Source organism: Peromyscus eremicus, chromosome 1 (genome assembly GCF_949786415.1).
Source record: "Peromyscus eremicus chromosome 1, PerEre_H2_v1, whole genome shotgun sequence".
Taxonomy (NCBI): domain Eukaryota; kingdom Metazoa; phylum Chordata; class Mammalia; order Rodentia; family Cricetidae; genus Peromyscus; species Peromyscus eremicus.
The window spans coordinates 182,806,906-182,941,589 of record NC_081416.1 but is presented as its reverse complement, the minus strand read 5'-3'; the positions used below and the strand labels follow the sequence as shown (position 1 = coordinate 182,941,589).

The following is a 134,684-nucleotide window of genomic DNA, read 5'->3' as shown; positions in this document are numbered from 1 at the left end:
TGAGTAATTATTTAATAAGCAGCTGCAGGACCATGGGCTGGGCAGGACCATAGAAACCATTCAGGCTACAGCACCAGGGCATTGTGAGAGGGGATGGGAGGGATGAATAGGGACATTTTTATATTCTGTGTTATAAGGACACACTTGTACTCCATATTTGTTATGGCTAATCTTTTTTATTTTTTTTTCATTTTTCTTTATTAAGAAATCCTCCACTCACTCCACATGCTATCCACAGACCTCCCCTCCTCCCTCCCCCCACCCCCCAGCCCTCCTTCTCAAGCCACCCCACATCCCCACATTCCCCAAATCGAGGTCTCCCATGGGGAGTCAGCAAAGCGCAGCACACTGAGCCTAGGCAGGTCCAAGCCGCTTCCCACTGCACCAAGGCTATGCAAGGTGTCACACCACAGGCACCGGATTCCAGAAGCCTACCCTTAGACCAGGGACAGATCCTGATCCCCCTGCCTGGGTGCCCCCGAAACAGTTCGAGCCAAACAACCGTCTTCCGTGTCCAGAGGGCCCAGTCCAGTCCCATGGGGGCTCCACAGACACCAGTCCACAGTTCATGGGCTTGCACTAGTGTGGCCAGTCATCTCTGCACGTCCTCCCATCATGATCTCAATGTCCCTCATGTTATGGCTAATCTTGATCGTCAGTGTGACTGGATCATCTAAGAGAAAAGGTCCTGGGCACATCTATAAGCAATTTCCTTCCTTCCTTCCTTCCTTTTTTTCTTTCTTTCTTTTTTCTGAGACAAAGTTTCTCTGTGTAGCTCTGGCTGTCCTGCAATTCCCTCTGTAGATCAGGCTGCTCTCAAACTCAGAGATCTACCTGTCTCTGCCTCCTGAGTGCTGGGATGAATGGTGTGTGCCACCACCACCACTGACTCTAAGAGATTTTCTAGACCAGGTATTTGAAGTAGAAAGATCCACCTTGAGTGTGGGTGATACCAAGCCTGATGACCTGTTTGGGGGCGGGGGGGTACTCATACAGTAAAAGGAGAGAACTGACTCCCCCAAGTTGTCTTCTGACCCCCATATGTGTACTGTGGCATGTGTATGCCCTCCCATAAATAAGTAAATGATACCTTCAGATGGCAGGTTTTAAAAAGCTCCAAAGAAATTCTTTTTTTTTTTTTCGAGACAGGGTTTCTCTGTGTAGCTTTGCGCCTTTCCTGGAACTCACTTGGTAGTCCAGGCTGGCCTCGAACTCACAGAGATCCGCCTGGCTCTGCCTCTCGAGTGCTGGGATTAAAGGCGTGCGCCACCACCGCCCGGCAAGAAATTCTTTTTATTTTACTTTTTGCTGGCTTGCCTTCACATCCCTTTAAAAGAATTTTTACTATTTTTAATTATGTATATGTGTTTGCATCTTTGTGTGGGTATGTACAAGTGAGTGCAGCACCCATGGAGGCCAGAAGATAGTGATAGATTCTCCTGTAGTTAGAGTTACATGCAGTTGTGAGCCACTGGAATACTCTGAATTTTTTTTTAGGTTTATTTATTTATTATGTATATACTGTTCTGCCAGAAGAAGGCACCAGATCTCATTGCAGATGGTTGTGAGCCATCATGTGGTTGCTGGGAATTGAACTCAGGACCTCTGGAAGAGCAGCCAGTGCTCATAACCTCTGAGCCATCTCTCCGGCCCCCCCAAAAGCAATCTTAACTGCTGAGCCAGCTCTCCATCCCCAAGGTACACACCCTGTAATTGTTTTTAACAAGGGCATAATATGAGAATATCACCATATATTCTAAATGTTCTTAGGAGACTCATTGATTCAACAAGCTTGAGAAGCACTTCCTTCTTGTCTCAGGCTCTGAGGTAGGCTTTTTCCTCTACTTCTAGTTTTCTCATTTAATTCTGTTTGACTAATGTTTATGCTTCTTCCAGAAATCAGTTTAGGAATCCTTTTCTCACCTGAGTGTAGTGTAACACACCTGTAATCCCGGCACTTTAGGAGCCCGAGACAAGATGATTTCTAGTTCAAGGATTGTTTGAGCTATGTAGATGGAGAGAGCTCATCTCAAAAAAGAATATGCATGGGCTGGTGAAATGGCCAGGTAGATAAAAGTGCTTGCTGCCAAGCCTGACCACCTGGAATTGACCCCTGGTACCCACATGGTGGAAGGACAGTACTGACTTCTACAAGTTGTCCTTTGACATCCACATGTGAATCACACACACACACACACACACACACACACACACACACACACACAAATAAATACATGTAATTAAAATACTTAAGAGCGGAAAAAAAATACTTAAGAGCACACACAAGAGAGAAATTTGAGAGAGAGGGGATATTCTTTCCTTAGTAAAGACTTCCCTGACACTACTTTACTTACTAGAAAAAAAATTGTTTGTTTGTGTTTTTATTTTCTTATTATTTTTAGTTCTTTATATATTCTTTGTTTTATTTTTTAAAAAATTTATTTGTTTTGCATACCAACCACAGATCCCTCTCTCATCCCTTCTCCCACTCCTTCCCAGCTTCCCCTGATCCATCTCCCATCCCCTCCTTCAAAAGAATAATTGTGTTTTTATTTTGAGACAAGGACTCATATAGCTCAAGTGAGCCTCAAACTCTATATATAGGGAAGTTGATCTTGAACTCCTGATCTGCCTTCCTCCACCTCCAAAATGCCAAAATTACAAGCATGCACCACCTGACTTCCTCTACCAACTTTAACATCTCCTACGACTGCATTGAACTCATAAGTGTTGTCCCTGTCTTTTTAATGCCTTTCCGTACTATTCTTCACAACAACCAAAACCAAGGGTAACTGTCAGCTTTTATATGGTCATTGATTCTCTGCTGAAATGAAACACACTCTGGTTGGAGTAAGAAATCTGGGGCTGGGGGTGTTGCTCAGTGTGAGAGCATTTGTGTGAGCCCTGGCATGTGTGAGGTCCTTGGTTCAATTCCCACACTGGAAAACAGAAAGAAAAAGAAAGGAATCTCTCACATTGTCTTGAGCCTCTTAATTTTTCTGCATCATAAGTGTGGGAGGAAAAACAACATGGTGTGCTAATGAATGCCTTCTGATCTGACAGAATTGTTTTTACCAGGCTTTCGGGTGCTTGGGAATTCAGAGATGTCAATTATAACATTGTTACCAGGGCAACAGAGGATCAAGGGAGATCAGCATCACTAACGCCTTAGGACACCTGCAAGGTTATTTTGTGCAAATTGTACTTTAAATGACAGATTCATAGGACTGGAGAAGGTAATGCATTGACAACCATAATTAACATCCATAACTCTCCACACTGCGTGGGACTACAAGGCACATTTATAGTCTTTTGATATTTCCAGTTTATCATTTTATCCAATTGGACTCTTGAGCTTGTTTCGTGGTGTGAGATTCTATCTCTTTATTCACAGCCTCCCCTCCTCTCTCTTCCCTGCCCTCATCCTCTGCTTCCCTCTCCTCTTCTTTCATCCTCCCTTCCCATAGTTGTAAAATAAAGGGAGGGAAAAATAGCTTAGAGAAGGTAGAGGCCTTTGGTGCAAAGTCTGATGACCTGAGTTCAAGCCCCCTGGCCCATTTGGTAGAAGGAGAAAGTCAGCTCCCAAGAGTTGCCCCCTGACCACAACACATGCACTGTGGCACAGGCACACACACACACACACACACACACACACACACACACACACACATGCAAAAAAAACCATAATTTTTAAAAATTCCAAGCAGCAAGTTCTTCTTAATCTCTTTCTTATACTTCCTTATTTTGTTATTAGTATCATATTGTTTAGTATGTACGTGTGTGTGTGTGTGTGTGTGTGTGTGTGTGTGTGTGTGTGTGCAGAAGTCAGAGGACAATTTACAGGAGCTGGTTCTGTCTTTCTACCATATGGTTCCTGAGAATCGAGCTCAGGTAATCAGACTTGGAAGCAAGAACCTTTACCAATGAGCCATCTCACTGGCCCATGTTCCTTGAACTACTTATAGCTAGATACAAAGACTTGAAAAAAGAATTTGTTTTCAGACACAGCCTCACTGTGTACCCCAGGCAGGCCTTGAGATCTTCCTGACTTCTGTTGTAAGATATTTGATTACACTGTGTAAACATATGACATTCTGACTGGCTTAATAAAAATCTGAATGGCCAATAGCTAGGCAGAATTTTTGAGGCAGAGGGGATGCTGGAAAGAAAAAGGGGGGGCATCATGAGATGTGAGGAGATATGGAGGAAGCAGGAAAGCAGGATGGACAGTATGTAGATAAGGTAAATGAGCCTCGGGGTACACACAGATTAAGTGAAAGGGGTTAATTTAAGTTATGAGAGCTAGTTAGCAACAAGCCTAAGCTATTGGCCAAGCTTTCATAATTAATATTAAGTCTCCATGCTGTGGTTTGGGAGCAGGCTGGCAGGACAGAGAAATATTTGCAAAAAAACTCCACCTCCCAAGAGATAGAAGATTACAGACATATGCTGCCACACCAGGCATAGAGACTTGAACTTTTTGGAAACCAGGGCCTTATGTGTGCTAAACAAGTGCTCTTCTATTGCTGACCTACACCCCTAGCCCCTCAGTAGTGGATTCTAGGTAAGTGCTTTGCTGCTGACCCACAACCTCCAGCCCCAAATGACCCTTTTAGACCTAAACAGGGTATTATGTAGATCTAGGGAACAAACTGGAGTAAATGAGAGCTGTCAGCTTCCTGGCAGCCAGAACTCCAGAGCTACATAATAGAGTCAAAACACACACACACACACACACACACACACACACACACACACACACACACAGATGTCTGCAGCCACTTTGTAGACCTCACTGCCAAGGTGCTAAGTCTAGACGGCAAACAAACATTTCTGTATTCTTGCAGCTCCAATCTGCAATCCATCAGCAATAGGAAGTGGGGGATGGCCTTGTGCCAGCCTTGGGAGTGAGAGCTGGGGCAAGGAAAACTGTTTCTCTAACCACAGTGAATCTGACCCCAAGTGTGCAGCATTTCCCTTCCAGATAAGTAGAGTCTATGGTTCACTGCAGGAGTGTCCAAAAAATAGACTCAGTTCTGACACTAACTCCCCAGACTTCGTGCAGGCCCAGGTGGAGGGCTCTGTCCCCCTAGCCTGGGCCCACATCAGGTGTCAGTTGCAAGTGGTGGGTCTCCCTGTTACCCACACTTCTTCCTGACTTGGCTACAGATCCCACAACCCCTTGTCATCCTAACTGCCATAAGGGCTCAAGGACCTCGGAAAACAGTCTCCTTACTACTTCAGTTTAGTATAAAAAATAAACCCTGGATTTCTGCAAGAATGGCAGGGGAATAAGAGAAGGTGGGATGGGAAGGAGGGTAGAGGAAACTATGACTAAAATACATTATATATATAATATGACATTGTCAGAGTCTAAACTAAGTAAATAAACAAGGATAAGGTGACTCTGGTGGTCCCTGCCTGTAAATTCCAGCTACACCGGAGGCCAAGGCAGAAGGACAGCAAATTCAAGGTCTACCTAGGCGACAAAGTGAGTTCAATGCCAGCCTGGAAAATTCAGGGAGACCCTGTCTCGAAATACAAGAAGTTTAAAAGGGCTGGGGGTGTAATTCTGAAGTAGAGTGTTTGCCTAGCATTTATGGATAAGATCCTGGGCTCTGAGGCTGGTGAAACGGAGTGCCGATGAGGGCACTTGACACCAAGTCTAATAACCTGAATTCGGTGCCTGGATCCACACTGTAGAAGGAAAGACCAGCTTTCACATATGACAGAGAGAGAGAGAATGAGAGAGAGAGAGAGAGAGAGAGAGAGAGAGAGAGAGAGAGAGAGAGAGAGAGAGAGAGAGAGAGACCAGAGTTCAGTTCCCAGCACACATTTGGGTGGCTCACAACTGCCTGTAACTCCAGCTCCAGGAGAATCCAATGCTTCTGGCTTCCTGAGGCACCTGTATTCACACGTACATATTCATAACCATAATCCATCATCCCTATACGCACATCACAATGCACAAATCAATTACAATCTTTTTATTCAAGACAGGGTTTCTCTGTGTAGCCCTGACTATCCTGGAACTTGCTCTGTAGACCAGGCTGGCCTTGAACTCAGAGATCCGCCTGCCTCTGCTTCATGAGTGCTGGGATTAAAGGCGTGAGCCACCACCGCCTGGCTGTTTGTTTTGTTTTTAAGACAGAGTCTCAAATAGTTCAGGCTGACTTTGAATTTTATATATAGTTAGGGATTACCTGAACTTTTAGTCCTCATGCTTCCATCTCCCAAATGCTGGGATGACAGGCGTGTGATACCACAACCAGTTTTATGAGGTGCTAGGGAGGGCTTTCATCATGCTGGGCAGGCACTTTATTAACTGAGCTATAGGCCCAGCTCCATCCTGGAATAAATGAGACTCTGTCTTAAAAAAAAATAAGGAAGATATTTTCTCCCTCTATCTCTTCCCCTTCTCTACCCTTCCTACAGCAAGAAGGTAGTGTGGATCTACAGTCCACAAATAGCCCTCACCAGAACCCCATGATGCTGGGCAGATACCCAGATCTTGGATCACTAGTCTGTGGCAGACTGGGACAGATGCACAAAAATGGTAGTGTTGATTAACTGCTGGGAGGAAGACTTAAGTCCTGCAGAGGTAAAAGCCTGTATGTTATGAAAATTCTTTCCCACCCTTTCCCAACAACAAGCCAAAATACGATTTCACCAAAGTTGACTTGGGAAACAGTTGAGTTCTTAGGCTGGCTCACAAAGCGCAGGTGAGGGGATGCAGGCAGGAACATGGATAACCCCAAAGCAGCGGCATTGGGAAGTCTGCACCCAGCATGGATGATGGCTCCTCCATGGCGGCATAGACGGAGGAACCCCTCAGTTAGCTTCCTCCATTCTCTCTAACCCCTCCATGAGACACTCACTCCAGCCCACCACTTGCAGTCGTGGCAGAATTGTATACAAAAGGCCCTGGAGGAGCAAATGAATATTCAAGGCAGAGTCCAGTGACCCCTCGCCTTCCATGAGGGAACATCAACCATCCACGGGCCTGATTGTGATTGACACAATTAAACACAGGTAACACAATGACGATTTTGATTGTTCTCCTCAGAGGACATAGGTCTACAACACTGGTTGCTGAGACCACCAACGGGACCCTTAGCATTCAGACACACACGGCTGATGGACCTACCGCTGTTTCCAGCGCTGCCTGTCACTGTACCCAGAGCATGGGGCAGCTGGTGTGGAAGGTTTTCAATTACATGCTCTATTGTGAGAATGGTATCACCACATGTGACAACTCATCGTCTGGAACAGACACCAGCTAGCCACTACAGTCCTAATCATACGCGCGTATGTGATGGTCTAGATTCTGGTGTTGTTCAGAAATCAGCCACAGGGTGGCAGTAGCATGTTGACTGTTTAACTTGGATGCGGTTTTGATAGGTTTGTTCAGAAGCCCTTTTCTGCTACTAGAAACAAGCAGGCGAGTGAGGAACCAATCAGCGGAATTAATCTAATCTGTGTCAAAGGGTTCTTTCCTGTTGTCACTAGGGTCAGCCAGGACATTTCAGCCACTAGATGACTGATGTTCTAAAATTGACCTCTGGTCTCCTCTATGTGAGCACTATGGCATGCATATAAACACATGTGCACCCAGAACATGTGTGTGTGTGTGTGTGTGTGTGTGTGTGTGTGTGTGTGTGTGTGTGTGTGCGCGCGCGCACACACACACATACATACAAAATAAATAAGTAAATACATAAATAAATGTACAACAGAGAGAAAAGAAGTCAGATGGGGGGCCAGTAACATAGCTAAATGGGTAAAGGTGCTTATCCTGTAAACCCGGCAGCCTGAGTCTGCTCCTAGAACCCATGTAAAGAAAGGAGAGAACTGATTCCATAAAGTTGTCCTCTGACTTCCGTATGTGATCTGCAATGTGCACGTGTGTGCACACACATAGACACGCATATTGAAAATAAATAATAAAAACACGACCTATAAAAAAAATTTTAAAAGAAAATAAATAATATTCTTTAAATTTTTTTAAAAATTAAGTCAAAGGTATATCACAGAATAGTGGAGGACCTGAAGAACATCAGGCTATAAGCCTCCTCTAGACTTATATCCAATCTGCACAGTAGGGGACCCCTGGAAGTGACAACGTCCTCTAACTTTCGGAGGGAAGGCTCCATCCAAAGAGCTCACAGTCATATCAAGTCTACACAAGAGGGCAAACGTTCCTGATTTTGTTCCTAGACCATAAGGAGCCCAGTGGGGAGGGCCAGAGGTTTCCTTCCCTTTGAGGCCCTCAAGCCATATAGACCACTGTATTCCCTGTCTTTGTGGATGATCCCTGAATGGTCATCCCTGGATGACCTAGAGCAGTGGTCCCCAACCTTCCTAATACTGGGATCCTTTAATACAGTTCCTCACGTTGTGGTGACCCCCAACCATAAAATTATTTTTTGCTGCTACTTCATAACTATATTTCTGCTGCTGTTATGAATTGTAATGTAAATATCTGACACGCAGATATTTTTGGGCAACCCCTGTGAAAGGGTCATTCAACTCCCCAAGGGGTCAAGACGCGTAGGTTGAGAACCTCTGCCTTAGATGGCCTAAGACCCCGTCATTTATCTTGCTAAGTCATTAAACCTGGTGAGATGGGTCTCACCCTTGTCTCACATCACTTACCCAGCCTCACAGCTGTGGCTGTCATCCTGGGCCAGAGTATGATATCTTACATGCTCCACCAGGTCCCAGAAACTCTGAACAGAAAGACCATCCCCTGGGTCTCAGATGAAAGAATCAACAAATACCAGACTCTTAAAGAGTCCCCAGACCTTCCTATAAAGCTAAGCCAGACTTTAAGTTCTGCTGACTATTCTATGCCAATTTCCCACTAACTGAAACAATCCCAGGGGGTGGGAGGAGGGGGTAGGGTGGGTGAACCAAAGATCACATGTCTGGGAATGTGAACACTTGGAAGATTCTAGAAGCCTCCTCCCCAACTTCATAGAAAGTAAAAAAATTCTGGGGAGGAGTCTCTAACCCTGACCTGAGGTGATGCCTATCAGTTGTGCAGAGTCCTCACCACACTGAGGTGGATGCTTCCGAGAAGCAGCTACTTCTGAATCATCTCTGATCCTTTGTCAGGAACCCTTCATCCATACCCTCGTTGGCAACGTCAAATAAAAATTTATTGGTTCACCACGTTGGACTCTAGTGCAATGATAATTTTGATCTGTCACGCCCCCTCCCACGTGTGTGTGTGTTGTGCATCTCGCCAGGAAAAGTCAGTCACACAACAGTACTTTACTGTCAAATCTAACCCCAAGACCCTTCAAAAACATTCTGTATAGAAACCACTGACCTTGCCTGAGGTACTAAACCAGATTTTAAACAAGATTCCTGCTTGCCCAGCCTGAAGCTGCCCGATTCCCAGATGGTACAGTTTTAGGGGGGCAGGATATGAGCTTTCACAGAAAGTGACAGTGAGTTTCACAAAGGTCAAAGGATCTGAGGCCCGTTATGGACAATCCCATATCAGCTCAAAAAAACAGAATGAATTGCTTTCACTATGGCTCTCCAGCTGGAGACAGGTTGGGATTTCTCATCTACACTGTATTCAACTTATGCTTTCCCATACCCATACTTCTATCTGAAGCGAAAGAAGTCTGTTGAAGCGCACAGCTCAGGACAGGTATGGTGGCACACACCTTTAATCCCAGCGCACGGAAGCACTCGGATCTCTGTGAGCTCAAGGTCTACCTGGTCTACATAGTTCCTGAACAGCCAAGATTACAGAGAGAGAGAGAGACCCTGTCTTAAAATCAAAAACAAAAAACACCTCCCAGCCCATAATACCTTGACTAAACCCTCCAGTTCTTTCCTAAGAGTTGCCATGGTCACGGTGTCTCTTCACAACAACAGAACGATGACTAAGACAGGTGCTTACCACTAACACCGACAGCATGGCTTCTATCCCTGGGACCTGCTTGGCCGAGAGAACCAACTCCCCAAAGTTGTCCTCGGCCCTCCGTGCATGCATGCTAAGCTGTGATAGTGAAGAATGGAATCTACCACTAGATGGAGACAAGCCATCATCTCTTCCCTTAAGACTTCTCTAAGGGAGCGGTTCTGTCACCGGGCCAAGGGTCCAGCATGAGGAAGGCGAATCCACCTTAAACCATGCTAAAGGAACAGGAGTAGTAATTATCCCTGTAAGGCGATACTTTGTTTTCCCAGAATTCCTGCTCTGACGCAGTCCCTACAAGCTATTGTGTGGTTCAGCTGGGTCTGCCCACCTTTCGGAATCCTGACTTTTTGTACTCCGTCATTTTCTTTTGGATACTGACCAGAACCTGAGCATGCTTTCCTTTGGTACTTTGGGCTTCCTTGCTTTGCTCCACTCCTCATCCTGTGGCTGACCTCCACGCTGACTTAATTCAAACAGCGTGGGCATTGTTTGTCCTCTCTTCTCGATTGTCCTCCTCTGAGCAGCTGCTGGGATTTACAGCTTGCCTGTCCTGGGGGTTTTCTTTTGAATTCTAATAGGTTTTTCCTTTGAGCTGGAGTTACAGGCAGTTGAAAGCTACCTGATGTGGGTGCCGAGAACTGAATTCGGGTCCTGTGTAAGAGCAGTTTGTGAGCTGCTGAGCCATCTCTCCAGTCTTGTGAGTGGCATTTTACATGAGACAGACTATGACAGTGTGCAAGCATGTAGAAGTAAACTTTAGATCATGAAACTTGAACACACTCGCCATATACATATATGTGTGTGTATATGTGCGTATATGTGTGTAATCTGACTTTACACACTATATATTATGTATAATGATTTGTTTTTAAGGTTTGCTTTTATTATTTTCAATCATGTATATGCATAGGTACCTGTTGAGACAAGAAGCATTGATCCCCTGGAGCTGGAGTTACAGATGATATGAGGTACTTAACATGGATTATACTGGGAACCAAACTTGAATCCTCTGCAAATGTGGTATCAGTAATTAACCCTAAAGCCACCCCTCCAGCCCCCAGATGCAGAAAATTTGTATATAGGGTTGTGATGTAAACTTTGTCCTTACTCTGTCCCTGTCCCAAAATAAATATTAAAATATTTTTTAAAAAGAAAGAAAAGGCTAGGCAGTGGTGGCACACATCTTTAATCCCAGCACTTGGGAAGCAGAGGCAGGAGGATCTCTGTGAGTTTGAGGCCAGCCTGGTCTGGTCTACAGAGCTAGTTCTAGGACAGCCAAGGCTACCAAAGAAACCCTATCTCAAAAAATAAAAAAAAAGAAAAACATAAATAAGAAAAGAAAAAAGAAAGAAAGAAGGGAGAAAGGAGAAGGGGGCATGAGGAAATTATTGTTTCTGTCTTTTTTCCATGTGTTGGAAACCCTGTCTCAAAAAACCAAAACAAACAAACAAACAAAACCACAAATCTGAATCTTCATCTCCATGACGTGGAAAGAGAAAGGGTGGAAGTTCAGACTCATAATGCAGGAGAAGGTATGTGCTCCACTGGAATTGGAGCAGAATTAGTAGGCATGTTGGGTGGCAGGAATTGCTTCCAGACTTGTGTGTATAATAATGACGAAACATTGTTTAGTCAGATAAAAAAGAAAAGTTAAATTAATAAAGTCAGGAGATACTGGAAGGCAGCCATGCTCTGGTAGGTAAGAGACATAACAAGTTGAGAACAGGCAGCAAGAATGGTTTGTGTTATTTTCACAACTTGGGGGCAGCCAAGAGCTGAGTGGGAAGCAGACCAAGAGAGATGGTTTCCAGGTCAAAGTTCTACTATGCGAGCTCTATTTACCGTTGCCCTGGCAATGGATCCCCATTGAAGGTAATGAAGGATCTAGAGGAGCCTCTTACAAATGTGGTTGTAATTCAGGGGCTCTGCTTAGTCTGTGTTTGGTCTACTTTGGGGTAAGGTCAGAGGAGGAGTTAAAAAGGATTTGGTTGGGGATAAGAGATGGCTCAATGGTTAAGAGCACTGGCTGCTCTTCCAGAGGTCCTGAGTTCAATTCCCAGCAATCACAAGGTGGCTCAGAATCATCTGTAATAAGATCTGGTGCCCTTTTCTGGCCTGCAGGCATACATGCGGACAGAATCCTGTATACATAATAAATAAATCTTTAAAGAAAAAAAAAAAGGTTTGGTTGGCAAACAAGGGAAATGTCATGAAGGAAATGATAGAGCTTCTGCTTCCTGTCCTCCATGAAGAAGCTTCTCCACCATATTGTTCTACTTCATTGCCAACCCAGAAACATGGAGCCAAGTGCATGGACTGAATCCTCTTAAACCCAAGGCAGAGATAAACAGTTCTTGCTTTGTTTCTGGTGTGTGGTCGCAGTGATACAAAAGTAACAAATGCATCATCGCTTCTGGAGATTCTCGTTGTCTAGAGAGCATCAGGTCAGGATCAACATAGCCTCTTATCTCCTAATCCAGTGTAAAGATAGTATGTGCATAATTAAAACATAAAACCTTATTGTACAACTCTCATGTGGTGCGGGAGAGATGCTCCCCCTAACCCCAGCCCATCAATATCTGAGGCAGATGGAAGAGCTGGCCCTGAGGTCCTAAGAGCCAAAGAGCTGTCCCTGCCCTTCATCAGCTGCAGCACTCAGGAGATTGGCCCTTACACCTCACCTGGACAGCACTACAGTGTTGCTACTGCGCTGGCCCTGAAGGTGTAGGTGTGGGCGAACCCCCGTGAGGATGTGAAAGCCGTGAGAGAAATGCCCCTTGCTTATCTCTGCAAGAGGGGAACTAGCCAGGGCAGTGCTGTAGAGCTCACCCTGGCAGTGAAGACAGGAGGGAGCTGGTGGGGCTGACTAACCCTGCAACTAACCAGGCCCAGACCTAGGGTTATCTGTTGGCTCACCCCCACATCCACGCCTTCTGTGATCTGCTGGAGCATGGGGTGGGGGTTGGTCTTGTGGACCCAGGGCTACAGGATCTCCAGGACACAGGCAGCAACAGAATGTCCAGGAAGAGTCTCAGTGAGGGCCCAGAGTCTATGGTGTAGCAGAGACCAGGGGCCTCAAACCAGACCAAAGATTCTTTGCAATGAACACCTGCATATAAAAATATATGTATGGATAAAGGGGTCTACTGCATGGGGAAAAAACAACCTTATTTTAAATTCCAATACAGTAAACACTCTTCAAAAAGAGTTTTCCAGCTGGGTAAGGTGGCTCATACCTGTTATCCTAGCACTCAAGAGGCTGAGGCAGGGTCATTTCTGCAAGTCCAGGCTATTTTTAGTTATAGAATGAGACTGTTTCTAAAATGCCAAAACTTAATTCTTGATTTTTATTTAACTTTGCCAGGGGCCTGGGGTTGTACCTTAGGGGTAAAGAGTACTTGCTAAGCATGTACAAGGGCATGGGTTCAGTGCCCTGTGCTAAAAAGCAAAAAACCAAAACATTGGAAGAAAAACGAGGATTTTAATCCTTCAAATGTGGGGGCCTGGAGAGATGGCTTAGCAGTTAATAGTACTGGCTTCTCTTCTAGAGGACCTTGGTTTAGCACCCAGCACCCACATCGTAGCTCACACCAATCTGTAGTTCCAGTTCCAGGGGATCATATGCCCTCTTCTGACCTCTTCGGGGAGCTAGGCCTGCAAGTGACACACAGACATACATACAGGCAAAACATTCATACACGTAAAAAAATAAATTGTCAGGGGCCAGCCGGATGGCTCAATGGGTAACATGCTTGCTGCTAAGCCCGACAGCCTGAGTTCAAACCCTGGGACCCGTGGGATGGACAGAGAAAATCCTGAAAGTTGTCTTCTCACCTCCACACACATGCTGAGGCATGTGTATCATCCCTTAAAATACATAATATATAAATATATAAAATATATAATATATATATATATAATTATAGCAGCCAAGTGGTGGTGGCGCATGCCACTCAGGAGGCAGAGGCAGGTGAATCTCTGAGTTTGAGGCCAGCCTGGTCTACAAAGGACAGCCAAAGTTACACAGAGAAACCCTGGCTCAAAAAACCAATATATAATGTATGTAAGCTGTGGGATGTCTTTCTGTACGCTGTGAATATATGTTGTTCCCATTGGTTAATAAATAAGCTGCTTTGGCCTATACCAAGGCAGCTTAGAGGCAGGTGGGAAATCCAAGGAGAGAGACAGGAAAGAGAAAGGCAGAATCTGGAGAGAGTTGCCAGCAGCAGCCAAAGGAACAACAAGATGCCAGCAGACCAGTAAAGCCACAGCCACGTAGCAACACACAGATTTATAGGAATAGGTTGAATTAAGTTGTAAGAGCTAGCTGGCAAGAAGCCTGAGCCATAGGCCATGGCCATACAGTTTATAATTAACATAAGCCTCTGTGTGTTTACTTGGGACGGAGAGGCCGTGGGACCAGGCGGGGACACAGGAAACCTTCTGACTACATACATACATACGTATGTATGTATGTATATGTATATGCATACATAAATATATATATATATATGTATTGTTTTCTAAGTGTGGTAGAATGAACCTATGCTCACAGCAAAGCCAGAAAGAAAGAAAAAGAAGGGGAGAGGGTAAAGGAAGGGAGGAGATATGAGGGGGGAAGGGGTTTTCAAGAGAGGATAAAGTCACTAACATTAACTGAACATCATTTCCCACAGGCCAGTCACTCCTTTTAATTCTTCAACAATCCCAATAATGTAGTATTAAACCATTTTACAATCAAAGAAAATATGGTAGCGTTGTCCACTCCCCTGAGAGGTCTAGGAGAGGACCCAGCAGGAAGCTACCGTGCAAAAGGGTGAAGGGTAGTTAATCCAGTGGAGTCTGGGCGCCTGGAGCCTTCCGCAGGGGCTAATCACCAATGATCCCGGCTTCTCTGCCCATCTCCAGACAGGATCTTCTCATCCCACATGCCTACACCCAGTTTTGCTGAGGCAGGAAGCCACCAAAAGCAGAGTTCCTGCTATGCCAGTCAAAAGTAACTAAGATGCCCAAGCAGATGAGGACCAGCCCGGCCACTCCCAAACGAATGAGGTTTCCCTGAGTATAGTCCGAGGAGCCAGAACCTGTGGGCCAAAGAGAGGGAGACAGGGTGTTGGTGCCATACCCCAGAGTCTTGATGCTCTTCTGCATATCTGACACACAGATGGCGTTGTAGACTCAACTCCCAAGTCTCTAAATTGAATGGGGTTGATGTCCCTGGACCCTTGGGTCTGAAGAAGGCCCAGAGCACCTCACCTTCGGAGCTGATGACCAGTGGCGGGCTGCGCTGTGACAGCACATAGGGAGCAGATGGTGTGTGGTAATAACAACTGTAGGTGCCAGGAGCCTGGGCGCCCATCAGAGGGAAGTCAGCCCAGGGATACACAGAGTCGATGTACTGCAGAGGGGTTGCGACACCCACACGGTACAGCGCAAAACTCATGCCTGGCATGCGGCCTGCACAGCGCAGGCTTATGTTGGCTCCTGGAGCTACCACAGGCCCAGGCAATGCAACTAGTGTTGGTCTGGGCAGCTGATCTGTAGAACACAGGCAAGGCTTTAAGTAGGCTGGCTTGTCTGTCTCTCTTTGCCCTCCCATTCCTCCTCCCTTCTCTTCTGCCTGCCTCTCTTCCCATCCCCCAAACTCACCCTCCTCTTCCCATATGTTCAAGAATCTCTTAATCTACCTCCCTGTCATCTCTCTCCTTGTGTCCCTCTTCCCTGCCACACCCGACCCTCCACCTTAACCTCACTCCTGCGCCTTTCTCCAACTCCTCCCGGATCTCACCTGTCACCAGCAGCTCTAAGACAGTGCTGGCCTGGGACCAGACACCGGGTCCCCAGTCTGTCCTGCGATAGCGGCAGTAGTAACTGCCCCCCTGGGCCAGAGCCACTTCCTCCAGGAAGAATTCAGCCAGCTCCGTGGACACATCCCGGAAGAACAGGGGGGTAACATCACCAGTTCTGAAGAGTGCAAACCGCCAGGCAGGTTGGGGTGCACGGCACCTCAAAGTCACGTTGACTCCCGGAGTCACAACTGCAGCAGGATGAGCCCCCAGCCAGGGCTTGGGGTTTGAGGCTGGCGGAGCTTAATAAAGAAAAGTGCTTGGGTGCTCAGGACCCTCCACCCCAGCAGCCCCAGGAGACTTAGAAGAAGGAGGACAGACAGCTCTCTCTCCTGATCTTAGATCTCTATAAAGGAGGAGAGGGCCTGGAGTACAATTACAGCTGGCCCAAACTAGCTGAAAATCACAGGAGTAAAACTCTAACTTTGAGCTTTTTTTGTTTTGTTTTGTTTTGTTTGTTTCGTTTTTGAGGAAGGGTTTCTCTGTGTAGCAGCCCTAGCTATACTGGAACTTGCTCTGTAGACAAGGCTGGCCTAGAATTCACAGAGATCCTCCTGCCTCTGCCTTCTGAGTGCCGGGATCAAAGGTCTGCACCACCATGTCCACCTCTAACTGAGTTTTCTGTTGTGGAATATTTGTTTACACTGTGAAGATGTGTCTTTGCCAAGACACCTTCTGATTAGTTTAATAAAGAGCTGCATGGCCAAAAGCTAGGCAGAAAGAGGTTAGACAGGACTTCTGGGGACAGAGAGGACTCTGGGAAGAAGAAAAGTGGGACACCATTGAGACATGGAAGAGTGAGACAGGGAGAATGGGAGAGAGATAAAAGCCACATCGTAGAACATAGATTAATTTTTTAAAAAATGGGTTAATTTAAGTCATAAGAGCAAGTGGGACAAGCCTAAGCTAATGGCCAAGCTTTTATAATTAATAAGTCTCTGTGTCGTTATTTGTGAGCTGGTGGCTCAAAGGAAAGTCTGACTACAGCTTTTCCCTGTAGTTATTTGTTTGTGCCCAGAAGTAAACCCAGGGCCTTATGCATTGTGGGTAATCACTCACTCTACCACTAAGATATAACCTCAAACCTTCTTCATATTTTTTTTTTGAGACAAGTTCTTGTGTAACCCTGGCAGGCCTTGAACTTGCTACGTAGAGAAGAATGACCTTGAACTTCTGATCCTTCTGGATTATAAGCATGAGCCACCATCAGGACCACCACCTCCCCTCCCCATCTATGTAGTACTGGGGCCTGGTGGGCAAGCAATCTACCAACCAAGCTAAATCCCCAAGCCCTTCTCCGAAATTTTAAGGCATAGTTTCAAAATACAATACCAGAAATGGTTACTTTGTTTTGTTTGGTCTTACTATTACTGTTTGTGTTGTTGTTGTTCATTTGTTTGTTTTGAAACAAAGCCTCACTGTGTAGCCCAGTTTGTTCTAGACCTCACTAGTGGTGCAGGCTGGCTTCAAACTTGTAATCCTTCTGCCTCAGTTTCCAATTGCTAGGCTGACAGCCGTGTACCACCACACCTCACTACAAGCAGTTAAGGTTTGCCACATGTCAATAATTACTGCTATGGTTTGAACATGTTCCCCAGCTTAATCTTTGATATAACAGTGTTGAAAGGTGGGTCTTTAACAGGTCATAAAATAGTGAACTGAAGAGATGACTCAACAGTTAAGAGTGCTTACTGCTCTTGCAGAGGACCTAGGTTTGGCTTCTAGCACCCACACTGAGCAACTTATAACTACTTGTAACTAGTTCCAGGGGGATCTTGACATCTCTGGCCTCTGCAGGCATCTGCACTCGTGTACATATACTCCCACACAGACACAAACACATACACATAGTTAGAAAAACAAAAATAAATCTCTTTCTTAAGTAGGTGATAGAACAGTGGGGTACGTGTAACCATTCCTCAGTGAGGGCTAGGGTGTGTGGCTCAGTGGTAGAACATCTCTCTAGAACGCCTCGGTGAGGGACTGGGAGTGTTGCTCGATGAGAGAGTACTAGCCCACTACATACAAGACCGTAGTTTCAAACCATCCCTAGTACATATCCAAACAACAAAAACATGATATGGTCAATGACCCAATAATTCCACTGCCTCAGCATACATAGGCAAACTCTTATTTGTAAATAAATTTAAAATGTAAAAATAACTGTAATGATTGGGAAATATCTCCAAGACAAATTGTTAAGTCTAACATTTAAGACCCAGAGCAGAATGGGTCATGAAATACCAATTTTGATGTGGCAAGAAAAGGGGGAAGTGTGTAAATGCGTGATGTGTATGAATGCATGGAAAGCTTTTTGTAGGATCTGAAGCTTGTTTCAGGAACACAGGAAGGGGAAGAGGAAGATTGTTATATCTTTTAGTAATGACTGAGTCTTTATAACAATGAGTACCCATTAGCTGTATCATTTAAAATAATAGCCAGGTGGTGGTGGCACACGCCTTTAATCCCAGCACTCGGGAGGCAGAGGCAGGCAGCTCTCTGTAAGTTCAAGGCCAGCCTAGTCTACAGAGTGAGTTCCAGGACAGCCAGGGATACACAAAGAAATCCTGTCTCAAAAAAACCAAAAATAAACTAATAATAGTAATAATAATAATAATAATAATAATAATAAAACGAATTTAAAATCAGGGGACTAGACAGCTGGCTCAGCAGTTAAGAGTACTTGCTGCTTTTGCAAAAGACTGGGGTTTGATTCTCAGCACCACATGGTGGCTCATAACCACTTATAACTCCAGTTCCATAGGATCCTCAGCTTTCTTCTGAGCTCTGCCAGCTCCAGACATGGATGTGGTGCACATACATGCATACTGGCAAAATACTCATACACATAAAATGAAATAGTTAACTGATAACTCAGATATGAATGGCTTCCCAGATTGTTCTCATTCAAAACTGGAGTACAACGGGAGAACGGTTGAGAGAAAGGAAACACGGTCTCCATCAGAAAACCCAAGATGAAACCATCCTGGGGTAGGAGAATTCTCCTTTTCCAGTGAGAGAAGCTGGTGTAATGGGCATTGCAGGAAATCCTATGTCTGGACTATGCCAGGATCTGAGCCTACAGTTGACCTATATAATCATATTAAATCCTTACTGCAGCCCATTTTCCAGAGAAGGAGATGGAGTCTTCAAGACCCTCGTTTGTTCAAGGCCATGCAATGAAGAAGATGGTCTAGTTTAGGTCTCCTTAATATCCACATTCATGGTCTTCTATACTCACCTCTAATGGTCACCAAAGGGATGAAGGGAAGAGAAGGGAGAAGAGAGGGAAGGGAAGGGGCCAAGGAGGAAAGGAATGGAGGAAGGAGGAGAGGGAGGGGAGAAGGAAGGAGGTGAGGGAAGGAGACAGGAGAAAAAGAAGAAAGAAAAGGAACAAGGGAGTTAGAGGAAATGAAGGGATGGAAAGAGGGAGAAGGAAGAGGAGGAGAGGGGAATAAGGAAATCTGGGGTGAAGCTGGGCATCAAAATAAAATGATTTGGTGGAGATGGGGTGTGAGCAGCATAAAGGAGAGCATTTGGAGTGAGCCACTCACCTGTTGGTGTGAAGTCCGTGTAACACACAGGCCCTGCAGAAGGTTAGGAGCCAGTTCTTTACAAAGCCCTTGTGACTACCAGTCTTCCCTCATTGGGAGCCCTAGAGTCTGATTACACAGTTTCTTTTTCCTCTGGGAAATAAGAATCCTATCCCTGTCTTCTTTAGGATCCAGCAAAACTCTAGACTTCCATTCCCCAGGTATTTAAGAAGCCAGTGGTCTGTCCTAAGAGAGCGGGCCTTTGTTCTCCTTCTTGGGGTTTGGAAGTCTGGATGCCCTCCTCTTTCCAGTGCAAGAGTCCTGCCCATCTGTCATGAGAACTGAATATATTCCTTGACCCTAGATATTACTTACTTTCCTCCTCCCTGGAGATCCAGAGAAATCTATGCTCACCCCAGACCCAGCAGTCTGTCTTCCTCCATTTAGGACTCGAGTATCTGGGTACCAGTCCTGACTCTTTTTTCTAAACTGGATGTTGATTCCAGATAATCAGATACGCTCTCAGCCCAGCCAAGGACCCACCCACACACAGGGGAAGGACAGCTCACAGAGAGTCAACAGCTGGAGTATCAGCGACAGGATCATGGCGGGCACTCTCCGTGGAGCTGGGGAAAAGGCTGACCCTGCCTTCTGTCCTCTGAGGAAATGAAGCAGCACCAGAAAGCCATGTGAGAGCCCTGTTTAGGGAAGAGAGGAGTCAGGTGGAGGCCCCTGGGTAACCGTGTCATTGCCGCATTGTCTTGGAAAAAGTTGCAAGAGGGACAGTCATAGCCTCCGGTATTCATTAATTCCATTTAAAAGTAGGGGAGGAGGGCTGAGGATGTAGCGAAGGGGGAGACTGCTTGCCCAGTGTGTTCTAGCCCCAGTTGGGGGGGGGGGGGAACAAAACAAAACAAAAAGGAGGAAAGGGGAAAAGATCCTTGGTGCACAATATACACTATGCTGGTGAGAAAGAGAAGGCTCAGATTCCATCAGTGCCTCACAGCCCCGGGTCTCGCTGGCTCAAGCCGATAACTTTTTTTTTTTTTTTTTTTAAGTGATGTGCACGGTCTTGGAGGCTCAGGCTTGTAATCCCACCTACTTTGGACAACCAAGGCAAGAGGATCCCAAGTTCAAAGCTTGCGGCACCAAGCTGAGCCATTTAATGAAACCCTGTCTCAAAATAAAAACTAAAGATAGGGCGCGAAAATGTGGCAGTCAACAGTAAAGGACTTGCCTAAAATCCACCAGCTACAGCCTGGGGGCGTGGTTCAGTGGTAGATGGGTAGTCTAGCCTGTTCTGGTTTCAATCTCCAGCAAGACTGAGGGGTGGAGGGAAAAAATGCTGTGAGCTGCACGCTAGTAACGTAAAGCACGGAAAGTCCTTAATCTGCCGGGCGGTGGTGGTGCACACCTTTAATCCCTGCACTCGGAAGGCAGAGGCAGGTGGATCTCTGTGAGTTCAAAATCAGCCTGGTCTACAGAGTGAGTTCCAGGATAGCCAGAGCTACACACAGAGAAACCCTGTCTCAAAAAACAAACAAAACAAAACAAAAAGTCCTTAATCTATTTGGTATCAATTTAGAACTTCCAGAATGAGGGACTGTCTAGATGTGACCTCATTGTAAAGCGGACTTTCTTGCTGGAGAACTCCAAGTTACTCCTTTGACGCATCTTTTTTTTTTTTAAGCTAAAAGAAAAAGTTGAGACCAGCAGGTGTGCAAAGTCCTTGTGGTTTAAATCTTTGCCGCCAAGGTTCTCTGTTCTAGTTTAAAACGTCGGCTAAGCCTCACTCGGAAACTACAACTCCCATAAGGCTCCACGCCCTCGCCTTCTTACTCCGCTACTTCTACTCGGAAAGGCACAGCCCAAGGGGCGGAGCCTCGCGCAAAGGAAGGGACCACAACTCCCAGAGAGCTCCGCGCCCTGGTCGTCTCCAAGACCAAGATGGCCGCGAGTAAGTACTGGCTCGAGAGGTGCGCGGGGCTCAGGTAGTTCCCAGGGATCCGTGGGCTGACCCGTGAATGAGGCTCAGCAGAGCTCTGGGGGCGCGGTGGGATCCGTCCCAGAAGAGGGGCGCGGCGGTCACGAGGGTGCTCTTGCAGAGTAGGAGTGGTAGGAGAGGGTTAGAGGTCACCGCAGCAGCCCCCAAGGGTGACTCTTCTCCCACCTCTCTAGGAATCTCCGCCTTCCTTAAGAATGCCTGGGCGAACCAGCCGGTGCTAGTGGTGTCCTTCTCTATCTGGGGTCTCGGTGAGTGCTCCAGGAGCAAAAGTGCATCCTCCACTCTGAGGACATCAGCATTCCACAATTCATCTTGCATCCCCCTTGCCCGTTCTGTTCCGACATTACCGTAGCCTCCTTTCCTCACTACCCTACACACACCTACGCAAGACAGCCTCACTTGTACTTTGACTTCGAAGTGCGGAAGTCTGTCTTAGGCAAATCTCCCAGCAAGCCTCTCTGGTGAAGAGCCTGCCTTGGGACAGGGCTGTTCACAGTTCAGGTGCACTGAAGCCCTGGGGGATGGGGGTGACCTGTTAAGAAAATTCTGATGACGAAGGTCTGGGGTTAGACCTGTGGTTTGGTAGTTATCACAGTCCCATAGTTATTGTCAGTATCGCTGAGCCGGAGTGTGATAACGAAGTTCTAACCCCCCCCCCCCCCAGCCACCCAGCACCCTAACTTCAAAGACCTAGAATACCCTAAAGTATGTGGTTTTAATGTAGAAAATGTTAAGATAATTATTTGAGGCATACTGATTCGTTCTTTAAATGTAGAATTACATTTGTATGTGTGATTATCACCAGTTGGTTGTGGAGGTCAGAGGACTACTTGCTGCAGTTCTCTCCTTCCACTCTGGGAGTCTCAGGGATTGAACTCAGGTTGTCAGTCTTGGCAGCAGATACTTTGACTTGCTGAGCTCTCGCACAGCTCCAAGGTTAAAGACTTTCTACAACTGATTTTATTTTTACCTTTTCAGTTTGTTTGTTTGTTTGTTTTTAGATATAGGGGAACACACAATTTATTTAGCCCAAGCTGGCCTCAAACTCCCAGCAGTCTGCTTTGGCTTCTCAAGTTTTATTACAGGCACAAGCAAATCTTTGTTTAAAAGTGTGTGTGTGCCTGTGGAGGTCAGAAGAGGGCATAGGATCCTTTGGAGCAGGAGGTATAGGCAGTTGTAAGCTAATGAACATGGCTGCTGGTTATTGAACTCAAGTCCTCTGGAAGATCAGCAAGTGCTCTTAACTGAGGAGCCATCTCTCCAACACATTTTAAAAATAGATTTATGTATATGTGTGTTTCTGTATGCCACATGTGTGGGAATGCCCACAGAAGCTATATGAGTTTGTGTCAGCAACACTGGTCTATTAACATTCCTGTTGCTGGGTGGAAGTGGTGCACACCTTTAATCCCAGCACTCGGGAGGCAGAGCCAAACGGATCTCTGTGAGTTTGAGGCCAGCCTGGTCTACAGAGCGAGACCCAGGACAGGCACCAAAAACTACACAGAGAAACCCTGTCTCAAAAGAAAAAAAAAAAAAATCCTGTTATATACCCACCTCCACTCACGAAGACTCTTGGCTATAGCCCACATGGGCTAATCCAAAAGCTGTCAAATTGTGACCAGCCTTTGGGCCTCACGTGTTCTTGAGTACTAGGCTCTGACCTCTCTGCTACTCCCCACTTCAAGATTTACACTGACCTCTGATAAGTGGGGATGGTGGAGTGCTGAGGGACCCACCAAAGGGCCCTCCTGGTTGTGCTGGCTCTTCCTGCTCCCCTTTGCCAGGGATCGGTTTCTGCCCTTTCCCTACCCCTCAAGAGCCACTTCATCCTTGGATCTCACATTTATGCCTTTCTCCACAGCTATAATTATGCCCATAATCAGCCCCTATACCAAGTATGCTGGCATGATCAACAGAGCCACACCCTACACCTACCCAGGTGAGCAGAGACGTGTGCTGAGGGAGGGGCAGGCACAGCTGTGTAGGAGAGTCCCTGCTGCATTTTGGATGTTCTTTGTACTTTTAACTTAACATGTTTTGAGTTTCTCTCTCCAGATTTCTGGTTCTGTGTTCCTCTGTCCCTGTTAGAGATATCTCCCTCATTTGGCTGTCTCTGCCGCTGCTGAATCTCTGGCCCTTACTCTCCTCTTTCTCACCTGGCATCCAGTACTGTCTCTGAATATATAGAGACAGACTACCTCTTCTCTACAGGACCCTAGAGATCTGCTGATCTCAGTGGCTCATCCTTTTATTTCACAGTGCCTGTACGAGATAATGGGAACATGCCGGATGTGCCCAGCCACCCCCAGGACCCTCAGGGCCCAAGTCTGGAATGGCTGAAGAACCTGTGAATACTCCTGCTGATGGAAGAGGCCCCCTTCCCTGTTGCCCCCCAATAAAAATGTGAAAACCAACCATACAGTCTTTTCCTTGGTGAGTTTCTTTTGTTGTTTTGAGAGAAGAAAATCTCACTATTCATGTAGGCTAGGCCGACCTGGAACTCAAGTGTGTAGCCAGGGTGGCCTCACACTTATGGCAATCTTCTGCCTGGGCCTCCAATCCCAGAACCTAGTGTTTCAGGGATGGGAGCAGTGGACAGTGGCCTAGACAAGTATACATGGGGAGTCTGTTTATTGGGGAAAGAGGATTAGTCAAAGGGTGGGCTGGCTAGGGTAGGGTAGGACAGCAGTTTGTCCGGCCCTCGAGAAACCCAACTTGAATCCAAGGCCTCATCTGCTTCAAAGCCAAAGTCTTCCTCAACCTTAATCTGGAAAGATAAGCAACAAGATGTGAGTGGATATGGAGACCTAGGAGACGTACCCGGCCCCCAACACATGCACCCAATCAGCCTGTGGGCACCAGTTTCTGGGCCATTCACTTTCCAGCAGCCCTGCCTGACAAGTATCCCTCAACTGACTTCCTCTGTTCCCACTGTTCCCACATCTAGTCATTTTCTTCCTCAAACTCCAGCCTAACTTTTCCAACTCCTCTTCCCTGTCCTACCTGACTTTAATCCTGATGCCTCTCTGCCCAGCCCTCCCCCAGCCCCAAACCCCTCAAAACCCAGCCCAAGATTCTCACCACGCCTTGGCCCCAGCCCTCGGCTCCCACCTGTACTGGGGCCAGTTCTGGGGTCAATGAAGCCCCCACCCGTGGTGCCCTCCGCCTCTTCCGCCCACTGGGCCCCTCGCCAGGGGCTGGACTGCTGGGGTCTAGGGGTGCAGGTGTCCTTTGGGGTGGGGAAAGCCCCTCTTTCTCTGGAGGCTCGTTCTCAGCATTGCCTGGGGTGGGGACATCTGTGCCTTGGCTGCCATCATCCTGGTAAGATGCACATTGGAGGCAGTTAAAGATGTAACTGGACTCCCCACTCCCCCAACCTGCCTGGAGACCAGAGCTTACCTCCAACACAATGGTGAACTGGCTAGCCCGGTAGTCATCCCCATAGGAGTCCAGCACCCTCATGAGGAACCTGTGTGGACAGAGATGCAGGCTCTGGGGCATCGTATCTTCTGGGGGAGGGAAGTAACATCATAAAGTCCAGATCTCCCTTTACTTTAATCTAAAGTTGTCCCAAATTAGAAAGGTTTGGAGCTCTGCAGCCTGAGAGCATAGCCTGGGAACCTGTCTGACCCAAAGTCTGTGAATGATAGGTTGCATACTTTCCCGATCTCTAAAGTACACAGTGTGATTGTCAGCATTGGCAAACATTCAATTGAATTCCAATTTTGTTGGTAATGAAGACTGAATCCAGGGCCTTGAACATGCTTCACAAGTATTGCACCACTGAGCTAGGAGAACCAAACTTCTTATTTATTTATTCATTTATTTGTTTTTGTTTTTGAGATAGGGTTTCTCTGTGGAATAGCCTTGGCTGTCTTTGCTTTGTAGACCAGGCTGGCCTCGAACTCAGTGAGATTCACCTACCTATGTCCCATGAGTGCTGGGATTAAAGGTGTGTGCCACTACACCTGGCTCCAAACTTTGTTTGTTTGTTTGTTTTTTTTGTTTTTTTTTTTTTTTTTGTGACAGGGTCTCATGATCTAGCCCTGGCTGGCCTTGAACTTACTATGAAGAACAGGCTGGCCTTGAAGTTACAGAGTTACACATACCTCTGCCTTCCAAGTGCTGGGATTAAAGGTGTGCACCACCATGCTTGGTCTCTAAACATTTTTTGTTTTGTTTTTAAGACATTGGCAGACTCAGCACCAAATAAAACAGTACAGTGGAACGCACCTGTAATCCTAGCAAGAATTACAGTCAGGTAGGAGGATCAGAAGTACAGGGTTAGTTTGAGGCCGGCCTGGGCAACAGGAGACCCTGACTTGGGTGGAATGTGGGGTGTAAGAAAAACTAGCTGAACAGAGGAGGGCATGGCAGAAGAACACCTCTGGCAGTAGGAGACCCTGTCAAGGCACTGAAGTACTCTGGGGCTGTTGAGTTCTACATAAAGTGAGCCACCCAAGCCAGGCCACACTGGCTATCATGAGGATGCTCACTCTCACTATGCCAGTGAGGGCACTGCGAGGCTGTGAGCAGAGGGATAGGCTGTCTGTCTGTTTTTCAAGACAAGGTTTCTCTATATAGTCCTGGCTGTACTGAAACTCGCTCTGTAGACCAGGCCGGCCTTGAACTCAGAGATCCTCCTACTTCTGCCTCCCGAGTGCTGGGATTAAAGGTGGGCACCACCGCCTGGTTTGTCTTATATTTGAAGATTGTGTGCCCAGTCACCAGATTCTGATATAACAGGTCTGGGGTGAGGCTGGGAACTTGATTTTGTGACAAGACCCCCTAGTGGCAGGGTATGACAAGTGGTCCAGAGACCCTCTGGGAATGTGGCTGTGATCCAGGTAGAGAGTTTAGAGACTTCATCAGTCTTACTGGGTTGTTAAGGGGAGTTCATTCACTCAGCTTGGGTGGCTAATTTCTCAGCTTCCTGTTTTACCTACAAAGGCCAACAACCCCTATTATCAAGTCCCCTGATCCTACTGTAAAGTGAAATCTTGACTAGCCAAGGAGTGAGCATCGATAAAATTCCAGCCTCCAGGAAGAAACAAACAAAAAAGCCTGCAATATACAGGGAGAGCCTTTCTCTCTAGCCAAAACAAAAAGCCGGGGAGACGGCTCAGCCGTTAGGAGCACTTGCTGCCCCATCATGGCTCAGCCGTTAGGAGCACTTGCTGCCCCATCATGGCTCAGCCGTTAGGAGCACTTGCTGCCCCATCATGGCTCAGCCGTTAGGGGCACTTGCTGCCCCATCATGGCTCAGCCGTTAGGGGCACTTGCTGCCCCATCATGGCTTAGTTGTTAGGAGCACTTGCTGCCCCATCATGAGGATCCCAGTAGCCACACCAGAGGGTTCACAAATCCCTCTAACTCCAGCTCCCAGGCTCTCTTATGGCCTCCACAAGTGACCTACATGTGTGCATATAAACAATCACACATAGAGACACAAAAGATTTTTAAAAATAAACTAATTAAAAACAAACACCTGCGCATGGTGGCACAAGCCTTTAATCCCAGCACTTGGGAGGCAGAGGCAGGTGGATCTCCAAGTTCGAGGCCACATTGGCCTACACAGTGAGTTCTAGGACAGTCAGTGCTACACAGAAAAATCCTGCCTTGAAACAAAACAAAAAAGAAAACAAACAAGGGCCGGAGGGGTGGGGGCACGCTGCTCTTCCTGAGGACCTGAGTCCAGTTCCCAGCATTCTCATTGGGTAGCCCACACCTACCTATAATTCCAGCTCCATTCTCACACTTTTTTCTTTTACAGTACTAGAGGTTGAATCCAAGGGCTTAGAGAGATGGTTCAGCAAGAGTACTGAATGCTCTTCCGAGGACCCAGGTTTGAACCTTGTAGTACCCACATGGCTGCTCACAACCTTCTGTAACCTAGGGATCCAATGCCCTCTTCCTGTCTCCTTGTCTATTTCACGCACGGGGTGCACTGGCACACATGCAGGCTGTAGGGAGGAGGGGCTGGCTAGAGAAACCCACCCTGACCCTGGGCCCAGAACTAGGGAAGGATGGCTCAGATCAGGCCAGTGAGAGAAACACGGGTTAGCTCAGATCAGAGCCATCTCGGGCCCGGGCCAACTGACTTGTGAAACATTGAAGATACAATAGAAGAAATTGGTTCATCAATCAAAGAAAATGTTAAATCAAAAAACTTATAACACAAAACATCTAGAAAATCTGGGACACAGTGAAAAGACCAAACCTAAGAATAATAGAAATAGAAGAAGAATCCCAGCTCACCAGGCGGTGGTGGCGCACGCCTTTAATCCCAGCATTCGGGAGGCAGAGCCAGGCGGATCTCTGTGAGTTCGAGGCCAGCCTGGTCTCCAAAGCGAGTTCCAGGAAAGGCGCAAAGCTACACAGAGAAACCTTGTCTTGAAAAAACCAAAAAAAAAAAAAAAAAAAAATCCCAGCTCAAAAACTCAAGAGAATATATTTAATAAAATCACAGGACAAAAATGTCCAAACATAAAGAAAGACATGCCTATAAAGGTACAAGAAACTTACAGAACACCAAACAGATTGGATCAGAAAAGAAAATCCCTGTGCCACATAATAATCAAAACACTAAACATACAGAACAAAGAAGAATATTAAGAGCTGCAAAGGAAAAAAGGCTAAGGAACATATAAAGGCAGAACTATTAGAATCATGCCTGACTTCTCAAATGAGACCCTAAAAGCCAGAAAAGCCTGGACTGATGTCTTGCAGACTCGTAAGAGACCATGGATGCCAGCCCAGACTAATATACCTAGCAAAACTTTCAGTCACCAGAGATGGAGAACACAAGATATTTTATGACAAAGTCAAATTTAAAACATATCTATCCACAAATCCAGCCCTACAGAAGATACTAGAAGAAAAACTACAACCCAAGGAAGTTAACTACACCCATGAAAACATGGGCAATAGATAATCTCACACCAGCAAAACCCAAAGAAGGGAAACACACACACACACACACACACACACACACACACACACACACCAACTACAACCACTACCACCACCACCAACAACAAAAGAACAGGAATTAACAATCACTAGTCATTAATATCTCTCAATATCAATGGACTCAATTCGCCAATAAAAAAACACAGGCTAACATAGTAGATATAAAAACAGGATGCACCCTTCTGCTGCATACAAGAAACATGTTAACATCAAAGATAGACATTACCTCAAAATAAAGGGTTGGACCTAAGAAGTAAGCTAGTGTAGCTATCCTAACATCTAATAAAATAGACTTCAAACCAAAATTAAACAAAAAAGATGGAGAAGGACATTTCATACTCATCAAAGGAAAAATCCACCAAGATAATGTCTCAATTCTGAACATCTATGCCCCAAATGCAAGGGAACCCACATTTGTAAAAGAAACATTACTCAAGCTTAAATCACACAATGAACCCCACACATTAATAGTGGGAGACTTCAACACCTCACTCTCACAATGGTCATCCAGACAGAAAGAAAACAGGGAAATAACAGAACTAGCAAACATTATGACTCATATGGACCTAACAGATATCTACAAAACATTTCACCCAAACACAAAGAATATAACTTCTCAGCACCTCATGGAAACTTCTCCAAAACTGACCATATACTCAGCCACAAAGCAAGTCTCAACAGATACAAGAAAATTAACCCCCTGCATCCTATCAGACCACCATGGATTAAAGCTGAATTTCAACAACAATAGAAACTACAGGAAGCCTACAAACTCATGGAAACTAAACAACTCTCTACTGAGTTACCAATGGGTGAAGGAAGAAACAAAGAAAGAAATTAAAGACTTCCCAGAAATTAATGAAAATGAATGCACAACATACCCAAACTTGAGGGATACAATGAAAGCCATGATAAAAGGAAGGTTCATAGCACAAAATGCCTTCATGAAGAATTTGGAGAGATCTCATACTAGTGACCTAACAGCACCTCTGAAAGCTCTAGAACAAAAAGAAGCAAACACACCCTAGAGGAGTAGAAGGCAGGAAATAATCAAACTGCAGGCTGAAATCAATAAAATAGAAACAAAGAGAACAATACAAGGAATCAATGAAACAGAGTTGGTTCTTTGAAAGAATCAACAACATAGACAAACCCTTATCCAAATTAACTAAAAGGAAGAGAAAGAATATGCAAATTAACAAAATTGAAAACAAAAAGGGAGACATAACAACAAACAATGAGGAAATCCAAAGAATCAACAGGTCATACTTCAAAAACAGATACTCTACAAACCTGGAAAATCTAAAAGAAATGGACAAATTTCTTGATAGATACCACTTATCAAAATTAAATCAAGATCAGATAAATAATTTAAATAGAACTATAACCCCCAAGGAAATAGAAGCAGTTCCAACCAAGAAAAGCTCAGGGCAAGAAGGTTTCAGTGCAGAATTTTACCAGACTTTCAAATAAGAGTTAATACCAGTACTCCTCAAATTGTTCCACAAAATAAAAACAGAAGAAACATTGTCAAATTCTTTCTATGAGGACACAGTTACCCTGATACCCAAACTACAAAAAGATTGAACAAAGAAAATTACAGACCAATTTCCTCATGAACATTGATGCAAAAATACTCAATAAAATACTGGCAAACCAAATCCAAAAACACAATGAGAAGATCATCCACCAAGATCGAGTGGGCTTCATCCCAGAGATGCAAGGATGGTTCAACATACAAAAATCTATCAACGTAATACAACACATAAACAAACTGAAAGAAAAAAAACCACATGATCATCTCATGAGATGCTGAAAAGGCCAGTGACAAAATCCAACACCCCTTCATGATAAAGGTTCTAGAGAGATCAGGAATACAGGGAACATACCTAAACATAATAAAGGCAATTTACGGGCGTAGTGGCACACGCCTTTAATCCCAGCACTCGGGAGGCAGAGGCAGGCAGATCTCTGTGAGTTCGAGGCCAGCCTGAACTACAGAGTGAGTTCCAGGATAGGAACCAACACTACACAGAGAAACCCTATCTCAAAAAACCAAAAAAAATAAATAAATAAATAAAGGCAATTTACAGCAAGCTGCCAACCAACATCAAATTAAATGGAAACTCAAAACAGTTCCACTAAAATCGGGAACAAGACAATGCTGTCCACTCTCTCCATATCTACTCGATATAGTACTCAAAGCTCTAGCTAGAGCAATAAGAAAATAAAAGGAGAATTGGACAAAAAAAAATTAGAAATTCAATTTAGTAAATTGGAAAAGAATAAGTTAAAGTATTGCTATTTGCAGATGATATGAGTATACATAAGCGACCCCAATTCTACTAGGGGACTCCTACAGCTGATAAACATCTTTATCGAAGTAGCTGGATAGATACAAGATTAACTCAAAAAAATCAGTAGCCCTCTTATAAACAAATAATAAAAGGGCTGAGAAAGAAATTAGGGAAACAACACCCTTCACAATAGTCACAAACAATACAAAACATATTAGGGTAACTCTAACCAAGCAAGTGAAAAACCTGTATTGATAAGAACTTCTGGTCTTTGAAAAAAGAAATTGGGGACAGTATCAGAAAATGGATCAGTAGGATTAACGTAGTAAAAAGGGCCAAATGCAATCCCCATCAAAATTCCAACACAACTCTTTACAGAACTTGAAAGAACAATACTCAATTCATATGGAAAAACAAAAACCCAGGATAGCTAAATAATCCTGTACAATAAAAGAACTGCCAGAGGTTATCACCATCCCTGATTTCAAGATCGACTACAGGGTTATGGTAATAAAAAATACACAGTATTGGCATAAAAACACATTGATCAATGAAACTGAACCAAAGACACAAACATAAATCTATACACCTATGGACAGTTGATTTTTGACAAAGAAGTTAAACATATACAATGGAGAAAAGAAAGCATCTTCAACAAATGGTGCAGGCATAACTAGACGTCGGCAGGTAGAAGACTGCAAATAGATCCACATCTATCATCCTGCACACAACTCAAGTCCAAGTGAATCAAAGACCTCAACATAAATCCAGTTACACTGAACCTGACAGAAAAGAAAGTGGGGAACAGCCTTGAACGCATTAACACAGGAGACAACTTCCTGAATAGAACACCAGTAGCACAGACACTAAGATCAACAATTAATAAATGGGACCTCCTAAAACTGAAAAGCTTCAGTAAGGCAAAGGATAACATCAATAGGACAAAATGGCATCCTACAGAATGGGAAAAGATCTTCACCAAACCCACATCCAACAGAGGGCTGATCTCTGAAATATATAAAAAACTCAAGAAACTAGAAATCAAAAAACCAAATAATCCAATTAAAAAATGGGATACTAAACTAAACAGAGAGTTTCCAACAGAAGAATCTCAAACAGTAGAGAAAAACTTAAAGAAACGTTCATCATCTTTAGCCATCAAGGAAATGCAAATCAAAACAGATGTGAGATTACGCCTGTCAGAATGGCTAAGATCAAAAACACAAATGACAGTCTATGTTAGAGAGGATGAGGAGCAAAGGGAACACTCCTCCACTGTTGGTGGGAATGCAAACTTGTAAAACCACTGTGGAAATCAGTATGGCGCTTTCTCAGAAAATTGGGAATTGATCTACCACAAGAACCAGCCATACCACTCTTGGGCATATACCCAAGGAATGCTCAATCATACCACAAAGATACATGCTCAACTATGTTCATAGCAGCATTAATCATAATAGTCAAAACCTGGAAACAAACTAGAAGAATGGATAAAGAAAATGTGGTACATTCACACAATGGAGTACTACTCAGCTATTAAGAATGATGACATCAGGAAATTTGAAAGCAAATAGATAGAACTAGAAAAATATCATCCTGAGTGATGTAACACAGACCCAGAAAGACAAACATGGTATGTACTCACTCATAATTGGATATTAGCTGCAAAGCAAAGGATAACCATGCTATAAGCCACAGACTCTGAGAGGCTAGGTAACAAGGAGGGCCCAAGGTGGGATTCTTGGATCTCCCTGGGAGTGGGAAATAGAAGATATTTCTTGGGTGGACTGAGGATGGGTGGAGATGGGAACATGAAGGATAAGGTTGGGGAATGGACAGGGAGAGTACTGAAAGAGAACAGTGGAAAGCAGGGGTAATCTGGGGTCAGGTAGAAACCTGGGATAAGGGTAACTCCCAGGAATCTACAAGGATGATCCCAGCTAGGACTCCCAGCAATAATGGATACATAGCCTGAAATGGCCATTCCTGTGGCCAGGCAAGACTTCCAGTGGAGGGATTGGGACACCAACCCAGCCACATAACCCTCGATCTACAGTCTGTCCTGCCTATGGGATGTGCTGGGGTAACAGTGGCATAGAGGGAGTGACCAACCACTGACCCATGCCAGGAGAGTAAGCCCATCCCTGACACTGCCTGGAGTGCCAGCACCCAGAGGCTGGATGACCCAGAGACCTAGGATAGAACCAAAATGACTGGAGAAAAAAAAATGTCAATGTAATATTGCCTAAAGATATTCTGCCATACTCATAGATTGGTGCCTAGCCCAACTGTCATCAGAGAGGCTTCACCCAGCAACTGATGGAAACAGATACAGAGACCCACAGCCAAACAAACAACAGGCAGAGTTTGGGGAATCCTGCTAAAGAGAAAGGATAGAAGGATTGCAGGAGCCAGAGGGGTCAAGGACATCACAAGAAAACCTACAGAATCAACTAACGTGGCTCATAGGAACTCACTAGGAATCAAAAACCAGGGAGGGACAATCTGAGCCCTCTACATACGTGTGACAGTTGGGTAGCATGGTCTTCTTGTGGGACTCCTAATAGAGGGAGCAGGGGCTGTCCCTAATGCTTTGGCTGTCTCTAACCCTTTTGCTGGCTTCTGAAATACTACTTCTCATACTGGGTTGCCTTGCCCAGCCTTAATACAAAGAGAAGTGCTTGGTCTTTCTGCACCTTGATTATGTCATGTTTTGTTGATACTCATGGGAGACCTGTCCTTTCTTGAACAGGAGTAGATGGGGGTGGGGATGGAGGAGAGGTAGTGGGGAGGACTGGGAGGATAGGAGAAAAGGGAAACTGTGGTCAGGATACAAAATAAATAAATAAATTTAAAATAAAGTTTTAAAAAATGACAGAGAGATTGAACTCAGGACCTTGCACACACTAGGCAAATGCTCTATGGCTAGGCCACATGCCCAGCCCTTCCTGGGAGATTCTAGGCAGATGCTCTACGAATGAGCCAAAACCCAGCCCCTCACTGGATTTTTCCAAGCAAGCACGATATTACTTCTGTCCTCTTATGATTTATTTTTATGTGTATAGCTATTTTCATATGCATGTGTGTGTGCATGTGTGTGTACCTTGTACATGCCTGACACCCACAGTGGCCAGAAGAGGGAGTTGGATCCCCTAGACTGGAGGTACAGACAGTTGTGAGCCGCCATGTAGGTGGTGGAAATTGAACGTGGGCCCTCTCCAAGAGTAGTAAGTACTCTTAACCACCAATCTACCTCTCCAGCCTGTAAATTTAAATTTTAATTTATCAAATATAAGCAAAAATAGCCATCTATAGCTAGCTAGCAGCTACCATACCTGACAATGTATCCTAGGAACTGACTACTGGGTGATGCTGTGGAACAATCTTTTGGCACACTATGAATATGTATTACTTCCACTGGCTAATAAAGAGCTGACTGGCCTATAGCTGGGCAGGGGGAGGTCAGGCAGGAAAACCAGACTAAGAGGATGCTGAGAGGAAGAAGGGTGGAGTCATGGGAGTTCAGAGGAGTTGACAGAGAGATGCAGAGGGAGCAGGAGATGAATGTGCCATGCTAATAAAGGTACCACTATGTGGCAGAGTGTAAATAAGGAATATGGGTTAATTTAAAATGTAAGAGCTAGTTAGTAATAAGCCTGAGCTATTGGCCGAGCATTTATAATTAATGTTAAGATTCTGAGTGGTTATTTGGTAGCAGGTGGTTGGGACAGGAAAACTCCACCTACAGGGTGAGGATCTGAGAGTGTGAAGACTGATCAGCAGGGATGGTTGAGAAGGAACTGCCTAGGAGTATCAACACGCCCGGAAAGTGTTCTTAGGGAGGGCCCATAGAGTCCAATGTGCCAAGCTGTGGAACTGAGAAAAGCTTGGTGGACTTGGCCTCAAAGTTCTCTGAATCGTAAGCTTGTTCCTGTGTCAGTGGGATACAGCAAGTGGGCAGCTGACGGTAGGGCACACACCCTACCTGACCATGGGGATACCAGTGCCCGGCAGGAGGTACTGACCTGAGCTTGCCACAGTGAACTCTAGCTCAAGCCTCGATGCAGACTCCAGATGCTGCTGCTTGCTACCCTTAATGTCGGAGGATGCAGCTCAGAGACTCAGCAAGTAAGCGCTACGCTGCTTCCTTCCTGAGGTCCTCTCTACTTACACCGAGCAAGCGCTCTGTCCTACCCCTTAGTCCACTCCCAGGGCCAGCTCTTTTCTCCAAGACCCAATTCCACTTCTCCATTTATCTCATTCTGGACCCATGTCTTCAGCTTTGTCTCTGTGCCTTGTGAAGGCCAGGAAGATGAGAGATGGTGCACAGGGTGAAAGGTGGTAGGAACATGTCGGGAGCAGAGGTGCTGGACCCACAGAGCATGCAGAATGGTACCTGCGCTCCTGCTGGAGTCTCCGAGTTATCCTTTGCACCTGATGGAGCCTGTTCAAGACTCGCTCATTCACCTGCAGGACGGCAGAAGAAATGCAATGGTTTGAATGAGAAATGTCCTCAGAGGCTCTGGCATCTGAATACTTGGTTCCCACTTGTTGGCACTATTTGGGGAGGTCTAGGAGGTGTGGCCGTACTGGCGGAAATACATCACTGGGACCAGGCTCTGAGGTTTCAAGAGCCTCACACCGTTCCCAGGGCTGTTTCTCTGCTGCATGCTTGCTGTTCAAGGTGTGAGCTCCCAGCTTCCTGATGCCTCTGCTCCACCATTTTGGATTTGAACCCTCTGGAACCCTAAGCTAAAATAAACTCTTCTTCAAGTTGCCTCAGCCATGGCATTTTGTCACAGTAACAGAGAAGTAACTAATACAGAAGCCCGGGTCAGCTGGACTTCATCTATTGTCCTATTCACTTACTCAGTGTTTCTAATGCCATGCCTTCCATGTACCTAGCTCTATGGAGACATCTCAGGGCCCAAGGCCCTACTTCATTCACTCCTTTCCCCGGCCAACCATGAGTTGATCCTCTATTAGACTCCCCAGAACACACTCCTAGTCTAGAGATGGTCTTTCCACATGTTCTCTTGTCCTCTCTCACTATTAGTCATGCCTGGCCTAGAACTTACAGAGCTCTGCCTCCCCTTTATCTTTTCTTTTCTTTATTTTTTTTTGGGAGGGGGGGGTCTAGACAGGGTTTCTCTGTGTAGCCCTGGCTATCGTGGAACTTACTCTGTAGACCAGGCTGGTCTTGAACTCACAAAGACCCACTTGCCTCTGCCTCCTGAGTGCTGGGATTAAAGGCGTGCACCACCACTGCCTGGCTCTTTTATTTTTTTCTTAACACACACATCTTCTTTTCTTGGTTTGCTTACTGTCTGTCTATCCACCCACAACATAAGCTGCCAGTGACAGCAATGTGCCTGTGTCCCCCAGGCCTAAACAGAGCCTGCCTGGTAGAGCCTCAGTCAACCTTGCTGAATGAATGATTACAGAAATTTCCACTTTGAATCTGAAATACCTCCTTTTCTTAGTTACTGTTCTATTGCTGTGAAGAGGCACCATGACCAAGGTAAATCTTACAGAAGAAAGCATTGACTTGGGCTTGCTTATAGTTTTAGAGGGTTAGTCCATTATCATCATGGTGGGAAGTAGACGGGCATGGCTCTGGACCAGTAGCTGAGAGACTTACATCCTGATTTTCAGGCAGCAGGCATAGAAAGAGACTGGGCTTGGCATGGCCTTTTGAAACCTCAAAGCCCACCCCCAGAGACACACCTCCTCTTATAAGGTCACACCTCATAATCCTTCCCAAATAGCTGACTAACTGGGGAACAAGCACGCTAACATATGAGCTTATGAGGGCTATTCTCATTCACCCGCCACACCCTCACGAGCTCAAGCTTTCAATGCACGGCTCTCAGTTGTTGGTGGGAGGCTTGGGAAAGTTCCAGAAGTGCATCTGCCTAGCTGAGATCAATTATTAGGGCTGGGCCTCTGAATGTTATACCCAGTCTGTGGTTCCTGTCTTCCTCTCTGCTTCCTGGTACACAGTGATGTGAAAAGCCTCTTACACATGTTCCTGCCTACACAAACTGAGTCGCTCTACTGAGCATCCATGATGCACTGGAGTCACGAGTCAAATAAATCTTTCCTCCTTTAAGTTGCTTCTGTTGGGTGCTGGAGTCACAGAAATGTAAAAGTCATTAATACAAGCACCAAAGTGTTTGGCAGACACCAACAGTCTGCATGTCGGGTATTAGACCCGAAGATGGCCACTGTAATAAGGGCCATCGAAAGACCATTATGCCAATATGTAAATGATAAATAGGAGACAAATGAGCAACAAGTCAGAAAGAAAACACTTTGGCAAGGAATAGCCCTGAAGTTTCTGAAGACTCCAGCCCAGGCATGGAAGGAAAGGGATGTGACTCAGACAAACAGAGCCTAGGACATGGGCTGAATGTCCAATATGGTCCTTCTGATCAGAAAGATCCCTAATTCTGCCACTCATGCTGTGTGGATTCTTACATGCTCTTACATGCTCTGCCACTCTTCAGCTGTGTGGATTCTTGCAAATTACTCAACTTGAACTTGGATTTCTGAATGTGGAATCTATTCTTAGTGGGGTGGATTAAGAATGGAGGCTTAGGGGATGGAGCAACAACTCGGCAGGTAAGAGAGTTTACTTGAGGGAGGGGAAGTGCTGGAGAGATGGCTCGTTGGTTAAGAGCACTGGCTATTCTTCCAGAAGACCCAGATTCAATTCCCAGCACCCATATAGTGGCTAACAACCATTTGTAACTCTAATTCCAAGGGATCCAATGCCCTAGTCCAGCCTTTGTGGGTATTAAGCATGCACAACATGATGCACAGACATACATGCATGCAGGCATACATACATGCAGGCAAAAGGCAAAATACTCATAAACACTCTGTGTGTGTGTGTGTGTGTGTGTGTGTGTGTGTGTGTGTGTGCTCTGAATGTAGGCAGCACCATTTTCATGGACTGGAACCTGGAACTTAATAAAAAGGAAAAGTGAAGCTGAGCACCAGTATCTCTATCTCTCTCTCTCTCTCTCTCTCTCTCTCTCTCTCTCTCTCTCTCTCTCTCTCTCTCCTTCCTGACTATGGATGCAACATGACCAGCTATTTCAGGCTCTTGCCACCATGACTTCCCCGCCATGATGTACCCTCAAACTCTAAGCCAAAGTAAGCCCTTCCTCAAGTTGCTTTGTCGGGTATTTTATCATGACAACAAGAAAAATAAAGAATACATATGTTCTGGAAGAGAGCACTCCGGGTGTCTGGCAGATTTCGACCCACGTGGATCTGTTCATTTGTTCTAGTACGAGAGGACACGAGAAGAAGAGAAGGAAACTGGGAGGAGGAGGAGGAGGAGGAGGAGGAGGAGGAGGAGGAGGAGGAGGAGGAGGAGAAAGAGGAAGCAGTTTAGGCCAGAGGACCCCCAAAATGGGAATCCACACTCACCTACCTGCTCGATCTCCCGGCAGCGCCGACCTAGCGCCTGGTACTTTCTTCTGTTTAGTTCCCGTTGGCGACGCCTGCGACCCCGAGCTGCCTCTTCCTCTTCATCCCGCTCCCGGAGTCCTGAACCACCCAGACCACCGGACACAAACTCCACTTCTGTCTCTAGCTCACTCTCCAGGATGTGGCCACCAAACAGAGGAGGCAGAGCCAGCTCTGAGCCTGGTGGCGCTGAGAACTCTTCAAAGCCCACGGCTGCCATGGTCCTGTAGGGCCGATAGGTTTCAGGAACCGTGCATTCGGGCTCTCCAGTCCCTCCTCAGACACTCGGGTCCAGGCCCCAGCCTTCCTCCCGCATACCCTGGGGTCCAGGCCCGAGCCCTCCTCCCTAACACCCAAGAATCAGACCCTAGCCTCCTTCCTTACCCCCAGGAGTCCAGGCCCTACCCCTCCTCCCTCACATCCAGGGGTCCAGGCCCCAACAACCCTCCTCCCTCACTCCTAGGAATAAGACCCTAGCCTCATCCCTCAGATCTTGGAAACCACGCTCTTCTTGCTCTCAGATCCATGAGGGCACACAAACTCCTAGTCTTCTTCCCTAGGATGCTCCAGTACAGCTACCAGCACCCCAAAAAGATTCTAAAAGAAAACAACTTCATAAACTACAATCCCCACCCGCCTTAAGACCACTCCGGTCGACCGCAGCACATCACGCAGCAGTGTTTCCGGATTTCTCGTTTACACAAAGCTCCGCTACTCACCCCTCTCTCTGTTCCAGCTCCATTTCTTGGATCAGGAGACACCTCAAGCCTCAAATAGGTGGCGCCGTGCACAAAACTACCCGTCCCATTAGGCCTTGCGACACAGGAAAGCTTCGTGTCTTCTGGGAATTATAGTTTCCTACCCCCACCTTCGTTCGCACCCGACTCCGAATTGCGGCTTGAAGTCCTTGGTGTGTCCTCTAGCGCCTCCCCCGATCGTCTTCGTCGTCACCGTCTTTATCCCTGTCTCGTCGCCGTGTCATAGAGCCAAAGCGATTTTCCACTTACCAGGCTCAACCCACAACGTCGTCGCACGAACTCGCCGAGCTCCACTTCCCGGCTTGCCGTCCAGCGAGCGAGGACGCTGCTAATAAAGTTGTTGTCCAAACGCTGCCGGAAACATCGCGGGAAGCGGCCAATCAGAGCACAGATTACCGGCGCCGGATAAGACGTCATCAGAGAGCGCCGACAGCTCTGCGGAAAGCGGATTTCTTAGAAACGGTTGTGAGAGGATCGAGTCGGTGAGTGTGGTGGAGACGAAGGGAGAGCGGGAAGCCAAGCTACTGGGTCTGGAGGAGAAAGTGTAGCGGCCGACTTAAATCATAGCCTAAGTAATTCTAAACGCATGAAGCGCCTTAGAACCGATATACAGGACGTGTGTAAATCATAACATAACTTAGTCTAGGCTGGAATGGGGCATGTGGACCAGACAGGTGGAATGTGAGAGCTAAAGGCAGGGTGAGGGGAAGGGAAATGATTGTTCAAAGACCCAGAGATGTGGAGAAAAGTTGCCAGGTCAGGTAGCACCTGGAGGGTGTGTGGGTAGGAACTGGAGACATCCTCCCGGAACAAAGCAAGCTGTGGAGCCTGCATGCTGTTGGAGCTGATGAGGAAGAAACTTCAGGGCTTTGGGGAGGAGGTGCTCCTAATAATATGAAGGGACAGAGTCAAGGTGCAGTATTAGGGAACCCCATTCTCACTTTTCTATAGGCCTTGGGATGTCTCTGGCAGATGAGCTCTTGGCTGACCTTGAGGAGGCAGCAGAAGAGGAGGAAGGAGGAAGCTATGGAGAAGAAGAGGAGGAGCCAGCAATCGAGGATGTACAAGAAGAGACACAGCTGGATCTTTCTGGAGATTCAGTCAAGAGCATTGCCAAGCTATGGGATAGCAAGATGGTGAGATGGTACCCTATAATCCAGTGTTCCTGGGAGGAGGAGAGGTAGGAACAGCAGGTCTTCTTTCTGAGAGTCCTGGTTGCTGACTGTGTTCTCCTTTCCCCTCAGTTTGCTGAGATCATGATGAAGATTGAGGACTACATCAGCAAACAAGCCAAAGCTTCAGAAGGTGCCTCTTCGCTCTTGTCCATTCTCTTGGCCCCGTGGCTCTTTGCTCATTGTGGTTTTGGAAACTGAATGTCTCTCCCTCCTTGGCTTTCCCTATAGCATACTTCTTTTCATCCCAGTCACCAACCCTGTGAAAACATGTTGCATTGTACCCAGGCATGTTGATGGGTGCTTATAATCTCACCACATGGGAGGCTGAAACAGGAGGGTGTGTGAGCTAAAGTCCAGCCTCGGCTACATAGTTAGGTGAGGGTCAACCTGGGTAAAACCCTGTCTCAAAAATATATACATACATGGCTCATAACTATCTGAAACTCTAGTTCTTAGAGATCTGACACCTTCTGGTTTATGCACGTATATACATTGCACTATAAAACCGGATACTTAAGCCCTATGTGTTTTCTATGGAATAAATTTACATTTAAGTTTCCTATTTATATTTAAGTATAGAATAGATAAATTTAAATATGGAAACAAGGCCTCACTCTGTAGCCCAGGATGACCTGGATGTCACTAGGTAGCCTACAATGGCCTTAAACTCTGAGAAACGATCCTTTTTCAGTCTCCTGAGTGTTAGGATTAGAGGCATGAGCTATCACACCCAGCCTATAGTCCCCGCAGTGGGACTGGCCCTGCATTGAGTCAGAAGTGCCACCTCAATTGGAGTTTGAATATTTGTGCTAACCCTAGAGAAAGAGCATGGTCTGTCCCTAGCCCTGAGTCATTGTGAGTGCCAGAAGACTCAGATAACAGCTTCTACAGGATCTCATGTGTCAGGCTGAGAAGCTTCTTGCTCCATGGAGCCAAGGAAAGTCACAGAAAGTGGCATTTCCTGATGTCAGGTCTGATGAGTCAGACCTGTTCATATCAGTTATCTATCTAGTGGAAGTAGACACAAAGCATGTCTAGCAGAGATGGCCCAGGTTGTGGTAGGGAGAGAAGACATCTCACCTTTCTAAAAGGAGAGGGAAGTGTCTTCCCTGCCCTCTGAGTTTTAATGGCTTAAAGAGACATTTGGCTGGGCGGTGGTGGTGCATACCTTTAATCCCAGCACTTGGGAGGCAGAGGCAGGCGGATCTCTATGAGTTCAAGGCCAGCCTGGTCTACAAAGCAAGTTCCAGGACAGCTGAAACTGTTACACAAAGAAACCCTGTCTCGAAAAATTAAAAAAAAAAAAAAAGACATTTGATGCACATATTATTTAATACCAATATAATTATGCATAAATTGAAGTTTCTAGAAACAGACTCAGGGAAGGAAAGGAGATGGAACAGTGCTCATTAAGGCCAGGAGTAGTGAAATAGCCCTGAATACCCAGTGTCTGGGAGGATAAGGCAGGAAGACAGAAAGGCTATGTGGAGCTGATGAGTCAGTGGATCTCCCTGGAGTGACTCCTGTGCTGTGTGTACCAGGGCTGCAGGTGTGGGGAACATGTACCTAATGCTTTTCCTTGTGGGACCTCCATCTATATGGGAGACCTTGAGTGCCAGTTTGAGGATCTTGCTTGTTAGCCTCAGGGCTTTGGAGAGCCACCGAAGGGTTTAGTTTTGGAGCAAGATGAGGTCAAAGTTAGATTAGCCCAGAGGATGGACTGCAGGAGAGAGATGAGAGGCAGGAATAAGGATCCTGAAGAGATTTCCGACCACCCAGTACATGCTTTAGCCCTTTACTTAGCCTTTCAGCCTCTCCTTCCTGATCCCAGCCAGCTTCAGCTCCAGTCTTCCCCAGCTTTGTGACTTCAGAGGGCTGGGTGTCCCTCCCTCATCCACCTCTTCCTTCTTTATAGTGATGGGACCAGTGGAGGCAGCCCCAGAGTACCGAGTCATTGTGGATGCCAACAACCTGACTGTGGAGATAGAAAACGAGCTGAGTGAGTGATGGGAAGGGCCATGGAGACAGCCCCGTCCTATGCCCTTCAGTCTTTCTCTATAACCCAAAGGGAAGAACAGGCATGAACCTGGACCTCTTCTGTTTGCCTTTCTTAGACTACTGCTCTGACTAGGTTCACCTTCTGTAACAGACTAATTACATAAAGAGAAAGTGTATTCTCCTTCATAAGAGTCAGAGTAAACAGAGCAGGGCACTCTTTGACCCCATCGGCCAGACTCTGCCACCTGTTTCATGCTCCAGGGTCCCTACCAGCAAATAAAGAAGGAAGATAGGGCATGGTTGTTTTCTGAAGGCCATGGTCTGAAAGTTGATCCTGTGGACATTAGAACAAACTCCCGCCTGCACATAGCACTGGGGACAGCTAGGAAATGGAGACTTCATGCACCAACCCATGATTTGGGGCTGTTTACTAGAGAGGAGGAAGGGGTATTGGGGATAGCAGCAGAGTCGGCCTCCCCCTCAGTGGACACCTGCCCTCCCTGTCCACTTTAGACATTATCCATAAGTTCATCCGGGATAAGTACTCGAAGAGGTTCCCTGAGCTAGAGTCCTTGGTCCCCAACGCTCTGGATTACATCCGCACGGTCAAGGTGAGTGGAGAGGAGTCTGGCTCCAGAAGAACTGGGGCACTAGACCATGAAGCCTCAGGGTCTAGAAATGATGACGCGGCATGGATGGGGGCTCAGTGGGAAGGGACAGATACTGGAGAGGATGTCTCACACACATCTCTTGCTTCTCTCCTCCCCTTGGTCTTGTGGGAAGGTCCCCATTGACCTGGCCCATGCGTCTGGCTGCCGTTGGAGCAGGTGTCCTTTGAACTGGCATCTGAAGGCTGACGTAGGCAGAGGCTGCAGCTAGATCAGAGCTAAGATCCTGAGTGGGAACAAATAAGGAGGAAGTGAGAAGAGCCAGTGGGGAGGGCCAGGACAGGTCTGAAAGGTCAGAGTGTATCAGACATGGAAGGTTTGGGCTCCTCTGGGAGAAGTGACAGGAGCAGGTGGAGGTAAAAGAGCAGGGGTCCTGCCTCTGTCCAAGAGATGAGGATGGTAGCAGAGGCAGTCTGTTTCTAGTCGTGAGCTCCTGCAGGCTGCTTTAGTGCAGCATGTCTTCTTGAAGGCCACTTTGCCCAGGTTCCACTTGTGGGTCAGCAGAAGAACAGGCAGTGCTGATGCTTTAAGCAGCAAAGTTATGAGACTGTAAAAGGCCAGAGAGGTCTCCAATATACAGACCTTAGCTTTCCCAGGTTCCTCAAGGGGAGACCTGTGTTAGTGTTGGAGCAAAAGCTTCTAGCATCTTTTGGGAGTTACTATGATCTCTCTTTTCCCTCCCTTTTCTCTCCCTTTCCCACCCCAGGAGCTGGGCAACAGCCTGGACAAATGCAAGAACAATGAGAACCTGCAGCAGATCCTGACCAATGCCACCATCATGGTTGTCAGTGTCACTGCCTCCACCACCCAGGGGTACGTATACCACATGGTAAGGGGCTGCAAGCCTGCCATAGGCCAGCTGGCAGCAGAGACCAGAAGGGTAGAATGGGGTGCGTGGTCAGGGTGGTGCTGGCTGAGAACTATGGCCCCTAGACTGATAGAACTTGGAACAGCCCCAGAGGTACACAGACACATGCACACAAAAGCCAAGAGGATAGGTGAGGCTGAACACCAGTTAGACACGTACCCAGCAGAACTGGGGGCTGTCCCCAACCCTTAACCTGATCCCCAATTCAGGCAGCAGCTGTCAGATGAGGAGCTAGAGCGACTGGAGGAGGCCTGTGACATGGCACTGGAGCTGAATGCCTCCAAGCACCGCATCTATGAATATGTGGAATCCCGGATGTCCTTCATTGCACCCAACTTGTCCATCATCATTGGAGCATCCACAGCTGCTAAGATCATGGGTAAGTTCCCAGCTGGGTCCCATGGGCTGGGTCTGCTGATAGGTTAGGCTGCCTTGAGGAAGTAGGGTTTGGCATTAGGAACTCTATTATGTTGTCATCTGGAGACTGAGGTCAGCTAGCTTGGCACAGCACGTAGTAGAAGCATAGAAACCCCTTCTAGGTACAGCTGGCTCAAGCAGGTTGCACAGATGGCAGGTCAGCCTCCTGCCAGCAGGTCCATTTTGGACTCTGGGGCAGCCACAGGGTGGTAACGTCAGCTCCCTGACCCTTGGGCTTTCCTACTGGATGGGACAGCAAAGCCTGCCATGTGCTAAGTTCCTCCTCCCAGAAGCTCCTGTAGCCAGAGTCTCCCTTTCTTTGCGGGGGATGCTTGCAAACGGAATGTGGGAAAGCCACCATCTTTGCTGACGTCTCTTCAGTCTTGACCCCACGGGCCAGTACTCCTGAGGCTGCTATTTCAGAGATGACAGGTCTGAGACCAAGGTGCTTTGGGGGTTGGTTTCTCCCTAGGCCCCTGCTTGGCTCAGGCATATACTTCTGTGTCTTCATGCAGCCATGCTGCTGTATCTGTATCCTTATCTCCCTTTCTCACAAGGATCCCAGTCAGATAGAATCAGGATCCATATGACCTCATTTTATCTTAGCCATCTCCCTGAAGATTCCCTGTCCTGGGCCAGAAAGATGGCTTAGCAGGTAAAAGTACTTTCCACCCAAGCCTGACAACCTGAATGTGATCCTCTAAACCCACATAAAGGTGGAGAGAGCTGAGTCCCATAAGTGTCCTCTGATCTCCATGCACACTCCCTGCACACACACATAAAATAGTAAAAATAAAATAACCCCCCCCACACACACACACAAACACATACACACACACACACACACACACACAAATGATCTGATATCCTTCCAAATGCAGTGGCTTAGACCAGTAATTCCAGTATTTGGAAGGCTGAGGCAGGAGGATTCCTTTGAGTTTGAGGCCAGCCTGGGCTACAGAGTAAGATACTGTCTCAAAGCATCAAATAAATGAAGGTGCCAAGTTGTCTTAGTCACTGTTCTATTGCTGTGAAGAGACACCATGGTCAAGGCAACTCTTACAGGCTTAAGCTATTATCCCCGTGATCATTGTGGCTTGGTAGCAGGGAGCATGGCAGCAAGCAGGTGTGGTGCTGGAGTAGTAACTGAGAGCTGCATTCTGATCTGCAAGCGAAGACAGAGATTGGATCTGGCCTGGGCTTTTGTAATCTCAAAGTTCACACACTTCTTCCAAACAAGACCACAACTCCTAATCCTTCTAATCTGTCAGAGTTTCACTACCTGGTGACGAAGCATTCAAATATATAAATAAGCCTATGGAGGAAATTCTAATTCAAATCACCAAGGTGCACACGAGCCCCCAGATGTGAACCCTGTGTTCTTCTGACCTTACCTCTTGTTGCAGGTGTGGCCGGAGGCCTGACCAACCTCTCCAAGATGCCTGCCTGCAACATTATGCTGCTGGGAGCCCAGCGCAAGACACTATCTGGTTTCTCCTCTACCTCAGTGCTGCCCCACACCGGCTACATCTACCACAGTGACATCGTGCAGTCTCTGCCCCCAGTAAGCCCTTTACCTTGTCCCCTGCTCCCAGCCCCCATGCCTTATCTGGTTTGGCTGATAATAGCACTTAGGAGCCTGGAGGATAGGACAGCATGGGTTGGAATAGGACACAATTCTGGGGCCACCACTTGGCAATTAGAATGGTGGGGTTGGTGGAAGCTGGGAACCCTGCAATTAGGTAGCTAGAGTATACCCCTCAAGAGGCTGTTAGTAGATACGCCCACAGGTGTGAAGCCTACCTCCTAGAACATGGGGTACAGCTGGACCTAGATGAGAAGTGACTATTGTGGCTGTTACCTTGCCTCTAGAGAGTCATAGTTTCCTCTCCCCTTTCCATTGCTCCAGGATCTCCGGCGGAAGGCAGCCCGGCTGGTGGCTGCCAAATGCACTCTGGCAGCCCGTGTGGACAGTTTCCATGAGAGCACAGAGGGGAAGGTGAGGAGAGGACAGGCGTCTGTCCCTGGGGCTTGGGGTCTCTTCATGAGAAGCTACTTCAGAGAGCTCTCCAGACTAGCAGACGAATGTATGCGTCTGCAACCCTCACTTCTGAGCATCGGTTGCATAGGGCAGCTATACCAAATCACTGTTGATGGAGTGGCATCATAGAGAAGTTTGCCAGGCCTGGTAGCTTATATCTTTAGCCCCAGTACTTGAGAGGAAGAGGTAGGAAGATCACTAGTTTGAGGTAGCCTGGGCTGTGTAATGAGTTTCAGGCCAGATGAGGCTACATAGTGAGATCCTAACTTTGAAAAAAAGCCCAGGGCTAGAGATGTGGCTCAGTTAAATTCTTGCATGCAAGTGTGAGGACTTGAGTTCACTTCCCAAAAATGTGGTGGGGGGGAGGGGGAAAGAGCACAGTAATGCATGCCTGTAACCCCAGTGCTGGGGAGGTGGAGGCAGGAGGGTATCTGGGGCTTGTGGGCCAGTCAACCAAATCATCAAGCTCCAGGTTTAATGAGAGACCCTGTCTCAAGAAATAAGGTGAGGAGTGAGTGTAGAAGCCACGTGATACTAATCTCTGGTCTCAGATGTGCACACACATACACACAGTCTCACTGGACTAACATCAGGGTATTAGTTGGGCTGTTCCCATTTGTAGCCTCGGGGGAAGAAATGTTCCTGCCCTTGTCAGCACCAGAGACCACCAGCCGAGGCAGCATCTCCAGCCTTTCTGACTCTGCTAGGTTGGGGCCCCTTGTAGGATATTGAGCTCACACTCAATGACAATGCAAGGTATTGTCACATCTCAGACCTTAACTGAGTCACATCTGCAAAGATCCTCTGCTATGTGAACTGTAGTCACCGATTCTAGAGACCAGGACACCTGGCACCAAGGCAGATCTCTGTGTTGGAGAGGCCAGTGTTGCCCACCACACTAGGACCTGCCCTCCATTAGTAGGGGCATAACTCCAGTGGTACTTTGTTTTCCTGGGTGGGCTTAGGAAGTATGGAGTCTCTGCTGTGTGTGTGACTCTGCTAGAAACCCCATCATATCCTAAGTCAGGGTTCAGTCTCTCTGCATTTTGCCACTGTCTAGACAAGGCAGTACAGCAGGGAATTACACAGATGTCAGATGTCTGCCTCCATGGCTTTTTTTTTGGGGGGGGGCAGTACTGGGATGGTATCTAGGACTTTACACACTCTAGACAAGTGCTCTACCACTTAGCTACATCCTCAGTGTCACACACACACATACTTTTGGGGTTTTTTTTGTTTTTGTTTTGTTCTCATCTCTAGTCCAGGAAAGCCTTGAAGAATTTTGATCCTTCTGTCTCTGCTTCCCTGGTAACTGGGATTGGAAGTTGTTGTCACATAGCACTTATGTTCTAGCTGGGACCAAAACACCTAGGCAGTAGGCCTGAAAAATCTATAATGGGTCCAGTAGTGCTGTGTGAATACCAGGGATGATAAGGGGAATTGTGGGGTGAGGAAGCTTAGATTCTGACTCAGCTAGGATGTGAGGAAAGGCTTTGAGGATGTTGTAATATGGGCCTGAGTGAAATTAGATCAATTGTGTGGATCCTTGGGCTACCCACTTGAAAGAATGTTCCAAGCAGAGGGAATAGTGAGTACAGAGAACCTGAGGCTAGAGTTCAGTGAACCCCAGCAGGGACAGGAGCCTGCTGCACCCAGGGGCAGATAGTGCAACCTTTGGGGCCTCTGGCTGCTGTGGAGGCACTGAAGCAACCCAGATAGGATCTGAGGTGTGAGAGATGTCACAGAGAGGTGACATGCTGTCTGCTGACTGGGAACACAGGGATTCTGCTTGGCCCATTTATGCTTGAAGGACTTGGATGGAAGCAGTTACCCAGAGGGTGCAGAGCTTGGTTGTAAGGGTTGAACATGAGCTACAACTTCAAGGAGTGCCAGGCACTGAGAATCCCACAGGACACCCTCCCTGGCCCAAGAAGTACGAACATGTCTTGGGGAGGGTACACTGTCAGATGGACAGATACACAATAGATGGGTTGATGATGTACAGACATACTGCCTGGGGGACAGTCAACATAGCTGGCCACAGCTTCTCCCCAACTCCCTGCCCAGGTGGGCTACGAACTAAAGGATGAGATTGAGCGCAAGTTTGACAAGTGGCAGGAGCCACCACCAGTGAAGCAGGTGAAGCCCCTGCCTGCACCCCTTGATGGGCAGCGGAAGAAGCGAGGGGGCCGAAGGTAAGGAGCTCTGGTGGGGCTAGAAGCTGGGAAGGGGGGTGAGGAGGAGGCTGGTACCTTCCCAGCCAACTCCCTATATCCTATTGGCACCCACCTTCCCCAGGTACCGCAAGATGAAGGAGCGGCTAGGACTGACAGAGATCCGGAAGCAGGCCAACCGCATGAGCTTTGGAGAGGTCAGGCTTGCTCCACAGTAGCAGTGGGACCTTGAGGTTTCTCTCTGCAGATCCTGCTGCCATCCTTTCTTTCCACTCTGTAATCCCAGAGCAGATCTGGGACTACCCCAGCCTCCTCCCTCCTGCCTCGTCTCTCCTCTCAAAACACCCTTCCCCATCATGATCTTTGCAGCTCTGAGCTGGCTGCCCGTTCACCCAGCTCCCCATATGCTGCACCTATATCTGGCCATCATCCAGGTGGTCCTGAGAGAATCCACTTAGGTGCCATCTCAGTAGTGCAGCCCATCCCAGTTCTTGGTGACCTAATCTGAACTTAGGGTGAAATAGCCACTCTGTATTCAGGTCAGGAACCAGCTCTTCACAGGGTTCCCAGCTATACCCAAGCAGAGTTAGGCTGGGCTCTTTCTCAGTCCTCCCAGCTGAGTGGGCACCCATGAGACTGGCTGATTGGAGACTCCCTGGGTTTTCATTGGACTGTCTTGGGGGACAGGCTGAATGTAGCCAGCTTCTTAACAGCAGGCCACTCTCATCTCACCAGATTGAGGAGGATGCCTATCAAGAAGATCTGGGCTTTAGCCTGGGCCACTTGGGCAAGTCAGGCAGTGGGCGTGTACGGCAAACACAGGTGAATGAGGCCACCAAGGCCAGAATCTCCAAGACATTACAGGTACGGACTGGCCCATGGGAATGGGAGGCAAGTAGGACATGGAGGTCAGTGAGCCTGGATCAAGCCTCCCCCTTTCCCTACAGCGAACCTTACAGAAACAGAGTGTGGTGTATGGCGGGAAGTCTACCATCCGTGACCGATCCTCAGGGACTGCCTCTAGTGTGGCTTTCACTCCACTCCAGGTACCACACCCTCTCCTACCAGGCATGCAGTAGGGTTGTTTTGGAGGCCTTGTTGACCTAACACATGAATAGCTTAGGAACCCAGGGCCACACAGTAAGTGCAAGTGGTTGGGAGTGACAGCTGTGACAAGCTCAGACCAACCTTGAATTGGTCTAGCTCTGTCTGTGTGATCCAGATAGCGTGAGCATCCTAGTCTTTGCTTTGAGATAGCCCCAGTAGTCAGGGTAACCTCAAGGCGGGCTTGAGTATCACCCCAGCCCAGTGGCATTGAACAGTATGAAGCAGAATGGCCTCATGACAGAGGTAGGCAAATGTGTCCCATAATGTCACAAGCTTGCTAGAGTGCCTACTGATCACCAACCTACCATCTTCTAGGCTTCAGGCACAGTGACAAGAGAGACAAGCCTTAGCCAGGTGTGGTAGCACACACCTTTAATCCTAGCACTCGGGAAGCAGAGGCAGGAGGATCTGAGTTCAAAGCCAGCCTCGTCTACAAACCTTGTCTCAAAAAACCGAAAAAAAAAAAAAGAGAGAGAGAAAGAGAGACAAGGCTTGCCTTTTGGGGAGGTCGTGGGTGGGAGAGGACAGATGAATGAATGCATCAAGTACATACTGTATTAGAAGGTTGTGGGGGCCAGAGAGAAGCAGGAGTGAAAGGTGATGGGGCCAGAGAAGGCCCAGCAAGAAGACTGGAAACGTTCAATGTAGTGCCAGCATTATCATTGTGATGGTGTGGGATTTGCAGGAAACTGGCTAGTTATATCCCTCTGGGGCTCAGTTTCCTCATCCAGAATCAGACAGGAGTGGTGTTGTTTTGTTTTGTTTTATTTTTCGAGATAGGGTTTCTCTGTGTCATTTTTGCTGCCTGTCCTGGATCTCACTCTGTAGCCTAGGCTGGCCTTGAACTCACAGAGATCTACCCGGCTCTGCCTCCCGAGTGCTGGGGTTAAAGGCGTGCGCCACCACCGCCTGGCAGGAGTGGTGTTTTTAGCATCCTGATATCCAGGCCCTGCCCCTAGACCCACTGGGACAAAATCTTCCAAACTGGGGGAGACTCCAGGGACTGTAAACAGTTCCGTGTCCACTAGAGTGTTTGGGGACTGGGACATGTCTGGTTCTCACACAGAAGGTGGCCTGAGCCTCCCCACCTTACCTGTCACCCTCTCCCTTCCCAACCCAGGGTCTGGAGATTGTGAACCCACAAGCAGCTGAGAAGAAGGTGGCAGAGGCCAACCAGAAGTATTTCTCCAGCATGGCTGAGTTCCTCAAGGTCAAGGGTGAGAAAAGTGGCACCATGTCCACCTGAAGAGGCCCACACCCCAGGTGGCCACCCACTGGAAGGACATGGAGGACTAGAACTTGTGAAATGATGGACATCTAGCCAGGAAGTTGTGGTGGCAGCCTGCCCTGCTCTGTCCTTGGCCTAAGACCACAGCATCTAAGGAAAATGGTGAAGGGCCTTGGCCTCCCTACCCCATCACCCAGACTGCTGCTGCCCCGAATGGGCAGAGAAGGTCTTCCTCACACTCTTCTTTTTTACTTACATGGGGAAAGGAAGTGCTTTTTTAGAAAGAGTACAATTAAATGCACAGTGTCAGGCTCTGACCGGAGGGTGTGATTATTTGTGGAAGACCCAGAGGAGTCAGAGCTGTGGGGTTTCCAGTCAAGGTAGCATTGCCCCGGCTCTCTTCTGCTCTTGTCCTGGAATCGAAAAGGAGAAAAGCCCTGTCCATTTCTGACATCACCACCCACCCCCTGAGAACCTCAGCATCATGGCGGAACAGTATGGCCACAACAAAGCTCCAGAGCCCAACGAAGGCCCATAGGATTATTGTTGTCCCTCAGGCTAGAAGCCTCCTTGGTCCAAGATCCACATCTGCACTGTGAGGCACCTAAGAAGCCTGGGAAGTGTCTGCAGAAGGCACCCAGCACTGGGCTTATTGGGGAGCCAGTTGTTTTAATCCATGTTTGCTGAGGGGGCCATGCCTGAGTCCTCAACAAGGGTGAGGCAGATGGGTACCCTGCTGTGGGAGGCACCAATGCCAGGTAAGCAGAAGACGCACGCACTACCCAGGCTGACTTGAGAACCAATGCTCTGCCAAAGGAAAAAGTAGATCAGGGTGGACCATCTTTGGTGTGTTATGAATCTATGGTTCTGCAGAAGATAAGAGTCATTGCTGGACTCCATTTTCGCAGCTTGAGCTTAACTCTGAGGGTCTGAGCATGGACCCAGCTGGTGAGGTCAGGACTTCTCTTACTCATAATTTTGGCAGGTCTGTCTTGGGCTTCCTGGTCCATTCCTCCCTCTGGGCCTTCCCCCGTCTCCCCACTCTCTATCTTGACCCCAGTCCCTGTGGGTCTGTGCGGAAAGCACTTTGTACATCACCCCCTTTAGAGTCCCTGCTCTGTCCCTGCCTGACTTGCATCTGACATGGCCAGTGTCAGGAACGGAATGGAATATGAAGGTGCGAGTCTCGGAATTCAAGATGCCGCAGATTGCCTTGAGGTTTCTCTAAGACATGGTTGCTAGTTTGATCCAGTTTTGCTAAGATAGAGCTCAAAACGTGTATTTCACCCTGTAATCCTAGCTACCCATGGGACCTGAGGCAGGCAGGTTCAAAGTTCAAAGCTAACTGAGCTACACAGTGAATTCAAGGGCAGGCTGGGCTGTAGGAAAAAGTCTGTGTCCAAAAGAGAAAAAAAAAAATTAAGTTAGCGAGAGGCCTGGAGAGAGAGTACTGTTGGTAAAATGCTTTTCATAAAAGCATAAGAACCTTGGGAGGCAGAGGCAGGTGGATCTCTGTGAGTCCAAGGTCAGCCTGGTCTACAGAGCAAATTACAGGACAGCCAGAGCTACACAGAGAAACCCTGTCTTAAAAAAAAGTAACAAAAACAGCATAAGAACCTGAGTTCAATACTCAGCACCCCATATAAAAGGCCAAGAATGGCAGCACGTGTTTGCCATCCCAATGCTGAGTAGGTGGAGACAAGTGGATCACTAGGGCATGCTACCAGCCATCAGTGAGTCCCAGGTCCTAATGAGTAGCCTATCTGATAAAAATAAAAATAAAAAACTACTGAGGTTGATTGGGCCTTCACAAGCACATATGTGCAGCTACATACAATACATTCATATGTACACACACAATTTGAGGAAAGAGAGTTGGCTGGAGAGATTTCTCAGTGGTTAAGAATACTGGCTGTTCTTCCAGAGGACCTGGGTTTGATTCCCAGCACCCATATGGCAGCCCACAATGGTCTATAATTCCAGTCCCAGAAGATATGACATCCTTTCCTAGTCTCCCTGGGCACCAGGCACACATGTTTTGCACAGACATTCATGTAGGCTAAACACCCATACATACAAAAAAGTGTCTCTAAAGGGCAGGAATGCAGCGGTTCACCACAGGGTACTTGCCTAGCTGTGTCAGGCCCTGCCTCAAAATAGTGTTAACAGGGCTGCCTTGCAGGACACACTCCAAAGCAACACAGAGAAACCCTGTCTCAGAAAAAAGCAAGAACAAAAAAGGGCTGCCGCATGTGGTGATACACACCTTTAATCCCAAGACTCTTAGGCACAGACCAGATTTATGTGAGTTGGAGGTCAGCCTAGTCTACATAGTGAGTTCCAAGGCCTACATAATAAGATCCTTAAAAAAGGGCAGAAGCTGGGACATGGTGGTACATACCTGTAATCCCAGCATTTGGGAAATGGAAGCAGGAAGACCAGAAGTTCAAGGTCGTCCTCTGCTACAAAGCTAGTTCAAGTCCAGCCTGTCCTGTATGAAACCCTGCCAAAAAAGAGGTGAGAGACGATTGGGGGAATAGCTCAATAGTAGGGTATTTTCCTGTCCTGTGAAGCCCTGGGTTCAAATCTCCCTGTGATGAAAAAGAAAAGTGCATTTCCATGTGTTATTTTTGATGCTAGTTAAAGGACCATGCTTTGAGGAGAGTTTCTGGTGAGTGGTCTTTACATTAGCTGCACGTTGGAATTATCTCAGGGAAAGACCGGTAGCCTGTTCCTGCCTCCAGAGGTTGATGTAATTGTTCTAGCATGAGCCTGAGTATTTGGATCCCCTACCCCTCACCCCAGCTTCCCAGGTGATTCTAAAGTGCAGCTAAGCCTGGCAGTCACCACTCTATGTTCTTGGGGCCATCAGCATGCCCTGGGAGCTTGTTAGAAGAAGTAGAATTGGGGACCACTTAGATAAGCTGCATCTTAAACACACAGATTCCTGATAAGGCTAGAAGCAGGTCCACATTCAGGGCCCACGTGGAATAGCAAAGCTGTGCATGAATAACAAACTCAAAAGAGTATGGGGGTGTTAGGAAAAATCTGGACAAATGCAGCTTCCCAGGTTTCACTTTCTTAAGTCTATGTGGCCCTAAAACTGCATTTTTTAAAAAAAAGTATGTGAATGTGTTAGTATAAGTGCACCAGCAGCGGTGAGATGAGGGAGTCAGATACCCTGGAAGTGGTGTTAACAGGCATGTGAGCCATCATGTGGATGCTGGGAACAGAATCCCAAGTCCTCTGCAGGAAAGTGTTAATCTTGACTGCCGAGCCATCTCTCCAGCAGAATATGCCTTTTTTATAAGCCATTTCTTCCTTTCTTGCTTCATACCATTCTTTTGGGGTGCAGTGCACATCCACGTTCTCTTCAAGTTTGGATTTATCTTAATTTCCTTCACCTAGGCAGACAGAGATAGATCTGGCTTCCCAATTCATGAAAACGTGGTGCTCAAGTTTTCAACGCAAGTCATTGCTGGGACTATTCATCTACTAATTCAGCAAAAGGCTATGGAGTGCGTTATGAGTGCTAAACACTGAGAAATCCAGAGAGGGAGACCCAAGTAAGTATTTTTAAAATAAAAGGGCAGGGTCTGAACAAAATTAAAGAGGCTCACCTAAGCATTCTGCAAGGGTGGTCGGGGAAGTTTACTCCCTAAGAAGCATAACAGAGCTCTAATGAGTAGCCATGACAGATGTAATCAAGTTAGGGTAAAGCGCAGCTTCTTCTGCAGCTTCTACAGCTACAGAATCCTTGCAACACCAAAGAAACGGAGGTAGAGGAGAGTGTCCCACAGTCTGCTTTCTCACTTAACTGGAGGCAGGACAGCCCCGTGCTCAGTCACTTCTGCTATGCATGGTGCTGGTGACTTGTCTCTGATTCCGCCTTTCCTTCTTCCATCCAGAGAGCACTGAGTTTTAGAGATATGCCAAGCAGAGGCACTTGGGGAACTATTACGAGGATCAGGAAACAACCTGGACGGCAGGAATAGGGAGGGATGCTCAGAGAACCACACCTGTCGGCCGCTCACGCAGCACCCTCCGCTAACAACTACCCTATTGGCCAAACTGACGAGCCTGCCCAGGGAAATGGGAGGGGCCTCCTTGTCCAGCCCCTCCCCTTAGGCCTGGTGGCTCTTTTGATTGGCAGATAACTTGGTCCTAATGCCCCACCCCACACTCCACCCCCAGTCACCTGTCTGTGTTCCACTAGGTAACCTGCCTTTAACACCCACTCTCCATGCCTTCCGTCGTTTTCCCCTACCCACTTCCATGACCAACCAATGAGTTTGGGGCGGAATATACCTTGCAACCAATTACAGCTGCTTTCAAACTTGACGGACGACTTCCCGCCCCTCATCCTGACTCCTCCCCGCAGCCAATTGATTTAGGAGAAGGGGGCGGACACATCCAATCAGCACGACACAGGCCTCCTGATTGACATCCAGGCCCTCGCGCTGGCGTGTTGTGCTCTGAGGCGGGGAGGAGGAGGAGGAGCCGGGAAGAAAAACCTGAGCCAATCCAAGCAAGCTGAGCGGGAGGCCAATCGAACGCCGCGCCCTGCAGAGATCAGCCAATCCTAGGGAGGGGGCCGGCCGTATCCTCCCTAGGAACCAATGGGACGCGCCTGACGGCGCAGAGCGACGTGCTGCGGGAGCAATGACGGACCTATATTCGGGGCTCGGGGGCGGGCCGGCGCCAGAGACGAGAAGAGAGGAGGGGAGGCCTCCTCCGTCGCCGCCATCTTGGACCGGGCCCGTTCAGCTTCCGTGGAGCCGTCGGCAGCCGCCGCCGGGCCTTCCCTTGAGCCCCGAATCCCCTACTCGGTCGTCTAGAACAAACCCGGGCCCACTTCCTCTATCAACAACCCAACCCCACTTCCGGCTTTTGCGCCCTCTTATCGCGATAGCGCCCGGGCTTGGGGCGCGAGGAAAGAGGAAAAAAAAAAAAAAAAAAAAAAGGCGGCTGGCGGGCGCTCGCCTCAGTCTCCCCCTCCTCGCCTGTCGCGATACGCTCCGCAGCGGCGGCGCCAGCTCCTGCGGTGAGAGCGTCAGGCTCGACTGGGCCGGACCCCTTCCCCTCTTCCCTCAGCGTCGTCGGCTGCCTTCCCGCTCCGCGACCCCTCCGCCTGCCGCGACACGGCCTCCGCGCCCGCCGGGCCCTGGTCCTGCCCTGGCCGCGCGCTCAGGCCTGGCTTGGGCTCGGGCGGGCGGGGACCCTCCACTCTCAGTCCTCCCGCGTCCCGATTCCCGCGTGGCAGCGCTCCGGCCCCGGGTGCGAGGTGCCCGCCCTCCTCCGCGTCTTGCCGGGCTTGGAGCGATGGGCGCGCAGCGGGCCGGGGAGGGGGCTCTCTGCTGTGGGTGTGGGGGGCACTCCTGCAGTCATGCCCTCCCCGGGAGCTCCCTTTGGGAGCGTGGCCTCTGCACCCGAAAGCTCCAGCTTGTTGGTGTCTTGATAGGGGGAAGCCTCTTTGGAAGAGATGGATCTGGTGGAGGAAAAGTCCCCAAGACCCGAGGGTGCAGCTCCCGTTGTGAGTTGGAGCCTAAGCCAAAGTTTCCACCTTGTCCTCACAGCTCTGGCAGTAAAGTCTCCTAGATGTCCCATTCCACCAGTCTTCTTTTAAGGAAGCATGGCTTTTTTTTTTTTTTTTAAACACTCCCTCCCCAGACCATGGATTCAGGACCGTCCACCGTATTGCTCACTTCCTGGCTTCAGGTCTTTTACATCTTTGAGGTAGGGTATCGGCGGCCTCTAGCTTTGGGGATGCAAGCTGTCTGCCTCCCTGGATGTGGCTTCCTAGTGATGTCAAGTCTACTGGTATTGCTGTGTATGGTGGGAGCTGTTTAGCGCTCCTGGGTCTGTGTCGGTGGATTGTGAGCTCCCAGGCTCTGTTATCGGTATGCTGCTCTTGGGGACAGTTAAAGCACCTCTTCTAAACAGCTGCATCTCCGTTCTGTGACTGTCATCCTCGGATGCGATCTCTGCCCTTTTGGCAAGGGTCTCCTCACTGTCTTCACCTTCTCCCCTCCATCATATGGGTTGTTATCCCCCTGCACTTCCTTTCTCATTGACCCACCTGTGTGTATGTGTAATCTCCTGTAATTGAAATCCACTGCGTGAAAGCATTGTGCCGGGCTAGAGTGGTCCTTCTCACCCAGCTGGTACCCTGTAGGCAAACATTCCTCGCCTCAGTCTCCTGCTGCGTGTGCAAGGGGTGGCCTTTCTCCCTGCATTTGTGTTGTGTTTGTGGGGTAGTGTCACCTGCAAGGTAAAGTTCCTTCCTTCTTTGGTATTGGCATCACCCTCTCTCCTGCATGTGAGATGACTACACCCCCGTGTACTCACTGTGAGGCTAGGTACTCTTGGGTGTGAGTACCTATGGCTAGTGTGATTTACTCCTCTGTGCTTTTTCTGTGGGTCTAAAGTGAAGGTTCCTTGTGTGGTGTCTGGGACTTGGGAGAGAGACCACTGTGGTCACGTTGCTTGGGACTAAAGATTCTTAGGGATGACTTTTCACGGTGTAGGTTCCTCATCCCCTAACTTTGGTGTTGGGCCTCTCCAAGGGCTACTTTATTCACCTAATAGAACCCCCGTGTGGGGGTGCCAGGGTCCTCCACTGGGTTCAAGTTCTACCTCCAGTGCTGCTTGCCACTACTCCTGGCTTTAGTGTGAGCCCTCTTATCTGCAAGGTGCCTTGTGCTGTGCTCCAGGATGCTTGTGTGGCTGCTCAACAGCACCAGCCTTCAGGATTAAGGTTGTGTCCCTCATCAGGTCTTGGAACCTGTGGTGAAAAGTTCTGGAGATTGCTTCGTTGTTGTTTCCTGTTGTGAGTCCTGATTTGAGGATGTGCCCACATAACCTTGGACAGAGAGAGGAGCCTCCATCATGGGCCAAGAGGCCCAGCTTCCTCCATGCTGTCCAAACCCCCATCCCATTTGTGTATATGTATATGTTCTGTGTGAAGGTGCTTGCCTACCTCAAAAGGGCCCTGTGCTGATGGCCTCCTAGAGAGGGTCTTGGAAAATGGGGTAGGCAGTCTTTTGTGGTGGCACCTCTGGTTTGAGGCTCCAGCACTAGCTTCCTTTCTAGCTTCTCAGGTGTGTGCACCCTCTTGGTGTGCAGCGGTTTTTGTTATTGTTTGTTTGTTTATTTTGTGGAGAGAAGGTATTGCCTCCACTCTAGCTGAGGCTCCAGCCTCTAGAGCAGAAATTCCTGGGTGTGTGGGCCTTGTCCTGCTCTGCAGAGCAGCAGCCTTTCACCAGTCAGATACTGTCTTCACTTACCACAGCTGTGCCCGCCCATCTTGATGGCTCAAGTATTACACCTGTTCTTTTTTTTTTTCATTACTTTTTAAAATGATTTTTATTCTATGTGTATTTTGCCTCCCTGCATGTAAGTGCACTGTGTTGTGCTGTACCTGAGAAGGCTATTGGTTCCCCTGGAACTGGAGTTACAGGTGATTGTGAGCGGCTATGTGGGTGCTGGGAACTGAACCTGGGCTGTGAAAGAGCAACAAGTGACATTTCCTATCAGACATCTCCAGCTCTTAATTTTTTAAGTTGATTTTCTGTATGTGCATGCATGCCAAGACAAATGTGGGGTTCAGAAAAAACCTTCGAGAAGTTGATTCTTTGCTTTCACTATTTGGGACTCGGGTTGAATCCAGATCACCAGTACCTTTATCATAGCAAGTACCTCTATCTACTCCGCCATCTCACAGGCCCTTAATTATTTTTTATTACTTTATTTGGTTGATTTTTTTTTTTTTTTTGAGACACTTTCTCTCTATGTAGTCTGGGATGGCCTGCAACTCTCTATGTAGACCAGGCTGACCTTAAGATCTGTCTGCCTCTGTCTCCCAAGGGTTGGGATTAAAGGGCCAGCACTGGCCCAACATTTCGTTTGTTTGTTTGGTGTATGTGCTCTTTGGAATGTATACATGCCAGCACACATGTGAAAGATCGAGGACACCTTTTGAGAGTTGGGTCTCTTTCTGCTGTGTGAACCCTGGAGACTGAACGTAGGTTGTCAGGCTTGGTCTATGCTGACCCTACTCACTGGCCCTCGTTGCCCCTGTTTTTTGACACCTTGTCTCTGGCTCTTTAGGATTTCTGTCATGTTTTGGTGCCACAGTACTGTATTCTCACTGTAAGGCATATCACCTCCTCCCCATCCCAACCACTTCACTGTGGAATTAGGGTAGGGCCTCACCTCCTTAAGGTTGGAGTGCCTTGTCTGGGTTGCAGTGCCTGTCCAGAACCCTCCTGTAGGCTCTTGGGACAGAGTGGGTAGTGTAAGCTCTTGTTTAACATTCCTTCTTTCCCTGGTGTAAAAAGGGGCTCTTCTGTGCTGATGGATGGTAGAGCCAAGACTCATTCCTGGTCAAGATCCTGAACACCTCTGCTGATCCCGGGCAAGATCCCTGGATCAGAGGTGCCTGTGCCTGTACTTCAGTCTCCTCAGTCTCCTGAGTCCTTTTGCTGGTTGCTTAATCTTCCTGAAGATTCCTGGTGTGTGGTGTGTCAGCCAATCCTTAGATGAGAGTGCTGCTTTTTTTTTTTTTTTTTAAATAGGTCCTTTATTTAAGTTCCTAGAGCCTCAGGTGCCACCCATACCTACCTCCCCACAGAGTGGGACTCTGTAGAGTTAATTTTGAAAATTCCTTTCAGAAGAGGTGCCAACTCCATCCTCTCTGGGCCTCTTTTTCTAAATCCTGCTCCAAAATTCAGTGTCTCATGCAGTGGTTGCTAGTCACCTGTGATTAGTGGAAATGAAAAAAAACTGAGCCAGGAATGGCAGTGCACTCCTCTAACCTCAGCATTTGGGAGGTCAAGGCAGGAATGTGGGTTCAAAGCCAGCCTGAGCTGTATTCTAAGATCCTGTTCTTGGAAAGGGTACGATTCTGTTTTTCTGTTGCACTGGTTGTAGTACATTAGGCTGACAGTGCACTTTGAAACATTTCCCACATTGCACCTTCTGTTAAAACTCTTCTCTGGGTATTCCTTTCCTTGTTAGTAAGGACCCTCATTATAGCTGCCTGCCAGGTTGAAACTCTAGGTCCTGGGAGTAGGGCTGTTTCTGCTAAGAGCTACTTTGGGGCACCCCTGTCCTGTATAGTTCTCAGAGCCTTGCTTTTTAGTATACCCCTAGGGAGACAGCTTCTGCTGGCAGCTCAGAAATCCTCTTCCCATGATCCTCCCTCTCCAGGTTGCCCTGTTTCAGAGTCAAGTTTTGTTTTGTGGACTTCCTTGGCTATAACCCTCCCCTCCTCAGTCCTTTGTCCTCAGGCCCCTCTGAGTTAAGTTCGCCTTTCTTCAGAATAGAAGTTCATTTTGGTTTCTGCCCCAATGGGTTCATGTTTCTGAGTCTAAATTGCCAGTCTATCTGATACGGAATTCCTCCATGTGTGCGGATCTGCTCTCTCACAGCTAAGGTACCTTTTACTCTCTTATCTTTCTAGATTTCTATCTTCTCCCAGCCCTCTTGAGGTGCTGCTTCCTGCTCCCAAGCTTCTATAACCGTTTTTAGTTTCAAGCTCTTCTGGTCAGGAGCATTATCCATGTGGGCTCCAGGATTCTGCTGTGAAATAAATTTCTTGGAAGTGTAAGACCCTCTTGTTTGACATCCTGCCCTGTCCTGTATGAGCAGGTCCAGGTCTTCATAGCTACAGAAGTCCCGTGTCACTCTTGCCCTTCAGTTCATACCTGTATACACAGCATCTCATCTTTCCAGGAGCCGCCAGCCTCATGTATTTCCTGACTTGTCTGGAGTGGCCTCTCCCAATCGCCTCTGCTCCCAACCCCTAGTTAGGATCCTCATTTCTAGGGCTCATGCCTGCATCCCAGCACTCCACTCTGTGCTGCATGTGCTGTAGTGTCATCTAGAGAACAGATTCTCTGTACTCTAGAAAGTTTTTGCTTCCAAAATAAGAGGCCCACAAATAAGATACAGCAGTCTTTGTTTCAAGTTTCCCAGAATCCAGTCTGCCCGTCTCTGTGCTGGGCAACTGAAGGAATTTAAAAACAAGTCAGATCTCCCTTATCAGATAGGAAATGCAGCTGGGGAATGTAGCTAGATGAAAGAATGCTTGCATGTGCAAGGCCCTGAGTTGTATCATCAGGTAGGAAAGAGGGCAAGTAACTGTTTCTTCCCTCTACCATCCTACCTACCCCGTGATTCCCACCACGTCTCTGGGTTTGGACTAGCCAAGGAATAGATGTTAAGTCCTACCCAATTTTTCCCAGCAGCGTCCACTTCCAAGAGAGTATGAAGAGAGTTCGTCTGTAGGGCAGGGAAGATGGCGGACAAGCGCAAACTCCAAGGTAATAGACTGTAAATGTGGCCACATGCCCTCTCTTCCGGGAACTTGTCTTTGGATATTTGCTGCCTTGGCAGGATCCTAATAGTCCTCCTCCCTGACCAGGTGAGATTGATCGCTGCCTCAAGAAGGTGTCCGAAGGCGTGGAGCAGTTTGAAGATATTTGGCAAAAGGTACACAGCCTAGGAACCTCAAAATCTGGGTCTCTGGGGAGGAGAATCAAGAAGTTGAGAGTCTCAGGGTGTTGACCAGGGAATCATCTCTAAGATGGACTGTGGGGAGGGGGTCCTAGATTTCCCAGCCGAGGAAGAAAGACTGGACCTTTTCTGATGTGGCGAGTTCTGGGCAGCCACTCTCACATTGACTGCTGACTTCTTCATCCCTCAGCTCCACAATGCAGCCAACGCGAACCAGAAAGAAAAGTATGAGGCTGACCTAAAGAAGGAGATTAAGAAGCTACAAGTGAGGGGGCTGGGGCTGGACTCTTTTGTCCTGTGGGAGGAGGGTTGGGGAGAGTGGACTGCTGGGTCCCAGGGAGAAGAGGTCACTAAGGGCCCCAGGTCCTAGGCCTGCAGCCTGATTTTCTTGCTGGATCTCCCTTCAGCGGCTGAGGGACCAGATCAAGACATGGGTGGCATCCAACGAGATCAAGGACAAAAGGCAGCTTATTGAAAACCGCAAGCTCATTGAAACGGTAGGACGCCAGAGCCTGGGGCTCTGGGGTGGTGGTATGATCAGGTTCCTGGGACCCTAGAAGGTAGAAGTGGAGCAGCAACTCCAAACTCCTGAGAAGAGTAATGTCTCCACAACCAAGGGAAGGGCAGAGAGAGGTCTCCAGGCTGTTTGCAGCGTTGCTAGGCTTTACAGCTCCTGTCCCACCTTTGTGAGCTCTCCACCAACTGTACTCTCCACAGCAAATGGAACGGTTCAAAGTTGTGGAACGAGAGACCAAAACCAAAGCTTATAGCAAGGAGGGCCTGGGTCTGGCTCAGAAGGTGGACCCTGCCCAGAAGGAGAAGGAAGAGGTTGGCCAGTGGCTCACGGTGAGTTGGGACAAAGAAAGAAGTGAGCACATGGGCCCAGACTTAAGTATATATCAGGGACTTGAGGACAAACCTGTCTTCCCTTCTCTTCCCCCAGAACACCATTGACACCCTAAATATGCAGGTGGACCAGTTTGAGAGTGAGGTGGAGTCACTGTCTGTACAGACACGCAAGAAGAAGGGCGACAAGGATGTGAGTGGGGGAGAACCATCACCCACGGGGTAGGGGTGGGTGTGGCTTGTGCACAGGAAGCCTCCGGAGGCTTATGGGAGTCTAGTTCTGGGTGTCTAAAATACACCTGGTGTACAGATGGAGAAGCAGGGCGAGGCAGCCTAGCTGGCTGAGTGGTATAGGGAGGAGGTAAGATAGGATCCTGGGATATTTGCTAGGGTTAGTTTGGGTGAAGATAGACTTAGGTTCAGCTGGGACTCAAAGTAAGTGAGACATGAAGGGACAACCAGATTGGGAAGGTACACAGCACCCCAAAGATACCAGGTTCTCAGGAGCGGGCTGGTGTGTGTCCCTGAGAAACCAATGGCTATGGGATACTCGGAAAAGGATGGTTTGAACCAAAGCCATATGTTAGGGTCCTGGATCCTACACCTTTAGGATTGTAGGGTGTGAATTCAAAGGGATGTCTGCTTAATGGTGTCAACAGAGAAGGAAGCTGGAGTAGGATGGAAAGTGAGAGGTATATCCTGATCGGTGAGAGACTTGAAAACCAGGGATTGAGAGGGGAAAGAGTGGGCCTTTCTTTGACAAAAGGAAGGATTTGGAACTGGCAATAAGGTGTCAGATGGTAAAGGGAATTGGAACTTGGGAGAGGAGCAGGAGCTAGCTCCCTGTGGTTGCTGACAGTAAATAGCAAGTTCCCTTCTCACAGCTCTATCCTTATTACTGTCGTTACTGTTGCCACGGGGTGGGATGTATATTCCAGGCAGAGGTCAGAACGGTGGGAGGCCTGGGTGAGACTTTCTTGTAGGGCTAGCACAGGCGTCACAGGTTTCTAGGGATCTCCAGAGCCCAAAGGGTTTGAGGAGGGAGAAGTGGGTCCCTGAGATGTCAGAAACCTCAGACTGGTCCTCACTGGGACAGAGGGTGGGCAGACTCCTCACTGCCCCATGATAGGAGGGGCTGTAGTGGAGTTTTGGGGGTACCCTGGGGACGGGGGACTGAGGACAGGTTCTGTGGGGGCAGGAGGGCTGGGCAGGTGCTCTGCAGCCCCTGAGCCTGGCCCTGGGCTCGCCAGCAGAAGCAGGACCGGATTGAGGGCTTGAAGCGGCACATCGAGAAGCACCGCTACCATGTACGCATGCTGGAGACCATCCTGCGCATGCTGGACAATGACTCCATCCTGGTCGACGCCATCCGAAAGATCAAGGATGACGTGGAGTACTACGTTGACTCGTCCCAGGACCCCGACTTTGAAGAGAACGAATTCCTCTATGACGACCTGGACCTCGAGGACATTCGTGAGGCCCTGGGCTGACCTTCATGGCACAGAGGGTGAGGGCAGGAGGTGTGGCTGAGCCAGCTAAGCATGCTGCTCCCCTGCCCCCACAGCACAGGCGCTGGTCGCCACCTCCCCCCCCAGCCACAGCCACATGGAGGATGAGATCTTCAACCAGTCCAGCAGCACGCCCACCTCAACAACTTCCAGCTCTCCCATCCCACCCAGCCCAGCTAACTGCACTACGGTGAGGGTCTGGGTTCCCAGGAGGGTGGGCATGGAGAAATCAAAAGCCCGGTCTTGCCCTAGAGAGAGCAGCTAAGGAATTGAGATGTAGGCTTTTTGTGCTCCAAGGTCTTTCCTGGTAAGGAATGGATATAAAAAGCCAAAAGATTGACCCTGGGTTCCCACTCAGGTTTAACATTCATGTGGGTTTTAGGTGGTGGTGGGGGGGGGGCTGCTACAGTGTGGGGTGCTTGAGGACCTGAGCAGCTGGGTATGTCCCCTCTGACAGGGATCCAGGGCTAAAGTCTATAATGAGGCTCCTGAGCTCTTCACAGGGTGGGAGTGAGTGCTGGCTCTCAGAAGACAGTACTGATGAGCTCAGATTTAGCTGTTTCCCAGTTTCAGGTTGATGTTGGAACAGCTCTGGGTCACAGGCTGTCAGATGGGCCTGTGAGAAATTAAGAGCAGTAAGGGCCCTCCTGGGTCCTTTGAAGGACTGCCTTTTGTGTCGGGACCCTGGAAGTCACACAGTTCTGACTCTTACTTCCCCTACCTCAGGAAAACTCTGAAGATGATAAGAAGAGAGGCCGCTCGACAGATAGTGAAGTCAGCCAGGTGCGTCCAAGTCTGAATCTGATGGCTTGTCACTTGTTTATTCAGTGGTCCTTACAATTATTGAAGCTGCTGGGCTCTTGGGACGGTAGCGTGCCAGAAACAGTGCCACCCTGAGGGCAGGCTGATGGCTGGTGCTGTGGTTGAGGTGGCCTATGTCTTGGCCTGCAGAAGAAGACCGAATGGTACTGTGGCAGCAGCAGATCACACAGAGGAGCTGTAGCAGAAAGCTTGGAAGTATGAGAGGTGGGCCTGTTGGACTGAGGACCTGGTCTTTCTAGACCATCTCTGAAGGAATCAAACAAGCCTGGGAAGTGATCAGAAAGTCAGAATGCCTGTGTTGTGCTGACTGCAGGAAGCAGTCCCTGAGAAAGGAAGGAGTATGGGGCACTTCTCCAATTCCTCTGGCTCCTAGTGAATGAACTCTCTTAGCTCTGTCAACTTCTAAGACAGGAACATACCTTAGGAAACAGGAATGTTTTAGGAGCAGAAGGATCCCAAAGCCCCTCTGCGATGATAGAAGGAATAGTCCTAGGTGGGGGGACCTTATTGGGCACAAGGGTTGAGAAACAGTAAGGGTAATGGAGAGAGAGACTGGGACAGGGACTCCTGGGAATGGGCCCAGCTCTGCCACCTTACTAGGCCCTCTGACTGTCAAGCATGATCCCAGGAAAAAAGAGAATGGCTAGTTCCCTCTGGTACTGGGTAAGTGAGGTTCTTGTGGTGGTCAGAAATCCAGGAGGCAGTTCGGCATGGCAGCCTGGTTTTTGGAACTTGTCTGAGGTAGGGATTCCCTGGTCATTACATTCTGGACCACTGTATTTTACAGTTCTGTGACTGGCTATAATGGGCCTTTAGCTGACATTCAGAAGTATCCTGGCTGTCCCAGTTCCCTTACTTTTAAATATTTAGGCTGATCTAACTAATCCCAAATTGAGGTGTTTTTTTTGGGGGGGGGGTGTTTAATTTTTGTTTAAAATTAAAGCATCTCACTGTGTAACCTTCACTGGCTTGAACTCGCCTAATAGACCAGGCTAATCTCAAACTCAAAGAGATCTGCTTCTCTGCCTCTCAAGTGCTAGGATCAAAGGTGGCACGCACTACCACTCCAGGTCTCAAATTGAGGGTATTTAAGAGTTTCCACTGGTCTCTGTCAGATTCGTGTGACTACAGGGGGCAATGTCCAGCAAGGACTTGGGACAGCTGAATGGGCTGAAAATAAATAGGTCTTAAACATGAGGACAATCGAGTTCTCCTAGGTGCCCCGGAGGGAATGGACAGTTGAGAGCGGTCCGACAATAAGAGGGTGGTGGGTAGTAGACAGGCTGGCCTAGTACCTGACCCTCTGTTCTTTTTTTTCCTGCAGTCTCCAGCCAAAAATGGCTCCAAGCCTGTCCACAGCAACCAGCACCCCCAGTCCCCAGCTGTGCCGCCCACCTACCCCTCTGGCCCCCCACCTGCCACTTCTGCCTTGAGCTCCACCCCTGGCAACAATGGGGCCTCTACCCCAGCAGCACCTCCAAGTGCCCTGGGCCCCAAGGCCAGTCCAGCTCCCAGCCACAACTCGGGTACTCCTGCCCCCTATGCCCAGGCTGTGGCCCCACCCAATGCCAGCGGGCCCAGCACTGCCCAGCCCCGGCCTCCCAGTGCCCAGCCGAGCGGGGGAAGTAGTGGTGGCAGCGGAGGGAGCAGCAGCAATAGTAACAGTGGCACAGGCGCAGGGGCTGGCAAGCAGAACGGTGCCACCAGTAAGTGGAGGCCAGTTTGGGGGACGGGGAAGGTGGGCAGTGACTGACAGCCTGTTCACGCTTGCCCTTCTTCTCCCCAGGCTACAGTTCGGTTGTTGCAGACAGCCCTGCGGAGGTGGCTCTGAGCAGCAGTGGGGGCAGCAGTGCCAGCAGCCAAGCCCTGGGGCCCACTTCAGGCCCTCATAACCCAGCTCCCAGCACCTCGTGAGTAGTTCTGGAGTGGCAGGGTGTGGGCACAGGCTCTCCTGCCACCCTTGCTGCAGAGCTCCCAGTCCTGTCCCTGCTTCTTAGACTTGGGCCGTGTGTCCATTAGTTCCCAGCTTTGTCCTCTTTTACTGATGTTTCCACTCGAGGTTTCAGACTGCTATCTCCCCATTTCTGTTCTTTGCTCTGAGGCAGCCTGACTTCCATGGATGTGGGAGCTTTTCCCTTTTCCAAGTAAAATGTCCTAGTCCTCCGTTTCTCCAACATGTCACATTACTCCTGCTGTTTCCAAACACATGCTGAATGAAAGATTGGCCACCTTGCCCCCGACGTTACCAGCCCTAGTGAGATTGCACCATATGCATCTGAGCAGGGTTACTTGTGATAGGAACTTTATTCATTCTGAATCTGCCCCAGTGTCTGCTCTAGAACTACCCTGTCCCCTGTCCCCCATCTTTTAAGCTGTTAGGGGATCCTAAAAACCTGTATTCCTAACTCAGTACCTCTGCTGTACTGAAGAGGGTCCCAGAGATTGCTTTCTCTTCTGCCCGCCCCAGCGTCTTGCCTTCAGCTGCCCCCTTGGAGCCCATTTTCTGTGCCCATCCTCCTTTAGGGACCTTAATCTGAGTCTCCTCCATTCTTTACCCAGGAAGGAATCCAGTACGGCAGCCCCAGCGGGGGCTGGGAATGTGGCTTCAGGCTCAGGGAACAACTCAGGGGGACCCAGCCTCTTGGTGCCACTGCCTGTGAATCCTCCCAGTTCTCCAACACCCAGCTTCAGTGAGGCCAAGGCAGCTGGCACCCTGCTCAATGGTCCTCCACAGTTCAGCACCACCCCGGAAATAAAGGTGAGCTCCTCAGATGTGGACCCTGAGCCCATCCTGGGACAGGAAATCCAGTGTGTCTACTTTTCTAGGGAAGAAAAAGCATCGTTAGATGTTCTCCTGAGTGGGTGATAGGGCTATAGCATGGTTTTTAGGGGAGAAGAAACAAAGTGACACCTTGTGGAGAGGCTCCTGTGAGGCTGTGGGTGGGGTGGGGGAAGAATAGGACGAAGGACTAGGCCTTATTGGCTGTGACTAGTACAGAATGAGTCCCTCCAAGAGATCTGGGATGCAGGTCTGTGGGTGGGCTTTGGTAATGGAAGGGTTGTACAGAGTGGGTAGAAGAGCCAGCCCTAAGCTGCTTCACCAGGGAAAGCAGTGTGGGGGCTGCAGACCCAACCCACTGATGTTCCCAAGGAGACTGAATGCCCAAGGGATGGCCGACTTCCTTAAGGCAACAGCAGAGCCTGCAATCCTGCCAGCCACCTCCCTCAAGATGCCATATTACTGTGGGCAGTCCAGTGGGCATTCCCCCAGCAAGTGGTGTCTTTATGGAAGTGTGTGCTGTGGCCTGTCCACCGTGTTTTGTAGGGTATTCTTTCCTCTGGAATGTGGGTCATGGACCCTGAACAGAATTACACACTGGCGAGTCAGTGGACCATGTTCTTTCTGATGGTGACTTCAGATTTGCAGCTTCCTTACAGCCATGGTGTTTTAGCACAATATGGGTAGATCTTGCAAATAGGGAACTGACCACAGAAGAGTAGGCAGGGTGTACAGGTCCCATCAGTCTTTGCATTTTTATGTAGCCGTCTCTGCTCCAGGTCCTGAGGCTTGTCCCCTTTCTCTTTCCAGGCCCCTGAACCTCTGAGCTCTCTGAAATCCATGGCGGAACGGGCAGCTATCAGCTCTGGTATTGAGGACCCTGTGCCAACGTTACACCTAACAGAGCGAGGTGACAGTCGTGGAATGGTGGGGAGGGCAAAAGCCAAGGGGGGGGAACTGATCCCAGCCTCATCATTGAGGGGCCTGGTGCCCCATCCCTCCCTACAGACATCATCCTGAGCAGCACGTCAGCACCCCCCACCTCAGCCCAGCCACCCCTGCAGCTGTCAGAGGTGAACATACCATTGTCACTGGGCGTGTGTCCCCTGGGGCCGGTGTCCCTCACCAAGGAGCAGCTTTACCAGCAAGCCATGGAAGAGGCCGCCTGGCACCACATGCCCCACCCCTCTGACTCTGAGCGCATTCGGTGAGGGGCTGCAGAAAGGGGCTGGGGACCGGGACTCCACAGTCTGAGGGAGGAGCTGGTTCCTGGGTCCTGAGAGACTAGGTAGAGTACTCAAAGTGTTGAGGACTTGGCTTGGGGCTCCCTATAGCAGGCTGAAGTGTGCTTCTGAACACCTTCTTGAGGACAGGGCAGGAACCACAAGTCACCTGGCGCTAAATCCTCTCTGGTTCACAGGCAGTACCTCCCCCGGAACCCTTGCCCGACACCCCCCTACCACCACCAGATGCCACCCCCACACTCGGACACAGTGGAGTTCTACCAGCGCCTGTCAACTGAGACACTCTTCTTCATCTTCTACTATCTGGAGGTACAGCAGGGCCCCCGGGGCAGCCTCGGGCCCCCCAGCTCCGCCGCCACCGCTGCCATCCCCCCTCGGGCTGGAGGGGCGAGGTGGGTGTCCCACTGCGGCCACTGGGACCGCACCCCTCCCCATCCCAGGCCCCCTCAAATCAAACCTGTCCAGTCCCAAGGCATTCCAATTGCTCAGACTCAGGGAGAGGCTGCAGGGCCTAGGCCGCATCCACTCCACTGCCAGGAGCTCTCAGCTCCTGGTAAGCCCTTTAGTTTAGGATAGCCTCTGAAGTGCAGTAGGCACTCTGAAGGCCTCCCTAGAGACCTCTGATTGCAGTGAGTCAGCCCCTCCCCATCTCCCTTGAGTTCTCTACGTAGTCTCCTCTCAGCTTTCATTATGCATTAGTTTCTTCTTTCTCGGGGCTTTTCTGAAAGCAATTCTCACCTCACCTCCTGTTTCATTTTCTACTGACCATGGTATGTTTTATGCTCCCAGCACTGTCTCCAAGTGGACTCTCCACCCCAGCTGGTCTGTTGTGGGGGCCAGGTCCAGCCCTGATGCCCTGCCCTGTTCCCCTGCTCCCTACCCAATTTGGATACCCCCTGATCTTCCTCTGCATTTTCTCTCCCAGGGAACCAAGGCACAGTATTTGGCAGCCAAGGCCCTAAAGAAGCAGTCCTGGCGATTCCACACCAAGTACATGATGTGGTTCCAGAGGCACGAGGAGCCCAAGACCATCACAGATGAGTTTGAGCAGGTGAGGGCCCCGCCCACCCTGGTCCCACTGGGGTATGGCTAGTGTCCCCAAGCCCAGTCCTACTGGCTTTTGACTTTCAAGCACAGTCCTGTAGACTGACCAAACTGGCCTCCCACACTGTTCACCTGGCCTGGGATGCTATCATCCCTCTCCATTTATCCATGTCTTAGTGCTTTAGGTCTGAGCCATTGTTACTTCTTCCAAAGAGAGACTTTCCTCGAGCTGCTAACTGCCTCCACCATGCAGCCCTGGGTACTTCAGTTGGGAGTGTGGGGTTTTCCAGTTGGCATCTCCCAAACCTGACCTCAGTGGCCCCTTCTTCATTTCCTGGCAACCAGCAGAGCAGGGAGGGACTTGAGTGTACTTGGAAGGAAGTCTGTTTAGGCAGCCAATTGGAAACTCCACTCTCCCTGATAGGGGTTTAAGCCTAGCTCTTGCTGGATGATACTGGGCAAGTCGATAGAACGTCTCTTGGTTTGATCTCTATCTGTACACATGGGAGTTCGCAGCACCCATCTCATGCAGTTGTTACAAGGATTAAATTAGTGTAAAGCACTAATGGTGCCTGCTATACAGTGAGCGTCACGGATTTCTGTTCTTTGTGGAGTTGCTGTCAGTTGGTGTGTTCCACAGTGGCTTTCCCTGTACACATTTTCCCACCTATACTTCCAGGTGCCAAGCTGGCCCTTGTGGTCCCATTCTCACAGAACTCTGTCCATCCCCTCCACTCTTCCAGACCACTTTGAAGCATTTCAGACGCTTGACCCAGCTTCTTTCTTCCTGTATCCTCTCCAACTTTGACTTCAGGCTTCCTGTCTCACCTTGGTTTGGTCCTCGACATTAATGCATCTCAGTGCACTGACGTCACTCAGAATCTCAGTTACAATGAAGTGTGTGTCCCTGCAGAGCACTTGGATATAGATGCGGCATCTGTTGCGTTGTAGGCCACCTGTCGGTCAACATTCCTCACTGTCTGAACATAAGCCTAGGCCTCATGACTGTTCATACTTAGCTGAGGTCCTCCAAAGTAGAGGAAGCCTGCAGGCCCACCTGGGGCTTGGCTCTCTGAGTCTCCCTTCTCCACTGTAAAATCCCCAAGGTTGGAGTGTGACAGTGTGTAAGCATGTAGGACAGATCAGCCTGGCACCTCCATGTCCCTGACAACTGCCTCTGTGTCCGTCTGCCTGGCCCAGATCAGCCTCCCTCCTCGTCCACTCACTGACCACCTTCTTCCCCGGCCAGGGCACCTACATCTACTTTGACTACGAGAAGTGGGGCCAGCGGAAGAAGGAAGGCTTCACCTTTGAGTACCGCTACCTGGAGGACCGGGACCTCCAGTGACACCGGCCCCTCTACCTGACCCCTCCCCCGCATGCTGATCCCCCTGCCCAGGTGAGGGCCCTGCCCTGGAAGACTGGGGGAGGCCCAAGGCCATGAGGCACCCTCCCCCCCAGGAAGCAGGGAAAGGGCAGGGAGGCTTTCTCCTCCTCTCTGCCCTACCCTGGGGGCCTGGGGGCGAGGGCTGCCCCTTCCTCCCCTCCCCAGTGAGGGACATTTTTTGGTAAACCTATTTTCATTTTGGAAAATATTTATGAATAAATAGTTTTATATGACGGCTGGCAGCTGCAGCCTCTCCTACCCCCCCAGGAGTCAGTGGGCAGGAGTGGGGTTCTGCTGGCGGGGGCGCCGGGCCAGCTGGGGGTTGAACTGGGAGTTGTACCGCCGCCTCCTTTCATCTGTCTCTTCCACTTCTGCCTGGCCTTGCTGGGATGCTCGGCCTTGTACCCGGGCCAGCAGGGCCTCTGCTCGAGCCCTCTCAGCTGCTTCCCGCTGAAGACGCTCAGTGCGGAGCTGTTGTAGGGAAGGTGGCCTGCACGGGGGAGAGCAAAAGAGCAGAAAGCTTGAGAGAAGCCGCCTGGTTCTGGGTCCTATGAGCAAGTCCTTGGACTGGCTTCAGGGGCTGTGCCTCCTCCTCATGGTTCTAAGATCAGATGCCCCTCCAGATCAAGAAAACACACTGAGCAGTATCCTGGGCCCCCTGTACCATTTTCAAATAAAAAGAGGTTACCCTTGAGTACCCCTTCTGCAGTTGATAGAATCTAGCATCTTACAGACAGAAACCTGCTTTTACTCTCTAATCCCAGTGATTCTAAAGATCTGTTTCTCTGTGTAGCCCTGGCTTGTAGACCAGGCTGGCCTCGAACTCAGAGGTCTACCTGTCTGCTTCCCAAGTGCTGGGATTAAAGGCATCAGGTGGTAGGTTGTATCTGTATATCTGTACTGAATTAGAAATGGAAACTGAGCTGGGTGTGGTAGCACACACCTTTGATCCTAGCAGTTGGGAGGCAGAGGCCAACCAGAGCTACATAGTGAGACCCTGTCTCAAAGAAAGAAAACTGAAGGCTGGAGAGAGAGTTCAGTGCTCAAGCGCACTGGCTCCTCAGAAGACCAGCGTTTGATCCCCAGCACTGTATATAGTGACACACAGTTTCCGGGGATCCAATGCCTTCCCGTCTCTAAGGGCACCAGCACATATGTGGTGCACAGACAAACATGGCAAGACACTCTTGCACATTAAAAAAGAAAAAACTGGGAAGTCCTGCACATAAACATACCTTTAGCCATATGGCATGGCTAGAGGAGATACTGTTCTTAAAATCCTAAAATAAGTCTAATGTCTCCACAGAAGTCTCTAGACCATATACTAAGAACCATTTCACCCCGACTCTGCTGCTGAGCCTTTTTGTGATACCCGGGCTCTTACTCTCTGGGCCGTTGTTTCTGAGGCCGCTCCTCTCTAGGACGGCTTTCACTGCTGTGCCTTTTCTTTCCCAGGTGCTTCTGCATCTCCCTCAAGGGGTCCAACCGGTTCTTGATCTCGTCTGGGCTTGGGCCTGGAGGGCAGTCCCTTTCCCCTGGGGGGAGCTGGTACCAAGGAGGTTGAGTTTGGGCCTCTGCTGCACTCTGGCCCAAGTATGTCAGGATGCCTAGTGCTTTCTCTTGCCTCTCCTGTGGGAGCAAGAAAACAGAATAGTCTTTTCAGTCCCTCTGGGAGCCCTAGATGTAGCAGTATGGAAACCCAGGGTCTGAGTCCCCGGAGACGCAGGGGCTGGTAGGTAGTCATTGAACAAGGGAAATCACAGACCAGGGAGCAGCTATGCAAAGTGCCAAGGGCTAATCTGCAGTAATTGGGGGATGGGAAGAAGGGTGGAAAAAGCTCCATGAGTTCAATATTGGGCACCTTTGGGAGAAGTCTAAGGAAAAACCTGCAGAAAAGCAAAGCAGAGGAGTGATTTCCGTGATTTCCTTCAGAGCTGGATGGGAGACACAGTACAGTTGACAGCTTGAGAAGCATGAGTGCCATCTGGAGGTGCATGCCTATGATCCCAGCACTCAGGAGGCCAAGGCAGGGGGGTTGTGAGCTGGAGGGCACCCTGGTCTGTGTAGTTGAGGTCTCACCTCAAAATAAAATAGCTTCAGACTAAAAAGTCTCATAAAATAAGGTTAACATCAGACACAGCATAAGTGTTCTACGGCAGTAACCAAATTGTTAGGTGCTACCTTTCAGTCACATTCAAAATTTTCTGTGTGCTCATCTGTCACCATATCCTAATAGTGGTTAGTCACAGCTAATTGTGTGTGTCATTCCCCCCACACACACACACACCCCAATTCCACCAACAGAGGAGGCCAGCTTACCTTCTCCTGTCGCTTCTCTTCCTCATGTTCTTTATTGCCTCTGGGCACTCCTTTCCCTTCTTCTAGCAACTCCTTAAACAGGTCCACAGGCCCAGAACTTGGAGCTCCTACTTCTGCTGCTTCCAGCTCAGGCAGTGAGTTGTGGTGCCTGGCTTTCTTCCGTAGGAATTCTGTGCGAGCCTGTGAAGAAGTTATAGGCAGGACATTCAGAACCTAGAAGTGCTGGGGGTTACAAGAAAGGGCCATGGGCTGGCTAGTGGTGGTGTACGCCTCAAATCCCAGCATTCAGGAGGCAGAGGAAGGAGGATCTCTGTGAGTAAGAGTCCAGCCTGGTCTATGGAGAGTTCCAGGTCAGTCAGGGCTACACAGAGAAACCCTATCTCAAAACCACCTTAAAAGGGGAGCAGGGGCATGGAGGTCTGGGAGCCAGAAAAGACAGACACTATTTGTAATTTAGAGTGCAGAGTGGATGTTTTTATTTAAACAGTAAACTGGACTGTCAGGAATAGCTAGGAGATCCCCAGCATAAAACAAGGCTTCCCAGCCTGGAGTAATGTAAGAAAAACAGCTACCAAAACCCACTCAGCTCTAGGGTGGAGGTGGCTTGTTCAGCCAGAGCTTCTGTGTAGTGTACACTCAGCACACGCATGCGCAACCCCCCAAATATAGCTTATTAGGCAGCCAAACACTGATTTCTGGACAAAGGATCTGAATCCCAGGTGTGGCTCCAGGTCACTATTCTCCATGTTCTCAATTAGGATTGTCTCCAGTTCACAATTCTCCCCTCTGCAGCCTCAGGATCTGGGATTACAAACTTGACCAAATCCAGCTACTTTAGGGTCCCCCCCCAAAAAACAAAACAAAACAAAACAAAACAAAACAGGGTTTCTCTGTGTAGCTTTGGAGCCTGTCCTGGAACTCACTCTGTAGGCCAGACTAGCCTGGAACTCACAGAGATCTGCCTGCCTCTGCCTCCAGAGTGCTGGGATTAAAGGCGTGAGCCAACACCACTCGACCACTTTTGAATTTTGTTTTTTTTGTTTTTTTTTTTTTGTTTGTCGAGACAGGGTTTCTCTGTAGCTTTGCACCTTTCCTGGAACTCACTTGGTAGCCCAGGCTGGCCTCGAACTCACTGAGATCTGCCTGGCTCTGCCTCTCGAGTGCTGGGATTAAAGGCGTGCGCTGACACCACCGCCCGGCCCACTTTTGAAATTTTAAAAATCCACACTACTTCATGATCAGATTGGCTAAGGGACTTAGGTGTAAACCAAAATGATAGAGTAATTATTAAAGCCTGTGCATGTGTGTGTGGTCTTCAATACCAGTATTCAGGAGGCAGAGGCAGGTGGATCTCAGAGCTCGAGACCAGCCTGGTTTACATAGCCAGTTCCAAGATAGCCAAAGCTACAAAGACCCTGTTTCAAAGAAAGCCTCTGGGTGTGTTTGGGAGAGCAATGATGGAGAACGAACGCGTCCAGCGGAGTGGACTCCAGCCTGTCCGCCCTTTACCCTTCTCGTTGAAGCCGCGGCACTCCGTGCCCACCTCTAAGGACTCAAAGTTGTTCTAAGAGGGATTTCTCAAGTCTCAAGTCCGTAGGAGAGGAGCATACATAAGTGGGTGCTCAGTAATTAACTTGTACGAACTATCTATAAAATAATCACAATATCTGTACAACTCTTCTTATGTGCTAGTCTCTGGTCACTTCAACTACACCAATGGGGGAATCTAGGAAGGTTTCGTGAAAGTTAGCAAAGGATTTGCAGAGAAACATCGCCAAACACCGACCCGCGCCTGACGCCGAGTGACGGGCAGGCCCACTGTGCTTCCGGGCCAGCCCCAGGCTTACCTCTTGCTGAGCGAGCAGCACCCTCCGCTCACGCTCCTTCTCCTCCTCCCGGGCCCGGGCCTCATCGCGCCGCACGCGGGCGACATTGTCCTTGTTCCGGACGTGCCAGCTCTTCTTGGGCAAGATATTCATGGCTCCGTAGCCGACCTCCGACTATCAGGCCCACTCTCCAACACTTCCGATTGGCGCGAGGATGTCACCGCCCCATGGTCCCACCCTTGCCTGTGCATTGGTTCTGGGCCAATTGTCACGCCCCCTCATGGCCTTGTTTAGAGGTGATTGGCTAAGAGGCCCTCCATCACAGCAAGTCCTAAACGCTTGCTGCCTGAGTTGCTCCAATCCGGATGCTGCTGTATGCGGCTGATGATGTCCTGCCTATCTAGCCCTTCACGCAGACACAACCAGGCTCCTCCCCAAGCCCTGCCCAGGGCTTCAGAACCGGGTTTCAAAATGCATAGCGGCCTCGGCTGTTGTTTATTAATACGGCTCAACTGAGACAATGGCACTTGGTGGCAGAGGGCGTGGGATTCGATTCCAGAGATGATCGCTTGATATATGAAGTCACTGAGGCGTAGAATGGGTCTGAGGGGCTGAAGGTGGGACAGCATTTTCAGCCAGACTGGTCAGATAGCTCCATTACCTGAGCTCAGAGCCACAGCTCTCTGGGCTAGGAAGACTTTATTCTGCGCTTCCTAAAGGCAAAGAGGGGCAGAAGTGAGACACCTTCTCTTCACCCATGTCCTTCTTCCCACGTTCTCAGGCAGCCCTTCCCGGGGAACCAGCCTGGCTCACCGTCTCTATCTGGCGTTTGAGCTCAGAAATGAGGCGTCCGTAAGAGTTAGCCAGGGCTACTGTATACGCCATCAGGATGCTAAGGAAGACAGGAATGAAAGTCACTCCAGGAAAAAAAAAAAAAAAAAAAATGTGTATATATATCCTCATCATATGGCTCCTTAGAAACCAGAATCAGGAACCTCAAAACCCTCTTGAGTCTTCCATTCTCTTCTGCCTCAGACCAAGAAATCCATACCTCTGCCCTCCTCCTTCAGATCAGGAGTCTAGGCTGCAGACCTCCTTTAGACCCAGGGTTCCAAACCCAGACTTCTTTTCTTAGACCCAGGAGTCCAGACCCCAATCTCCTGCTCCAGGTCTGGGTAGGCCCTAGTTCCCTTCCATTCCATTCCACATAGGTATCCCGCCTGCAGCCCTCCTCGCTAATACACAGGTGCCCAGCCCCCACCTCCTTCTTCTTTCAAACACTAAATCACACATATCCAAACTCTGACCCTGAAGTCTGGAACCACCACTCACCTAGAGAGGATCAGAAGGGGTATAGCAAAAGCCTGAGTCCCCAGAAAGTAGAGAAAGTTCTGAGCAGTTTGAGGGAGACTTTCAATGGACTCGGGGATCTGGACCCAAATGGATGACTTCCCTTGGAATGGGCCACACAGCTTAGAAGGTGGGATCCTGCAGGCAGAGACACATTGGGTTCAATCAAGCAGGGCCAGAGTGAGGATCCTGGATCAACGCAAAGGGAAACGGAACCTCTCATACTTACAGGAAGATACTGTAGAGCACAGGGACAGCAGAGATTGCCAGACCCACAAGAAGCACCAAGGGGAAAAAGAAATTTGCTATGGAGGCTCGGAAAGTGCCAGAGGCCGGTGAGTAGATGGAGAAGAGTGTTATCTGGAAGGGAGGTGTGAGGAAATGGAGATTTGAGACCCAAGAGTCAATCCTTTGTTTTTCCTTTTTTCCCATCTTGGAGTTTTGGCCTCCTTTAAGGCAGGACCCAGATATCTGAGCCACCTGTTGTTCAGTCCTAGAAGGCAGAGTGTCTCAGATTCCTCCTTCTTTGGACCCAGGACTCCGACTTCCAGCGCGCCCTCCCTCCCTCCCTCCCTCCCTCCAGGCATTCTCCTTTCCCTAGCCCAGGAGCGCAGTCCACAACACCTGTCAGCTCACACCCCAGGATCGTCCTCTGCCTCACCTTCTTCAGGCAGAAAAGTATCAGGAGCTTGGCAGTGTTGATCAAAGGTAGTAGAGGGCAGAAAAAACTTCCCACCCAGACCACGGTCTGAGCGTAGATGAGCCCCAGCACCTCGTCAGGCACTTGGAACTCCAGAGTCCCGGCCAGACGACCCAGTGCTCCAGGACAGAGGCCGCAGAGTATCCTGAAGGGCAAGGTAGGGCAGTCATAGACCTGCACTTTGGTCTCCCTAACCTTACCATCCAGCCCATTATTTTGTAAAGGATTGTGAAGAGCTGGATTTTTAAGACCTGTGATCTGTGTTCCAGAACCTGATTTTGTAGTTACCTGGTCTAAAATACTAAGCGAGTAGGAGTAAGGTCAGAGAGAAGTAACCCCCGCCCCCCAAAAAAAGACTGGTCATCAGAGCCCTAGGGAGGCTGGATCACCACCAGTTGCAGGCCAGCCTAAGCTACAGTCAGACAGTGTCTGAGAAAAATAAAAAAGGAAGTGAGCGAGATGGCTCAGTGGTTAAGGGCCTGTACTGGGCTAGGCATGGTGGCGCATGCTTTTATTCCTGGCACTTTCAAGGCAAAGGCAGGTAGATCTCTGTGAGTTCAAGGCCAGTCTGGTATACATAGAGAGTTCCAGGACAGCCAGGACTGTGTTGAGACCCGGGGGTGAGGGAAAGAGTCTTCTTCCAGAGGACCAGAGTTCAATTCCTACCACCCATATCAAGTAGCTCACAACCACTTGTAACTCCAGCTCCAAGGGTTGACACTATTTTCTGGTTTCCATGGGCACCTGAACTCACATGCACATACCCACCCTCTACCCCACCACCCCACACACATAATTAAAATAAATCGTTAAAATAGACAGACACACACACACACACACACACACACACACACACACACACATATATATAAAGAGGAGTCAGAAGAGATGGCTCAGCAGTTAAAAGCATTTGCTGGGCAATCATGAGAACCAGAGTTAAGATCCCAGAACTCACATAACAAGTCAGGCATCTTGGCATGTCTGTAACCCCAACACTGAGAGGGCCAGAGACAGGAAAATTGTTGGGGTTTGCCAGTTTCCTGACTAGCTAAGAAAATGTGAGTCCTAGGTTCAAGGAGAGAGACCCTGCCTCACTCAAAGGAATAGGCAGAGAGTGATAGAGGAAGACATACAAAGGCCTCTCTGATCAACCCCCACACAAGCACATAGCATATGCTCACACAAACAGACACACTTGCAGAGCAATAAATAAACACGATGAATAAAATAATGAAGAGGGCTGGGGTATCTACCTTGCTTATGTAAAGACCCCAGTTAAAAAGAAAAGAAGTGTGGCCTGGGCAGGCGTCTCCATGACGGGTAAGGTGACCTGCTGACGTCCCACACAACCTAAGTCAGAGCTCATTTTTTAGTAAAAGGGGGACCTGTAGGTCCCTGGCCCCCATTTTGGGTAACTGTTGCCTTGCTCGCTGACTGTGACCTTGATATCCTCCCTATGCTAATTCCCTGCCAGGTTCCACCCTCCTGAATGCTTAAGGGAAGTTCCTTGTCTGTGTATCCTGCATAATGAGTGTTAACAGCTTAGATGCAAGATTGTAAAAAGAGTTCTCCCATTGTGCTGTAAGCCTGTATTCAAGACCTCCTCCTTCCTTCCTTCAATAAATGGTATTTGGCATTAAAAAAAAAAAAAAAGAAAATAATAAAGGAAAGTCTGTAAAGAGAGAGTAAAGTAATACAGAAAGAATAAGCCATGTAGGGATGGGAAACAAAACACAGGGCTTTTGGACCCTATACAGTGCTTTAGTAACTTTAAAATGTTTAAATGCTAATGAAAAACAATAGCTACAGAGAGACATTGGATTGTGGGGAAAACTGCTGAATTAAACCAGCCTATGTATTTTAAGTATGTCTTAACTTCAGAATGGAAGTCAGGAAATGTGTTACATTGGGGGGGGGGAGGCTATGCCTTTGTTTCCACAGGAAATGAAAATCTATGGATTCCTTCAAAATTAATAAAGATCAGATTTGACCAGGAAAAAAAAAGAAAGAAAAGAAAATGGGTAGAACAAAGGTGAGAACTGAGCTGGGCGGTGGTGGCGCACGCCTTTAATCCCAGCACTTGGGAGGCAGAGCCAGGCGGAGCTCTGTGAGTTCGAGGCCAGCCTGGTCTACAGAGTGAGTTCCAGGAAAGGTGCAAAGCTACACAGAGAAACCCTGTCTCGAAAAACCAAAACAAACAAACAAACAAACCAACCAACAAAAGGTGAGAACTGTCCCATGGTGGGTGGGGCCTGCTCCAATAGGGGCGGGGCTACAAGGCGGGTCAGAACACTTACTTCCTAGGAAACTGGACCAACAGCATGACCAACAGGCCCATCAGCAGATCAAAGAGCACAAGTTTGTACATCTCCTGGCCCAGTCGAGTCTCCCAGCACTGAAGAAGTAAAAAATTGGTAAACCAGACCCTCCGAAGTGGAGGCGCAGTTCCGAGGCTCCAAATTGCCAGCAAGCATCAGAAACCCCACTCATGAATTGTGTGGGTGGGGGCTTCAGTGTTTGTGAGCATTCATGCAATGTTCAGCTTCCTCCCAAACCAAGGGAGGATGCACCCAGTTCCAACTATCCCTGCCCTACCTCTAAGCCCAAGAATGCCACATAGGCACCCACAGCATTCTCACCGGAATATCTCTGTAATTGTAGCCACAGGCCTTGCATCCTTCTGCCTCCTTGTTTCCCCCACATGTGATCTGATTCCACAGAGAGAACAGGAGGAGCACCAGGGAGGCCAGACGCAAAACCACAGTCCTGCAAGATGAAGGTGGAGAAAAGGACTCACACTGATGTAGTGCAGACCATGCTATTCCCTCCTGGATCCCGCCTCCACTCCTTTTCTACAGAAGAAGGAACTGAGTTTCAGTGTCAGGATCTCATATGCATGGAACTCCCCTGTCTCATTTGTTTACATATATATTTTTATATGTGTGTTCCTGCAGAGGCCAGAAGAGGGAGTCTGATCTCCTGGACCTGGATATTCAGGCAGTTCTGAGCTCCCTGATGTGGTTGCTGGGAACCAACTCCCGGTCCTCTCCAGCTCCTTTGTTAAAAAAAAAAAAAAACTGCCAGGCGGTGGTGGCGCACGCCTTTAATCCCAGCACTCTGGAGGCAGAGCCAGGCGGATCTCTGTGAGTTCGAGGCCAGCCTGGGCTACCAAGTGAGTTCCAGGAAAGGCGCAAAGCTACACAGAGAAACCCTGTCTCGAAAAACCAAAAAAAAAAAAAAAAAAGTGTGTGTGTGTGTGTGTGTGTGTGTGTGTGTGTGTGTGTGTGCGCGCGCGCGCGCATGCCATAGTGCTTGCATGGAGGTCAGAGGACAACTTTGTGCAGTAGGTTCTCTCCTTCCACCTTTACATTTCCTTCTGGGGATAAACTCAGATCGCCAGACTTGCACAGCAAACGCCTTTATCCTCTGAGCCATCTCACTGGCCCAGACTTCTCTTATTTGTAGAACCAGAGACCCTTTCTCTTCCTGTCCCTTTGTCCCTTCTCCCAGAGATCCCATCCCATCCCGTGAGTCCAGAACCGAATCAGGATGAAGACGATCTGGCGGCTGCGAGTGTAGCCCTCCAGCGAGGCAATGAACTTGAACACAGGGGGCAGCACGAAGTTGAACACGGAGATGAAAATGGATGGAAGATAATCCACCAGAAGTTTGAGGAGGGGGGTTTGTTGAACAAGGGGTGTCTCCTGAGAGGGAGTGTGGAACAAGGAAAGAAGAAAGCTGAAAATCCGTCCTTAGCCTCTTTTTACCATAAAGGACCTTAAAATCCCAGGCCCAACACCTCCCCTTTCCCAAGCCTAAGATCCTGGAAATTCTAGACTTCAGTCCTCTCTCACAGGGCTTCACCCTTGGAAATGTGAGTTCTAGGACCCGAGGACCCTCCTCCTCCAAGACCCTCTGCACCTGCAGCGTCACGGTGCACTCTGTGGCCCAGTAGATGCCGTAGAAGGCCGCCCCCAGGAGCGCAAGGATCAGCAGGTTGAGCAGAGCCCTCATCGACCACACCTTGGCTCGCTGGCCCAGCGTCTGCTCCGCAGCACAGCGCCTGACCACGGCTTCCTCCAGCTCCACCTGAGGCCAAGAGGGACGACTGCTGCTGGGGATCCATCCCTCCAGGCCTGGCTCTTCTTCAGATTGAACCACTATAGCCCTCTCCTTGTTCCATACCCTCCAGGCTGTCCGTGGGACCACTTAGTTCTTGGGGCACTGACCCTCCGCAGCCTGGACTTGCACCCAAGATCCACCTAGCCTAACCCAGAACCCCAAACCCCGCCCCTTTGAGGCTCCGTCTTCTGTCCAAGGCCAATCCTTCCCCTGTCCAACCCAGAGTCCCATTCCCCTGAGACTCCGAGCCACTTCACGTTATTTTCAAGCCACGCCCCTATTTTACTTTGGACCAGTCTTGGGCTCCGCCCCTTCCCTAAGCGAATCCCTCTCGCCTCCTCCCCGCTACCAGTCCCCTCCATGCCAGGCATTCTTTTTTTTTTTTTTTTTTTTTTTTTTAAAGATTTATTTATTACATATACAGCATATATGACTGAAGGCCAGAAGAGGGCACCAGATCTCATTACAGATGGTTGTGAGCCACCATGTGGTTGCTGGGAATTGAACTCAAGACCTTTGGAAGAGCAGTCAGTGCTCTTAACCTCTGAGCCATCTCTCCAGCCCCCATGCCAGGCATTCTTATGTAGCTTCTTCCTTACGTCTCTCTCCCTGTCTATTAGCAATGCCTTGCTCCTTATCTCAACCGGGTCTTGTGTGGTCCACAACTAGCTGTAGCCCCGCTTCCCCGAGCGCACCTGCAGTTCGTACAAAATGACGCGCTGGCGCAGCCGCACGTGCACTTCTCCGCAGAGGCCAAAATTCCAAGCTGAGAACACCCGGTGGCTGTAACTGGTCAGAACCTCTGACTCGGCCAACAGCGTCTCCTTCAACCCGGACACCGAACTGAGAGAAGAAACCACGGGAACAGGCCATGTAAGAGTGTCAGTCGGTGGAGGCACCCTACTTACGGAACACGAACTCAAAGACCTGTGATCAGGTGCCATCTGCTGGAGTCAGAGAGATACACAAGCAACGTCTTTGGAACCAAAGGCTAAGAGAGAGATCTGGCAAGCAGACCCTCTAAAGCGACAGAAGGACCTAGGAGAGACTGGCAGATCTCCAGAGGAAGGAGGGGGAGACCTGAGAAGACGACAGAGCAAGAGAAGAGAGCATAAAAAAAGACATTCTAAGCCGGGCGGTGGTGGCGCACGCCTTTAATCCCAGCACTCGGGAGGCAGAGCCCCACGGATCTCTGTGAGTTCGAGGCCAGCCTGGGCTACCAAATGAGTTCCAGGAAAGGCGCAAAGCTACACAGAGAAACCCTGCCTCGAAAAACCAAAAAAAAAAAAAAGACATTCAAGAAAGGAGGCAAGCTGGCCCGGTGGCATGCGCTTCTAATATCTACACAAAGGAAGCTTAGTCAGTTCAAGGGCCAGCCCTGCTACATAGTGAGTTCCAGACCAGCCAGAGGTATGCAGGGTAACAAGGTAACTGAACTGTCTCAACTTGCCCAGTAAGACAAGTGTTTCGGGGAGGGGGCAAAGACTAGAGAGACTGAGTAAGAAGAAAGGATGAGAACAAAAAGAAGAGAAAAACAGAACTGGCCAAAGAGACCATGTCTCCCTTCACCAGCCCCTCCTTCCTCCCCTGAACAACTAGGGAGTGTTCCCACATGATCTCTGTATTTGAAACTGTGGGAATATCCTTTTCATGTAACTCAGAAGGAGTTCCCATATTTAAAGAAAACTACCATAGAGCTTCTTTCAGCTTCCAAGATTTGAGCATCTTCCTGGCAAACCAACCAGGAAGCTGTGTGTGTGTGTGTGTGTGTGTGTGTGTGTGTGTGTGTGTGTGTGTATGTGTGTGTGTGTGTGTGTGTTGTATGTATGAGTGTTTAAGTGCACCTTGGAATCAGTGTGTGTGGGAGGTGTATGCATGAGTGTATAGGTGTACTAGGGAATGTGTGTGTGTGTGTGTGTGTGTGTGTGTGTGTGTGTGTATGCATGAGCGTATAGGTAAACTAAGTAGTGTGTGTGTGTGTGTGTGTGTGTGTGTGTGTTTAGTGTATGCATGAGTGTATGGGTGCACTTGTGCATACGTGTGTACTTGGAGGCCAGAGGTGTATGCCAGGTGTCTATCACTCCGCATTTTGTTTTTTTCAGATAGAGTCTCTCACTGAACCTGGAACTCACTGTTGAGGATAGACTGGCTGGCCAGTGAGCCCCTTGGATCCTTTTGTCTCTGCTGCCCTCCTCCACCCCCAGCTAGGGTTACAGATGTGTGTTGCTGACACACTCAGCTCTTCTGTGGGTTTTGGGAATCCAAACCTAAGTCTTTTAGCTTCTGCTGCAAGCACTTTATCTACCAAGCCATCTCCTCAGCCTTTGTATTTTGTTTTGTTTTTTGTTTTTTTTTTTTTTTCTTCAAGACAACATTTCCCTGTGTAGCCCTGGCTGTCCTGGAACTTGATATGTAGACCAGGCTGGTCTCGAACTCACGGAGCTCTGCCTGCCTTCTGCCTCCAGAGTGCTAGGATTAAAGGTGTGTGCTACCTCCAGGCTGTTTTGTTTGTTTTTGGAGACAAGGTCTCACTATGAGGGTAAGGCTGGCCTCAGACCCTACTGCCTTCACCTCCCCAGTGCAGACCCGGGCTCCCCATCCATTTACTCATGCTTTTGTTTATTTGTTTGTTTGTTTGTTTTTCGAGACAGGGTTTCTCTGTGTAGTTTTTGGTTCCTGTCCTGGATCTCACTCTGTAGACCAGGCTGGCCTCGAACCCACAGAGATCCACCTGGCTCTGCCTCCCAAGTGCTGGGATTAAAGGCATGTGCCACCACTGCCACCCGGCCTCATTTACTCATGTTTAATTATATTTGTTCATAATTAAACAGTCTGTCTTACGGCTTGTGTCCACCTTTAGGACTACAATCTGGAACAATACCTGGCAATCAGGAGACACTAATGCTTTTTTTTTTTTTCTTTTTTAGCTTTCTTAGTTTGAGAGCATGCCCCTCACCCAGTTTTACATTCATAGCCCTCACCCCTAGCCCCGTTTAAAATACTTGGTTTCCCTCCTTGAGGATCTCCCAGTCTCATCTGAATGACAGGTTCAAATACCTGTCTCAATGTTAGGGATTTAGCTCAGTGGCAGAGCTCATGCCTAGCAAGTATGAAACTCTGGGCTCCCTTACCATCTGGGAGGGGATGAGGGAGGCAGAACCACACATGTATCTCCAGTGCTTACCCTTTCCAGCACCCACATACCCAAATAAATACCTGCCCAGCACTTCCTTTGTACATCTAAAAGTTACCTCAGAGCCTGGGGGTGTGGGAGAAGTTTAGGGTAGAGCACTTGCCTAGCATACATGAAGTCCCTAGATTCCATCCCTAGCAACACACACACACACACACACACACACACACACACACACACACACACACTGGGATATATCTGTAACCCTCAGGAGACTAAGGCAGGAAGATTCCTATGAGTTCAAGACCTGTCCAGGCTACATAACAAATTTGAGGCCAGCCTGAATGGGATTATAGGCAGGAGCCATCCCTGAAGGCCTAGTGTTCTAATTCTTTTTTCTCTTTTTGTATTTATTTATTTATTTATTCATTCCGTGTGCATGTTTGTTTATGTGATGGCATCAGTGTGCCATGGCCCAATGTGTGTGGTGGTCAGAAGACAACCTGTGGAGGGGTTGGCTTCCTCTCTGTACTATGCAGGTTCTGGGAAAGGAAGTCAGGTTGTCAGAAAGTGTCCCCACCCACAACAAAATCTTGCCAGCTTAGTGTTCCATTTTTGATATCGTTGGGGAATTTGAGATGGAGCCTGGAGCTCAAGGTAACCTTCCTGCCTCATCTTCCCAAGCACTGGGATTATTATACTTATGCATCTTCAAAACAGGCTTTCATGTGCTTATTTAAAGCTTCACCTTAGGTACCACTAGATAAGCTGAAGGTAGGGACTTCCCACTTTGTGCTCTCTTCTTTCTGTCTGTCTGTCCTTCTTTTATAGAGACAGGATCTCTCTATGTAGCCCTGGCTGTCCTGGAACTCAATCTGTAGACCACACTGGCCTCAGTGATCTGCCTCCCTAGTGCTGGGATTAACATGCTGAGCTAGACAGGATCTTCTGTGTAGCTCAGGGTGGCCTTCACCTTACTCTACAGCCCAGGCTGACCTTGAACTCAAAATAATCATACTGCCTCAGTCTCCCAAGTGACGACACTACTAGCTGGGGCCTCCACACCTGGCTTTAAAATAGATTTCAATGCTGAAGAAAAGACTCCTGGGGGAGGGGGCTTCTACACCACCTCCAGTTTCTCCTTCCTGTCAGAGTCAGGATGTGGGTGTCACTAACCGGTGTAGGATGAACAGCAAGTAGATGAGACCGATGACAAAGACGGAGCACAAGTAGGGGATGGCCAGGTTCGGTCGGGGTGGGTAGAACCCATAGAACAGAGGGGACCACTCTAGGTAACCCTGGGGAGGAAGAGGCAGAGTAAGGGTCACTGTGGGGCTCGGCGGAGGCAAGGATCAGGGAGCCGGGCGATCTGGACCACAGGTCACTGAGGAAACCAGAGACCATGGCACCTACCTCTCCAGAGAGCAAGTTGAAGAGCTGAGTGGGGAAGCTGACCAGGCCCTGAGTGTGGGGGGTATAGGAACCACAGGGTGAGGAGATGTTAGGGCTAGGGGGACCTGGAGGAGCGCCTTCCAACCAGGTGGGGATCAGCTTCATGCAGACTTCAATCACAGACGCCACCAGGTTGAGAAAGAGCAGGAAGCGCAGCAGGGAGAAGTAGGACTCAGTGCCTGCTCCAAACTGGCCTGCAGGGGGCAGCAGAGAAGCCTCAGGTCCCTCACCAGTATAGTTCAGAGGGAGTCAACCAAGCCCCAGCCCTCCTCCCTCAGACTCAAGAGTCTAGAACAGAGCTCTGCCTCCCCGTCACACCCCCCTGGAGTCCAGGCACCAGCCGCCTCCCTCAGGCTCAGGGGTGCAGGCCTCAGCTCTCTTCTCTAAGGCCCAGGGGTAGTCTCTACCCCATCCTCTGTCAGTCTGGCCCACCAGACTCCAGCTTTCCTTCCTCAGACCCCAGGAGTCCAGGTCTCTGCCCTCTTCCTTTAAAGCCAACCACACCCCCAATCTTCTTCAGCGTCCACGCCCAGGGCTGTATAGTCTGAAATCCTTCTTTCATTTTTCCTTTGGTCCTGGAAAGCTGTCGGGTCCAGTAGGCAGCCTTCGATTCAGAGCCAGAGGCCACCTGCTCTCTAGCCTGGCTCTTCCTGGAAAGAAAGGAGAATCAGAGTCAGAAAATGAAGGGCTTGGAAACGACAAACTGGGAACCACCCAAAGATAGAAACAGCTCTATACAATGAGGTGGATATTGTGGTATGCTGTATCCACAAAGTGGAATACTCTCTAGCAGTTAAAAAGGAAACAATTCTACTTTATGCATAGGAAGCCGGGCACAAAATGACAATAGAGCCATGTATAGTGGTGTAGACTTGTAATCGCACCAGTGGTCAGGCTGAGGCAGGGGACTGAGAGTCCCAGGACAGGCTGGTCAGATTAGTGACATGCTTTTGAAAGAAAATGAAGGAGTCGGGTGTGGTGCCCCACTCAGGCTTGTAGTCCCCTCAACTGGGAGAATGGGGTAGAAGGACTAGTGCAAATTCAAGGCCCGCTTGGGATAAACAGTGATTTCAGGTCAGTCTGGGGTGTAGAGTTGAGACCGTGTCTCAACAAAACAAAACAAAATGGCTGTTGCGATGGCCCAGCAAGGAAGGGCCATTGTGACCAACTCAAAACTTGTGTCTGGTCCATGACACCCCCAGAATTTCCAAGCTGTCCTTTGAGCTCCACAGAAAGCCATAGCACATGCATGCATACTATCAGGGGCACCCACACCAACATGTAAAAAAGAAAGAACCAAACAAATCACCAAGAGGGAAAGAGGGAAGGTTGGGAGAAGGGGAAGGAACAGAAATGAAAAATGATTAAGTCTTCCTGATTCTCAGCCTGTGGCGGCGGCACATGCCTTTAATCCCAGCACTCAGGAGGCAGAGGCAGGCGGACCTCTGTGAGTTCGAGGCCAGCCTGGTCTATAGAGCATGTTCCAGGACAGCCAAGGCTACACAGAGAAACCCTGTCTTGAAAAACAACAACACAAAAGTCTTCCTGATTCTCTAGCACAAAGTTCAGAACAAGCCCAGGCAAAGCTTACCCTGGCTCTTGGCAAGGCAATAATGAACATAACCTATTGAAATCAGGAAGAGTCACTGGACAGACGGAGGTGTCAGTGAAGAGGGGCTCACCTGTGCTCCCGCCTTGCCTGCATAGGCCAGGGAAGTTCCCGGGGAGGGTGAGATTCCATTTGGGCAGTTTCTGCAAAGGCCTGAAGACCCTTTCCTCCTCCATCCTCATCCTCATCCTCATCCAGTGTCCCCCAAGGGAGCACACCAGGGCCACGGTATCGAAGAGTAGCAGCACTTGGGAGGTCCTTCAGCACAGAGGCCAGTGATGGGCCTGGCCATGAAAAAGGAAGGATTGGAAAACAGTGGGTCTAGGCTACAATCCTTTTCTCTCAGACCCAGAATCCAGGCTTCAGCCCTGGACCCTCAGACCCAGGGACTGAGGCCTCAGCCCACCTCCCTCAGACCCAGTCCTCTTTCCTGAGGTCCAGGAGCTCAAGGCCCAGCCCTCCTCCTTCAGACTGAGGATCCCAGGGCCAAGCCTTCTCCCTCAGATACAGGAGCTCAGGGCCCAGCCTCCTCCCTTGGACTGAGGAGTCAAAGGCCCAGACCTCCTCCCTCAGACTGTGGAGCCCAGGGCCCAGCCTCCTCTCTCAGACTAAGGATTCCAGGCCCCCAGCCTCCTCCCTCAGACCCTCAGACAGGGGTCCAAGTCTCAGCCCTTAGACCTAGTCCTCTTCTCTCATGCCTAGGAGCCCAGGCCTCAGTCCACCTCCCTCAGACCCAGGAGTCTGGACTCAGGTTCTCCTCCCTTGGGGCTACAGATCCCATCATTTCTCCCTCAAATCAGGGATTCAAGGCCTTAGCTCTTATTCCTCCGACCCAGAAGTCCAGGCCCGGGCCTTCCTCATATGTTTTAAAACCCCAGGCTCAAACATCCACACTCCTAGACTCCCTTCCTAAAGTTTCTAGGTGTGAACCCCTAGGTCCCTCCCACCCTAAGTGTGAGCCTGAACTTCAACTTCCTGTCCCCTTACTGCCGAGCTTGGAACCCTGGCCCCTCCCGTGCCTGGTATTAGGGATCCAACCCGGCTCTCTCCTCCAACACTGTAACTAGGTCTGGGCACCGTTCCTCTTCAGGGGTTCTGAGTTTCCATCTCAGGAGACCCAGGAAATGAAATCCCCCTTTGCTCACAGGTTCAGGAACCCAGCCTCTTCTTTCCTTGATGGACGAATCTGATTTTCCCAAGACTCTCTCCTACCTGTTCTCGCCTTCCCGGAGCTAGACCAGGCCCTGGACTGGCCCCAGGCTTCCCTGGGACGATCTTCCATGTTTGTGGAGGTACTCTTTACACCTGTTGCTTCCGTCTCCAGAGGCCTCCAGGGCGGGGACTGCCCCAGGTAAGGGAGTGGCCTGAGGCAGGGCTGGACCTGGCCACTAGGTGGCCTGGGGTGACTATGGTACACTTCCTAGAAAGCCAGGCCTCTGCTTTGAAAGGTCTCCTGGGAACTGAAGTCCTGACCATCTCTGAGCCTGCAAAACTTCATGGCAATGGGGACCTAGGTCTGCCACACTGGCAATCCGGGCTAAGTGTACCTTGGAGGTCTGTCGCCCACAGATACACTCACAAACAGATGCATGTGCAATACTTTATTGGGAGAGATTTATACATTCTGACCTGTCATAGGCCAAGGTTGACACTGGGTGGCATGTTGTTTGGGGGCCCAGAAGAGGCTCAGACAGGAGCTACTGTAAGAGCGTGTTCCCTTGGGGCTGCTTACTTGCACCTCGGCTTCTCCTCCAGGATCTGTAAGGTCCTGGTCTCTGAAACACTGGTTTGATGATAAAAACCAAGAAGAAAACAGGAAGGATGCTCCTCCCCTTTCCCAAAACCTGGCCCTGAAGCTCCTGCCCCAATACTGGGGACCCACAGGGACTTTGTCCAAGATGACACATGACCACTGGTCCGTGCCCTTGCATTTTGGGAAGTGTGGCATTTTGAATACCTGAAGACTGTTGCAGAGACAGGGACAGGAGTGGACAGTAATACCCTGACGTCAGCAGAGGGAGGTTTGGAAAAGTCAGGATGCAGTGAGCATCTGGGAGAAGGGTACCCCTAGCTTTGTTTAAGTCAGAGGCAGGGGATTAGCTGGGATGAAGGAATCCTCTCCAGGCTCTGAATCAAACAAACGAGTCTTGCTGGGTAAAGGAGAATATAGCCCGGTTCACGGAATTCCCAAGCAAAGCTTGAGCAGGCTGGCAGGCCAGCTCAGCACAGCTCACTCTTCCCGGAGCTTTTCCCTGGCTTGGCTGCTGGTGGCCTGGGATGCTGCCTTCCTCTTGCTGGGGCTGCCCCCACCCAAAGCTAGCCCCAGCCCCAGGCAGGCCAGGGCTAGGAAGTGGATCCAGAAGTAGATGGAGGCCCAGTACCGGAGCGTGTCACCCATGGAAAGGAGCACGAAGCCCATGCACATGTAGTCATAGGCACGCATCTTCAGGAACCAGTGGACCCAGTCCCAGGCTTGCTGGCCCCTGGGGCTTAGATGACTCCGCAAGGCTGACTCCAAATAGCCCTCGGCGGCCAGGCACAGCGGGATGGTCATGAAACTTAGGTAGTAGCCAGGGTGGAGGCCATGCCAATAGGCGCTCAGCAGCATGGTCCAGGCGCTCCTGGAGAAAGAGATTGAGTCAGGACACAGAAGTCCAGGCTTCAGTCCCCACTGTCTCATGCCCTCCTCCCTCAGACTGAGGAGTTCAGGACCACTCATCCTTCTTGAATGCTGAAAGTCAAGGAGGCTTTGAGGGTGTTGTTTGTTACTGGGGATTGAACCCAGTGCCTTGCATACACCAGGCAATAACATACTATGAAGCTGCATCACCAGCATTCTGAGACAGCTTCTTCTTTTTCCAGACAGTGTTTCTCTGTGTAGCCCTGGCTGCCCTGGAACTCACTCTGTAGACCAGGCTAGCTTCAAACTCAGAGATCCTCCTGCTTCTGCCTCCTGAGTGCTGGGATTAAAAGTGTGTGCCCCCACTGCTTGGGTACAAAAAGTAAATCTTAAAAACAAAAAACTCTCTGATCTTAAGCTAAACAGAGTCAGGTTTGGTTAAAGTACTCGGATGGGAGAAATGAGTTCGTAGGACGTTCTCATCTGCATTAGAAACTCTATAGGTAAACCGGGCATACTGTATACATCGCTGCAGGAGGAGCTGGAGAGTTGGCTTAGCTGTCAAGAGCATTTCCTGCTCTTGCAAAACACTCAGGTTTGATTCTTGGCATCCACATGGTGGCTCACAACAGTCTGTAACTGCAGTCTCAGGGCATCCAATGTTCTCTTTCTTACCTTCCTAGGCACCATGCAAGCGTGTGGTACACACACATATACTCATGCAAAAACACACATAAAATATTAAAATAAATAAACTCTAAAAAATAAAAAATCCCTAGGGATGGTCCACCACCTCAGTGGACCCTAAAGTTTGTTTCTTTCTCTCTCATTTTTTGTTTTCTTGAGGTGTCTCACTATGCAGCCTTGAACTCATATAGAGATCTGCTTGCCTCTGCCTTCCAAGAGCTGGGATAAAAGGTGTGCACCACCATGCCTGGCTGGTTCACTCTCTTACTAAGAGATTTAATTCCCTAACTATTTTTTAAAATTTATTTTTAGTATGTGTATGGGTGGGTTTTTTTTTCTTTTGCCTGTGTGTATGTCTGTGTACCATGTGCATGCCTGATACCCTTTGAGTCCAGAAGAGGGCTCCCCTGGAACTGAACTTACAGACTGTTACCAGCTGTCATGTGGGTGTTGGGAAACCAAATTCAGATCCTCGGCAGGAGCAAGTGCTCTTAATGACTGAGCCATCTTTCCAAGCCTTACTTCCCTAACTTTTCAGTCCACAAATTCAGGCTCTGACTCTCTGCTAAGGAGGACACAGAATGAAGTTTTTTCTACTTCCTTCTCCAACTCAGCAATAACCAGCGCTTCTTGTAGGAGGCTGAGCTCCCGAGTTCTTTTCCTGCTTAGGGACTTGTCTCTGACACACCAGCAGACAGCAATGACAGAACAATGCTGACTGTACTCTGTGATGAGAGGCAGGGGGAGACCAGAAGTGCATCTTGTGTCTCCACCTGCAGATGCCACGGAAATCTCTCAGCCATAGCAAAAATGTCTCCTCAAGTGGGGTACGGTTTAGTGGTTGTCCTGGGTTTTTTTTTTTCCCTTTAATTAAATTTAATTTTGTCCATTTGACACAAGCTAGAGTCATCTGAGAAGACAGGATCTCAATTGAGAAAATAACCCATCAAATCAGTCTATGCAAGTCTGTGGAGCATTTTCTTGATTGATGTGGAAGGACCTAGCTCACTATGGGTAGGTGGTCCTGGGGGTAGAAACTGAGCAAGCCAGTAAGGAGCACTCCTCCAAGGTTTCTGCTTCAGCTGCTGCCTTGACTTCCCTCCACAATGGACAACTATAAGCTGAAGTAAACCATTTCGTCCCCGAAGCTGCTTTTGGTCACGATGTTTTATGACAGGAATAGAAACCCGAACTAAGACAGTGGTAGAGCACTTGCCTGGTATGCTTGGGGCCCTGGAAACTAAAAAAGTCTCCAGACATTGCCATATGTCCCCTGAGGGTGTAGCACAATTACCCCTAATTGAGAATAAGTGATAAATACTGGGGTGCCCTGGGCTTTGACCTGACCCCCAGGGTTTTAATAGTATCATCTGTAACTGGTAACACTCAAATGTCCTTCTTTAAAAGTCAGGGTTTCATGTAGCCTAGGCTTGCCTCAAACTCCTGATCCTCCTGCCTCCACTTTCCAAGTGCTGTTATCACATATGTACACCACTACCTGCAAACCCTACCAGCTGAACTACATCCTCAGCCACACCCCCGTTAACATTTATTTATTTGCCTATGTGTGGACACGCTCGTGTGCCATGAAGCAGTGTGTAGTGTTCAGAGGACCACTTGCTGGAGTCCGTCCTCTCCTCCCACCATGTGGGTCTTGGAGAAGAAACTTGGGTGGCCAGGCTTGGTGGCAAGCACCTTTACCAGTTAAGCAACCTCACCGGCCTTTTATTGTTGTTGTTTTCAGACGGTGTCTCACTTTGTTATCGAGGCTGACTTGGAACTCATAATCCTCCTGCCTTTACCCCGGTGATAGTGCAGTGAGTACTACCTCACTTGGCTTCCGTGTCTTCTTCTAACACCTTCTCCTTAAGTGCCAGCATCACATTACCATCTACCTCTCCAGTGACACCTGATAGCCTTCAAGTTAATGAGATGGAACTCGAGTCTTGTTTCTCACCCATGTCCCAACAGATTCCTCCTGCTAGGTGTCCCCCTTTTCTGGAAAGGCTTTCCTGTGCCGTGGGTCACCGACGATCCACTGCCTGGGAAGCAGGACCCCTTCTGCTCTCACTGAGCGCTGTTCCTCCCAAAGCCAGTGTCAGGCCTGCTGAGGAACTCCTCTCCATCACCCCCATCTGGATACCCAAAGGCTCACGTTCACCTTCCTGTTCTACCTCCGCTACCCACATCCCCTACGCGTTCTCCATACAAGGCCAGAGCAGACTGTTTCTTCATTTTTTTTTTTTTTTTTTTTTTTTTTTTTTGTGATGCTGGAGATGGAATCCAGGGCCTTGTGCACACCAGACACAGAGTACATCTTTGTTTCTTTAAAGACGTGATTTCACTAAGTTGCCCAGGATGTCAAACTTCCTGTCTCAGCCTCCAGAGTGCTGAGATTATAAGTGTGTGCTACCAAGCCTGATTCAGGGTGAATTTTTTTTTTTTTTTGAAATTTTAATTGTGTATGTGCATATGGTGGGGGTTATGCATGTGAGGGCAGTGCCTATGGAGGCCAGAATAGAGCATTTGATCCCCAGGAGCTGGAGTTACTAGTGGCAATAAATTTAGATATGGGTGCTGGGAACTGAACTAGGGTCTTCTCCAAGAGCAGTAAGCAATCTTAACCATTGAGTCACCTCTCCAGCCCCTCAGAGCGGATCTTTAAACCATAGTTCCCACAATGCCCAAGGAAATCCAGCTCATAAGCTGCCACCACTAACTACTTATCAGGAAATGGTATCTCTGTGTCCACTGATCACATCCGGCAGTTTGGAAAAGGCTGAGTGTTTGCATTGCAAAGAAACGAAACAAAAAACCAGAAGAAGGAAAACAATTTGAAAGTTAGACTGAGGAGTGGCCTGCAGCTCCCACCGCTCAGGCCACGGAATTGGCTAAAGACACCACAGAGTGGCCAAGAGCTGTTCTGCAGACACCTGAACAAAACGGAAAGAAGGTGGATGGAAAAGAAACATTTGAAAAAAGAAGTTGGCCAGGTATGGTGGCACAAACCTGTAATCCCAACACTGAGGGAGCAGAGGCAAGAGGATAGCTGAAGTTTGACACCAGTCTGGTTTATGCAACAAGTCCAGAACAGCCAGGGCTATAAAGCAAGATCTTATCTCAAGAACAAAACAAAAAAGCCCAAGCAACAAGCCAAGCATGGCATTGCACACCTGCACCATGAAGACATGATGATCGGGATTCTAGGTCATGGGTGGCTACCAATCTAGATTAAGGTCAGCCTGGCCTACATGAGGCTCTGCCTAAAAACAAACAAGGATTGCCAAAACAGCCCAGTGGGTAAAAAGCCCTTCGGCTGGATGACCAGAGTTCAATCTCTGGGACCCAAGAATGACTATAGTGTTGAACGAGGCTCACCTTAGGCCCAAAGGATTAACCTTAGCAGGCCCAAGAAACTAAAACTTCCATGAGCCCGAGGGCTCAGGGCTCAGCTAGAGAAGCCCCTGAGTACCACAGGACCTAGAGGGAGATGATGTTCTGCACCGTCTCTGATATTAGGTGGGGCTCCCTCACCTCAGAACGTAGGAGCGGGCAGGTGCGCTCTTGTAGATGTACTGTGCCAGCCACCACTGCACCGTCATGTTCCAGTACCGCATGCCATCCCGCACCCGCACGCAGAAGTCTGTGCCATAGCAGTCGATGTTACGGATGGTCTCATAGTCATACTCCAGGGAAGCTGCATTCTCCGGACTGAGGGGGGTGGAGGATGAGGATGGGGACAGACATGCAGCTCAGCCAGGCCCCTCCTGACATCTGCTTCTGTCCCAGCCCGATGCTAAAGAAAGGGTTCTGGACAGGCGACAGCTCCCTCTCTCTCTGGCTGTGACTTTCGAGGGCAACAGGGTTGGATAGGCCAGAGGGAGTCGGGGGGTGGGGCAGAGTTCACTAATAGTGGGGTGCTCTTGGTAACTAGTGGGCCCTAACACAGCCACAAAAAGCCTTGAAAGGCAATGGTTGCTAAGCTATCAAGTCCACTGGCCACCAAGCTCAGCATCCTGGGAACAGTTTTCAAGTATGGTCCCTTCTGAACTGTGGGGCAGAGCAGCTGCCAGGGAAGTATCCACTCTAAAAAGGTGGTTCATGGTTGCTAGGGAGATATTCTAGGCCTTGTGACTCTCAATGATCTCTGTTGCTAGGGAAAAGGCATTCCTTAGCAACAAGGCCCAGGCTGTTCAGAAAAAAATCTTCCAGAACAGGCCTCTTTCCTGGTCCCTGTGATTGTTCGAGAAGTGTCACCTCCTGAAATATCAGAGGTTTCTAGGTCTCTGACGCCAACACCGTTAGCTATAGAGAAAGCTGCCGGGCCGATGTGAACCTCCACTGGCTTCTGGACATGGGAGGGAAGGCATCCTTTACCGCTGGGACTTGTAGACTTAAAACAGCATTGAATCTCTGGCTGACTTCTCTGCACAACACCCTCTCTCTAGCAGCGGGGGTGGGGGGTGGGGGGTGGGGGGTGTCCACCCATAGTTACTAGGGCAGTGGTACTAAATCACATCCTGGGGGTGTCCTTACCTTAGCATGGTGTGGCCTATAATTTTCAGAGAGGCTGCTACCCCACCCCCCAGTTGGAAGGCTGACAATGGATTCTAGAAACAGAGATTCAGTTCATTGCCGGTTGCTAGGGATACCATTTTCCTATCATCAAGGAATGATGCTTCCTAAGGGATAAGAACCCTGTAGTTACTAGTTCTGTGGCTCACCCAGCAATGATGGTGCTGGGTTTGGGGTAGCCTTACTAGGAAAGGGTTAAGCCTCCGCAATGGTGAGAAGACCTGTGGTTGCTGAGAGCAGTGCTCTCCTCAGCCGGGGGAGAGAAGCCCAGGGTGTTACTTCCTTAGAAACGGGGCAACTGGGAGGGGCTCTACGAGAGCATCCCACGATGAGGCGCTGGCTCTCAGCAAGGCAGTTCAAGGGGTAGAATCCACAGCCACAAACAGCAAGGCTATCAGCAAGGAGGAAGGGACCACGGTTGCTAGGGATATAGCTTCCTCAGCAGAGAGGGGCAGTTCAGCTGCTAAGGAACTGCTTCCCTAGCAACAGAAGGTAGACCCACTACTACCAAATGATAGTAGTATCTCCAGCAACCAGGAACGACCTGGTTTTGGGGGGTGACACTTCCATGGCAACACAGGGTAGGCATGTGGTTGCTATGATACCGTTTCCCTTTCCCTAGCAATAGAGGGCAATTAGCCATACTGAGGGGTGACAAGTGCTAGCAACAAGGGGCAATCTGTAGGTACCAGGAACACATAGTTTCCCTAGTGGCCAGGGAAGGCAGGTGACAGTCACCAGGGGGGCAATAGGCTGTCCACCACAGCTGGTAGCCCTACCCCTGCTCCCTGCTCTCCTCCCCACTAGGGGCAGAGCCAACCCTTGGTGGTGGGGCCTGCTGGGTCTTGGGAAGCCTCCCTCCCGCCGCCTGACCTGCTGGGGGGTGGGCATTGGAGGGTGGGGCCGCCCCCGGCCCGGGCTTTGGCAGCCACGGGGTAGGCCCCGAAGCCCGCGGCAATGCAACCGCACTCGGCCGCAATCCAGGCCACGTAGAAGCGCATGCGGAAGGCGAAGAAGACCGGGATCATGTAGAAGAGGCGGGTGGGCAGCGGGCGGGCGTAGAAGGCATCCTCGCGCACGGCTTCCAGTGGGAAGAGATGGGAGGACAGCAGGAAGAGCAGGCCAAAGAGCGGGGCTGGCCAGGCTCGGCGCAGCAGGGGCCTCAGGCTGGGCACGGCTCCCGGGAAAGGCTGTTCCAGCCAATCCAGGTAGGTGCGGTAGCGGAAGAATGGGCCTGTGGAGGGTGGCAAGGAGCGAGTGGTTGGAGGTTGTGTGCCTACTGGGGAATCGGGAGGTGAAAGGAAGAGGATGGAGAGAAGGGAAAGGGGCAAGGGGAGGAAGAGGAGGAGGAGTTGAGGACAGGAGGTCTTCAAAAGAGAGGGAGAGGCTCAAAAATACAGAGAAAGGAGAGACCTGGACAGCTGAGGAACAAGGGCCAAGGGAGAGGACAAAGTACTCTAGAGGAGGGCAGAAAAAAAGAAGATAGAAAACCAGACCAGGAAGCCAGTGTAGATTTCCCTGACAAGGAAGAGCTGGTTCCTGACCCCTTTTCCTAAGCTCCCTCTGGATGCTGAGCGGGCTTGGGTGGTGGAGGGAGACAAGCAGAGAAAGGACAGTTGAGGTGCCTGAGGTACGATGGGGTTTGGACCAGGGAGCATCCATGGGGATTGAATGAAGGGCTGGATGCTGAAGCCCTGTGTGTTCACCACAAACCATGAGTGTGGTTCCGTTTACATGAAACGTCTTTATAGACAGAAGTCACCCATGGTTTGCAGGCATGGAAGAGGTTTGGTGTTGATGACTAAAGGTTAGGTGACTCCTTCTCAGAGATGAAGCTGTTCTGCAAACAAATATGCACTGGTGATGGTTTCTTTGAATGGACGTATACATAAATAACAGCTCCATAAGGCTGTACTAAAGAAAGAAAAATCAGGCCTGGGGAATATAGGTCCGTGGTAGAACATTCACCTACATAGGCTCTGGGTTCAATCCCCAGCATTGCACACAACAAAAACAAACAAGGGATCTGGCAGGCGTGATGGCGCATGCCTGTAATCCCCGATCCTGAGCTCAGTTAAGACCGGCCTGGACTATACAGGGAGACTCTGTTTCAAACAAAACAAAGGGGGCTGGAGAGAGTTCAGTAGAGTGCTTACCGCTCTTCCAGAAGCCCCAAGTTTGGTTCCCAGCCTGCATGTTAGACAGTTTACAACTGTAACTCTGGTTCTAGGGGATCCAACTCCCTCTCCTGGCTTCCACACAGAGACAAGCAGGCACACATACATATACATATATTTTAAAAAATAAGTCAAATCAAACAAAGCAAGATGGCTTAGTGGGTAAAGGCACACACATACAGAAGTGATCATGTGACTTCTAACCCTTATCTTACAAGATGGCAGATGAGAACCCACTTCAGAGCATTGTCTTCTGACTCCATATGCACACCAAGGCATGCATGCATGCACACCAAGGCATGCATGCATGCACAAGCGCACACAGACACACAGACACACAGACACACACACACACACATTGAAAAAAAAGTCAGCCAGACAGTGGTGGTGCACACCTTTAATCCCAGCACTTGGGAAGCAGAGACAAGCCTATCTCTGTGAGTCTGAGGCCAGCATGCTCTACAAAGTGAGTTCCAGGATAGCCAGGGCTGTTATACAGAGAAAACTTGTCTCAAAAACAAACAAACAAACAAACAAACAAACAAACAACCCCCCCAAAACTCAAAACCCAAACCAAACAAAAAATTCAAAACCAAAGGAACAAAGCCAAAACCTATGAGGTAGGTCTGGAGATGTAGCTCAGTTGGTAGAGTACTTGCCTAGCATGCCCAAGGCTCTGGGTTCAGTCCCTAGCACCTAATGAACCCATCATAATGACTTTCTGATTCAGGTCACGTGACACACTCCTGTCGTGTCCCCCTACCCAGGAAGCAGAGGTAGGAAAATCAAAGGTTCAAGGCCTACCTAGGAAACATACAGAGACCTTATCTCAAGACAAAAATTTAACTTGGGAGGCAAAGGCAGGCAGAACTCTGTGAGTTTGAGGCTACCCTGCTACACAGAGAGTTTTAGAATAGCCTGGGCTACATAGTGAGACCCTGTCTGGAGCAAAACCAAACCAAATGAAAAGGCTGGGGATCTAACTCAGTACTTGAGCATTTGCCTAGCATATACAAGGTCCTAGGTTCAATCTTTAATACTGTGGCCCCAGCCCGAAAAAAAGATATGTTTTCTGAAAATGAAAAATCCTGAGCTGCAAGTATTTGCACCCTGGATGGTAGAAACCCTTGGCTTACATGCGCCTATCTCCTTTAGTTCTTCTATTGGACCCCGGACGGGTGAAAAGGAAGCAGTCCTCCAGGGTTAGTTCCCGCAGTAGACAGATATGCTCAGGACAGGGCAGAGCTGACAGAGAACAGGTAGCCTGGGGCAGAGCAGGGGACATAAAACAGGAACAGAACTCTGGGTAGGGTGAGGCAGAGGGTGACCCAGCAGTGCTGGGCAGGCCACTCACCTGTCATGATTCCCACATAGCAGTAGCTATAGCTGAGTGTCTCCATCAAAGAGGGGACATCGGGCAGGAGGCCCAGGGTAGGCTCCTTGATGAAGCCGGAAGCTATTTCCTTTCTCTGAGCCAGATGCAGGTCCTGGACTTCACTGGCCAGACTCACCAACTGTGGGAAGAGAGAGGAAGATGGGGACCAGTGCCCCCAGGCCATCTTTACATCCATTTCACTTCAGCCTATAGCCAGGGCTGAACTCCCACCTCATGGATGGTACTACATATCCAGAGTGGTGGAAGGAACCTTTAGTTGGTGGCCATCCCAGACCTTCCTCTTCTATTTTTTTTTTTCTTTCTGCTTTCATCCAATTCCATAGCTTGCCTGCCTGCTTACCTGCCTACCTTCCTTTTTTCCTTCCTTCCTTCCTGGTTCTCACACAGGACCTTGCGTATGCTATCCAAGTGCTCTAACACTGAGCCACATCCCAGGTCCCTCTACCCCTTTTAAATTTTAAAACAAGATCATACTAAGTTGTCTAGGCTGGCCTTGAACTTATAATTCTCCAAACTTGCTTCCTGAAGAGCTGAGATTATATACCTTCATTACTAGGCCAAGCTTGTTCCTTTTTTATTTATTTTTATTTTATGTGCACTGGTGTTTTGCCATGGGTGTTCATTCTCCTGGAACTGGAGTTACAGACAGTTGTGAGTGGCCATGTGGGTGCTGGGAATTGAACCTGGGTCCTCTGGAAGAACAGTCAGTGCTCTTAACTGCTGAGCCATCTCTTTGGTTCCAAGCTTGTTCCTTTCTGACTCCATTAGGTAGGGGTCAGGAATGAGGATGTCCCAATTGCCCTTCCAGATCTACTCTACCTATTTGGCCAGAGACAAAACTCAAGGGCCACATCTGTGTCCGCCTGCTTCCTGCTAGGCTCAGTGGACAGAGCCCCAGAAGACAGAGGGAGGCAAGAAAGGGAAGCAGGGCTACAAGATGGTTTCAAGGGGTGGGAAGGGGCTCTAAAAAACACTTTTCCCTTCTAGGCTCCACAACACACAATTCTTTCCCTAACCTAGCTACTGGACCAGGACTTTTTTTGTTGGTTTTGTTTGTTTAACAACTCTGTCTCCCTTCACCAAGCCACTGTCGAAAACAAAACAAAACAACAACAAATATCAAAACCCTCAAATCATCCTCAAAGCAACATGTCCCAAGGTGGCTCTGAATCACCTGCTTAGAGCTCACAGTGTATTATCAAGCTGCTTTCATAGTCACCTAGACTTGTTTTTTGTTTTTTTTTTTTCCAGAGTCTTATATAATCCAAACTATTTTCAAACTCACCATGTAGCTAAGGATGGTCATGCCTTCACCTGAGTGCGGGGTGTGCACCACCACACTACCTTTTTTGTCTTTAATACATATTTTCAATTTTGTGTCTCTGTGTGTATGGACTGTGTGTGTGTGCAGATGCCAGAGGCCAGAAGAGGGTGTCATATCCCCTGGAGCTAGTGTTACTGTTCTTTGGGAGCCCCTCAGTCTGGGTGCCAGGATCCAAACTCAGGTCCTCTGGAAGAGCAGCACTCTCAACCATGGAGACCTCTCTCCAGTCCAGTTTTTCTGGTGGTGTGGTTTGTTTTGTTTTGTTTTGTTTTTTTTTGGGGGGGTCTTTTTGAAGGGAGGGTGTTTTTTTTTTTTTTGGAGACAGGTTCTCTCTAAATAGCCCTGGGTGTCCTGGAACTCTGTATATACACCAAGCTGGCCTCAACTCACAGAGATCCACCTGTCTCTGCCTCCCTGGGATTAAAGGCATGTGCTACCATGCCCAGTTTGGACTTTTTTTTTTTTTGTCTTTAAATGCTGGTATTACATCCATGAACCATCACGCCTGACTCTGACAAAAGGATCCTATCTCATCTCATTCCATCCCACTACTTCAGTTCTCTCAGCACCCATGGCAAATTATTATTGAAGAGGAGGATTTGCTGTATCCCATCTCCTGGCCAGCAAACCAAAAAACAAATAAACAAAATGAAAAACTTTCTTCCTACGGGATCTCAGCCCCCTATAGGAGGAAGTTCCATATTCATCATGGCCAGCAAAGCCCTTTGTGGCCTGGCTTCTGCTGCCCATTCAACTGCATGTTATTCAGAAAGTGGACCACAAGCATAGTCTGCAGCATCCAGCCCGTTCACATCCACACGTGCAGGTCCATACAGACCCTGAAAGGCTCTTCTTCCAACTCATAGCTGACCCATCCCTGCCTACTGTTGAGTTTGTCAAAAGAACAAAGAAACCAGTTCTCAGCCTGGCAGGACTGTCCAGGCCTATGCTGCTGGAGCCAAGAACATAGCAAGAGCTCTTGTTGTGCTCTGGGCTAGGAACTGAGGACCAATCTCTTTTCACCCTCTTCCTAGGTGGTTAAGTCAGACCTAGGGCTAAGAATGTAGTATAGTTGGTTGTGTGCTTGCCTAGTGTGCTTGAGGCCCTTGGTTTGATTCCCTAGTACCACATAAACCAGGCACAGTAGTGCATGCCTACAATCCTGGCACTTGGGAGGCAGAGGCAGGTGGATCTCTGTGAGTTCGAGGCCATCCTGGTCTACATAGTGAGTTCCAGGACAGCCAAGGGTACATAGTATAACCTTGTCTCGGGAAGAAAAAAAAAAGTTCAAAGTCATCTTTTCTTTGAGGCCAGCATAGGGTGCTACAAGAGACTGTCTCAAGACCAAAACAACAAAATGAGACCTGGCAGTCCCAGCTGTGTGCCCTTGGGCCTGATACCTTTTCTCCACAGTGGTATTTCCTCCTTGGAGGATAGTCTGCTACAGACTGAAGAAGAACATGCTGGCAAAGCATGCTGGGCTGGCACCTTCTAGGTGAGCCACGTGGCCTGTGATAGAGCACTTGGGATATCTCCTGATGCTGGAATGAGTGGAGAGGTGAAGACTTCTCCGGAGTATGTGAGAGGTGAACTCTGTCCCCAGAGAGAGGTGAAGTTCCAAGCTTAGGGTTTGTGAAAGATTTACCAAACAAAACAAAACAAAACAAAACAAAACAAAAAAACAGTAGTAATCCATAGCCCGCTCCCCACTATGAGAAAGTCTGGGAGGAGAGAATAAGAGGCTACCTGTCTCCCAGGCAGAAAAAAAAAAGGCAGTAGCATTTCCCAAGTCTCACCTTCAGTGTCAACAGCAGCTGGACAGCATTGGTGAAGGGTGTGGGAGTGGGCAGGCCCAGCAGGCTGAGGGCTCGGAAGAAGAGGAGATAGGAGAAGGTCCAGGCGAGAGCCAGGGCATGGCAGGAGCTAGGACAAAGGTGGGAAGTTATAGTGTTGGGTACAAGGATGATCTTAGCCTCTGCTTCCTTCTCCTGAGGGTGGCTTCATACCCCACCCCACCCCCCATTCAGACAGAAAAGAAGAGAGAGAGGGAGGACTGGTGGATGGCAGGCAGGGACAGAAGAACACAGCCAGAGAGAAGAAAAGAATGAGAGGAGTTAAGAGGGAAGCTTTGTGGGTGAAGAAGATATCTCAGCCCTCTGTAAGATCCAGAGCTCAAGACTGGCTTACGAATGTCTATCATGTGGATATTGAGGACTGGGGCAAATATGCGGGGACAAGAAGGTCCAGAACACGGTGGGAGAGGAAGAAAACTGGCCAAGACACAGAGAGAGACACATGAGATGAACAAGAGGCTGAAAGAGAAGAAACTGGAAGACCCAAAGAGGAAACAGGTTGCTGTTTCTCTGCATCCTCTTTTCTTTCTCACCACCTCGTTCTCACCAGGGCTGGGCCTGAATGAGGGCCCAAGTTCCCAAGATGGTGATCAGAGAATGCAAAGTGTGGGGGCCACAGGTGAATAAGGTGAGCCCCAGGCCCACAGCTGCTGCCCCCCATCTCTTCAGCCCAGGTCCTGAAAGGAAAAGGTAAAGCATAAGCCTAGAACCTTCAGGCGGGGGTGATCCCCACCTCTGCTCCCTCACCCTAATTTTCCACTGGGCACGGAACCTGACTCACCCGCTTTCTTAAAGAGGAAGCCGATAGGGATGGAGATAAGAAGGACCATTAGATATGTCCATTCTTCGGGTGTCATGGTCTGGTGGAGGAAGGGCTCACAGTGAGAACCAGCATTCCAGTCCCTTCCTCTTTTCATAGTAGAATCCCCTACTTTTGAGAACCCAGGCCTCCAGCTCACTCCCCCTTCCAGGACCCAGGAGTCAAGCCCCCACCCCAACCCTCCGCCAAGGTAGAAATCAAAAGTGCTTCTCCTACCCTCATTTAAGACCCAGACAACCAGACACCTTCCGGCCCGGAAAACAATCCTTTGCAAGACCCTTCTCTAACAGCCCAGGAATCCACATCACCTCCACCCTCCTCTGAGTACATAGGAACCCTTTAGACTGCTGTATGGATCCCCGGTCTCCCCTACGTCTCAGAGGACCGAAGAACCCAGGACTCCCACCCCCACTCAGCCCGGAAGAACCCAGCATTTAGCATCCACCTGTCTTCAGAGCTCTGGCCTCCTCTCCAACCCAGACCCTGGAGAGAAGGCAATGTCTCATCTGCAGGCTCCCTCCGTAGCCCAGCCCCGTGCAGCCCAGCGTGGATCCGATTCCGCCCCAGCAGATCCACAGGCGGTTACGCCACCCAGCCGGGGACCACGCTCTGGTTGCTGTCCCCGCACCTCGCCACCCTACGATCTTCGGGCGACGCCGCCACACATACCCACCCTGGCCCACCTGAACCGTCAGCCGGCCAGGAGGCTGCGGAGAAGCCCTCTTTCGCGATCGCCTCTGCTCGGGCCACGCCTCCCCAGATCAGCACGCCCCCGCACGGCCTGTTTCAGATGGTGCCCGCAGCGCTGCGCGGTGCAGGGCCCGGGAGCGGCTGAAGTACAGGGTACAGCACCGTAGGAAAAGAACCCAGAACACCAGTGCACGCCAGGATGCCAGCCGCGTTCTTTCAGGGAGGCCCCAGGGCAAAGAGCTGCCAGTACGTGAGGGGGCGGGGTTTCGGGATAGAGAGGCGGGGCCGAGCCTTCGAGTCCGGAGGAAACGGGTTGAGACTGGAGAAGGCGCGGAGGCGGGACCTGGAGCACGGCGTTCGGAAAGAGGCGGACCCTCAGCTTCGGATTCCTTCGGGCACACTCGGGAGTTCAAGCTCACGGCGTGGTGGTGGGGCCGCGAGCTTCGGCTTACTTCGGAGAGGCTCGCAGTCTAAAGTCACGGTTCGGAATTAGATGCGTTCTCTAACTCGGCCGGATGTGGGCGGGGCCACACGCTTCGGCGTGTTCCGGAGATAATCGGTTCCAAAAGTCGCTGTTTAGCATTAGGCGGGTTCACAAACGCAGCGCGATGTGGGCGGGGCCGCATGCTTCGGCTTTCTTCGGAGATAGTCGGAATCAGGCGGGGTGGGAGGTGTCAGAGACTAGCAGGATGTGGGCGGGGCCAAATCCTTGGGCTCATTTCGGATCGCTGGAAACGTTTTAGGTCACTGTCAAATGCCAGTGAGGACAAAAGTGTTGGCTTAACTCAGGAAATAATCGGGTGTAAGCGGACTTGGTTTAATAACAGCAGGAGTCAACAGCTTCTCGAAACGTCGAGCCTTTTTTGGGAGGGAGGAAGGCGGAGCCATAGAAGACCGGAAAAAGGTGACAGGCGAGATCATCCCTAACGGGGCGGGGCCTACATGACTCGTGGGCATGGGGGTGGAGACAAGAGCGATGACCCCCGCAAGGTCCCACTTTCGGAGACCCCGCGGTAGTGCGAGCTCGCCCCAGGCTTTCCGCTTTGCTGACGTGACGGGGTGACGGAGGACGCCCTACGTCGAGCCTGCTCCGCCTCCACCGAGAGTGTGGGCCAGGCGCTGACTTACTGGCGCCGCCCGAGGACAGTGCGGCAGAGCGAAGGGGAGCCGAGGCGTCTGCTGCGCCCAGAGTGCGACGGCTGAGGGTCCCATCGCGTGCGCGGACTCCCGGAATTGGGTAGGGAGGGGGCGGGGCCGCAGCCGGAGGGTTGGCGGGCTCTGGCTGGGCTCGAATGCCGAACCTCTTGCCAAGGACTTGGAAGGGGTGGCGGATTCGACCGAGCCGGGATCACCGGAAGGCTGAAACGCTTGTGTTCGGGGTGGGCCGGGCTCCGAGCCGAGCCGAGGATGCTGGAACCTCGAACGGCTTGCGCAACCCAGGACTGGGTTTCTTCCAAAGCCCGACCGAGCGAATAGGCGGGAAAAGGCGAACCTCGGGAATTGGAGGTGGGAGGGGCTGGGCTCCCAGTTTCTAGAAGAGGGTGTGGCTTGAGCAGACCGCCGCTCCACGTCCAGGTTCCGAGACTTGACGGACACGCCCGAAGGAAGACACGCACTTTTGCGGAAAAGGGCGGTGCGACCGCCGTGGCGGGAGGTCTCCCTGAGGAGACGTGATGCGGTGGCACGCACTGGCAGAGACGATGGTCACCGAGAGCTGAGGGGGAGCTGAACAGTGGGACCTGCCCGGGAGGCGTGGTCTTGAACGGCCCTTCCGGGTGGGGCTCGACCGGGGGCGCAGGTGGCAACCCCCGGCCCCGCCCCCTCGGGTTCAGGGGCGGGGCCTCGCTTGCACTGGGGCGTGGAAGGCTTCGGTCGGGTCCGCGGGGCTGTCGGGGCTGTCGGGGTGACCGCGTCGCCTCCTACCCTGCAGGAGGATGCTGGTGGTGGAGGTCGCTAATGGCCGCTCGCTGGTGTGGGGAGCTGAGGCGGTGCAGGCGCTGCGGGAGCGCTTGGGAGTCGGGGGCCGCACGGTGGGCGCCCTGCCCCGCGGGCCCCGCCAGAACTCGCGCCTGGGCCTCCCGCTTCTGCTGTTGCCCGAAGAGGCCCGGCTCCTGGCCGAGATAGGCGCCGTGACGCTGGTCAGCGCCCCGCGTCCGGATCCCCGCAGCCATGGCCTGGTAAGAAGCGAAAGGGCCTTGTGGTGGGAATGCCTGGGAGGGCCTGGTCTGTAAGCAGGGTCAGAAATCCTGTCTTCCTAAGGGATCGCAGGCTGTGTGTGCCCTGGGGTTCCAGCTAAGTGTACTTCTCAGGCCCTAGCATCGTTCAAACGCCAGCAAGAGCAGAGTTTCCAGGAGCAGAGCACTTTGGCAGCCGAGGCCCGTGAGACCCGGCGTCAGGAGCTCCAAGAGAAGATCGAAGAAGGCCAGGCCGCCAAGAAGCAGAAGCTGGAACAGGATTCAGGGGCGGAAGAAGGCCAAGAAGCCGGTGGAAGCGAAGCCACCCAAGCGAGTGAGACAAGTGATGAAGGCCAGGCTTCTGCGGAGCAGGAAGGAGCAGGTGAGAATAGGGTTTGGAGTTCGGATTTGGGGCAGGAGGGAAGGAAGCTTTGGGGAATTTTAGTTGGGTTTTTCTGGGGATAAGGAGACCTTGCCTTGTGGATTCAGTAAATTCTTCTCTGCACCTCCCCCAGACTCTTCATCTCCCCAACCAGGGCCTTCAAACGGGGTGACCCCCTTGCCCAGGTCAGCCCTGCTCATCCAGCTGGCCACTGCCAGGCCGCGGCCTGTAAAGGCTAAGCCTCTGGACTGGCGTGTGCAGTCCAAAGACTGGCCCCACGCTGGCCGTCCTGCCCACGAGCTGCGCTACAGCATCTACCGAGACCTGTGGGAGAGAGGCTTCTTCCTCAGCGCAGCTGGGAAGTTTGGTGGTGACTTCCTGGTCTATCCTGGTGAGTTGAGGTTGGGCTCTAGTGGCTGTACCTTTCCTGATGGTCTTTGTTCTGCATTTTTCTCTCTTGTGTCACCTCTACGCCCTGGGGACACAGAAAAGTACAGCAAATAATGTGAGAGTTCTCCTGAGCTCCTGGAGAGTAGTTTAATAACTTGTTTTGTTTGAGACAGGGTCTCATGTCGCCAGACGAGCTTGGAATTTGCTACGGTGCACAGGCTAGCCTTGGAATGCAAAGTCTTCCTTTCTCTACTTCCCAAGTGTTGGGATTACAGGCTTATATCACAACAGCTGGCTTGCTTTAGTAACTTTTATAAGTACTCTGTGTGATCTAGAAGATTGGCTTAGAAATGCTTACAAATGTTCACAGAACATATGAGCACATTTGCTGCAGGATTCTTTATAAATTTGAAAGATTAAAAGCAGCAAAGTCACTAATAGGTTGGAAACAAAACATAGCAATTAAGCCAGAGAGGTGGTCTCTTCCTTTAATCCCAGCACTGGAGAGGCAGAGGTACGTGTATCTCTGAGTTCCAGGCCATCCAGGAGGCATAGAGACAGTCTCAGAACAACAGCAAGAAAAACAGCAGCAACAATAAGGAAACAGTTGTCTGAGAAACATAGGAGTAATTATCAAAGAATTGATGTGCAGGATTATAGCTGGGTATGATGGTCCATGTCTCTAACGATAAGTGGAGGCATAGCCAGTTTGAGACTAGCTTTGGCTACATGATACCCCATCTCAACAAAGAAAAAAAAATGGGGTGTGGTGGCCATACCTGTAATCTTGGCACTTGAGAGTCTGAGACAGGAGGATTACCACAAGTTTGAGACCTATATAGGCTACATAGTGAGTTCAGGCGAGCCAGGGCTGGATATCAAGACCCTGTCTGAAAAAAGGAAAAAAAAACAAAAATTAAAAATAAATAAATGTAGGGTCGCCAGGTGGTGGCAGCACACACCTTTAACCCCAGCACTTGGGAGGCAGAGGCAGGTAGATCTTGTGAGTTCAAAGCCATCCTGGTCTACAGAACAAGTTCCAGGACAGTCAGCTACATAGAGAAACCCTGTCTGGGGGTAAGGGGGTTGGGTCATGTATGTGAAAAATACAATCAAAAGTAAAATGACAGGTGGTTGGAAATGTATGGTAGATTGCATGTTGATATGGATATGCAGGTGCATGCGTGCCATTTAAGTACCCCTGATCATTGAAGTTCTAGCTAGGTCTGAATAAGGTGATGTGTACCTGTATCCCCAGCTACTTGGGAACCTGCAGCTTAAAATAACTAGTTTAAATCAGTTAATTACCTAATCCTATACCTTGTTTGTTTGTTTGTTTATTTATTTTTTGAGGTAGGGGCTCATTGTGTAGCTCTGACGCTCTGACTGGCCCAGAATTTGCTGTGTAGACCAGGGTAGACTTGAACTCACAGAGCCTGCCTTTGCCTCCCAAGTGCTCAGAATAAAGGCTTGCACCACCATGCCTGGCAATCTCAGTTTTTTAAGATAAGGTCTATGTAATCCTGACTGGCCTCAGACAGAGATCCACCTGTCTGTTTCTAGAATGCTGGAATTAAAGGTATCTGCTTACCACACCAGGACTTTCTTTTCTTTTCATGCAAAATCTCACTATTGAATCCCAAGCCAGTGTCTAGTTTACTACCTAACACAGTTGGAAGCATCTTCTTGCCTCGGCCTCCCTAGTGCTAGGATGGCAAATGTGTGCCACCACACCCAGCTCTAATTCTACACATTAAATTGAACAGCTAAACTGTTCTTTTCTTGCCTCTTTTACTTCTTTTTAACAGAGTGGTACATATAGCCCAGGTTGGCCTCAAACGTGGGAGTGCTGAGGTGATTAAAAAAATGCATAAGAATTCAGGCCTGGCATAGATCAGTTAGTTTTAATATGTCAATATTTCTAAAACAGTACTCAGTGTACAGGACACTGAGAGAATCCTTGTCTCCTATGAAATAGTGTCCAAAGCCTCAGTCACTGTAATGCTTCTAAGTTTATTTTTAAAATTTGCCTGAGGCTCAAAGTTGCTAAGCCTCCAGGAAAACAGTTACGGGATTAGTTCCTCAAGCATATTGATGTACCCTCTCAGCTGGTGGGAGCCTTTTAACAGCCAGAGACTCTGGCTTCTGGCTAGGCTCTTGCCAGGAGCCCAGCTGCCAGGCAGAGATATAGCAACAGTCCCCTTAGAATGCCACACAGGGGCTGGAGAGATGGCTCAGAGGTTAAGAGCATTGACTGCTCTTCCAGAGGTCCTGAGTTCAATTCCCAGCACCCACATGGTGGCTCACAGCCATCTATAATGAGATCTGGTGCCCTCTTCTGGCATGCAAGGATACATGGACGCAGAATGTTGTATACATAATAAAAATAAATAAAAAAAAAAAAAAAAAAAAAAAAGAATGCCACACAGTCTCATGGTTTAGATTCTCATCCCCTCCCCCCCTCTTAAAGATTGTTCCTGTGTGTGTGTGTGTGTGTGTGTGTGTGTGTGTGTGTGTGTGTGGTGTGTGTGTGTATGTGTATGTATGTCAGTATTTGTGCATGTGTGTGGTTGCACAGGGAGACTAGAAGATGGCATGGATACTCCTGGAGCTGGAGTTATAGGCAGTTGTGAGTTATTTGATGTGACTGCTAGGAAGGAACTGAACTCGGGTCCTCTGGAAGAGTGGTAGGCGTTCTTAATCGCTGAGCCATCTCGCCAGCTCCACATTTTAAATTTCCATTGCTTGTAATTCACCGTCTTGTACAGTCTTACTTAGATTTCTATCCTGCTAATTTAGATTCACCTATTCGAAGGACAGACTGAGCTGTTCAGTAACTAAAACCATCCGAGGACCTCTGCTTACAGAGCCCGTGGCTGCTGCGCTATGCTGGCAGAGCTAAGTAGTTGCAAAAAGGCCCACAAAACTTTCCTGCTTGGCTCTTTTTTTTTTTTTTTTTTTTTAATCCTATTGACTTACTTTTTGTTTGTTTGTTTGGTTTGTTTGTTTGTTTGGTTTTCCTAGACAGGGTTTCTCTGTGTAGCCCTGGCTGTCCTGGAACTAGCTCTGTAGACCAGGCTGGCCTGTAACTCAGAGGTCTGCCTGCCTCTGCCTCCCAAGTGCTGGAATTAGCAAAGGACTTTAATTTTTGCTCTATCCTGTCATAAAATCTTTTTTTCTTTAGCCTAGTAGAGTCTCAGACTGGTTCCGTTTTTGTTTTGTGGTTGCAGTACTAGGGATCAGATCTTGCCTGTGCTCCATAAGTGGTCTACTAATGAGCTACACCCCAGCACTTGTGGCTTATCTTTTAATCTTGACTGACTTTCTTTTTTTTCTCATTTTTTTTGGAGGTGTGTGTGTGTGTGTGTGTGTGTGTAAAATGTCTTTCTGTGTGGTGCCCAGGTTGGCCTTGAACTCCTAAGCTCAAGGAGTCCCCAGCCTAAGCCTTCTAAGTGCTTGAGGTTAGAAGCATGTCTCGCCATATCCTTTAATCGTGATAGTTATGTATTGTTTAGGTTTAGACTTATAGGTGTACCTTGTACCACAGAAGTTATTATTCTGTGCTTTCTATTCTGTTTTTTGGCAATTGTGAAGCCATCTTAGTCCATTGAAACCAACCTGGGCCACATGAAACAGCTGTCTCCAAAAAAGGGAAAAAGAGGGTTGGAGAGATGGCTTAGCAGTTAAGAGTACTGACTGCTTTTCCAGAGGACCCAGGTTCAATTCCCAGCACCCATATGAGCTCACAACTGTCTGTAACTCCAAGACACCCCTACACAGACATGCATTCAGGTAAAACACCAATGCACAGGAAATAAAAATAGATATGAAATCCTTAAGAGTAGAGATGCCAGGTGTAGTAGTGTACACCTTTATTCCTAGCACTTGGGAAACAGGCAGGCAGATTTCTGTGGTTTGAGGCCGGCTTGGTCTATATAGTGAGTTCCAGAACAGCCAGAGCCATATATAGAGAAACTCGGTGCGCTCCCCCCCCCCCAAAAGTAGAGTAGATGGGTCCAAGGGTATGTGTCCATGAAGCCCCTAATTCCAGCTACTCAGAAAGCTATGACAGGAGAATGAGAATGCCAAGGTTAGGGTGAGTGTGAGCTACAGGGCAAGTTCAAGACTAGCATGGGTGCTAGAGAGATGGCTCAATAGTGCTCTTGCAGAGGGCCCAGACAGATCTGGTTCCCAGCACTCACATGGTGGCTCCCAACCACCTGTAACCCCAGTTCTGTGGGTTACCCTAGTTCTCTCTTCTGGCCTATGCAGGCACCAGCCACACACATGGTACACATACATGCATGCAGACAAGCAAACACTCATATACTTAAATAATCATGAAGTGGTACTTCCTTAATACTTCCTTAATCTACACAAGGCCCTGGCTTCCATATCCAGCACACAAAGGAACCAAAAATGCAGTAAGCAGAAGATCCCTTGTCAATGTTCCAGCCTCTGCAGACGGGAACTGCTAATGCATCTGTCTCTTTCGTCCAGGTGACCCGCTGCGTTTCCACGCTCACTACATTGCTCAGTGCTGGGCTGCTGAAGACCCCATCCCACTTCAGGACCTGGTCTCTGCCGGCCGCCTGGGAACCAGTGTCAGAAAGACCCTGCTTCTCTGCTCCCCTCAGCCTGATGGGAAGGTGGTCTACACCTCCCTGCAGTGGGCCAGCCTGCAGTGAGCTGCAGGAGACCGAGGGAGGTGTGGCTGTGGGTCGCAAGAACCCTTCTGGATGGTCACTCCAGCTTGTCTCCACATGGAGGCTTGTGCCCTGCCTGGTTAGTTCTGATTCCAGAGTTTTGAACACTACATCCTTTCTAGTTTTTTTTCTGTTTTAAGGCACTTAGTAGCAGTGTTGTTTTTTATTTCTGTTTCCATACTGTGAGCTTGTTCAGAGTTGAGACTGCTCTTACTTGGCTTTTTTGTTTTCTACAGGGCAGGTCTCAATAAATTTGTTGAATAAATGTTTGTATTTTGAGTCCTTACAGCAATCTTTGAAATGTGGAGTTTTTATTCCTATATTCAGATGAGAAAAGGGAAGGGGAAATGACTTGCTCAGGGTCACAAAACTAATAATAACTACCAGGCCTGGCTTTACACTTGGTCTTTCTGATTCAGCAGTCTGCTTCTTTGAATCTCACTAAGTTTTGCCTTGAAGATTTTTTTTTATTACGTTTATTTATTGTATATATACATGTGTATGTATGTGGGCACGAATGTGCCATGGAACATATGCAGAGTTCAGAGAAGAATTTGAGAAAGCTTGCTCTATTCTTTTTACCATGTGGGTCTCAGGGATCGAACTCAGGTTATCAGACTTGCCATCAAGCACCTTTAACTGCTGAGCCATCTCACTGGTCCCCTTGAGATTGCTAGAAACCATTTCAAATGCATATAAAGGTTATAACTAAAAATGTTGCATGAGCTGGTTGTGGTGGTGTATACCAGTATAGTAAGGTAGACTGAAGAGGCAAAGGCAGGAGGATCATGAGTGTGAGGCCTGCTTGGGCTACACCTTTGGGGCTATAGAGATGGCTCAGTAGTTGAGCTTTTCGAAACACCCATTTAGGACAGCTCACAAAGTGCCTGTAACTCCATCCTCAGGGAATTTGGCACCCTGTTCTGTCCTCCACAGGCAACTCCACTCAGGTGCATATACCCACACATACACAGTTAAAAACAGCTGGGTGTGGTGGTATACACTTTGAATATCAGTGCTCAGATAGGAGAAGCAGGAGGATCTTTGAATTCAAGGCTAGCCTGGTCTATATAGCAAGTTCCAGACCAGCAAGACCTATTGCAGATAAATAAGGGCTGGAGAGATGGTTAAGAGTACTTGGTGCTCTTGCAAAGGGACTGGGTTTGGTTCACAGCACACACACGGCTCACCAACACCTCTAGCTCCAATTTCTGGGCATCTAACCCTTTCTGGCCCTTGAAGACACTAAGTTCACACATGGGAACGTGTATATCTGCAGGCAAAACACCTGTATACATTAAGTTTTTTTTTTCTTTTTTTCTCGGAGCTGAGGACCGAACCCAGGGCCTTGTGCTTGCTAGGCAAGCACTCTACCACTGAGCTAAATTCCCCAACCCCACATTAAGTCATTTTTAAAAATTAAAAATTGCCGGGCGGTGGTGGCACATGCCTTTAATCTCAGTACTTGGGAGGCAGAGCCAGGCAGATCTCTGAGTTTGAGGCCAGCCTGGTCTACAGAGCGAGATCCAGAACAGGCACCAAAACTACACAGAGAAACCCTGTCTCGAAAAACAACAAACAAAACAAAACAAAAACATTAAAAATTGGAACTAGAAAAAAATGGCTTAGCAGTTAAGAGCACTAGCTGCTCTTCCAGAGGACCCAAGTTCATCCCAGCGCCCACATGGCAGCTCAAAATTATCTGTAACTCCCAATTCCAGGGGATTTGACACTCAGACAGATATACAGGCAAAATACCAATGCACGTAAAATTTAAAAAAATGTAAATACTTGACACGCAGAAAGTAAACTATAGTCTGTCTACCTGTCCCCTACCCTCAGTCTGTCCTCCCCAGACTAAATGAACAAGATCCTTGCCTGAGTATGTAAATGCAAAAATAAATTTCTACCAGTCAAATAGGTTAAAATAAAAGGAAAGAATACCTGATCTAGGCCTAGTGGTACAGGCCTGTCCTCTTAGCTACTCAGGGACATCATACCTATGAGTTTGAGGCCAGCCTGTCTACATAGTTCCAGGATAGCCAGGGCTAGCTACATAGACCCTGTTTCCCCACAAAGAAATAAAGCCGGGCGTGGTGGTGCACACTTTCAATCCCAGCACTTGGGAGGCAGAGGCAGGTGGATCGGTGCGTTCCAGGCCTGCTTGGTCTACACTGCCGGCTCCAGGAAAACCAGGACTAAGCAGAAAGACCTTGGGGTGGGGGGAGGGGGGAGGGAGAGACACGACAACAAACCCCAACCAAACGAAATATCTGTAGGAAAATGGGTTGTAATACCAGCACTTGGGAAGTATAGGAAGGAGGATCAGGAATGCATGGTCATTTGTTGGGATACCCTGACTCAAAAACAATAAATAAAACAGGAGAGACTTACAGGCCAAGATGATGGGGGGATTTTCTTATTTAAGAGTTCCTCTTTCCAGATATGTCTAGGTTTGTGTCAAGCTGACAAAAACGAACCGGCACAGCATGCATATTTCAATATTACAAGCCCAGCACGGTGGCCCACACCTAATATCCTAGGCATTTGTATGGCCAAGATAAGGGCATTGTCACGAGACTGAGACCGTGGTGGGGAACCTTGGCTGCTGCCCTGAATTTCCTGTGAGCTTTTTCCTAAGAGCCCTTGTTAAAACAAAAAGTGACAACTGCAGCGCGTTACTTTATGCCTTTGCCCTGGAAGCGGCAGCTCCGTTAATCCTTGGATTAAAGCAAGGATGTCACGTCTGCTCTTCAGCCGCCTAACCAACTCACTGGTAAGTCCGCCCAGCGCAGCGCCGCTCTGGCCCACCCGCTCCACTCTATTGCTTTCCCGCTTCTGATTGGCGAGGCCGCGAGCGGTGCGCGATGACGTCATGGCCAAGCGACGTTGCTATAAGACCGCGATCCGGCGGAAGCGTTCCTCTTTGTCACGGGCGTGAGTTCGTAGGTGAGCATCGTGAGCGTAATGTAGTTAGGTTTTTGGGGAGACGGTGTAAGGTAATGGAGCCATTCAGAACTTTACGGACACGCTAAGGGAGAGGGGCGGGAAGAAGGTGCTTGGACATCATTGCAGCACGGTGGTGGGGAAAAAAAAATCTCGGTTCCAAATTTTCTAAGGCGGTTCTCGCGAGAGCCGAGTTGGTGTGGGGCTCGCGGGGTTTGGCTGCGTAGGCGCCATGACATTTTTAATTTTAAACACGACCCTTGGCGCAGGCGCGGCGGGCCTAGAGGAGCCAACATGCCGGTTGCCAGAAGTTGGGTTTGTCGCAAAACCTATGTGACCCCACGGAGACCCTTCGAGAAATCGCGTCTCGACCAGGAACTGAAGCTGATCGGTGAGTGGCCAAGGTGGAATTTCGGATTGGGGATCGCGAGGGGAAGAGTTAGGTAGCCATGAGGTCGGTCCCCCACGTGCTCGTCCTGGGCGCCATCGCAGCAGAGGATTGTGGTTTATTGTGTTCTGAAGTCGCTAAGGCAAGTGTAGTAACTCATGGCTCTGGCCCTGTCGTTCCCTCCCACGCACGTGCAGGAGAGTATGGGCTCCGGAACAAGCGTGAGGTCTGGAGGGTCAAATTTACCCTGGCTAAGATCCGCAAGGCCGCCCGGGAGCTGCTGACACTGGACGAAAAGGACCCGCGGCGTCTTTTTGAAGGTAAATATGGGCTTATTTTCAAAAGGGTGGTTGGTCGCCTGCGGGGTTGCTGAGTTGGGTTTTTAGGCTGCATTGTGGTCGTGGGAGGTATGACCCTGAACAAGTTGAGCTTATGGGGAATATTTGAGACGTAAACTCATGTAGGTCAGTTTGGCCTGTAAACTACCAGAAGTCTAAAAAGTGCAGGGTTTGCAGGTGTGGGCCACTTCGCTTGGCTTGGGGGAATTTTCAACACAGACTTGGAAACAGATTCATGTTTCAGAGTTAGTTACAGAAGAACGGGAGCTGCAGGTATACAAACTTTCGGTTTTCTTGATGAGCAGAAGTGAAAATTGTCAAGGCAGCCTCCCTGGAATCGCTTTCTAATGAAACCTCTGGCTACAGTTAGGAAAGAAATAAATGCCTTGGAGTTATCACTGCCTTGACTCAGTCAGGTCTAGACTTTCTCCTATGTGTTAGTGACTACCAGAAAAGGTCTGTCTCTTGATTGACAGTGAGATTTCAGATTAGAAACTGAACGTTTTAATACCAGCTTGTGCCACAAGGAGTCTATTCGAGTTAACTTTGTAGAGTTTTGGGTCTGTCAACATTGGTCAAATGGAGGCCACGGAACAGTTTAATGGTAGGATGTGCTCTTGTGTCTTAAACAGGTTTATCAGTGTGCGCTTTACTTTTTGTCTTCATACTGAATGTTTTATATAACAGGAATGGCGTAATATTTTCTTTTTGGGGATATATTTTGTATTTGTATCTGACCAGTATTTATAGAACATCAGAAATTGAGTCTATTTTAGGATACTGGAAGAAAATCAATGGTGAATGTTTTTTTTTAACTTGGTTCTTTATATTTAGCATTTAACTAGGTGACTAGGCCTTCACAGTTAGCTTTCTTTCAAATTCCTGGGAGAATAGTCTGAGGAATAGATGTGGGTTGTTTCTATATATCTTGTTGGCTTGGTACTGTGTAGTTTAGATTATCTTTTGGTCTCTGCTCACCCTAGCCTCCCAAGTACTGTGATTCTTGTTGTGAAAGTAGCATGGTTTTTTGTTTGGTTTTTCGAGACAGGGTTTCTCTGTACCTTGGAGCCTGTCCGGGAAGCCTCTTTGTTTTTATTTATTTTTGGTTTTTGAGGCGGTCTCTGTAGCTTTGGAGCCTGTCCTGGAACACTCTGTAAACGAAGCTGGCCTTGAACTCACAGAGATCCGCCTGCCTCTGCCTCCCAGTGCTGGGATTAAAGGCGTGCCCCACCACCGCCTGGCTTCTTAAGTTGAGTGTTAAAGCTCCTCCCTTAGTGATGAAGGTTGAATGAAAGGCTGTAAACCTGTGGTATAATTCCTGTTGTTTAAAGGGTGACCCAGTGCCCATGTCAGGGTCTCAAGCCTGCAGCTCTTAGAAGAAAAGTTATCATTAGGCATATCACTGACATTCTTTTCTCCCGTGCTCTTTGCAAAATACAAAATGGGCGAAAGCTGTAGGAGCTTGCCTTATGGGAGCTCTGAGGTGGAGTCTGAGGTCAGGACTGATTTGAGTTATGCTCCCCTCCAGGCAATGCTCTGCTGAGGCGACTTGTTCGCATTGGGGTGCTGGATGAGGGCAAGATGAAGCTGGATTACATCCTGGGCCTGAAGATTGAGGATTTCTTGGAGAGGCGGCTGCAGACCCAGGTCTTTAAGTTGGGTCTGGCTAAATCTATTCACCATGCCCGTGTGCTCATCCGCCAGCGTCATATCAGGTAAGCTAAAGCTAAGCCTGAAAGCCTTACTTTACTTACCCTATCTGCACTGTTGGTTTCCTTTGCTAAGCTGCCGTCCCTGTCTCCTGTGTAGCCTTCGGAGCTGACAAATCTGAGCTTACCCTGAGGGTTCAGAATGAAAGCTTATGGGGGAATTGGGGACAGCTTTGTCTCCCCCATAGCCCAGCGCAAGTGTCACTGCGGCTCAAACCGTACACCTTGCGAAGTTCTCTGCCAGGCATGCAAGCAGCTGGACAGGTAATAGCTCTTGGTGCCCTCTTGGAGAGAGAGGATTGAGTTGATGTTGGTGGGGGGGGGCAAAGCTGTCATTGGAGCTTGCTGTGTGAGTTCCAACCCAGACCTCATTGCTATATTCCTGTTTGTTAATTTGCCAGTTGATAATCAATCTGGCTGAAAGTGACTGGTGCAAAGACTAGTTAAATGAGTGAAAATTGCATACCTTTCCCCTTTTTGTAACTGATTTCTCCCTCACCAGCTTTATCTATGGGCAGAGATGTACTGTTGTTGTCTGAGGTGGTTTGAGGATTAGTACTCACCATAAACCATTTTGGCTACCTATAAGACTTCTGGGTCTATGAGGTCAAGAGTGCCCATCAACCTGTTGTCAAGGACAGGACCAGTTGGTTCCACCTCTCACCTTGTCCCCTTAACCTGTTCTTCCTATTCAGGGTCCGCAAGCAGGTGGTGAACATTCCATCCTTCATTGTTCGTCTGGACTCCCAGAAACACATTGATTTCTCCCTCCGTTCTCCTTATGGTGGTGGCCGCCCAGGCCGAGTGAAGAGGAAGAATGCCAAGAAGGGCCAGGGTGGTGCTGGAGCTGGTGATGATGAAGAAGAGGATTAAGTTAATGCCTCCCTAGACTGGAGGATTGTCTACTTTTCCAGTTGACTAATAAAGCAGAATTAACACTTGGTTTATTGGTGTGCCTCTGCTGTGAACACAGCCTTTGTACTGGGAAGAAGCCCTGTTAGATGTAGGCCAGGCCACTATACAACTTGTTTGAAAATGTCCATAGGAGAGGAGAAAGTTGGTTGACCAGATGCTTTTCTATTACCTATGCTGTGTGTAGTTGGTCCTTGTTTAGTGGGCTATAGCAGAAAACAAAATTCCAACCCAGCCATCTGTGGCCAAAATAGGTCTCCAGTGAGGTTGACTGGTTGTAAGCTTGCAAAGTGGCTTCTGTTTTGTAAGTTATGTCTCAGGATGTGGTAAGCAGGAAATAAGCTAGTGAACTCCCGTTGCCCAGGGCTGCTTAAGAAATTTTCAGCTATGTTTTGTACTCATGGTCAGGAGGGAGGCTGGCTTCCTCATTTTCTGTTTTGCCTTTCTGGGAAGCTTGGGTCAGATGAGAGGATGTGGTTTGATCTCTGAGGAAGTGAGAACAGGCTTGAAATTGAAAAGCAGCTGTCAAGTAAGGACAGCTACTTGGACTCTGTCAGTTAAGTGGCCAGCTTCAATGCAAGAAAAGACCTTATAGCACTGTAAATCTGCATAGAATCTCAAGGGTAATGCAAGTGACAGGGCCCTCCCTATCCAGAGGTCATGGCTGATGGTTAGGTAACTTGGAGTAAGCTCTGCAGGAATTTGGGATTATCTGGAAGCAGTCACCTTCCAAAACAAGCTCCTCAGTGGCCTCCAGCCAGCATGGATTTTATTGGAGCTAATAGTCCGCAGCCACAGACTGTTGAGACCTCTGAATGTCTGGCCCCTTGGTGTAGGGTATAGAAGTAAGCAGGCACAAAGATCCTTTTGCAGACCAAATGCAACTAGACTTGACCAAGACCATTTAGTATGAGTCTTCCCATTCTTACACCAGAAACCACTTAGCCATTTATACTCATCCACATTGCCTGTCCACATTTGCCTACTCAGCATGTCCCTCCTTTTACTGCTACACAGCTTCTCGAGAATGGGTGGCAGTGGAATATGTGAGTAGTGGTGGGAGTCAAGACTTGGTAATTATCAAGTTTGGTCTCAGATGCTATAGGAAAGTCTGCCTCCAGCCCACCCTGGAGTCTGCCAGAGAACTGGAAAGGTGATCTCCCATCCCCACTTAAGAATTTAAGAGATAACAGTTCTTGGTTAGAAGTCAGGGAGAGTCCATAATAGCCTCAGTATGAAATTAAAAATACATGGATTAAGCCTCGCAATAAACCTAGCCAAGGAGGTGAAAGATCTAAGTTAAAACAAGCTTTCAAAGGTAAAGATGGCTCAGTTGGCAAAATGTTGCTGTGCAAACGAACCTGAGTTTGGGTCCCCCAGCACTCATTAAAAGCTGCATGCTTGTAGGGAGGGGGAAGAGTTATATTAAAAATATTTTATGTTCTCAAAAATTACAGTGCTAGGGAAGTGGTGACTGGGAGATTCCTGGAGCTCCTTGGCCACCCAGCCTACTACTGAAATTCATGGGCTCTGGGTTCAGTGAGAGAAATCCTGGATTTTGTTTGCCTGTCCCTTCCCTCCAGTAAGATAACCATTGATAAAGATGTCCAGCATTGGCCTGTGACTGCATGCTCATGTGTTCAAATACACATGCATCGCCCACATGTACAACACAAACTAAAGGCACTAGAAGATGGGAAGGTTTTCTCTGTTCATGAGTCAGCAGTATGAAAATGGCTATATGAACCAAAGCAATGTAGAGATTGAAAATTTGAATGACATTCTTCATAGAAATAGAAAATCCTGCCGGGCGGTGGTGGCACACGCCTTTAATCCCAGCACTCGGGAGGCAGAGACAGGCGGATCTCTGTGAGTTTGAGGCCAGCCTGGACTACCAAGTGAGTTCCAGGAAAGGCACAAAGCTACACAGAGAAACCCTGTCTCGAAAAACCAAAAAAAAAAAAAAAAAAAAAAAAAAAAAAAAGAAATAGAAAATCCTAAACTGGATATGGTGATGGATGCCTCTCCTCCCAACATTCTGAAGGCCAATGACCCTCCCCTACACACACACACACACACACACACACACACACACACACACACACACATACTCTGTGCAGTCCTGGCTGTCCTGGAACTCAAGACCAGGCTGGCCTCGAGAACTCAAGAGATCCGCCTGCCTCTGCTTCCCAAGTACTGGGATTAAAGACGAGCACCACAACCAGCCAATGACTTTGAGGACAGCCTGGTATGAGAAATTCCAGGTCAGTCAGAGCTACACAACGAGACTCAAAGAACACAAGGCCAAAAACTTAAGATATATAAAAAAAACAAAATACCTCCAATATGGAAACTAATTCTAAACAGTGATGGTATCAACATGACCAACTTCAAATTATAAATCTAGAACCAGAGTAACACAACCAGCATTTTTTTCTTTTAATAAATATTTTTATTTTATAATTAATTTAATTTTACATATCAGCCTTGGATTCCCCTGTCCTCCCTCTTCCCACCCCCAGCATTCCCCCCAAATCCGCTCCCCATACCCACCTCCTCCAAGGCAAGGTCTCCCCTGGGGATTCAGCCCAGCCTGGTAGATTCAGTTGAGGCAGGTCCAGTCCCCTCCTCCCTACACCAAGGCTGAGCAAAGTGTCTCAGCATAGGCCCTAGGTTCCAAAAAGCCAGCTCATGCACCAAGGACAGGTGGGACCGGGACCTGTCCTTGGTACAGCCAGCATTTTTATTGGCACAAAAACAGGCACACATAACAACAGACAGGTAGCAAAGGACCCAGAGCTGGGCAAAGTGGTGCAAGCATGTGAGCTAGGTATTTTTAAAGGGGTGGAGCAGGATGATCAGAAGTTCAAGTTCAGCAACAATTAAATAGCAGGTTTGAGGCCAGCTGGGTTACATGATGCCTGAAGTACATCAAACAAGGAAAAGAAAGAGAAAGACGCTAACAGGATCCAGAAATAAACCTACCAAGGATAAGTCCTTGAGTTCTGGAATGCAGGGCAAGTGCTCTAACACTGGGCTATATCTTTTACCTTTTATTCTGGGATGGAAATCTCACTAATTTGTAGAGAATGGCCTTGAACTCACTCTGCAACTAAAGTGGATTTTGCATTTTATATCGCCCTGTATCAGCCTCCAAAGTAGCTGTGATGTCTGGTCAGGACTGTGCCACCAGACCTAGCAATTTTAAAAATTTTAAGCTACTCACTGTTTTTGAAACTAATATTAAAAAGCAAAACAAACTAATATTAAAACAAAGAAAAGAGAAAACCAAACCACCAGTGTGATTGTGATGTCCTTAAAAATAAATTACTGGCCGGGCGGTGGTGGCGCATACCTTTAATTCCAGCACTCGGGAGGCAGAGCCAGGCAGATCTCTGTGAGTTCAAGGCCAGCCTGAGCTACAGAGGGAGATCCAGGAAAGGCACAAAGCTACACAGAGAAACCCTGTCTCAAAAAACCAACAAAACAAAATAAAAACAAAAACCAAAAAAAAGTAAATATTGGAACTGGAAAAAAATGGCTTAGCAGTTAAGAGCACTAGCTGCTCTTCCAGAGGACCCAAGTTCATCCCAGCACCCACATGGCAGCTCACAATTATCTATAACTCCAACTTTTTTGTTTGTTTGTTTATTTATTTATTTACTTGGTTTTTTTTTGAGACAGGGTTTCCCTGTGTAGCTTTGCGCCTTTCCTGAAACTCACTCTGTAGACCAGGCTGACCTCGAACTCACAAAGATCCGCCTGGCTCTGCCTCCCGAGTGCTGGGATTAAAGGTGTGTGCCACCACTGCCCAGCTATTTATTTATTGCTTTCACTTTTCAATAAAAGTTTCTTCTCCCTCCTCTCCTCTTCACCCCCCAGCCCACCCTGCATTCACTCCTCCTGTTTCTGTTCTGAAAACGGAGAGTGTCCATAGATATCAGCCAGCCACTGTATATAAAGTTGCAGTGAGACTAGGCACCTCCTCTTCTATTAATGCTAGATGAGGCAATCCAGTAGGAAGAACGGGTCCCAAAAGCAGGCATCAGAGTCAAGGATAGCCCTGCTCTCACTGTTAGGAGTCCAACAAGACCGAGTTACACAGCTGTAATACATATGTAGAGGGTCTAGGTTAGTTCCATGCAGGTTCCCTGGTTGTTGGTTCATTAATTTTTTTTTTAAAGATTTATTTATTACATATACAGCATATATGACTGAAGGCCAGAAGAGGGCACCAGATCTCATTACAGATGGTTGTGAGCCATCATGTGGTTGCTGGGAATTGAACTCAGGACCTCTGGAAGAGCAGTCAGTGCTCTTAACCTCTGAGCCATCTCTCCAGCCCCGTTGGTTCATTAATTTTTTTAAGAGATCACATCTAGTGAAAAAACTTTCTTCCTAGGTTTTCTTTGTCAAGTTTTGTTACAAAATTATATTCTGGTCTGATGAACTATGGTGGGCTATATTTCCTCTTTCTCTAGTTTCATGCCTTTATTTTAAACACACAAACATTTGGAAAAAATCACCAGGTTCCAGAAAGAGAATTTCCAAAGGGGAACTTTTCTAGTGACAGTGTGTTCAATGTGTGGGAAATCACTCAGATTTTGTATTTATTGAGCAATAAAATAACTTTTATTGATGTCATGGGATCTATTTTATGTACAGTTCCTAATTTGTTGGTATAAAATTGTTTATAGTGCTCTGCTGTTATTACAATTTTAATGAATGTAGGGAGGCTGGAAAGGTGGCTCTATGATTAACAGCTTGTACTGCTCTTGCTGAGGACCTGAGTTCAGTTCCCAGCATTTACGGCATGTAGCACACAGACACGTATAACTACAGCTCCAATGTCCACTCTGGCCTCCATGTGTACACCTGTATACACACAGCATCAAAACACACAAACACATATACATACACATAAATAAAACACAAAAAAACTTAAAAAAAATAAAGTGAATATGTGGTTGTACATATTGGGAACTGAGGCAGAAGGACAGCAGGTTTGAGGCCAGCCTTGTTGTATTTACAGGCCTACACCGCCATACCCAGTTTTCATTTATGATTATTAGTTTATTTTTAAATTGTTTTATTTATTTATTGGGTGTGGTGAGGACACCAAGGACTTAGGTGGAGGTCAGAGAACAATTTGTGGGAGTCAGTTTTGTCCTATGCCTGCTGATTGAACTTAGGATATCAGACTTGGTGGCAAGTACCTTTACTGGCCAAGCCATCTTACTGGCCCTATTTTATTTACTTATTCTTTGAGACAAGGTTTCTCTATGTAGCCCTGGCAGTCCTGGAATTCCCTATGAGACTAGCTGGCCTCAGACTCAGAGAGACCTGCCTGTCTCTACCTCCTAAGTGCTGAGATTGAAGGCATGCACCACCATGCCTGGCCTGTATATTCTAAAACAGCATCACATGTGTTCCAGGCTGGCCTCTTACTTCTGTGCTGTGTAAGTGAAGATGGCCTTGACTTCTTGATCCTCCTGTCCACACCTTCAAAGTGCTGGGATTTCAGATATTTACCTCCACCCTGGCCTTTGGTGGTTAATGTCTGAAACATGTCTCACTCTGTAGCCCAGGCTGGCATGAAATTCACTAGGTATGCCAAGATAACCACAAACCAAAGGCAATTCTCCTGCCTCAGCCTCCCAGGGGTTGGTATTATGGATCTGTGCAACCAAGCCTGTAAATTTTCTCATTTCATGGCTTTAATGAGTGATGTCATTAAAATTAGTACTCAGTGTGAAACCATTCCCTTCTATTTAGTTTCTCATTTCACGTGATTATTGAGAAATCTGCTTTATTTCCAAAATGTATCATGTTAGTTAAAATGCAGTCAGGTGCCCAAAAGTTCACATAAAACCTTGGATGTGTCTGTTAAGTCTCCCAGCAGGCAGAGAGTCATTGCTCCTTGTTACTCGGAACAGAACCCGGTTGAGTGACTGCCAGAGCAGCATATACAGTGGACTCCTCTGGGGCTTCCCCTGCCTGGGAGGGAGGAGGTGCAGCTGTTCCCTGTCTGAGTGATCTGGTGCACAGCTGGGCATAGGTCACATCCTGGGGCTCCTCGGATTCAGCAGCCTGGAGTGGGAGAGAGTGGGAGGAGGGTTTATGCTTGGCTTGGGGGATGCTGAAGTCCTGTGCAGGACAGGACCCACCTGAGTGTCCATCTCTCTGTCATCTTCTGCTTGTCCATCTTTGGTGTCCAGGACTTCTCCTGACATGACATAAGGAAGGACAGCTCCTGCCCTCCTGACCCTGGAGCCTTTCACCTGGGCATATGTCTCTCCCTGGGGGTCTCCCTCAGCTGGTCTCTGTAGCAGGGGAGTAGTGAGGGACAGACAGTGTCTCCCTGTTCCCTTGGGTATCTCTGGCCATTTTTCCACAGCATGGCCAGAGTGACCCATTTAGATGACAGCATCCCTGAGGGGATCTTCCCAGGCTTCCTTCCTGTAGTTCTGGCCTCTTATCCTGACATTCTACACCTTGCTGTCCTGGCTGTACCCACACAGTCCATCTTCCTGAAAACACGTTTCTGGAGGCTGGAGAGATGGCTCTGTGGTTAAGAGCACTGACTACTACTTCAGAGGATCCAGGTTTGGTTCCCAGAACCCACAAGGCAACCTACATTCATATGTAACTCTCATTCCAGGGTATCTGACACTCTTCTCTAGCCCCTGGGAGCACCATGCAGGCATGTGGTTCAGAGACATACACGCTTGTAAAACATCCACACACACAATACAAAACCCCACGTTTCTGCCCAAGTCCCTTTGTTTCCTGCCTGCAGCTGCTAGCTCCATAAATGTTGCTGTGGGCTTTCCCTTCCATGCTGTCCCCCAGAAGACAATCAGACAGATGCCAAGGAGCCAGAAAGGGGACAGGAGCAGTGAGACACATGATCCCGGGAAAACTAGGAGAGAGTGAGGCAGGTTGTACTTGCAGAAGAGAGGGAAGGGTCAGCTGTGGTTGCTTCTGAGGGCCAAGAGAGGGAGAACAAAAAAGGCATCCCCTGGACTAAACTGGGCCCTAAGTTCTTAGCACTGCAGATAGGGACAGAAACCTCACCCAACTGTCCAGCTTGGCACCATCCTCAGGCTGTGTGTCCTCCACTGAAGCGTCTGTCAGAAGAACAAACAGAATGTCTCCTGACCAGAGTCTAGGGATGACTCTGACCCCTGGTTTCCTACATTGCCCCAGATGTGGACAGAGAATCGAGGAGTGTTGTGATATCCCCGTATCTATAGTGTGAAGTTCAGACCCAAATAGCAAAGACCCCAGAGCCTCTCCACCACCCCTGCAATGCTGAGTCCTCAGACATCTCCATCCCCAGGACCCTCTTTATCTCACAAATGATTTCTTCCTGTGTGGCAGCAGCTGGATTGGATCTGGAGAGACAAGAAGATGTCAGTTGGCAGTGAGGTGTGTCAGGATGCTGGGGGTTTATGTCTCTGGCCATGAGTTACCTCTTCTGGGAGCCTCTGTCTCTGCTTAGTGGCTCTACAGCTCCTGTAGGAAGTTGCAATTCTGTATCGTTCCTGGCTGCAAGAGAGAGAAGAGTCTCAGCTTACCCCCTCCCCCCCAGGCATGTACAGGGAAGGAAGGAAGGGACCTATACATCAAGGATGAGTGAGCAAATGTCCCAGGACATGGTGAAGCTCACAGAACACCTGACATTGCACAGGTTCTGAGATCATGTTCTTTCTGATCTGAGATCAGAAGTGTTTCTAAACTACCTAGCCCAAGTTTGAGGGATCCCTGGGGCTGGTGTCCTGATCCTGTGCTTGGTTGTTCACAGGGGAACCTACCACCACCTGAGACCCAGGTCACCCACACCTTACTCACCATCCTTCCTGAATTTTCCCTGATGCCTTCGTCGGAGAAGGAGGAAGATGAGGATGAAGAGGAACAGGAGGAAGGCCACAGAGACTCCGACCAGAGCCTTCAGGTACCCTTCCAGTCCTGAGACACAAGTGACATCATGAGTGGGGAATGTTGATGCTTAACTGAGTTCCTACTCTGTGACAGACGCATGCTGGGTCTTTGCACTCATCATCTTCCATCCTCACGATCATACAACAAAGAATTGTCTCTTTTTCTGTCTCCACAGTTCACCTGCCTCAGATCACCTGACTGGAAGTGGCAGAGCTGGGAGTCGAACCCAGGGATTCTTACTTCCAGCTCTTTTCTCTCCACCTGAGCTGAGCCTTATGAGCTGGAGGGAAGGAGCCTGAATGCCCTGCCCTGACCCCATGCCCCACCCTTGCATATGTCCCCACCACTGTGGGACAGACCCACTGCAGAATCAGGTTCTGGGGGACTCCTCTGTCAGGAGAAGTCACAGCTAAGGCCAGCCCCGAAAGAAATTTAGACATGTGGACCAGGCTTCTCCCCTTTTTACTCAGAGAAACAGCAGCCAATCCAGAAAGGGAAAGGCTGGTCCCAGTCAGCATCTCCCGAAGCAGCTGCGTGGAGCCCATAACTAGGTATTGCCCATCTGGGCCCCACTTTCCAACAGAGTCCTTATTAGCCTCTGGGTCCTGACTCCATGCAGGTGAGAGAGGTTTGTTCTCAGGGCCTTAGAGGCAGGATGGGGAGGCAAATGTCTGGGATCTCTGCTCTCCACCTCAACACCCTCCCCAATCTCCAGGCTGAGGCAGAAAATTTCTCTCTGGATGCCACCTTCTGTATCCCAACCTCTAAGTCCTGGGTTTGGGAACTCTGTTGGGATCTTTATTTGCCTCCTTTACTCACAAACTAAACAGACAGAGAAGTGAGGACTTCAGTGGGCTGAGAGCTGTGAGACAGCCTGGGGATGGAGCACACTCCCTGCACTGAGTGCCTGATACTCACCAGCTGTTGGCATGGACTTTGAGGGTGGTGGGCTGGAGGTTCCAATGGGTTCTAGGAAACAGAACAAGAGGAGGTGAGGGTTAGATGCTAACGGAGGGGCCTCTCTCTGCTCACTGTCCTGTAACCTCCCCAAGATTCTCATGCTGTCTACCTGAAACCTAGATTACAACAGAGGGTGGAGTGGACATTACTAGAAGGACCGATGCTGGCATCCACTTCTCTGGCAGGGAAAGTGCCTTCTGACTAACCTTCCTATTGTCCCCTTAATCCCACCCAAGTCAAGGGCTCTCCCAGGGTTTGGATTGTAAGTCACCTTGAGAGTTCAGGGTCACCTCACCTGAGACCGTGAGCTCCACAGGGTCACTGGCATATGACAACAGGTAGGGAGATGAGTCTTGAGATCTATAGCACCTGTAGGTGCCTGAGAGGTCAGAGGTCACAGCACTCATGGAGAATTCTGCCTGGAACTCCTGAGCTTCAGACTTTGATTTTAGTCGCTGGGGTTGGTGGTCTGCTCCCTCCTTGGACAGAATGAAAGTGTCCACCTTGTATGGTGACTGACACAGCAGGGTCACGTTGTCTCCAGGGTGTACTGTGGAGTTAGGTTTCACTGAGAGGGAAGGACTGAAGCGAAGCTGTCCTAAAGAGAAGAGGGAGGATGAGAGGTTGTCTTCATTGTTCTGAGCTGACACCTCACCTGGGTCTGCCCTGAGCACCTGGGACTCTGTCTCTTTTCTCTGCCTGAGCCCCTCTCCTGTTCTCCTCCCTCCACATATGTGTCTGAATAAGATCTTTCTCCTTAATTCAAGTAATCAGCTCCTTAACTCCCCCACGAGAACCCATGCACAGGTTAGGTACCTGAGGGAATCTATTTAGCCCCTCACCTGTGATCAGGATGTCCAGGGGGTCACTGGCGGCTGACCACTCAGAGGAGAGGTTGTGTGCACCATAGCATCTGTATTGGCCTCCAGTAGTTCTGCTCACAGGGCCCAGTGTGAAGTTGGCCAAGGAGAGGCCAGCCTCGGTCCACTGGCCATCATGCTGGGTGAGGTCATCTCCCCCCAATTTGTACAGAGCAAATCTGTCATAGTTGAAGTCAGAACAACACTGCAGGGTGAGGGTCTTCCCAGGGTCCAGGATATGGCCTTGGTGAGTCAGCAAGGAGGGCTTCTTGGAGAGGCCTAGATGGAAGGTGACAGGCTAGTGATTGAGGAGCTGGTTTTTAGCAAACACTTATCCCCTCTCATCCTGCCCTGCACATGTCACTGCTTCTCCCCAGGAGTGGGGCTCTGGCTCAGCTACCAGGCTCTTCCTCTCCCACTCTCCACCCACAACTACCCAGTGGGACAGGTCCATGGCAAAGGGCTTAGTGTGTCAAAAATTGATGGATCAATGATTGCACTGACTCACCTGAGATGTGTACTTCCAGGGGCTCACTGGGTACTGACCACAACTGTGGGGTATCCTTATAGTAACCGTAACATCTGAATGTCCCTCTGTGGTCTGGTGTTACATGATCTATAGAGAACAAGGCTTGGTACTGCCTGATACTGTGTATAAACTGTGAGTTCAGAGACCTAAAAACCTTTTGATCATTCTTGGTGAGAATGAGCTTGTCATATCCTTCCTGTGAGACACACTGGAGAGTGATATTCCCTCCTGAGGTCACCACAGGGCTGGGCAGGGCTGTCAGTCTGAGTTTACTGTAGTAGATTCCTAGGAGAGAAGGAGGCAGACTGTTTCATAGACTCACACAGCCACAGTGTTCTCCAGATCTAGGCTGTGAGAGCAGAATACATTTGAGAGCAGAGCCTGGGGCAGACACCCTGACTGTCCCCTCACCTGTCACCACCAGTTCCAGGGTGTCACTGCGCTCTGACCAGCCAGCTGAGCTGTAACAGTAACAGCGATATTGTCCCCCATGTTGCTGTGTCACAGAAGGGATGGAGAAGTTGGCCTTGTTCTCAGGCTTCTCTGGCGTCTGTGTGCCCCAGGTTTTTTGGCTTCCCTGTTTATGCAGAACACATATTTCTGCATCCAGGGTCCCCTGACACCAAATGGTCATGGGGCTTTCTGAGGTGACCACAGAGCGTGGCTCAGCCTTGATGGTGGGTTTGTGGAGGGTCCCTGCAAGGAAGTAGCAGAGAAGAAGGTAGGTCTGTCTGAAAGCGGTACAGATAAAGTCACACTTGCAGATGGCACTTTTTTTCTTTTAAATGTATTCATACAATACATCCTAATAGCACCCTCCCCACTTTCTTTCTCCCCTACATCCACTACTCTATTTCCCTTCATAAAAGATCAGGTTTCCCAGTGATATTAACTGAACATGGCATAACAAACATTCAATAAGACTAGTCACATGCCCTCATTTTAAGACTGGACAAGGGAACCCAGAAGGAGGAAAAAATATCCCTCATACAGGCAAAAGAGTCAGAGAATTCCCCACTTCCATTGTTATGGGTCTAACAAAAACCCAGAGCTAGCCAGGCAGTAGTGGTGGTGGTCTTTAACCCCAATACTCCATAGGCAGATGCCACAGATATCTGTGAGTTCAAGGCCAGCCTGGTCTACAAGTGAAGCCAGAGCTACACAGTGAAACTCTAAAAAACAAAACAAAACAAAATAAAACAAAACAAGAAAGAACCCAAGGTAAACAACCACAGCGTGTGTGCAGAGGGACTATGGCAGACCCATGCAGGCTCTGTGGTTGCTGTTTCAGTCTCTGTGAGTCCTTATTATCCCTGCTTAGTTGATTCTGTGGTCCATGTTCTCCTCATGTCCCGAGTGCTCTGGCTCCTGCACCCCTTCCTCCCTCTCTTCTGTGGGGTTCGCCTAGCTGTTGTGGATGGTACATGAGCTGATCAGGAGTAACAGAAGGTCCCATAAAGATTCATCTCCATCCTGGACCTCCTGGGATTTGCAGTCACTCTCTGCCTTGGATTCTGTCTCTTGTGTCCCACTCTCTCCCATGCTCTGTGTCATGGGCTCAGGAGCCCTGGCCCTTCACACACACCGCACACCAAGGCTTCCCTGAGCACCTGTATCATGTCAACATCATTCTAGGGAAAGGCTGGGGTTCCTCACCTGAGAACAGGAGCTCCAGGGGATCACTAGGTTCTGACCACACCCGTGGGCTGTCCCTGTTAAAGCTGTAGCATCTGAATGTCCACCTTTGGCTGGAGGTCACAGGGCCCACAGAGAACAGGGCCTGGAACTGTCTAGTATGGCGGTTATACTGTGAGTCCAGCATCCAGGAGAGCTTCTGTGGTCCTTCCTTAGTCAGAATGAACCAGTGATATGGCTGCCATGAGACACACTGGAGAGTGACAGTCCCTCCTTCAGTCACCACAGGGCTGGGCTGGGCTGACAGGCTGGGTTTACTGTAGAATCCTAGGAGAGAGGGGGAATCAGTTAAATGTTCTCATGGTCTCATTGTCTTCCATGATATAAGGTGGGGGGGCACTCTTGTGAACAGACCCACTTCTTGACAGTTAAGCCTCTGTCTGTGGACCGTATGTGTTCTCTCACCTGTCACCACCAGCTCCAGGGAGTCACTGTCCCTTGACCATCCATCACCGGTCCGATATTGACAGCTATATTGCCCTGCATTGTAATGGTCTATTTTTGAGATTGAGAATTCAGTCTTGTTCTTAGGACTCTGTGGAATCTCTGTGCACTTTAAAGGTCGGTGTCTGTCTTTATGCAGACAGTACTCTTTGGCTCCTGTGGTCCCCTCACACAAGAAGATTACGGTAGTCTGCTGAGAGACTACAGAATCTGGTTGTGCTCTGAGGATAGGCTTAGGGAGGGCCCCTGCAAGAAAACAAGCAGCTATGACCCAGGGCAGCCAGCCTTAGATTGCAGCTCCCAACCCCAACCCTCTAGCCATCCCCACGGGCAGCACACATTTGTTGTTCTCCATCCTCACTGCCCAGGCATGGCTGCAGGAATGATGAGAAGTAAAGGTCAGGACAGCTGCAGACACTCACTCACCTGCCAGCACTGGGGTCCCCAGGCCCAGAGTCAGTCCTGGAAGAGAGTTCCCTGTGAGAGATTTTCCCCTGAAGCTTGAGCAGTCTCAATTCTGCAGAACCTCCTGAGACCCTGGGGTTTCCTGATGGGCCTGTGCTGGGCTGTGGGGCAGCATCAATCCTAGACCACAGTATCCCCTCCCCATCTCCACAGCTCACCCAGACGGAGCAGGGCTGTGAAGGTGAAGGTCATGGCATCTCCTCCTGGAGGCTGCAACTGTGCTCATGGGCAGAGCTACAGAGACTGTCTGGAGAGACAGGAGACACAGGGTGTGGTCTCTGGAGGCTGGACACTCCCTGTGACGTGGTTGTAGTCCCACAGGAAGAGGAAGTGCCCTCCTCAGGCACCAGGCTCTAACTTCCCCAAGGCTGTGGCTAGGTCAGGTCGTAGACTCTGCAACCAATTCTTTGATGGATGACATTTCCACAGTCCCATCATTGTCTGTCTCATTCTGTCTTCATCTTTGTCAGTCCCATCTGGATGGAACTGTATAAATATTACACATAAGAAATACATGTATGAATATTACATATATGAAATACAAATTTACATGTGGGTTTGCTTTATTTCACTTTTTGTGTGAAATGCTTCATATTCAAAATGTTTGAAGATTTGTGTGACGGGTTCACTGTGTACACCTGCATGGAATAAAATGTATAATCCTCTTTCTCATAGTCTCAAATACTGGGTTAGCAATGTGTACCACTATTTCTGGTTGGTTGTTCTTTTTTGATTACATTACAAACTTTAAATTACACTTGTTTATTTACACTTATTTCTTTAAATTACACTTATGTAATTATAATATATTACACTTACATTTTTTTCATGTGTGTATATTCGCAAGCACATGCATGGAGGTCAGAGGACACCTACAGAAGACAGTGTTCTCTTTGCATAATGTGGATCAGAGTCAGGGCTGAAGATTTGCAGCAGCACTTATACACTGGTCCATGTCACTAGCCCAATCATAGCATTATCACTTTCCTTAGTCCTTCTCCTTCAGGCAAAAAATGTTCATCGGGTTCTTGGAATCCTGGGCCAAACAACCTTCCAGCATTATTTGACTTTCTTGGAGCACAGGTTGTTGGTGTGGCCACACTTCTTCTTGAGGAATTTGACCACACAGGGGTGCAGGTGTGGGCAGCACTTGGGAGTAGTGCATGGCTTTGTCATAGTTGTGTCTCTGGAGAAATTGGCAAAGGGATGGCTCTATGATGCCACCACACAGGCAGAGCACCAGGTGAAGAGTGGGAATCTTTCTGGACCGTGCTGTTGACCAGGGTGCAGCTGTGTTCTATCTGCTGGCAGCTAACACCAGCTGCTGCTGGCCATGTGAGATCCCTTCCTTGTCTTGGACTTCAGCCTTGACATTCTCTATGAAGTCACCAGGCTAAACCTTGAGGGCAATGGTCTTACACTTCAGGGCTTTGCCAAATATCAGCATATTTGTGTCTGTTTGGTGACCTAATTGAAGAGAAAGAGAGCTCAGTAAAAATATCTATTTCCCTTTCCTTTTGGTGCCAGGGATTGATGGCAGGACCTCCAGTATTCTAAGAACATACTCGACCCCTGAGCTACACTCATTTTATCCTGTAATGGTAAATTTCTGATCTTACTTTAATTTTTTTCATTTGCTATCATTTTCTTATTCTTATGCATTTAATTATTTTTGTTATTGATTTTGAAAAGGCTCTCTCTTGTGGAGCCCTGGCTGTCCTGGAACTGGTTATGTAGGCCAGACTGGTTTTGTACTGGAACTAACAGAAATAAATTCTCCTGCTTCTGCTTCCAAGTGTTTGGATTAAAGGTGTGGGCCACCAAACCTAGCCAAGGTCTTAATATCTTGTTTGAACTGTCCAATCAGTATGTATTGTGTTTGGTAGAATCCACCTTCCCACCCCTTCCTTTTTTTTTTTTTTTTTTTGGTTTTTCGAGACAGGGTTTCTCTGTGTAGCTTTGCGCCTTTCCTGGGACTCACTTGGTAGCCCAGGCTGGCCTTGAACTCACAGAGATCCGCCTGGCTCTGCCTCCCGAGTGCTGGGATTAAAGGCGTGCGTCACCACCCCACGGCCTAATTTTCCTTTTGATTCCTTCTGTGACCTGCTAGTTGTTGAAAATCCACTGCCTTTCCTTACACACCTAACTTTCTATTTTCTTCCATGCAGCTCAATTTGTGCTTCCCATATTCTTGGGCATAGTACCCAGGGTCACACCATTAAAGAAAGTGACTGTTCCTCTTCCAGTAGATATCAGATACCAATAGCTCTTCATCTGTGGGTGGAACTCTGTGCCCATCTCCCATCACCTACTGGATTTGTTCTGCATTGAGCTTTCATGGGGCTTGTTGATGTCATTACAACCAATGTGAGCTCAATGTTCAACTGTTCTGCAGTGTCCAGAAAAGAGTTTATTTTCATCATCCACCATGTGTGGGTCATAAAATTTTTAACTTCTTCTTTAGTAATAATCCCATGCTGCCAGGCGGTCGTGGCACACGCCTTTAATCCCAGCACTCCGGAGGCAGAGGCAGGTGGATCTTTGTGAGTTCAAGGCCAGTCTGGTCTACAGAGCCAGATCCAGTAAAGGCACAAAGATACACAGAGAAAACCTGTCTCAAAAAAAAAAATATCCCATGCAAGGAGTGTGTCACATGGGGAAAATTCTCTAACTTAGCATCACTTTAAGATGGGTTCATGGCACACACATGTCCTGTTTGCCACATGGAGAATGGTGTAGAGGTCAGTGAAGATTTCATCCTTTTGTTGCTGAGCCCAAAAGACATCCTTAATTTTCTCTTTGTATCAATGTCAATATGTGTATATTTTGTAAGTCTGTCTGTGTATGTCCTTTACCACATCAGAAAAGTGCTCAGTTGGTAGAGTAGATGTCTGGTTTTGATTCACAGTACTGCATAAATCTGATGTTGTGGCTCAAGTCTTTGACTAATCATTCAGGAGGCAGAGCTAAGAGTATTAGGAGTTTAAGGAAACTCTTGCAATGCAATGAGTTTGGGGTCACCCTGGGCTATATCAGGCCCTCTTTCATAAAAGGAAAGAAAAATATCACCTAGTGTATGTGGTAAACATGATCAAATACATTTTATGCATGTAATTATCTTCAAAGAAATAATGAAAATATATTTACTATAAAGCTCCCATACTGTGGATATGTTCCAAGTATTTCATCACATCCATTTCTAAGGGGATATTCCTATCCCAGCCTCCGTGTCTTTGCACCCCCGTGAGTTGTCATGTCCAGCATGTCACATGGGTAGAATATCTCTTTCCTATTGATTTCATGGGCTGCTGTTTTTCCTGACCTGAGAAGAAGTGATGGGGCATGCCATTTGAACCAATCAGGATTTCACTGAGTGCTGTGAGCTCATTCATACCCACCTCCCAACAGGCATCACTGTCAGTGAGAAGACATGCTGCCCTCTCCTGGTTGTGTAGCAGGAGTTCCTGTAGAGCTTTTGCATCTGACTTGTAATCTGAAGTGTTAGCACCTGGGCTTTGCTCTGCCATTTGTGATTGTTATCTTTTGTGTTCTCTGTACTCTGATTGAAGTATGTAAATCTTATCTGAGCTCTTCCTGAAAGGTTCAAACCTATACATGACTTCGTTGTAGTAGGTATCAGAAAACTGAGACATCCTGGGCCTGAGAATTGCTTTGGCATTTGTTTTCTCTGGGAAGCTTCAGATAAAAGGTTTTGGTATGGGGAAATTGACTTGTCAGCTGTATAACAATAAAAAAGCCTTTTGCAAAGCAAAAGTCAGTCAGTTCACCAGAAGGTGGTTCCCCTGCTGTGGCAAAATCTAAAATTCATCCTGGTGTGACCCTTGTTTCTTCCACTGACCTGCAAGAAACTGAACATCCACACTTGACATGGTGAGATGAGCTCCAGGTGGTGAACTTGCCTCAGATGACTGACAGCCACACATGGCATCTCATCCGTCCTCTCTGACACAGATGGTCAGATGCAGAGTTCCAGCAGAGGCATCTTGTTTGCTGGTGGATATGAACTCCCTGGGATGTAGGGTCATGAGTCTTCTCCAACCTTGATCCATGGACTCCATCCACAGCACTCCACATGGACCACAGTTACTGACCAATGGCCAGACAGACTCTGCTGGGTGAGTCCTGTAAACCTGTGTGTCCATCAGAGTTTGCCCAGCTGAGGACGGTTCCTGTTGCTTTTCACAATCAGCTCATGGTGGATGCAGGAGAGTCTCTGTCTTGAGTCCACCTCGGTACTGGGAAGAAACTAAGTGGCTGGAACTTGAATGTAGGCTGTGTTTGTGTGACTCCTGATGCAGCCACACCACGTCTAGTGTCTTGTTGCTTGTTGTATTGAGTGATTTTCTATCCTTTTCCCATATGTTCAGATCTTGATTATTGACTATTGATCAAATTCATTCTCTTCTTCAAGTCAAGGGGAAACACTTCCCATTATTTATTCTCTGTGAATGAAGCACACCCATCCACACCCTGCCACAAATGAATATGCACAGACACACATGAGTTTGAAG

At 48.8% G+C, this 134,684-nt stretch overlaps 11 protein-coding genes and 1 long non-coding RNA gene across 25 annotated transcripts; 6 read left to right on the top strand and 6 right to left on the bottom strand.

Annotated features, from left to right (window-relative positions):
* Positions 1-14,786: 14,786 nt before the first annotated feature.
* On the bottom strand, positions 14,787-20,107 carry Oscar (osteoclast associated Ig-like receptor). 3 transcript variants are annotated; one of them, XM_059243961.1, is made up of 5 exons: positions 19,871-20,107; positions 19,341-19,373; positions 15,729-16,028; positions 15,197-15,478; positions 14,787-15,024 (listed from the first exon to the last, which is right to left on the bottom strand). In XM_059243961.1, the coding sequence occupies exons 1-5, from the start codon at positions 19,923-19,925 to the stop codon at positions 14,873-14,875; spliced, it is 822 nt and encodes a 273-aa protein (XP_059099944.1). In that variant the 5' UTR covers positions 19,926-20,107; the 3' UTR covers positions 14,787-14,872. The 3 variants fall into 3 exon arrangements, with proteins under 3 accessions (XP_059099944.1, XP_059099950.1, XP_059099955.1); XM_059243967.1 differs by having other exon boundaries at positions 19,889-20,107; XM_059243972.1 differs by lacking the exon at positions 19,341-19,373 and having other exon boundaries at positions 19,889-20,107.
* A 1,033-nt stretch (positions 20,108-21,140) lies between these two features.
* On the top strand, positions 21,141-23,744 carry Ndufa3 (NADH:ubiquinone oxidoreductase subunit A3). The gene is made up of 4 exons (XM_059244000.1): positions 21,141-21,276; positions 21,498-21,572; positions 23,189-23,266; positions 23,587-23,744. The coding sequence occupies exons 1-4, from the start codon at positions 21,267-21,269 to the stop codon at positions 23,676-23,678; spliced, it is 255 nt and encodes an 84-aa protein (XP_059099983.1). The 5' UTR covers positions 21,141-21,266; the 3' UTR covers positions 23,679-23,744.
* A 197-nt stretch (positions 23,745-23,941) lies between these two features.
* On the bottom strand, positions 23,942-39,214 carry Tfpt (TCF3 fusion partner). 3 transcript variants are annotated; one of them, XM_059243918.1, is made up of 6 exons: positions 38,795-39,214; positions 38,041-38,299; positions 34,993-35,063; positions 24,727-24,796; positions 24,409-24,645; positions 23,942-24,094 (listed from the first exon to the last, which is right to left on the bottom strand). In XM_059243918.1, the coding sequence occupies exons 1-6, from the start codon at positions 38,815-38,817 to the stop codon at positions 23,975-23,977; spliced, it is 780 nt and encodes a 259-aa protein (XP_059099901.1). In that variant the 5' UTR covers positions 38,818-39,214; the 3' UTR covers positions 23,942-23,974. The 3 variants fall into 3 exon arrangements, with proteins under 3 accessions (XP_059099901.1, XP_059099912.1, XP_059099921.1); XM_059243929.1 differs by having other exon boundaries at positions 24,439-24,645; XM_059243938.1 differs by lacking the exon at positions 24,409-24,645.
* Positions 39,210-50,826, top strand: Prpf31 (pre-mRNA processing factor 31). 2 transcript variants are annotated; one of them, XM_059243850.1, is made up of 14 exons: positions 39,210-39,315; positions 39,785-39,969; positions 40,078-40,138; positions 41,924-42,007; positions 42,520-42,617; positions 43,381-43,487; positions 43,752-43,921; positions 45,366-45,523; positions 45,869-45,958; positions 48,068-48,195; positions 48,299-48,371; positions 48,910-49,038; positions 49,122-49,220; positions 50,402-50,826. In XM_059243850.1, the coding sequence occupies exons 2-14, from the start codon at positions 39,793-39,795 to the stop codon at positions 50,525-50,527; spliced, it is 1,500 nt and encodes a 499-aa protein (XP_059099833.1). In that variant the 5' UTR covers positions 39,210-39,315; positions 39,785-39,792; the 3' UTR covers positions 50,528-50,826. The 2 variants fall into 2 exon arrangements, with proteins under 2 accessions (XP_059099833.1, XP_059099838.1); XM_059243855.1 differs by having other exon boundaries at positions 39,307-39,405.
* A 4,382-nt stretch (positions 50,827-55,208) lies between these two features.
* Cnot3 (CCR4-NOT transcription complex subunit 3) lies at positions 55,209-70,890 on the top strand. Of its 2 annotated transcripts, none has more exons than XM_059243833.1 (18): positions 55,209-55,553; positions 60,760-60,834; positions 60,936-61,003; positions 61,218-61,292; positions 61,435-61,524; positions 61,745-61,873; positions 61,971-62,066; positions 63,124-63,346; positions 63,438-63,571; positions 64,108-64,164; positions 65,528-65,909; positions 65,990-66,113; positions 66,763-66,961; positions 67,793-67,892; positions 67,991-68,189; positions 68,403-68,535; positions 69,152-69,277; positions 70,520-70,890. In XM_059243833.1, the coding sequence occupies exons 2-18, from the start codon at positions 60,810-60,812 to the stop codon at positions 70,616-70,618; spliced, it is 2,259 nt and encodes a 752-aa protein (XP_059099816.1). In that variant the 5' UTR covers positions 55,209-55,553; positions 60,760-60,809; the 3' UTR covers positions 70,619-70,890. The 2 variants fall into 2 exon arrangements, with proteins under 2 accessions (XP_059099816.1, XP_059099818.1); XM_059243835.1 differs by having other exon boundaries at positions 55,210-55,553; positions 63,127-63,346.
* Leng1 (leukocyte receptor cluster member 1) lies at positions 70,848-75,050 on the bottom strand. The gene is made up of 4 exons (XM_059243950.1): positions 74,824-75,050; positions 72,977-73,156; positions 72,042-72,286; positions 70,848-71,147 (listed from the first exon to the last, which is right to left on the bottom strand). Exons 1-4 carry the CDS (start codon positions 74,953-74,955, stop codon positions 70,928-70,930), a joined length of 777 nt encoding a protein of 258 aa, XP_059099933.1. The 5' UTR covers positions 74,956-75,050; the 3' UTR covers positions 70,848-70,927.
* Positions 75,051-75,266: 216 nt separating this feature from the next.
* Positions 75,267-88,495, bottom strand: Tmc4 (transmembrane channel like 4). Its single transcript, XM_059243843.1, has 15 exons — positions 88,381-88,495; positions 87,242-87,452; positions 86,064-86,209; positions 85,521-85,753; positions 85,284-85,405; positions 81,670-81,817; positions 80,774-80,941; positions 80,393-80,556; positions 79,492-79,618; positions 79,150-79,247; positions 76,814-76,997; positions 76,382-76,512; positions 76,135-76,290; positions 75,616-75,694; positions 75,267-75,515 (listed from the first exon to the last, which is right to left on the bottom strand). Exons 1-15 carry the CDS (start codon positions 88,448-88,450, stop codon positions 75,447-75,449), a joined length of 2,106 nt encoding a protein of 701 aa, XP_059099826.1. The 5' UTR covers positions 88,451-88,495; the 3' UTR covers positions 75,267-75,446.
* On the top strand, positions 82,253-83,471 carry LOC131893898 (uncharacterized). Its single transcript, XR_009374763.1, has 2 exons — positions 82,253-82,401; positions 83,077-83,471. It is a non-coding gene; the product is annotated as an uncharacterized LOC131893898 (long non-coding RNA).
* Positions 88,496-88,754: 259 nt separating the features above from the next.
* Positions 88,755-103,565, bottom strand: Mboat7 (membrane bound O-acyltransferase domain containing 7). 3 transcript variants are annotated; one of them, XM_059243870.1, is made up of 8 exons: positions 103,294-103,565; positions 102,582-102,660; positions 102,348-102,477; positions 101,744-101,870; positions 98,582-98,741; positions 95,924-96,284; positions 94,010-94,186; positions 88,755-89,789 (listed from the first exon to the last, which is right to left on the bottom strand). In XM_059243870.1, exons 2-8 carry the CDS (start codon positions 102,655-102,657, stop codon positions 89,399-89,401), a joined length of 1,422 nt encoding a protein of 473 aa, XP_059099853.1. In that variant the 5' UTR covers positions 102,658-102,660; positions 103,294-103,565; the 3' UTR covers positions 88,755-89,398. The 3 variants fall into 3 exon arrangements, with proteins under 3 accessions (XP_059099853.1, XP_059099846.1, XP_059099861.1); XM_059243863.1 differs by having other exon boundaries at positions 103,304-103,565; XM_059243878.1 differs by lacking the exons at positions 101,744-101,870; positions 102,582-102,660; positions 103,294-103,565 and having other exon boundaries at positions 102,348-102,461.
* Positions 103,566-103,678: 113 nt separating this feature from the next.
* Tsen34 (tRNA splicing endonuclease subunit 34) lies at positions 103,679-111,254 on the top strand. Of its 5 annotated transcripts, none has more exons than XM_059243903.1 (5): positions 103,679-103,791; positions 105,241-105,487; positions 105,620-105,866; positions 106,000-106,257; positions 110,757-111,254. In XM_059243903.1, exons 2-5 carry the CDS (start codon positions 105,245-105,247, stop codon positions 110,942-110,944), a joined length of 936 nt encoding a protein of 311 aa, XP_059099886.1. In that variant the 5' UTR covers positions 103,679-103,791; positions 105,241-105,244; the 3' UTR covers positions 110,945-111,254. The 5 variants fall into 5 exon arrangements, with proteins under 5 accessions (XP_059099886.1, XP_059099876.1, XP_059099869.1 ...); XM_059243893.1 differs by lacking the exon at positions 103,679-103,791 and adding an exon at positions 103,988-104,214; XM_059243886.1 differs by lacking the exon at positions 103,679-103,791 and adding an exon at positions 104,243-104,547.
* A 2,572-nt stretch (positions 111,255-113,826) lies between these two features.
* Rps9 (ribosomal protein S9) lies at positions 113,827-117,286 on the top strand. Of its 2 annotated transcripts, none has more exons than XM_059243983.1 (5): positions 113,827-113,911; positions 114,178-114,299; positions 114,494-114,616; positions 116,163-116,349; positions 117,039-117,286. In XM_059243983.1, the coding sequence occupies exons 2-5, from the start codon at positions 114,203-114,205 to the stop codon at positions 117,214-117,216; spliced, it is 585 nt and encodes a 194-aa protein (XP_059099966.1). In that variant the 5' UTR covers positions 113,827-113,911; positions 114,178-114,202; the 3' UTR covers positions 117,217-117,286. The 2 variants fall into 2 exon arrangements, with proteins under 2 accessions (XP_059099966.1, XP_059099975.1); XM_059243992.1 differs by lacking the exon at positions 113,827-113,911 and adding an exon at positions 113,937-113,961.
* A 5,631-nt stretch (positions 117,287-122,917) lies between these two features.
* Positions 122,918-130,422, bottom strand: LOC131893897 (leukocyte immunoglobulin-like receptor subfamily B member 3). The gene is made up of 15 exons (XM_059244011.1): positions 130,311-130,422; positions 130,114-130,149; positions 129,649-129,933; positions 129,205-129,510; positions 127,960-128,244; positions 127,528-127,833; positions 127,002-127,298; positions 126,455-126,757; positions 126,118-126,168; positions 125,110-125,226; positions 124,731-124,806; positions 124,615-124,652; positions 124,333-124,385; positions 123,423-123,578; positions 122,918-123,345 (listed from the first exon to the last, which is right to left on the bottom strand). Exons 1-15 carry the CDS (start codon positions 130,342-130,344, stop codon positions 123,166-123,168), a joined length of 2,523 nt encoding a protein of 840 aa, XP_059099994.1. The 5' UTR covers positions 130,345-130,422; the 3' UTR covers positions 122,918-123,165.
* Positions 130,423-134,684: the final 4,262 nt, after the last annotated feature.

What these genes read in the sequence shown, in the direction of transcription:
- Oscar (XM_059243961.1), bottom strand. Translation starts at nt 19,925, where the DNA reads ATGATCCTGTCGCTGATACTCCAGCTGTTGACTCTCTGTGAGCTGTCC. An exon ending in CTGTGAGCTGTCCTTCCCCT is followed by an intron (nt 19,374 to 19,870) that starts GTGTGTGGGTGG and finishes AACCTTCTGCAG; the next exon opens with GGCCTGTGTGTTACACGGAC. An exon ending in ACTGGTCATCAGCTCCGAAG is followed by an intron (nt 15,025 to 15,196) that starts GTGAGGTGCTCT and finishes TTTGGCCCACAG; the next exon opens with GTTCTGGCTCCTCGGACTAT.
- Ndufa3 (XM_059244000.1), top strand. An exon ending in CTTCTCTATCTGGGGTCTCG is followed by an intron (nt 21,573 to 23,188) that starts GTGAGTGCTCCA and finishes CTTTCTCCACAG; the next exon opens with CTATAATTATGCCCATAATC. An exon ending in CACACCCTACACCTACCCAG is followed by an intron (nt 23,267 to 23,586) that starts GTGAGCAGAGAC and finishes TTTATTTCACAG; the next exon opens with TGCCTGTACGAGATAATGGG.
- Tfpt (XM_059243918.1), bottom strand. Translation starts at nt 38,817, where the DNA reads ATGGAGCTGGAACAGAGAGAGGG. An exon ending in GAGCTGGAACAGAGAGAGGG is followed by an intron (nt 38,300 to 38,794) that starts GTGAGTAGCGGA and finishes TCGGCCCTACAG; the next exon opens with GACCATGGCAGCCGTGGGCT. An exon ending in AGGGCTGGGGCCAAGGCGTG is followed by an intron (nt 24,095 to 24,408) that starts GTGAGAATCTTG and finishes TTATCTTTCCAG; the next exon opens with ATTAAGGTTGAGGAAGACTT.
- Prpf31 (XM_059243850.1), top strand. Translation starts at nt 39,793, where the DNA reads ATGTCTCTGGCAGATGAGCTCTTGGCTGACCTTGAGGAGGCAGCAGAA. An exon ending in AGCTATGGGATAGCAAGATG is followed by an intron (nt 39,970 to 40,077) that starts GTGAGATGGTAC and finishes CTTTCCCCTCAG; the next exon opens with TTTGCTGAGATCATGATGAA. An exon ending in AAGAAGCGAGGGGGCCGAAG is followed by an intron (nt 48,196 to 48,298) that starts GTAAGGAGCTCT and finishes CACCTTCCCCAG; the next exon opens with GTACCGCAAGATGAAGGAGC.
- Cnot3 (XM_059243833.1), top strand. Translation starts at nt 60,810, where the DNA reads ATGGCGGACAAGCGCAAACTCCAAG. An exon ending in GGACAAGCGCAAACTCCAAG is followed by an intron (nt 60,835 to 60,935) that starts GTAATAGACTGT and finishes CTCCCTGACCAG; the next exon opens with GTGAGATTGATCGCTGCCTC. An exon ending in TCATCTTCTACTATCTGGAG is followed by an intron (nt 68,536 to 69,151) that starts GTACAGCAGGGC and finishes TTTCTCTCCCAG; the next exon opens with GGAACCAAGGCACAGTATTT.
- Leng1 (XM_059243950.1), bottom strand. Translation starts at nt 74,955, where the DNA reads ATGAATATCTTGCCCAAGAAGAGCTGGCACGTCCGGAACAAGGACAAT. An exon ending in AAGAGAAGCGACAGGAGAAG is followed by an intron (nt 72,287 to 72,976) that starts GTAAGCTGGCCT and finishes TTGCTCCCACAG; the next exon opens with GAGAGGCAAGAGAAAGCACT. An exon ending in CAGAAACAACGGCCCAGAGA is followed by an intron (nt 71,148 to 72,041) that starts GTAAGAGCCCGG and finishes TCCCCCGTGCAG; the next exon opens with GCCACCTTCCCTACAACAGC.
- Tmc4 (XM_059243843.1), bottom strand. Translation starts at nt 88,450, where the DNA reads ATGGAAGATCGTCCCAGGGAAGCCTGGGGCCAGTCCAGGGCCTGGTCT. An exon ending in CAGGCAAGGCGGGAGCACAG is followed by an intron (nt 86,210 to 87,241) that starts GTGAGCCCCTCT and finishes CTTTCTTTCCAG; the next exon opens with GAAGAGCCAGGCTAGAGAGC. An exon ending in TCATTTTGTACGAACTGCAG is followed by an intron (nt 80,942 to 81,669) that starts GTGCGCTCGGGG and finishes TCTTGGCCTCAG; the next exon opens with GTGGAGCTGGAGGAAGCCGT.
- Mboat7 (XM_059243870.1), bottom strand. Translation starts at nt 102,657, where the DNA reads ATGACACCCGAAGAATGGACATATCTAATGGTCCTTCTTATCTCCATC. An exon ending in AGCTGCTGTTGACACTGAAG is followed by an intron (nt 98,742 to 101,743) that starts GTGAGACTTGGG and finishes CTCTTCCCACAG; the next exon opens with TTGGTGAGTCTGGCCAGTGA. An exon ending in CAATGCCCACCCCCCAGCAG is followed by an intron (nt 94,187 to 95,923) that starts GTCAGGCGGCGG and finishes CACCCCCCTCAG; the next exon opens with TCCGGAGAATGCAGCTTCCC.
- Tsen34 (XM_059243903.1), top strand. Translation starts at nt 105,245, where the DNA reads ATGCTGGTGGTGGAGGTCGCTAATGGCCGCTCGCTGGTGTGGGGAGCT. An exon ending in TGCGGAGCAGGAAGGAGCAG is followed by an intron (nt 105,867 to 105,999) that starts GTGAGAATAGGG and finishes CACCTCCCCCAG; the next exon opens with ACTCTTCATCTCCCCAACCA. An exon ending in TGACTTCCTGGTCTATCCTG is followed by an intron (nt 106,258 to 110,756) that starts GTGAGTTGAGGT and finishes TCTTTCGTCCAG; the next exon opens with GTGACCCGCTGCGTTTCCAC.
- Rps9 (XM_059243983.1), top strand. Translation starts at nt 114,203, where the DNA reads ATGCCGGTTGCCAGAAGTTGGGTTTGTCGCAAAACCTATGTGACCCCA. An exon ending in CCAGGAACTGAAGCTGATCG is followed by an intron (nt 114,300 to 114,493) that starts GTGAGTGGCCAA and finishes ACGCACGTGCAG; the next exon opens with GAGAGTATGGGCTCCGGAAC. An exon ending in ATCCGCCAGCGTCATATCAG is followed by an intron (nt 116,350 to 117,038) that starts GTAAGCTAAAGC and finishes CTTCCTATTCAG; the next exon opens with GGTCCGCAAGCAGGTGGTGA.
- LOC131893897 (XM_059244011.1), bottom strand. Translation starts at nt 130,344, where the DNA reads ATGACCTTCACCTTCACAGCCCTGCTCCGTCTGG. An exon ending in CACAGCCCTGCTCCGTCTGG is followed by an intron (nt 130,150 to 130,310) that starts GTGAGCTGTGGA and finishes ACTCTCTTCCAG; the next exon opens with GACTGACTCTGGGCCTGGGG. An exon ending in CCTGGAGCTGGTGGTGACAG is followed by an intron (nt 129,511 to 129,648) that starts GTGAGAGAACAC and finishes CCTCTCTCCTAG; the next exon opens with GATTCTACAGTAAACCCAGC.